Source organism: Tiliqua scincoides, chromosome 11 (assembly GCF_035046505.1).
Source record: "Tiliqua scincoides isolate rTilSci1 chromosome 11, rTilSci1.hap2, whole genome shotgun sequence".
Taxonomy (NCBI): Eukaryota; Metazoa; Chordata; class Lepidosauria; order Squamata; family Scincidae; genus Tiliqua; species Tiliqua scincoides.
Genome location: NC_089831.1, coordinates 6129328 through 6272834, shown reverse-complemented (window position 1 = coordinate 6272834; position 143507 = coordinate 6129328). Strand labels below are relative to the sequence as shown.

The 143507-nt window shown below is 48.9% G+C and overlaps 1 protein-coding gene and 2 pseudogenes across 1 annotated transcript; 2 read left to right on the top strand and 1 right to left on the bottom strand.

Annotated features, from left to right (window-relative positions):
- Positions 1 to 50206: 50206 nt before the first annotated feature.
- On the bottom strand, positions 50207 to 135772 carry LOC136662436 (trichohyalin-like). Its single transcript, XM_066639652.1, has 39 exons — positions 135635 to 135772; positions 133905 to 133982; positions 127087 to 127179; positions 125794 to 125856; positions 125499 to 125558; positions 124229 to 124339; positions 122592 to 122729; positions 120644 to 120709; positions 114344 to 114451; positions 113290 to 113442; positions 112365 to 112496; positions 111785 to 111937; positions 110073 to 110138; positions 107850 to 107927; positions 101735 to 101827; positions 100449 to 100511; positions 100154 to 100213; positions 98899 to 99009; positions 97835 to 97993; positions 97275 to 97412; positions 95327 to 95392; positions 93661 to 93792; positions 89320 to 89427; positions 87771 to 87923; positions 81111 to 81248; positions 79172 to 79237; positions 72780 to 72884; positions 70626 to 70784; positions 68897 to 68974; positions 65189 to 65251; positions 64894 to 64953; positions 63626 to 63736; positions 62562 to 62720; positions 62002 to 62139; positions 60055 to 60120; positions 54081 to 54188; positions 52545 to 52697; positions 51165 to 51219; positions 50207 to 50223 (listed from the first exon to the last, which is right to left on the bottom strand). The coding sequence occupies exons 1-39, from the start codon at positions 135770 to 135772 to the stop codon at positions 50207 to 50209; spliced, it is 3996 nt and encodes a 1331-aa protein (XP_066495749.1).
- LOC136662851 (5S ribosomal RNA) lies at positions 102229 to 102347 on the top strand (annotated as a pseudogene).
- On the top strand, positions 127582 to 127700 carry LOC136662667 (5S ribosomal RNA; annotated as a pseudogene).
- Positions 135773 to 143507: the final 7735 nt, after the last annotated feature.

Sequence of the window (143507 nt, the reverse complement as noted above, 5' to 3'; positions counted from 1 at the left end):
GGTGGAGCACTCAGTCTGACGGGTAGGCTCAGCAGGGCAGTCAAGCGGCCCTTCCCTTCGGAGCCATTCCCAGCAGGGGGAGCCTAATGGCTCCATTTTGCTCCTCCTGCCAGGAATGGCTCTGAAGGGAGAGGCCCCTTGCCTACCCTGCTGAGCCTCCCTGCCAGGCTAGCTGCTCCACCCACTCCAGCTATGCCACTGCTTGTGACCCAGCCTTCACCCGTCCTCACTACCTGTCATTGACATACTTGGGGGAAAAAACACGCCAGAAAGAAGATGCTCCAACATTGATCTCCCTATACAAACTGCAGGAGCCCAGCTGTTGGCAGGGCCATTAGCAGCTACCTTGCAAACTGCAGGAGCCCAGCTGTTGGCAGGGCCATTAGCAGCTACCTTGCAAACTGCAGGAGCTCAGCTGCTGGCAGGGCCATTAGCAGCTACCTTGCAAACTGCAGGAGCTCAGCTGCTGGCAGGGCCATTAGCAGCTACCTTGCAAACTGCAGGAGCTCAGCTGCTGGCAGGGCCATTAGCAGCTACCTTGCAAACTGCAGGAGCTCAGCTGCTGGCAGGGCCATTAGCAGCTACCTTGCAAACTGCAGGAGCTCAGCTGCTGGCAGGGCCATTAGCAGCTACCTTGCAAACTGCAGGAGCTCAGCTGCTGGCAGGGCCATTAGCAGCTACCTTGCAAACTGCAGGAGCTCAGCTGCTGGCAGGGCCATTAGCAGCTACCTTGCAAACTGCAGGAGCTCAGCTGTTGGCAGGGCCATTAGCAGCTACCTTGCAAACTGCAGGAGCTCAGCTGTTGGCAGGGCCATTAGCAGCTACCTTGCAAACTGCAGGAGCTCAGCTGTTGGCAGGGCCATTAGCAGCTACCTTGCAAACTGCAGGAGCTCAGCTCTTTGCAGAGCAGTTAGCAACCATCTGGTTTTTGAATAGCCTCAGGGCTTGAGGCAATGAATTCTCTATCTTTCCATCATCTGTGTTTTCACTGGAAGCTCTGTGGGACCCACCAGAAATTGGGTCACAACCCACCCACAGTTTGTGAAACGCTGCCACAGGGCACCATGGTTTCCTTTGGAGGAGAGAGCTCAGGGGCTTAGAGCCCAGTTCTATCCTATCCCCCACCATTGGTGGTGATGCACCAAGACAGGGAGGTACACACTGCATCCAATGGTGGGGGGCGGGGCTAAGGAGTCTTCCTGGATGACCTTTGCCCAGTCACTATCTCTCACTACCTTTGACCAGTCACAATCCTCACAGGATTGTTGTCAGCACAAAAGGAGCAACTATATACACCACCCTGGGCGGAAGGGCGGTTGCAAAAATGTGAAAAATAATAAAAATAATATAAAATGATTTTGCCAGCTATCTCCCACTTCTTTCAACTCACCTTTTTTTCCAGTGCATAAAATCCAGAGAAACATCTTTCTGAAACATAAGCAGGATTCTTTTTTTTTAATCCTTGAAGCAAACAACAATTTACAAGAGAAACAAAGCATGGATGAGACCATGTGCCCTTGAGCTCCTGAACTTCAAACAGACAAAGCAAAGGGACCTTGAAAACCATTCATGATCATTCTTCAATCCATGATTCCTCCCTTATAAATGCAAAACAAACAAACAAATAAAAACATAATTAGGAGTTTTGTGAGCTACCCCCCTACCACTTCCTTTCAATTCACTTTATTCTGTGGCATCCAGCCAAAGACAGTGCCCACCCTCATAAAATCTGAGCAGCTGTGCATTTAAAGCCCCCTGTAAAATATTAACTACTCAAAGTGCATTTTTTAAAAAAATCTTTGTTACAGTAACAATCATATGGGAATACTTTTATGCACAGGGCAACTCAAAACCTTTAAAGGACATTTCAAAAGCAAACATCTTTTCCCCCCGTCAAGATTATTTATGGTTCTTCCCACTAGCATACCTGGTGAGGAGTCAGGGGGGGCAAATTCCCTCGGTGGCACCCCATGGGGGGCGACATCACCATCCTTCCCCCACTGCCATTTTTTTTGGTTCCGTTTTTAGGCCTGTTTTTGAAGCCTTAAAAGGCCTTTTAAAAACCAGGGAGGCTGCCCGTGGCCTCCCTAACCCCCAGAAGGCCTTCTGAGGCTTTCAAAATGCCAAGAAAAGGCACTTCCAGTTTCCTGCAAAAACTGGTTTTTTGGGTGGGGGAGGCATTTTGCTATCCTGTGCCCCCGGGCGGCACTGGGGCCAGGCAGCACCAGGGCCAGGTGGCAGCAGGGCCAGGTCCGCAATTGATTCCTCCTTCCCCCAGTAAATGCAAAAACATAATACCATTTCGTTCGATAACTCTCCTTTTCCCCTGCCCTGCACTTCAGCTTGACGTTGTGACAATGTGGACTCCTCAGTGGAAAAAGGCACAAAGGGGGTTCTAACAGGTGACCTGAAAACCTAGAAGTCAGCTCTACCTCCACAACCTGCCTGCCTGTTAGTTTAGTACCTGGGGAAGTCAATGTAGCCTCTTCAGTGGGGAAAAATGACCAGATATTTTTGGAATTTCCTTCTTTACAGTACATCCCCCTCCCCTGGGAGATTTTTTTCCCTGCATATTCCAAAGTAATACATAGAAAGCATAACTTTGCAATGGTGAAAGCCCCTTTTCATACAAGTGGGAAGTATAAGCGCCATGTAAGCCTATTGTGGGGATGGGGGATAGGGGTATGCTATGGGGGGGTGTGAGTCAGGAGAGTAGACCTGCATGTTGTGCATGGAGAGAGGAGGTTTATGAAACGCCCCAAGCCATCAACCACTGAATCCATGAGCGCTCAAACAAACGTTAAGAAAAGGGGTGCTGAATAGCAAACAGCACAAGCAAATAAAAGCAAGGCTGACCCTTGTATCCCTTGTGGCCCTTCTAGCATTTGTAGTGGTGTGTCAAATGCTGTTCCCCCCCTTACTTGGTGATAAGCCAGCCTCTGCTCCTTCTTTTCAATTCCTGCCCTGAATTGAAAAGAGAAGAGGGAATAGAGCAAAAAGAAATTGTGAAGGCGAGGACTGAGATGTCCTAGCCCACCATGCTCCTCCACACTTCCTCTTTCTTTCTGTCCCTCTCTTCCTTTTCCATGGAAGGAGGGGCAAGAGGGACGGCCCACCTGCCCATAAAGGCCTTCCAGCCCGAAGAACTAGGATAGCCACTTTGCAACCTGGTTGTAAAACATGTTTTTTTTTTCACCCTAGCAGCAGCCTAGCATCTCTTATAGGACAAACAGCTCAATCCTATGCAGGATTGGGCCAGCCTGTGGAGGGGTTTAAGATAGCCGAACACAGTTGCTCTGTTGGAGAATGGCTTTCAGTGGCACGCTGTATGTGCCGCCAGATTCCTTTTAGGATCACTGCTACGCTCTGCAGTATAGGAGGACTGCCACAAGACCTAGGAAAATAAGATAGATGGTGGTGGTGGCGGGGGTGTGCGTGCAGAATGGGGAAGGGGCAGGACGGGTAGGGGGCAGATCAAGGCCAGGAAGGGGTGGTACCGGTGGCAGCAGTGCCACAGTATCCTATCCCCCCTTCCTGACTCTGATCTGCCTTCCCAGGTCCACTTGGACTTGTGCCAGCAAAGTATCTGGCGCAGACCCAAGCATTTTATTATTTATTCATTTACTCAATTTGTACCCCACTTTTCTCTTCGAAGGTCACCCAAGCTGCTTATACAACCACGTTTAAAACAGTAGTTTACAAGGGAAGCATTCAAATATCCTAAACATTATAACAACCTTTAAAATATCACTATAAAGCACGAAACCAGCAGTGGTCGCCTCATAAGAAAGGGCACAGCCTATAAGCGTCACCAACAGTCACTTCAGAACCCCTACTGCAACCGGCAACAGCACAGGAGGTTCTCCACATGAGTAGACCCATGCAAGTGGCAGAGGGGTGGCCACGACTAAGAGAACAAATGTTCCCTTTCTGGGAGGAGATCTCCTAATAATAATAATACAGGTATTTATATACCGCCTTTCTTGGTCGTCAGATTTCTCCTCAGACTTTAATTCAAGGCGGTTTACATAGGCAGGCAATACTAAATTCCAATAGGGATTTTTACAATTGAAGAAGGTTCTTTCTTTCAAGAACCACAACATTTCAGATGGATCTTTAATGATCTGGTATCACATTCTGGCCTCCATTTTCCTCCCACACAGGCTGACAGCCGCCAAAGAGCAGGTGGAATAACTCGGCATAACTCAGCTAGGCTTGTCAGCTGCTTCAAGGTCTCGCCGTTCGCGGTGCCGGTGGCCTCGAACTGGCAACCTTTGGATGTTATCTTCAGGCAAACGGAGGCTCTACCCTCTAGACCAGACCTCCTGCCCTGAAACTCCTCCTAGGCCTAAAAATCCCCCATGGAAAGTTCTGAAGATAACCCAGAGCGGATACAGAATGAATGTCTTGAAGACAGAGTGAATACTCATCTGTATTCAGATATTTCACCCTAGTATTTAAAGAGAGGTCATATAAGGACCAAGTAATTGACAAAATATTTGGTGGTAGGGGGGAAAAATGGAAGAGGGTAAAATAAGTGAAGATATGGGAGTGTTTTGCCAAATTCCCAGTCCAGGCTTCACTTAGAGAACTTATGCCCACTTTCAGCTAATTAGCTCCCCATTGTTGTCCAACAAGGGCCCTAGTTCTGCACTGCAGCACTGATGGACCCCACCACCAGGGTAGCTCACCTGTTCAACCTGCAGAGGTCCTCCTTCCTCCCCCTTCCTGCCAGCAGCTTCTCCCGCCACTACAAGCACCACCTTGGTCCTCAGCAGTTCTTGGGAGTGGCAGCCACACACCAGTCTCCAGTGTCTCCAGCAGTCTCTGTTCCAGCAATCCTCAGAAGTCCATTCATCCATCTGTCAGTTAGTCCACTGGTCAGTCCGCAGCTCCAGTAGTCCATCAGCCAGTCCATTAGTTCCTCAATCCATCACTTTAGTTCTCTCTCCTCCAAGCTCCTTCCCTCTTGTCATGGATATGTACAGTTCAGGCCTAGTAGCATTGCAAGGCCTGAACCAAGCTAAAACAGTAACACAGAAATGGCTTGCATTTCCTAGCTGCTAGGATTTACATCTCAATAGAAGGTGATTATGTAGGACCTAGGCAGCCAGAAAGATGCCCATCAAGGATGGAATGCAGCTGCAGATCTCCAGGGGGGAGGGAAGAGCTGAGAGGGGAGCTTCCAGCCCCACTTCTGGAGGACAGGGTCTTGGGTCCTTGTCTCTCGGTGAGAGAGGTGGTGGGTGCACATCCTGCCCCGCCAGGCCCATGTGGCCATAGGTAACTGGCCTGAGGATCTACAAAAGAAGCTGACCCAGGTGAGGGTTAGAGAATAAAAGAGTTAGCCAGTTAGCTTTGTTGTTTTATGCTGTTATGTTTCCTAGAAGTTTTTTTTATGCCTCTTGCATTTGCTGCCTTTTGTAACCTTTTGTAACCCTATGTATTTAATAAAGTAGAAAATCTTTTTACCATGTTGGTTCATTGTCTGTTGGGGACAAAGGTTCAGAATCCTGCCTAGCCGTTCAGCAAGCTACCAAAAATCCTCATTGTGGACTAGAAACTTGAGGACTGAGACTTTAAGTAAAGAAAGTGCTCAGTGCCTACAAGGGATATAGTTAAGCCTAGAGGGTCTCGGTTTCCCTGGGCTGAGGCACTGGCTCTTACAGGGTGGTGGCAGTACTACCGAACAGGGATCTTTGAGGGCTCTAAGGTTCAGAACCAACAACTCTGAGCACCCAAAACCCTGGGAGTGAGACCCAAGTGTACGACACCTCTACAGCCACCCAACTCTCCCTCCTCCAGGTGCTGCTTTTATCCCTTAATGACCTGGTTGCCTCTAGTGGCTGCAGCTGTTCAGCATACACACTGCAAGTTAGAGTCCTGGGGTTAACCCCATGCTTGCCTGCAGAGCAAGGGGCCACTGTTGACACCACACCCTATCTCCTCTTGCGCATTTCCATTACAAGAAGCGGGTCTTTGGAACAAGTACATTGATGGTACTGTTAAGTCCTGATGACCAGAACACACTGCAAGAGCATAACGAGCAGCAGTCGAAGTAATTTAAGAGTGCTGATGAAGTAACACCCTGGTGGCCAAACATTGAGGTTATCAGATAATTTCCCCCCCCCCCCCCAACATCAGCTTCTCTGTCTATGTTACTTCCTGTAGAGTTTGGCAGCAGACACAGAGTGATGTATTATTTAAGTCAATTTACAGTACTCTTTGCCATTACCGGCTATGGAAAGCATAAATGGGGTGGCTGTTTCCGTCCAGGCAGAGAGGCCTGTTCTGACTGCTTGGTGCAAGAAATCGAGCAAGCGCCAAGATCAGTTCTGCAAAGAGCAGAGCCAGAAGGGAACGGCACAATTTTGTATCGCGATCAGGTTCCCCAGCCACGGTTTTGCACACCAACTGGAAAGAGCTTTCTAAAAGTCTGTTTGGCACACCAGGCCTTTCCCGTCTTCTGTTGGCTCAACTTAGGCAACGCTCCCTTCCGCTGTTCTTTCTGGATTCTCGGGCAGCCCAATCCAAACTGCCACTTGAGCTGGCGCAGGTCCCCTGAGCCGGCTCTTGAGTGTTGCAAACGTGCCGTAAGACACATTTGCACCAACGCAAGAGCTGGCTGGGCCAGCACAGTTGGCCCACACTGGCTCACCTGAACCGGATTCCAGCCATGCGCTGGCCAGAGGATAAAATCAGAAGTCTCTTTTTGGGGGCCTTTTTGGCCATTCTGAGACCCACAGTCACTGCGGGAGGTCATGCACAGTCGCTTCAGGCCTCAAAACGTATCCGGGCACTTAACAATGGGGCTACGTATCCCTATTTATTACCATTTGCCATTGTTGTGTAAACAGACACTCTTAGCCAGAAACTGGCTGGCTGCACAGGCTGTTGGAGATAGCTTACCTCTTCTTGCTCTGTTGTATATGCGGTCTGCTGTTAAGTGGAAGGTTGTTAAGTGACGCACGCCTGTATATATAAAAGTTCTATAAAGTTTATATATACCTAAAGTGTTTATATAAAGTGTTATATAAAGTGTTTACATATACGTAAAGTTATATAAAGTTCAATAAATTAAAATGGTCACTGTCCGCGCTTCTTCTCTGGTCATTATTATTATTCATGTCATTTCATTTCACGTCAGGGCTATTACTGAAAATAATTTTGTCATGGGGGGGGTGCCAAAAATTTATGTGCCCCAAGTGCCAAATGACTTTGGTACTCTGCTGCATTTACACCAGTGGTTCTCACACATTTAGCACCGGGACCCACTTTTTAGAATGAGAATCTGTCAGGACCCACTAGAAGTGATGTCATGACCAGAACTGACATCATCAAGCAGGAAAATTTTTAACCATCCTAGGCTGTAATCCTACCCACACTTACCCAGGAGTAAGTTCCATTAACTATCATTGTTAAAAGCATGTACATAGTAGCCAGTTCAAAGTACAGAGCTGTCACATTTCCCCAGATGCAGTCACATATGAGGGTAGCATCAAGTCTAATATATTAAAAATATAATATTGAAATGAATGGGGACCCACCTGAAATTGGCTCACAACTCACCTAGTGGGTCCCAACCCACAGTTTGAGAAACACAGGTTTACACCATTTGATTAGCCCTTTTTTATGTTTTACATTCAATTGATATCAACGGAATAATTTGATATCCATCTTATGTTAAAAGGCAGGACAAGGGTCCCCCATCGCTTGTGTGACATCACAAGGCTTCATGAAAGGTGTCCTCTTTATCAGGAGATCGGAAAATGTGTGGCTGGATTGTGAACTGGCAAGCAGAGCATGTGTAAGGCTAACATGTTCCCTCCCTGCTGTCTGCTGTTTTCAGCCAGTTCCTCTGTGAAACATGTGGTCTGGGACTGTGCCAAGGAGGGTCTGATTAGAGTGTGAAATCTTGGGGTTTCACAGCTGACCAAATTCCTCCCATCAGCCCAGCTGTCAGTTACTTCCCACTCCAAGTGTCTCCCGGTCCCAGAGCCATGGCGAATGTGGAGCTATTCCAAGAATCCACCCGCATGCTTAGCGTGGCGCAAACGTCCAAGTGGATCTTGGCTGTGGAGAGGCTTTGGAGAGGCCTCAAAATCCCAACTTGGGGGGGGTGTGAAGATGTGAAACTGACCATTGCGCAGCCTGATGGGTGGAGATGTGGGAGAAGTATAACCACGTATGGGAGAAAGAATTCTCAGGAACTTCACCATTTTGTTTCATGATCAGATTCACCAGCCGTGGTTTTGCACACTGACTGGATTTTTGCACACGAACCAACAGTTGCACACCAGTTGGGACAACAAGAGAAGTAAGAACATAAAGATAAGTCTTGCTATATCAGATCAACGGTCAGTGTAACCCAGTATCATGTTTCCAGCTGGGGCAAACCAGATGCTTCTCAAAAGTCCTCAAGTGTGATAGGAACAGCCATGTTCCTGTCATTTGCCACCCCATCCCCCGACCCAGCAATGGATATGCAGAGATGTAATGCCCCTGAACATGGAGTGTCACATAGCCACCATGACAACAAGCCAGCAACAGACCTATCTTCCATGGGTTGGTCTGGCCTTTTTAAGCCGTCTAAGTCAGTGGACATCACTGCATCCTGTGACATGTTCCTCTTGTTTCTTCTCCAATAGGCTTCATCCTCAAGGCACACTTCAGTTCCTCTGGTCAAGGCTGGCATCACAGGTGGGAACTGGTCGAGCACATGCTGAGAGCCCACACCCCTAACAGGTCCCACCACATCTGTGCTAACCAAACCACACCTCTCTGCTGCATCCCCTTGTTCCCTCCTCATCAACTGGCCATTGCAAAGTTCCACGTTGGAGTTAGAAGGAGGAGGACAGACTACGGTCATAGCCTGCTCCCCCCATCACCTGTGAAGCCCTGGGACGCTTACCAGGTAAAGGGAGGAGCAGTGGCTACCATGGGTGGAATTCATCTTTGTGCAACACTATAAGGGAGAGCTCTCTTCTGTCTTCTGCCTAGAAATTGGGAAGGGTCACATCAAGGAGAGCATTTCTCCAGCTCCTGCCTGGCTTCAGGGCAAATAGTGAGGGGATCATGATGCCATCAGAGGGCTCAGCTCCCCCAAATGTGGCACTATCCCTACCTCTGGTCACGCACCAGTGTGCTCTAATGTGCCCTGGACCAGCTCTATAAAGAAGCTCAATGAGCTCAGGGTGCAAAGGGGGGCATTCAAGGGGGGAGTAGAACACCCTGCCGCTAACACAACCACAACTTTCACAGTAGCCACCCCAACTTTCATTTTCCCCTCAGCAGGCCAGAAGTGGGGGCTAAAGCAGCCATCACTTGACTCCCCCACTTCCTTTTGAAGGTCCACGAAGGCGTTTGGATGGAGAACGCCACCCAGTGCGGGGCTTGCAGCTCTTTGACCCGGAAGTTCAGGGGTGGTGAAATAACATCATCACATCACTTCCAACCTTCTGGGCTATCGCACTCCCGATGGCCTCCATTTGGTGACCTGTCACTGCAGGAGGTGGCTGGGCCCCAACATTTGTGAACAACGCAGACAAGCGATGCAGCCCCACAGCACCCCATTCTGGCTGATACCTGGGGCAGCCTGCACCTCCTCCTTTTCAAATCCAGAGAGCAGGGGAAGGAAGAAGAGGAGCCATGAACTCAGGTGGATGGATGGAGGTGAGCTCCCACCATCACTCTGTTGCTTGAGTTGACCACCCTAGTCAACCTCACGGACAGTAGAGGGCTCTGCTCTGTCCTGTGAACCAAGGAGTGTAGAAACACACTGGATATAATCTCCCCTGCTGGCTGTGGAAGTCAGGAGTGGCTGAGAACAGCTGGGAAGCAGACTGCTCCTGGCCACAGTTGGGGTGAGGCGGTGAAGTGGGAATATCCGCATTGCAGGCAGTTGGATCATTCCTCCAGAAGGCCATGGGGAGAGAGATAGGAACAGCAGCCTCGAAGAAAGAGATACGTGTGCAAAATGGATTGTCCCTTGCGCCAGTGTGCGTGCCGAATGGGACATGTGCAGCACATTGAGTCCACATGGATTCCTCATTTGGTTTGAGAGGAATGTCCTTCCATTGGACATCTCTCTCTCTCTCTCCCTCCCCAGTGCTGGTCGCTTGGACAGAGCCCAGGAGGACGTCCCAAGTCCCACCCCAGCTTCAGTTCAAGTCCAGCTGATTCAGGCTTCCTGTTTGTGGAGGAGTGAGTTTCTGAAAGCCCCCTTGTTCAGGAGAACAAGTTGATGGATGGAGCTCCTTCTCCACATCCGCACTGGGAGAGGAATGCGAGTCCATGCGCAGGCGCCATTCGCTGCGAGCCAGGGCGCAAGACCTGAACATGAGCCGATAGGACAAAGCTTCACAGAGCCAGCCAGTGTTACCTACCAAACCTTTCCTGGCTGTGGTCGGTTTCCATCTGCAAAAACACACTGGGGGGGGGGAGGAGAGAGGTTGGCAGCTGCCTGGCCTTGTGTATCCCCAGTGTGCTACTTACCTGACTTCAACCAGATGCTGTTTATCAGCCTGAGTCTCCACGACATGCTCAGTGTGTCAAAGACCAAAGAAAAAGACAAGAAATACTTGTTCTGCTCCAGGCTTTTCTTTTCCTTTTTTCTTTCCTTCTCTCTCTCCCCCCCCCCCCCCCCACTCCAACCTCAGACCGGATACACAAAGTTCCAGGACAGGAATATGTGTCCCCTGAGTCCAAAGTCAAATCTGGAATTCATATACTCTGTAAATGTACTTTATTAAATGCAGGAATCGAGGAACGTTTCGGAATGTTTATATCGGCGCGCTTGATGGCAGAGTCGAGGCTTTTGGAATTAAAGGATCATTTTCGACGTGTAAGGCCGACCATGAAAAATTGGAGAATTGCGTGTTTTGGCTTCAGATTTTTTTTTAAATTTTTTCCTCCTAACCACTAATGGCCCAGTCTGTACTTATGAATGGAGAAAGGTTTGACACACACGCACACACTCAAAACCCTTCCCCACCGGGATTTGTGCAAAGCTGCATCTCTTATTGGGACTCACAAGGTCCAAATTATAAGTGCATAAATATATAGACAGGAAGAAGGTCTTTTATGGGGTGTTTTTGGACTTCTTGTGAAGTTGTCCGAAGTGCTCTTCAGTGTGCTTCACGCACACACACACACACACACACACACACACACACACGCAAACCCCAGAATATAGTTGTGTGGCTACCTGCGGATGCTGTCACACAATCAGAGCAGCCTACGCTGGGGTAGTGACAAGACCATTGCATCCTGGGCAATAGTGCCCTAGTCAGAAGTGTCCCCATATTGGACATTTGCATCCATTCTTTTTGTGTCCCAGACATTTATGTCCCAATGTATGTATATTAATATTGAGAACATAAGAAGAGCCCCGCTGGATCAGGCCAAAGGCCCATCTAGTCCAGCTTCCTGTATCTCACAGTGGCCCACCAAATGCCCCAGGGAGCACACCAGATAACAAGAGACCTGCAAGGCCTCCTGGGAATTGTAGTTAAGAACATAAGAACAGCCCCACTGGATCAGGCCATAGGCCCATTTAGTCCAGCTTCCTGTATCTCACAGTGGCCCACCAGGAGCACACAAGGCAACAAGAGACCTGCCTGCTGGTGCAACTCTCTTGCACCTGGTATTCCAAGGTAGCCTATTTCTAAAACCAGGAGGTTGCGCGTACCCATCATGGCTTGTAACCTGTGATGGACTTTTTCCTCCAGAAATCTGTCCAATCCACTTTTAAAGTCATCTAGGCCAAAAGCCATTCGGTGGCAAGGCGTTCCACAGACTAATTACACGCTAGAATATTTTCTTTTGTCTGTTCTAACTCCACCCACACTCATTTTTAGTGGATGCCCCCTGGTTCTGGCGTAGTGCAAGAGGGAAAAGAACATCCCTCTATCCAAATGCCCCAGGATCCATTGGGGTTTATGTACATTTTTCAAACATGGGGCTACTGTTCATCAGACTTCAGCCTTGGGGTCTGTTCCATTTCTTTGTTTTACTAAGAGCCACATGAAAAATGAGTGGCTTGAGGGGAGGAGCCAGTAGCTTGCTGCACCCTGCATACAGTAAACCTGACTACCTCCTCCTTGCTGGTGTTCCTTTGGCTCATCTTAGCCCCCTCACCTCCATCCAACTCTCTGCTGCTAAGGTAGGGCTGGCCCTTCCATGAGGCTGACTGAGACCATCACCTCAGGCAGCAGATTAAGCGTGGGGAGGTTGTCCATTTCTGTCGTCCCACTCACTTCCACCACTGCTCCTCTCCTCATTCCCTAGACTGGAAAAAGAAGAGCAGGACAGGGTGAAAAAGGAAGTATAGAGGAGAGAAGAGAGTGGTGGGCTAGAGCATCTCTGAGAGCTCTTGGGCCAGCCCTGTGCTAAGGTAATTCATCTCACTCAGTGCACTGACACACCCCTTTTAAACCTTTTCATGGCTTCCTGTCCACTCCTGGATCCACCACAAACTCTTTATCCTATCAAGGCCCTCTATGTCCGTGGTGTCACAAGAGGCAGTGGATGCAGGGCGAAGACTTCATGATGTCACGTGCATTGTGACATTACTTCTGGTGTTTTCCAGGAGAAGGAGGAGGAGGAGTAGCTTTATGGTTGAACTGCTGCCCCTGTTGCTTTTCCTTTGAAGGCTCAACAAGAATGGCATCCTGATTGTGAAGCTGTTGAAACATGGTGGAGGACTAAGCCCTGACCTGCAAACTCCCTTCTTCTCATTGCACCACCCTTGACCCTAAAGATCTACTGTACACCAAGAGCATTTGGCGTGCCCCTGTCCCCAGGCACCAGGAGCTCTTGGAGCAGCCCTGAAGATGCCCACTACCAAAATCCACTTGCAAGTGACACCTCTGAAATGTTCACCAGAGTAGCACACACATGGGATACTGAGTCTCACAGACTCCCAAATCCCCTTGCACGGAAGTCCGTATGTAAGTAGTCAGTTTGTGAAGGCATGCTTCCATCTTGGATTGGCGCCCTCTTACAAGGCAGCCTTCCCTCCCTCCCTCTCTCCCTCCTCCCCTCTTGCTGCCAAGTTAGCAGTTGCCTTAATTAATTTTGCATAGCGGAGCTGGGAGAGAGTTGGGGAAGGGGGAAGCGGGGAGCCGAGCTTTTTGGAATGAGGCAGGAAAACCAATCTAATTAGTTCGAGAGGCAGCCAAAAGTTACTTAAGTGACTTGTAATGAGATCCAGGCTCTCCCACACCAAAGAGACTTTCAACCTCACACACACACACACACACACACACACACACACAGAGAGAGAGAGAGAGAGAGAGAGAGAGAGAGAACACCTTTCCAGTACTGAGGCCAATCAGACATCATCATCTCCCTGGAGGAAAGGGAGGTTCTGATGTAGGATGTAGAAATATCTTCGGGGTTCTGTCTTCAAGTAAGCAGTCACCTCAAGGGGTGAATTGGCGGGGAGCTGGGTGTCCTTTGGGTCAACAAGCACAGTAAAGCAAGGACTATTTAGCACGAGGGTGTCAAACACGTTTCATACAGAGGGCCGAAGTTGGCATTCATGGGGGCCAGAAGTGACATCATTAAGCATAAAGTGACATCATTAAGCTGAAGGTGACATCATTGAGCAGATGATGACCAGAAATAAACACTTTGTTCTCGCTTAGGAGCTCATTAGCTACAAATGACAGAAGAGAAAATGTGCAAACCTTGTTCCTATTTTCAAGATATGAGAGAGCCCAATTATCAAGCTGGGGGTGCCCAACTATAACAGGGGTCGGATAACTTGTTTCCGGGGCCCACATTCAACCTGCGGTCCTTATGCTTGACACCCTTGATTTAGCACATATTCTTCAAGACTCCAAGCACCGAAAGGAGCTCGGATCTGTAGTGCTGTGGCAGGATAAGGGTTAATCCATGCATAAGAGCTTGCCAAGACCAAGAAAGTTAAGTCATTGGCTTTAGGAGAATTCTAGCTCTTAGCATTACAGTCCAGCTCTCCATCTCCCTTGGTACTGAGCCTCAAATCAATGAGAGACAGCGGTTGCCTACCAAGCTCCATTGTCCCTGGAAGACAATCCTCCACTAGCTGTGCATGCCTACTCAGAACTAGATCTCATGGTGTTCAATGGGGCTTACTCTCCAGAAAACATGTATAAGATGGCAGCTTCACAGCCCATTTCTATCCCCTTTCCACCTGTAGAATGCACACTCCATCAGAGGAAGTGATGGTCCGCTGGCCAGACTAACAAGGTAGACAGCGCAGGGCTGGTGGCCGCACACTCAGGCCAGTGGATAGGCCACTGTCTTCTCCAGACCTCAGCGCAGGTGAGTTGGCAGTGGGGGTGAGTGGTGAGTGGAACAGGGTGGGGAAGAGAAGGAACGGGGTGGGGATGGGTAAGTGTTGGGGCAGAAAGGGGCAGTTAGCAGCAGCAGCTCCCTTCCTGGCATCAATCCACCTTCCCAGGTCCAGGCAGACCTGCACCAGCAAAATAGCTGGCACAGAATTGAGGAGGATCATTGAGGGCTTACCCGGGGGTAAAGGAACAAATTTTCTCTTACCCCAGGGCAAGTCTTCCTTACCTTGAGGAGGCCTCCCAGAGAGAATGCAGCTTATGCTCTATTGGTACAGCTGCATTGGGGAAGGGGGATCCGGGTTGGGCTGTCAGTGGATTTCAGCCACAGAGCCCCCTCCAGGTAGCTCCAAGCTGGAAAAAGTGAGGCTGGTGGTGTGGAGGCAGATCTGGCTTGCGAGATCCTACAGTCCAGCCCTTTGATGGCCTCATGACTTAGAATCTGACCTCAGGGTCTTCTCCTGGGTGTGCATGCACATACACTGATGCTGGCATTGCCCATCCGAACATCCAAGCTGGCTTCCAGGCACACTTGGTATGCGTGTGCACACGGAATAAGGACATGGACAGGAAGCCATGAAGACGTGGGTCGCCCACAAGACAGGAAGGGAGCAGGAAAAGAAAGTTCCTGCTTTGCATCCCCAAATCTCCTCAAATTCAGAATCAAGAGCTTAAAACAAAGACAGAGAAACCAAAAGAAAAGTGACCCGGTCTGTGTGAAGATGGATGCCAAATGTCTGCCGGAGCAGGTAAGGCAGTGCAGGGGGCGAGAGGGAGGCAGGGAAGGGGTGGAATATGGTGGGGTGGGCAGAATGGGGAGGAGATGAGCAGTGAGGAGTGCGGATGGCACCCAGGAAGGGGTTCGGTGGCAGTGGCACCCTCTCTTTGTAGGCTTGATCTACCTGCATGGGTCAACGTGGACTTGGGTTAGCTATAGAGGTCCAAGTTGATCCATGGTGGCTGCTGGGGCAAGGGGACAAATATTTCCTTATCTCAAAGAGGCTTCAAGAAGCCAAAACTCCCCTGCTTGATACAGCAGTAGTTAGGTTGGCACTGCTGCATCAGTGCTGGCATGGGGAGTTATGACTGGGCTGCCCATGTATGTTTTGTTTTTTAATTAATATTAAAGGATAATAATTGGGTTGGGTTTTTTTCTCTTTTTCTTTCAAGTAAAGCAAATAGACTGCCTGTAGCATGGAGGAGAAAAGCCTGATTGCTAAACCAGAGTTCCATGCGCTGGTATGCGCACATACGAGTTGAGTTAAGGAGCCAGAATCACATTGCGGGTGAAGAACCCACTGTGGTCACCACCTCAATGTTCTGTCTGTCTTCACCTTTGTAGATTTATGCTTGACTGAGGACCTGTTTTTCCAATGCTGCCAACCTGCTCGATCCCTGTGGGACTCTGACACTGTGAAAGGGTTTGAGATTCTCCAACACATTGTTCCAAAATAAGCCCCTATTGGCCATGCCTGACTCCTTGGTTTCTGGGTCAGCCAAAGGTGACATACTTGAGATCATATGACTTTGGCTGAGCTACAATGATGACCAGTCGCAGCTTAGAAGAGGACGTGCTGGGGGAGTGCTGTGCAACCGCGGCGCATCCCCCGTCTCCACGCGCACATTGACAGACCAGTTCCAGACTGCTTGAACTGCAGCCAAATTCATCTAGTTTACTTCTAGTCTGCTCCCATCCCTAGAGGAGGTTGCACATGAACACATATCTAAACAAACCAAGGATAAATGACACATGCACAGGAAGATAAAACTGAAAACCAGGTAAAAACGGAAACCTGACCACTGAAGCCGACCACCAAAACGCAAAGTGTTTGAAGAGCTTCTCATATTTTGGTGAATCTCTTCTGGAAAAATTGGGTTATCGCTATAACTATCCTACATTCTAATTTTACAAACATAGAATTTAAACTTTATTGTCAGCAGCCTTGACTGCATTTAGAAAAACTATGTAAACAAATATATAAACTTATAAATTTGTAAAATCAACAAATGAAATAACTGTTTGCAACGTTAGGCTGCCAGCTTAGACAGCTTCTTAGGACCAAATCATAATGCAAAAGTCCTTCTTGCCACAGCGGTTAGCTGTGACAGCAAAATGGAACCTCCATATACAGGAGCAGCCTGCTTTTTAAGGCTGGGGACAAACAACAGAGGATCTAAATCAGAGGCACTTTGTTGCTTCACAGTGTCATCAAAACACACAGGAGAGGGAAGTGAATCCATTTGCTTGGGATTCTCGGGCACCAGTAACGTCACCAGAGGTGGTGGCAACAAGGTAAGTATTGAACGTGTAGCGACACGCCGGTTAAGGGCAGTGAAGGCAGCAAAGGCAACACTATGTTTCCATGGTTTCCTCGTTGGCCTGGTCTACATTGGTTGGCTTGTTTTTGGGCGCCACCTCCAGTTTATTCAGCCCGTCACAGAGGTCATTGAGGTCTTCCAGCGCTCTCGAAGGGACGGCTCTCAGATGGACGGTTCTTTGGCGGTTTGCCGGTGGTAAGTCCTTTGGGAAAAGGGAAGCATTGACTAAGTTCTTTGTTACGCAAATCATGTGGTGATTCCTAACAGTCATGATGATGTGGTGGGTCTCCTGATCTGAACACTGACCAAAAAAGTACTGTTTACTTACCTCTGATTGGCCTCCTGGTCTCTTCCTCCACCATTGCGCACTCCGTCATCACGGCTGCATCATTAGCAATGGTGAGGGAGAGAAGAGGGCTATAAGTATCGAGCCTCCTTTGTGTAGTTCTTTGGTGAAAACAGATACACCGAGCTTGTTTGAAGCAGGCTCCTGAGAGCAAGATGCCTTTGATTTGCCTCCCGCTAAAGCAACCTTCAGGAGCCTACGGAGCACTGAGGCAAAAACTGGAATTGTTGTGGACCACAAGCAACCCCCACATCCTCCTGCACACAACAAATAAAGTTAGATATGGTAGTCCACAGGGGAGCACTTGGCAAGTCACTGGAAGTTCCAGTGGCAGCTGTGGGCAGTCCATTCGCCACCCTCTCTGGTGGTCTTTGCCCTCTCGCTGAGTGAGCGCTCCCCCAGAGACCACCAGAAAGGGCAGAGCATGGACAGTCCACAGCCGCAGCCAACACTTCAGTGGTCCTTAGGGGAGTGCTCGCTCGACAGGATGCTGGAAGCGATAAAAGTTGATGATCTTTTTTTCTAGACCTCATGGACCACTTTTCAGGGTCTCGCGGACCACCTGTGGAACCACAGCTTGGGAACCAGTGCGCTAAAGTCATGGCCTGGCCTCTCCTGTTTTGCCTTTCATCACATGCTCTATGTAGCCTCTCGCACTGCATTGATTTTGCATCTCTTGCCTATGATTCTAAACACTCCTTGATCAACCCTATATTACTAGAGGAGACCTTTAGACTTGCGCCTCCTTTCTCCCCCTGTGGATGTCCTGTCCTTCTCCATTGCTTCCCAAAGGTCACAACACACCCATTATAAAGCACCATTCCTCCAAAGGCAGGCCGTGACTCATGGACAGAGATTCTTCTTTGTAACCTGTCTTCTTGGGCTGATTCATCTGCGCTGAAGATTGAAAGGAGCTTACCTCGGCCTCATCCAGGGCTCTCTTGATGGACCTCCTCAGCCCTGGAGATGTGCTCTTCTCTGACGCCTGAATTCATGAACAGAAAGAAGGAATGAGCAGGGCTGGTTTCAGCCAATTGGACCAAATGCTCCCAGTTGGGCATCATGCCTAAGGGGGCCCCATATTAAGGTAATCCACTCTAGTCTTGTATACAATGTCATAATAAAGTGTGCTTAGATTGGTGGTTCCCAAACTGTGGGACTGGACCCACTAGTGGATCATGACCTGATTTTGGGTGGGTTGCCAAAGGGTGGTGGAAAGATCAGATCACTAATTGCTTTAAGCCCTGAGGCCACTGAAAAATCAGATGCTGTATTTGCTAATTACTGTGCAAAGAGCTCAGCTCCTGCAGTTTGCAAGGTTGCTGCTAACTGCCCTGCAAGGAGCTCAGCTCCTGCAGTTTGCAAGCATGTGTAAATACAGAGAGATAAAGGTGGAGAGTCTTTTTTGTGATTATTATTACTTAAATAAAAATATAATTTCTTTGTAGACCTTTTTAAAAAGCCTGGTAAACCTAGATGGGTCCCGATGGAGTACAGTTTTGAAAACTGGATCCTGGTGCTGAAAAGTTTGGGATCCACTGGCTTAGATGCACTGGGTCCATCAACTCACACGCACTCATATTCTATATCCCCTCCCAATTCTCCAGACCCCTCCTTCCACTTCCTGCGGACTCCCATGGCCACTAGGGTCCCATTGCCACCCCGCTAAGAGGGGAATGATGTCCTGGGGAAGACGTTTACGAAGATTGATATTTGGGGGACTGTTAGATGGGTGGATGAGAGCCCAATCCCATGCATGTCTACTCAACAGTAAGTCCCATTATAGTCAATGGGACTTACACCCAGGAAAGTGTGGATAGGATTGTCGCCTGAGTCTTGATGGCTACTGGGGGAGAAAAGAGTGGGAGAGAGAATGTTGTCCCAGCTCAGATTCAGATCTGAGTGGGGGAAGGATTTGGAGTCTCTTTCACTCTCCAAGGGGAGCCTTCTATGCGAGGGGAGCATTACGGCAGTTCCCTCCTGTAGGGTCAGACACCAGTACATGTGACACTTGTAGACACTATATCTGTATGCAAGTGGAACACTTTGCTTTTCATGGATCGATGGAAGAGTTTTGGGGGGAGCAGAAGGCCCCTCGGTAGTAGAAATGCCACTCGACCACATGGGGTGTTAGGGCCTGGATAGCTGCCTATTTTAACCAGCAGCAGCCCTGCAAGCATGAACATGCTTCTCCTTGAAGCATCAGTGGGACCCAGGCCTGTCATCGAGGGCAGAGGACTCTCAGACCCTTTAAGACTTACCCGTCCTGCATTCTGTGTGTTGCTCAAAATCTGTCCTTTCTTTGTTTGTATATTAGAATAATGTGGTATTCTGCATCTCATACCAGTGCTCTTGTATCAGGTATGTGGCACATGTGGGCTCCAAGAAACTACAGGTTGCTGTCACACCATGGCATCTCTAGGGGGGCACAGGCTGCACCAGATGGCGTGCACAGGTGACAACACTACTGGCCAAAATTTTTAAGATCTTGGTACTTTCCTGTTATATGTCATTTGACGCATTATTTCATGCAGAATGCAATGAAACCAGCAGCATTAAAATATCTCTGTTCTATCAAAAGTTATAGCGAGAAAAACCAGTGGGTGGGGCAATGGTGCATCATCATGCTACTGCCCAGGGCATTGCCCCACCCACTGCATGGGGGTGACGTGCTGGCCTCCCACACCGGGTGATGGCAACCCTAGTGACGCCACTGCTGCCACATCCCCTTCTGGCACCCTTATGAGTCACAAGACAGGGACGCAAGTGCAAGGCGAGGAGCTGAGATGCTGACCCACACTCCAGGCCATCCCAACACACACACTCTAAGGCTACTTTGAACAGCTTCTGATTTCTGAGCAAGGGAGGGCTGGCATTCCCCCACCCCCACTGTTGGACCTTCTCTCGGGGCATCCACAGCCTTACCCTTTCCTCCTTTCTCCCCCTTGCTGGAGGCTCTTCCTTCTGCTGCCCATCTCTGCGTCCAGGAGGGTGCCGCTCCACAACCACGTTTATGATGGCCTTCAGATTGTTCGGCCCATTGGGTTCTGCCTTCTGGGCAGGTGAGTCACTTGAAACCTGTGTCCAACAGAGAAAAATGGAAGATATCTGTGAGGTTATCTCACTTCAGTGTGGGACCAGTTTCACCGCCACCGCTTGGGAAGCCGTTCTGTTGGCCATCCCTGAGACCTTTTATGGCCTGTTTTCCTCACATGCATCACAAAAACCAGTGGGTGGGGCAATGGTGCATCATCATGCCACTGCCCAGGGCACCTCCCACACCAGGTGATGCCAACCCCAGTGACGCCACTGCTGCCACATCCCCTTCTGGCACCCTTATGAGTCACAAGACAGGGACACAAGTGCAAGGCGAGGAGCTGAGATGCTGACCCACACTCCAGGTCATCCTTAACAAACCCACCTTTGTGGTAGAGAGAAGCAAGTGCCCACTTACATTGCAAAGGTGGAGTCTCAGCCTCCCTGCTTTGCTGCTGAGAAGGTCATCCCGTTGGCGCCCTTGATGGTGCCGGTTTTGGGTCAGGCGCTTCTTCAGGGTGTCCTCGAGGGGCCAGGGTTCGCAGAGTTTCTCCAGCTGGGAAGGTCCAGGATTTCCCCCCAAAAAGAATAAAAACAAAAAGTGAACCTCACAGGAATTGGGACCCTGAAGCACTCCCATTTCCAATTGCTCCCTTTGAAGAATTCTGAAGGGAAGAGCTTTGGGGGCCTGAATATCTGTGGCTCTTTGGAGAAGGACTTGAGCAACCTGCCCGTTCCTTCTCTGGAGAGCTTCTTGGGTATCTCTGTGGCTGCCTCCAGTTCTCTCCCTGCTTCAGAAAAGTAAGAGTTACACTGTGTCGGGGCCCCTCCAAGATGCCCTGACCCCCGACTTACCCTGGAGCAGGCACCCCATGCCCAGGATGGGGAGGCCTCCCTGCCCTTGAACCGGGCAAAGCAGGTTAGCTCACCCCAACCAGCCAGAGGGGGCTGGCAGGGGAAACAAGGAACACTGCAGGAAACAAGCCAGGAACAGGTAAGGCCTTTTCTGCCCCACCTGGAGGAAGGGGAGGGGCCAAAGGGGGCGGGCTTGCTCCATAAAACAGGGAGGCCAGGGATGAGAGGGGGTCAGTGTGAAGCAGGGGGCTGTGAGGTGAACAGCTCCTGCTCCTAGGCCAGGTCTGGCAGCTCTGCTAGGAAGGGGAGGGGCCAAAGGGGGCGGGCCTGCTCCTTAAAACAGGGAGGCAGGGATGGGAGGGGGTCAGTGTGAGGCAGGGGGCTGTGAGGTGAACAGCTCCTGCTCCTAGGCCAGGTCTGGCAGCTCTGCTAGGAAGGGGAGGGGCCAAAGGGGGCGGGCTTGCTCCATAAAACAGGGAGGCAGGGATGGGAGGGGGTCAGTGTGAGGCAGGGGGCTGTGAGGTGAACAGCTCCTGCTCCCAGGCCAGGTCTGGCAGCTCTGCTAGGAAGGGGAGGGGCCAAAGGGGGCGGGCTTGCTCCATAAAACAGGGAGGCAGGGATGGGAGGGGGTCAGTGTGAAGCAGGGGGCTGTGAGGTGAACAGCTCCTGCTCCTAGGCCAGGTCTGGCAGCTCTGCTAGGAAGGGGAGGGGCCAAAGGGGGCGGGCTTGCTCCATAAAACAGGGAGGCAGGGATGGGAGGGGGTCAGTGTGAAGCAGGGGGCTGTGAGGTGAACAGCTCCTGCTCCTAGGCCAGGTCTGGCAGCTCTGCTAGGAAGGGGAGGGGCCAAAGGGGGCGGGCTTGCTCCATAAAACAGGGAGGCAGGGATGGGAGGGGGTCAGTGTGAAGCAGGGGGCTGTGAGGTGAACAGCTCCTGCTCCTAGGCCAGGCCTGGCAGCTCTGCTAGGAAGGGGAGGGGCCAAAGGGGGCGGGCTTGCTCCATAAAACAGGGAGGCAGGGATGGGAGGGGGTCAGTGTGAGGCAGGGGGCTGTGAGGTGAACAGCTCCTGCTCCCAGGCCAGGTCTGGCAGCTCTGCTAGGAAGGGGAGGGGCCAAAGGGGGCGGGCCTGCTCCTTAAAACAGGGAGGCCAGGGATGAGAGGGGGTCAGTGAGAAACAGGGGGCTGTGAGGTGAACAGCTCCTGCTCCTAGGCCAGGTCTGGCAGCTCTGCTAGGAAGGGGAGGGGCCAAAGGGGGCGGGCTTGCTCCATAAAACAGGGAGGCAGGGATGGGAGGGGGTCAGTGTGAGGCAGGGGGCTGTGAGGTGAACAGCTCCTGCTCCCAGGCCAGGTCTGGCAGCTCTGCTAGGAAGGGGAGGGGCCAAAGGGGGCGGGCCTGCTCCTTAAAACAGGGAGGCCAGGGATGAGAGGGGGTCAGTGAGAAACAGGGGGCTGTGAGGTGAACAGCTCCTGCTCCTAGGCCAGGTCTGGCAGCTCTGCTAGGAAGGGGAGGGGCCAAAGGGGGCGGGCTTGCTCCATAAAACAGGGAGGCAGGGATGGGAGGGGGTCAGTGTGAGGCAGGGGGCTGTGAGGTGAACAGCTCCTGCTCCCAGGCCAGGTCTGGCAGCTCTGCTAGGAAGGGGAGGGGCCAAAGGGGGCGGGCTTGCTCCATAAAACAGGGAGGCAGGGATGGGAGGGGGTCAGTGTGAAGCAGGGGGCTGTGAGGTGAACAGCTCCTGCTCCTAGGACAGGATTGGCAGCTCTGCTAGGAAGGGGAGGGGCCAAAGGGGGCGGGCCTGCTCCTTAAAACAGGGAGGCAGGGATGGGAGGGGGTCAGTGTGAAGCAGGGGGCTGTGAGGTGAACAGCTCCTGCTCCCAGGCCAGGCTTGGCAGCTCTGCTGGGAAGGGGAGGGGCCAAAGGGGGAGGGCTTGCTCCATAAAACAGGGAGGCCAGGGATGAGAGGGGTTCAGTGTGAAGCAGGGGGCTGTGAGGTGAACAACTCCTGCTCCCAGGCCAGGCTTGGCAGCTCTGCTGGGAAGGGGAGGGGCCAAAGGGGGCGGGCTTGCTCCATAAAACAGGGAGGCCAGGGATGGGAGGGGGTCAGTGTGAAGCAGGGGGCTGTGAGGTGAACAGCTCCTGCTCCCAGGCCAGGCTTGGCAGCTCTGCTGGGAAGGGGAGGGGCCAAAGGGGGAGGGCTTGCTCCATAAAACAGGGAGGCCAGGGATGAGAGGGGTTCAGTGTGAAGCAGGGGGCTGTGAGGTGAACAACTCCTGCTCCCAGGCCAGGCTTGGCAGCTCTGCTAGGAAGGAGGACAAGGGTGCTGGAACCCCCTCCCCCTCCAGCCAATCTGAGGCCTCCCAGGGGGTGGAACAAGCCTGCTCCAGGCCCCTCCAGGGGTGGGCCCCTACACAATGATCGATATTTGTGGTGCCCAACCTTTCTTGGGAACTCTCCCCCACCCCTTCCCACACACACTCTACGGCTACTTTGACTAGCTTCTGATTTCTGAGCCAGGGAGGGTTGGCCTTTCCCCACCTCCCACTGTTAGACCTTCTCTTGGGGCAGCCACAGCCTTACCCTTTCCTCCTTTCTCCCCCTTGCTGGAGGCTCTTTTTTTTGCTGCCCATCTCTGGATCCAGGAGGGTGCCGCTCCACAACCACATTTATGATGGCCTTCAGATGGTTCGGCCCATTGGGTTCTGCCTTCTGGGCAGGTGGGTCACTTGAAACCTGTGTCCAACAGAGGAAATAGAAGATATCTGTGAGGTTATCTCACTTAAGTGAGGGACCAGTTTCACCGCCACCGCTTGGGAAGCCATCCCTGGAGACCTTTCATGGCCTGTTTTCCTCACATGCATCACTCTTTTGCTTCGGACGGGAGCCTTACAGTCCCCAGTTGCACTCATATTGTTGAACTGTTGGCTTTGTGTCACCAGACAGTCAGGGCAACCACCTGGAGTATCCATGTCTTACCTTCCCTTTTTCTTGCTCCCTCCATCCCGGAAATGTAAAAAGCCTCCTCTTCTCTTTCCTTCTGAGGAGCCTCTGTTTTTGAGCCTGGGTTCAACAGAAGAAAGACACTCGTGAGGTGACCTTCCTTCATAGTGCAACCAGCTTCCTCCCAGGAATGGACTGGATGCAGGGCCTAGTAAGTGAGTAAGCCCCTCTCGATGCCAGGTCACCCTGCAGAGTTGCTCCAAGACCGGACTGCGATTGGGATTCTCCAGTGGATGTCAGAAACAAAGATGGTTTACTTCTCTGAGCCGGACCACAGAGAGGAGCTTTTGGGGCACTACAGTCTTTCTTTGGTGAAAGAGTGTGAGGAGGACTTTAGAAACCTGAACAGTTTGTCTCTGAGCCCCAGCTGGAAAAATTCCTTGGCATCTCTGTTGTAGTCCCTGCTGGTCTTCTGACTCCACTACCAGAAATGTCACTCCTTGGAATGAGTAACATGCCACAATCTTCTGGACGGTGGTCTTGGCTGGAAAATCTTCCCTATCCACCCTTTACTGGGCTAAATTAGAGGTGAGTCTGAATTCCCCCTGACAAGACTTGAACCATTGGGCCTGGAAGTGTTGGCCACATCTCACTCCCAAAGTCTCAGGTGCACCCCTTGGAGCACCCACCTTACCTCTTCCTTTTTCCAGCCCACAAAAGTCAACAGGTGTCTCCTTGGCTTTGGGGCTTTGCACGGGACCTGGTCTTCCGCACCATTTTTGGGTGGCATGTCCTTTTTAATCTAAGTGCAACAAAGGAAATAGAAGTCCTGAGAATACAATAAATGAAAGATTGAACCACCACCACCACCACCCCTCCAAAAAAACACAGCCAAACAGACTGTGAAGCAAAGAACAGGAAGGGGAGAAGATGGGAAAGCTGTTCAAAAAGATGCATAACGCTTCTGAGAAGAGCATCCAGGAGCACACAGAGCTCAGATCAATTGGAAGGGAGTTCTAGCATGTGGGTGCTGCCACAGAGAAGGCCCTTCCCTGTGTTGCTTGCATCTTAACCTTAACCATAGGTGGAAGCTAGCCAAGGCCACTGCAGATGAGCTCAGGGATGAGCCCATTCATATGGATGAAGGGGGTTCCTTGGCTACCATGAACAGCTTGTGCCCAGAACCGGATTTACAGCAGGTGCAGTCATCAGAACAGCAGTTTGACAGAATCAGATGGCCAACCTTGTGGGACCACATGGGCTGCCAAGTTCTGAACTCATTGAAGTATCTTGAGGGGCAGCCCCACGTAGAGCACAGTACAGCAGTCAAGTCTCGATGTCACCAAGGCGTGGACCACCTTGGTGAGTCTGAAACTCAAGTTTGCTCAGCTAGGCATAGGCCCCCTGCAGCCACCACCATCATCTAGCGATTCAGAGGTCGTTTGAGCCTGGTTACCCTCCTCCACACTTGTTGTGGGCCCTGCAAGGTCCCAGGCTGCGTAGAGCACTCAGGAGGGGGAGGGTGCATTGGGGCAAGTGACACCATCATGTTATGTATCATTTGATGGGTAATTTAATGCAGCATATAATGAAATAAACTATGCTGAATTATCTGTATTTTATCATATGTTACAGCCAAATAACCACAAAAGGATAACACAACAGCCTTATGTAACAAAAAGTGGATTTCTTAACTCAAAAATCAAGACCAATGAGAATGATTGTTCCAAAAGCGAATGAGGTGTTATGACACAGCGGGGAACCAATGAGGCGTTAGTATGAGTCAACTCTCATTTTCATGTATCAAAGCCAACACTAGAGCTCTTATTCAGTTGTCTGAGTGCCAGTTGTGTTGGCCACTTTTTTTGTTTGTTAGTTACTGATTTGTTGGGTGACCTGCACTGTTACAGATTAAAATAAATAAATAAAGTGAATGGGAGTGTCGCCAACCCTAGTGACGCCACCATATTTAGGCTGTGCTTATGGTATTGTAATTTAATCTTTATGGTCTGATCTGGGAGGAGGTGCTGGGGGAGAGGTAGACAGTGCTGGGGGAGAGGTAGCGGCTGTGGTGCATGTCGGCACCAACGACGTGGGCAAGTGTAGCTGGGAGGTCCTGGAGGCCAAATTTAGGGTTTTAGGCAGGAAGCTGAAAGCCAGGACCTCAAAGGTAGCGTTCTCTGAAGTGCTACCTGTTCCACGCGCGGGGCCAGATAGGCAGGCGGAGATCAGGGGTCTCAATGCGTGGATGAGACGGTGGTGTAGGGAGGAGGGGTTTAGATTCGTTAGGCACTGGGGAACTTTTTGGGACAAGCGGGGCCTGTACATGAGGGATGGGCTCCACTTGAACCAGAATGGAACCAGACTGCTGGCGCATAACATTAAAAAAGTGGCAGAGCAGCTTTTAAACTGATCCCTGGGGGAAGGCCGACAGGAGCCGAGGGGCATCCGGTTCGGGACTCCTCATCCCTATGGGATGAGGATGGGGAGGTTAGAGAACAACAAGACAAAGGCAGAGTAGGAGAAGAAATTGGGAAAGGTAGGGTGATGGGATGTGATAGACGGTTTGGCACAATGAGAGGATGCGGGGACAAAGGAGTGAATAAGCAGCGCGTCCTGGGGCATTCTGTGTACAAATGCTTTTATGCGAATGCCCAAAGTCTACGAGCAAAGGTGGGAGAACTGGAATGTCTGGTGACAAGGGAAAATATTGACATAGTGGGCATAACGGAAACCTGGTGGAATGTGAGAATCAGTGGGATACCGCAATCCCGGGCTATAAACTCTACAGGAGGGACAGGCAGGGGCGTGTTGGAGGTGGGGTGGCCCTTTATGTTAAGGAAGGGATAGAATCCAGCAAAGTAGAGATTGAAGGTGGGTCCGACTCCACAGTAGAATCTCTGTGGGTTAAATTACCAGGCTTGTGCAGCGATGTAATACTGGGGGCGTGCTATCGTCCTCCAGACCAGAAATCTGATGGGGACCTTGAAATGAGGAAACAGATCAGGGAGGTGACAAGGAAGGACAGGGTTGTAATCATGGGGGACTTCAATTATCCTCATATTGACTGGGTCAATTTGTGTTCTAGTCACGATAAGGAAACCGGATTTCTTGACGTGCTAAATGACTGTGGCTTACATCAGCTAGTCACGGAGCCCACCAGAGGACAGGTGACTCTGGATTTAATATTGTGCAGTATGCAGGACCTGGTTAGAGATGCAAACATTACTGAGCCATTGGGGAACAGTGATCATGCTGCGATCCGTTTTGACGTGCACGTTGGGGGAAGAATACCAGGCAAATCTCTCACAAAAACCCTTGACTTCCGACGGGCGGACTTCCCTCAAATGAGGAGGCTGGTTAGAAGGAGGTTGAAAGGGAGGGTAAAAAGAGTCCAATCTCTCCAGAGTGCATGGAGGCTGCTTAAAACAACAGTAATAGAGGCCCAGCAGAGATGTATACCGCAAAGAAAGAAGGGTTCCACTAAATCCAGGAGGGTGCCCGCATGGCTAACCAGCCAAGTTAGAGAGGCTGTGAAGGGCAAGGAAGCTTCCTTCCGTAAATGGAAGTCTTGCCCTAATGAGGAGAATAAAAAGGAACATAAACTGTGGCAAAAGAAATGTAAGAAGGTGATACTGGAGGCCAAGCGAGACTATGAGGAACGCATGGCCAGCAACATTAAGGGGAATAATAAAAGCTTCTTCAAATATGTTAGAAGCAGGAAACCCGCCAGAGAAGCGGTTGGCCCTCTGGATAGTGAGGGAGGGAAAGGGGAGATAAAAGGAGACTTAGAGATGGCAGAGAAATTAAATGAGTTCTTTGCATCTGTCTTCACGGCAGAAGACCTCGGGCAGATACCGCTGCCCGAACGGCCCCTCCTAACCGAGGAGTTAAGTCAGATAGAGGTTAAAAGAGAAGATGTTTCAGACCTCATTGATAAATCAAAGATCAATAAGTCACTGGGCCCTGATGGCATCCACCCAAGAGTTATTAAGGAATTGAAGAATGAAGTTGCAGATCTCTTGACTAAGGTATGCAACTTGTCCCTCAAAACGGCCATGGTGCCAGAAGATTGGAGGATAGCAAATGTCACGCCTATTTTTAAAAAGGGAAAGAGGGGGGACCCAGGAAACTATAGGCTGGTCAGCCTAACATCCATACCGGGTAAGATGGTGGAATGCCTCATCAAAGATAGGATCTCAAAACACATAGACGAACAGGCCTTGCTGAGGGAGAGTCAGCATGGCTTCTGTAAGGGTAAGTCTTGCCTCACGAACCTTATAGAATTCTTTGAAAAGGTCAACAGGTATGTGGATGTGGGAGAACCCGTGGACATTATATATCTGGACTTTCAGAAGGCGTTTGACACGGTCCCTCACCAAAGGCTACTGAAAAAACTCCACAGTCAGGGAATAAGAGGATAGGTCCTCTCGTGGATTGAGAACTGGTTGGAGGCCAGGAAGCAGAGAGTGGGTGTCAATGGGCAATTTTCACAATGGAGAGAGGTGAAAAGCGGTGTGCCCCAAGGATCTGTCCTGGGACCGGTGCTTTTCAACCTCTTCATAAATGACCTGGAGACAGGGTTGAGCAGTGAAGTGGCTAAGTTTGCAGACGACACCAAACTTTTCCAAGTGGTAAAGACCAGAAGTGATTGTGAGGAGCTCCAGAAGGATCTCTCCAGACTGGCAGAATGGGCAGCAAAATGGCAGATGCGTTTCAATGTCAATAAGTGTAAAGTCATGCACATTGGGGCAAAAAATCAAAACTTTAGATATAGGCTGATGGGTTCTGAGCTGTCTGTGACAGATCAGGAGAGAGATCTTGGGGTGGTGGTGGACAGGTCGATGAAAGTGTCGACCCAATGTGCGGCGGCAGTGAAGAAGACCAATTCTATGCTTGGGATCATTAGGAAGGAACACTCCTTTGTTTCTGGGTCAGCCACAGGTGACATACTTGAGATCATATGACTTTGGCTGAGCTACAATGATGACCAGTCGGAGCTTATAGGAGCACTTCTGGGAGAGTGCTGTGCAACTGTGGCGCAGCCCCCACTTCTCCACGCGCACATTGACAGACCAGTTCCAGACTGCTTGAACTGTAGCCAAATTCATCTAGTTCTAGTCTGCTCCCGTCCTTGAGGAGGTTGCACATGAACACATATCTAAACAAACCAAGGATAAATGACACATGCACAGGAAGATGTCTCCAGGTAAAAACGGAAACCTGGCCACTGAAGCTGGCCACCAAAACACAAAGGGTTTGAAGAGCTTCTCATATTTTGGTGAATCTCTTCTGGAAAAATTGGGTTATCGCTCCAACTATCCTACATTCTGATTTTAGAAACATAGAATTTAAACTTTATTGTCAGCAGCCTTGACTGCATTTAGAAAAACTATGTCAATAGAAACATAAACTTATAAATTTGTAAAATCAATAAATTAAATAACTGTTTGCAAGGTTAGGCTGCGAGCTTAGAGAGCTTCTTAGGACCAATTCATAATGCAAAAGTCCTTGCCACATCGGTTAGCCGTGACAGCAAAATGGAACCTCCATATACAGGAGCAGCCTGCTTTTTAAGGCTGGGGACAAACAACAGAGAATCTAAATCAGAGGCACTTTGTTGCTTCACAGTGTCATCAAAACACACAGGAGAGGGAAGTGAATCCATTTGCTTGGGATTCTCGGGCACCAGTAACGTCGCCAGAGGTGGTGGCAACAAGGTAAGTATTGAAGGTGCAGCAACACGACGTGTAAGGGCAGTGAAGTCATTCTGGGCAGCAAAGGCAACACTTTGTTTACTTGGCTTCCTCATTGGCCTGGTCTACATTGGTTGGCTCGTTTTTGGGCCCCACCTCCAGTTTATTCAGCCTGTCACAGAGGTCATTGAGGTCTTCCAGCACTCTCGGAGGGACGGCTCTCAGATGGTCGGTTTTTTGGCGGTTTGCCGGTGGTAAGTCCTTTGGGAAAAGGGAAGCATTGACTCAGTTCTTTGATACGCAAATCATGTGGTGATTCTATATTCCTAACAGTCATGATGATGTGGTGGGTCGCCTGATCTGAACACTGACCAAAAAAGTACTTTTTACTTACCTCTGATTGGCCTCCTGGTCTCTTCCTCCACCATTGCGCACTCCGTCATCACGGCTGCATCATTAGCAATGGTGAGGGAGAGAAGAGGGCTATAAGTATCGAGCCTCCTTTGTGTAGTTCTTTGGAGAAAACAGATACACGGAGCTTGTTTGAAGCAGGCTCGTGAGAACAAGATGCCTTTGATTTGCCTCCCGCTAAAGCAACCTTCAGGAGCCTACGGAGCACTGAAGCAAAAACTGGAATTGTGGACCACATGCAACCCCCACATCCTCCTGCACACAACAAATAAAGTTAGATATGGTAGTCCACAGGGGAGCACTCGGCAAGTCACTGGAAGTTCCAGTGGCAGCTGTGGGCAGTCCGTTCGCCACCCTCTCTAGTGGTCTTTGCCCTCTTGCTGAGCGAGCGCTCCCCCAGAGACCACCAGAAAGGGCAGAGCATGGACAGTTCACAGCCACTGCCAACACTTCAGTAGCTCTTAGGGGAGTGCTCGCTTGACAGGATGCTGGAAGCGATAAAAGGTGATGATCTTTTTTTTCTAGACCTCATGGACCACTTTTCAGGGACACGCGGACCACCTGTGGAACCACAGCTTGGGAACCAGTGCGCTAAAGTCAGGGCCTGGCCTCTCCTGTTTTGCCTTTCATCACATGCTCTATGTAGCCTCTCACACTGCATTTATTTTGCGTCTCTTGCCTATGATTCTAAACACTTGCGCCTCCTTTCTCCCCCTATGGATATCCTGTCCTTCTCCATTGCTTCCCATAGGTCACAACACACCCATTATAAAGCACCATTCCTCCAAAGGCAGGCCGTGACTCATGGATAGAGATTCTTCTTTGTAACCTGTCTTCTTGGGCTGATTCATCGGGCTGAAGATTGGAAGGAGCTTACCTCGGCCTCATCCAGGGGTCTCTTGACGGACCTCCTCAGCCCTGGAGATGTGCTCTTCTCTGATGCCTGAATTCATGAACAGAAAAAGAAGGAACGAGCAGGGCTGGTTTCAGCCAGCTGGACCAAATGCTCCCAGTTGGGCATCATGCCTAAGGGGGCCCCATATTATGGTAATCCACTCTAGTCTTGTATACAATGTCATAGTAAAATGTGCTTAGATTGGTGGTTCCCAAACTGTGGGACAGGACCCACTAGTGGATCATAACCTGATTTTGGGGGGGTTGCCAAAGGGTGGTGGAAAGATCAGATCACTAATTGCTTCAAGCCCTGAGGCTACTGAAAAATAAGATAATGTTGTTGCTAATTACTCTGCAAAGAGCTCAGCTCCTGCAGTTTGCAAGGTTGCTGCTAACTGCCCTGCAAGGCGCTCAGCTCCTGCAGTTTGCAAGCATGTGTAAATACAGAGAGATAAAGTTGGAGAGTCTTTTTTGTAATTATTATTACTTAAATAAAAATATTTCTTTCTAGACCTTTTTAAAAAGTCTGGTAAACCTAGATGGGTCCCAGAGGAGAACAGTTTTAAAAAGTGGATCCTGGGGCTGAAAAGTTTGGGAACCACCGGCTTAGATGCACTGGGTCCATCAACTCACATGCACTCATATTCTATATCTCTCCCCCCCACCCCAATTCTCCACACCTCTCCTTCCTCCTTCCACTCGCTGTGGGCTCCCATGGCCACTAGGGTCCCCTTGCCACCCTTTTAAGAGGGGAATGATGTCCTGGGGAAGACGTTTACGAGGATTGATATTTGGGGGATTGTTAGATGGGTGGATGAGAGCCCAATCCCATGCATGTCTGCTCAACTGTAAGTCCCATTATAGTCAATGGCACTTACACCCAGGAAAGTGTGGATAGGATTGTCGCCTGAGTGTTGATGGCTACTGGGGGAGAAAAGAGTGGGAGAGAGAATGTTGTCCCAGCTGAGATTCAGATCTGAATGGGGGAAGGATTAGGAGTCTCCTTCACTCTCCAAGGGGAGCCTTCTATTCGAGGGGAGCCTTACGGCAGTTCCCTCCTGTAGGGTCACACAAGTACATGTGACACTTGTAGACACTATACCTGTATGCAAGTGGAACACTTTGCTTTTCATGGATCGATGGAAGAGTTTTGGGGGGAGCAGAAGGCCCCTCGGTAGTAGAAATGCCACTCGACCACATGAAGTGGTAGGGTCTAGATAGCTGCCTATTTTAACCAGCAGCAGCCCTGCAAGCATGAACATGCTTCTCTTTGAAGCATCAGTGGGACCCAGGGCCTGTCATTGAGGGCCGAGGACTCTCAGACCCTTTAAGACTTACCCATCCTGCATTCCGTGTGTTGCTCAAAATCGGTCCTTTCTTTGTTTGTATATTAGAATAATGTGGTATTTTGCATCTCATGCCAGTGCTCTTGTATCAGGTATGGGGCACTTGTGGGTTCCATGAAACTATAGGTTGCTGTCACACCATGGCATCTCTAGGGGGGCACAGGCTACACCAGATGGCGTGCACAGGTGACAACACTACTGGCCAAAATTTTTAAGATCTTGTTATATGTCATTAGATGCATAATTTCATGCAGAATGCAATGAAACCAGCAGCATTAAAATATCTCTGTTCTATCAAAAGTTATAGCAAGAAAAACCATAGGGCTGGGTAATGGTGCATCATCATGAAACTGCCTAGGGCATTGCCCCACCCACTGCATGGGGGTGACGTGCTGGCCTCCCACACCGGGTGATGCCAACCCTAGTGACGTCACTGCTGCCACATCCCCTTCTGGCACCCTTATGAGTCACAAGACAGGGACACAAGTGCAAGGCAAGGAGCTAAGATGCTGACCCACACTCCAGGCCATCGCACCCAAAGCCACCTTTGTGGTGGAGAGAAGCAAGTGCCCACTTACATTCCAAAGGTGGAGTCTCAGCCTCCCTCGTTTGCTGCTGAGAAGGTCATCCCGTTGGCGCCCTTGATGTTGCCGGGTCTGGGCCAGGCGCTTTTTCAGGGTGTCCTTGAGGGGCCAGGGTTCGCAGATTTTCACCAGCTGTGAAGGTCCAGGATTTCCCCCAAAAAAGAATAAAAACAAAAAGTGAACCTCACAGGAATCGGGACCCTGAAGCGCTCCCATTTCCAGTTGCCCCCTTTGAAGAATTCTGAAGGGAAGAGCTTTGGGGGCCTGAATATCTGTGGCTCTTTGGAGAAGGACTTGAGCAACCTGCCTGTTCCTTCTCTGGGGAGCTTCTTGGGTATCTCTGTGGCTGCCTCCAGTTCTCTCCCTGCTTCAGAAATGTAAGAGTTACACAGAACGATATTTGGGGTGCCCAACGTTTCTTGGGAACTCTCCCCCACCCCTTCCCACACACTCTACGGCTACTTTGAACAGCTTCTGATTTCTGAGCAAGGGAGGGCTGGCATTCCCCCACCCCCACTGTTGGACCTTCTCTTGGGGCATCCACAGCCTTACCCTTTCCTCCTTTCTCCCCCTTGCTGGAGGCTCTTCCTTTTGCTGCCCATCTCTGGGTTCAGGAAAGTGCTGCTCCACAACCGTATTTATGGTTGGTTGGGCCTTCTGAAGGTTCGGCCCATTGGGTTCTGCCTTCTGGGCAGGTGGGTCACTTGAAACCTGTGTCCAACAGAGGAAATAGAAGATATCTGTGAGGTTATCTCACTTCAGTGTGGGACCAGTTTCACCGCCACCACTTGGGAAGCCGTTCTGTTGGCCATCCCTGGAGACCTCTCATGGCCTGTTTTCCTCACATGCATCACTCTTTCGCTTCGGATGTGACCCTGACAGTCCCCAGTTGCACTCATATTGTTGAACTGTTGGCTTTGTGTCACCAGACAGTCAGGGCAACCACCTGGAGTAACCGTGTTTTACCTTCTCTTTTTCTTGCTCTCTCCATCCTGGAAATGTGAAAAGCCTCCTCTTCACTTTCCTTCTGAGGAGTCTCTGTTTTTGAGCCTGTGTTTAACAGAATAAAGACACACATGAGGTGACCTTCCTTCAAAGTGCAACCAGATTCCTCCCAGGAATGGACTGGATGCAGGGCCTAGTAAGTGAGTAAGCCCCTCTCGATGCCAGGTCACCCTGCAGAGTTGCACCAAGACTGGACTGAGATTGGGATTCTCCAGTGGATGTCAGAAACAAAGATGGTTTACTTCTCTGAGCCTGACCACAGAGAGGAGCTTTTGGGGCACTACAGTCTTTCTTTGGTGAAAGAGTGTGAGGAGGACTTTAGAAACCTGAACAGTTTGTCTCTGAGCCCCAGCTGGAAAAATTCCTTGGCATCTCTGTTGTAGTCCCTGCTGGTCTTCTGACTCCACTACCAGAAATGTCACTCCTTGGAATGAGTAACAGGCCACAATCCTCTGGACTGGGTGGTCTTAGCTGGAAAATCTTCCCTATCCACCCTTTACTGGGCTACATTAGAGGTGAGCCTGAATTCCCCCTGACAAGACTTGAACCACTGGGCTTGGAAGTGTTGGCCACATCTCACTCCCAAAGTCTCAGGTGCACCCCTTGGAGCACCCACAACATTACCTCTTCTTCCTCTTTCCAGCCCACAAAGCTAAACAGGTGTCTCCTTGGCTTTGGGGCTTTGCACGGGACCTGGTCTTCCGCACCGTTTTTGGGTGGCATTTCCTGTTTAACCTAAGCGCAACAGAGGAAATAGAAGACGTGAGAATAAAATAAACGAAAGATTGAACCACCACCATCACCACCACCCCTCCAAAAAAACACAGCCAAACAGACTGTGAAGCAAAGAACAGGAAGGGGGGAAGATGGGAAAGCTGTTCAAAAAGATGCATAACGCTTCTGAGAAGAGCATCCAGGAGCACACAGAGCTCAGATCAATTGGAAGGGAGTTCTATCATGTGGGTGCTGCCACAGAGAAGGCCCTTCCCTGTGTTGCTTGCATCTTAACCTTACGTGGTTAACCATAGGTGGAAGCTAGCCAAGGCCACTGCAGATGAGCTCAGGGGATGAGCCCATTCATATGGATGAAGGGGGTTCCTTGGCTACCATGAACAGCTTGTGCCCAGAGCCGGATTTACAGCAGGTGCAGTCATCAGAACAGCAGTTTGACAGAATCAGATGGCCAACCTTGTGGGACCACATGGGCTGCCAAGTTCTGAACTCACTGAAGTATCTTGAGGTGCAGCCCCATGTAGAGCACAGTACAGCAGTCAAGTCTCGATGTCACCAAGGAGTGCAGCACCTTGGAGAGTCTGAAACTCCAGTTTGCTCAGCTGGGCATATGCCCCCAGCAGCCACCACCATCATCTAGCGATTCAGAGGTCGTTTCAGCCTGGTTACCCTCCTCCACACTTGTTGTGGGCCCTGCAAGGGCACAGGCTGCGTAGAGCACTCAGGAGGGGGAGTGTGCATTGGGCCAAGTGACACCATCGTGTTATGTATCATTTGATGGGTAATTTAATGCAGCATATAATGAAATAAACCATGCTGAACTGTGTGTATTTCATCATATCTTATAGCCAAATAACCACAAAAGGATAACACAACAGCCTTATGTAACAATAAGTGGATTTCTTAACTCAAAACTCAAGAACAAAGATTTTGATTGTTCCGCGAGCCAATGAGGTTTATGACACAGCAGGGAACCAATGAGACGTTATTATAAGTTTGGGCACCCCTGATCTAGCAATTCAGAGGTCGTTTCAGCCTAGTTACCCTCCTCCACACTTGTCACCAGACAGTGCTCCAGGACTGCACTTGTATGGTTGAAGTGCTGGCAGGGTCTCACCGCCACAGCCAGGCCCACCTCCTAGATGCTCCTGGATCATCCATGGTCTTACCTTTTCTTTTGTCTTCTCCCTTCTCTTCTCCTTCCTTTGGAGGAATCTTTCTTCATGAGTCTGGGTTCAAAGGAAGAAAGAAAAGGCACCTGTGAAGTGAACTTCCACCACAATCTTTTGGAGTGGACAACCTTGCCTGGGAATTCTTCGCTGCACCCCCCTCACTGTGCTACATTTGAGGCAAGCAGGAATTCTCTCTGAGGATTCAGAAATACCTGAGAATGGAAGTGTTGGCCACCACACTTAGGCTGACCTCTCGGAGTACCCACCTTAGGCCCACTTCTTGCAGCCTTACCTTTTCTGCTCTGTCCAGGAGTGGAAACAGCCATATTGTTGAGCTCTGGGGTTTCACAGGGACCTGGGAAATGGAAGACATCCATGAGAAGATCTGGCTTCAGTATCGATCGTCATTGGTTGGGATGTCACTCCATTGGCCTTCATTTTGTTTCCACAAAATCATGTTCCCTGACACTGACGATGTGAACATGACTTCCTTCAGCTCCCTCCTCACAGCATCTCTAGTCCCTACAGCCAAAGTACCTATCATGGGAATGATCATATCTGCTGCTGCCGGTGGTGGCTGAGAGGGGGGGGGGGTGTGATTGATGATTTGGTCTGCCAAATCTAAATCCTGCTATTCCCCATTCTGCTAACGTGGAAAGACAGATTTCCCCAGAGTTTCAGCCAGAGCAGAGGACACAGTATGTGTCACTGAGGTGGTGAATGAGCTTCCACAGGAAGCTTGGTCAAAATTGAACAGATGTGGAGGAAGCCTGTCTGCGGCACTTTTGCATCAGCTTTCCTGCCACAGCTTCAAAGCTCCTGCTCCAGGTTCTCCTGCCCCTTCTGAAATACGGTGGGTCAGCAAGCAGGGACTCTTCAGGGCGCCATCAAAGCGCGATGCTCTCCAAAGGGAGGCCCACCTGGCCCTTTCGGGAAGCATGGAGGACATTAGGGTTTGTGATGGATTCTGAGGCACTCTCTTCTTACGATGCTTCAAGAACTATTCTGATGTATTTTCTTGTTCCTGATGTTGCTTCTCACTTACTAGACATCTTTAGAAGCGCATCTGGATATTGGGCAACGCAATCCTCACTTGCGCTGGAACAGACCTGCCCACCGCTTGCGTTTCCCTGCCCCAAAACCCCACCTCTTCCCCACCTTCCCCATGTCCCTCCCCCAGATACCCATGCTGGCCAAGCTCGGCTAGCATGGACCTACTGTGTCCCATCGACATGGAGGCTGGATGCGGCCTCCACGGGCTGACACGCATCCCTGGGCCAGCCCAGCCAACTCGCATGGAGGTGCAAACGTGCTTTACAGTACATTTGCAACTCTCCCAGGCCAGCACAGGAGACTTGCGCAGTCCCAGGGCTCAGTTTGGATTGTGCCCTCAATGTTTTCTTTAAGACTGTGGAAGAAGCTGATTGGGGGAGGTCTCTTGAAACGTTTGTAAAAGTGTATTGCATTTGTACAGCCAGCTAAGAGGGGGAAAGACATGGTCAATTTGATTGAAAGGCAGTGTCCCTCTCCTTGGGGCTGTCTTTGGCTTCCTGCTTTGTAAGGTGTGTGACTTCCTCTTAGGCATTACCTTTAAACTCTCCTGGGTGGCCCTAAATCCTTTCTGAGGCTGGGTCCCATTTCTAGTTTTCTCATATTGCAGCCTCCTCCTTTGCAGCTCCTCCTGCGAGGAAGAAAGAAAAGGCACCTGTGAAGTGAACTTCCACCACAATCTTTTGGAATGGGCGCCCTTGCCTGGGAACTCTTCCCTGCTCCCCCCTCAAGCGGATGAAAGTCAAGAGATTGCTGTACTTGGTGGATGCTCTTTTCCGTCTCACACCAGAACTAGGGAACAGCCATTAAAATTGAGTGTTGGAGAGTTAAGACAGACCAAATAAAATATTTATTTGCCCAGTGTGTGATTGGTCCCCGGAACTCCTTGCCCCAGGATGTGGTGATGGCATCTGGCCTAGATGCCTTTAAAAGGGAATCGGACAGATTTCTGGAGGAAAACTCAATCATGTGTTACAAGCCATGATGAGTAAAGTCTGAGTAAAGTCTGAGATTAGCTGGTCGCTCAGCACGAGGGCTGGGTGGGAATTTTTATTCTGTCATCCGAACTGGTCTTGGATGGCTGTTTCTTCACCTACCCCAGAATGGCAAGGGAGGGACAGTGTGTTCAGAAGGTTTCATGCACTAAAAATTGGTCATTTGTGTTTCATGAAGTGGCCCAGGTTGGACTCAGGTGAAGTCTGATGTCTTTGTTGGGGGGGAGCAAGGGTCAATAGAGTGCTACATACAAGGGAATGGCAGCAAGATGCAAGTATCCTGTGGCCTTGTGTGCTCCCAGAGGCATCCGAGGGGCTGCTGTGAGATACAGGAAGCTGGGCGAGATAGGCCCTGGTCTGATCCCGTACTTAACCCATTGTTCCCCTACTTGCTGTTCAATCACAACAATGCTAAGATTCTGGATTTTCTCTACTGGGAGGTTGTCATCAGGGCCAGGCCCGGGCAACACAGATGTCCTCAGGAGCAAGGGACTCCTCAGGAGTAAAGGACTCCTTAGAAGTAGGGGGAAAGGATAAGTGCAGCCAGGATCCCGTCCCCAGGCAAGTGGTCACCTCATGTGTAGGGCCTGAAGGCTCTCAAGGAGGGGTAGGGCCCTTAAGGTCGGCTGCTGGATTCATAAGGAGAGGAGGCTCTGCCTGGCGCTTGGGACCCTGGAGCAGAGGCACAACTTGCCTATTGCCTCAGAGGCTGGAGGCATTGGCCAGGGAAGGGAAGGAGTCTCCAGCCAGGCCTGGGAGAGGAGTCACGGCCTTGCAGCAGGGAGGCTGGGCCCGCCTGGAGAAACCCAGGGGTTGCCTCAGAACCCAGCTGGAGAGGAAAGAACAACCGGGCACTGGTGCCTCCCGACAACCTTACGCCCGCTACCAGCACTCACTTCAGACCTGGCACTCCCACCAGCACCCTGGTTGGCAGTGCCGGGGCTCATATTGATATAGAGACTCGTGGAACTCTCGGGTGTGTGGACTTGACCTAGAGGAGCCTCATAGGAGCCAGAGCTTATGGACTCTTAGGATAAAGCATGATCTGGACTCTGGGGAGAGGGATTAACTTCCACCCATCAGGCCCCGTGGCGTAACGAGGGCCTGATGAATGTCAAGCACCTGACGAAAACAAGCCGTGTCCAGCAAAGCAGACAGCGCTCATTGTGGTCTCAACAGAAACGGGGTAATTCTACTGCTGCTCGGGCCCCGTTGAAATAACCTGTAGAGTCCCCGGGGGGAGGGCAGATCCCGCAATGGAGATACAGAGCTGCATGAGAATAAATGGATCTAAAGCAGCGGTTCCCGAACTGCTGGGTCGTGACACACCAACCTGGGAAGCACTGGCCTATGCCCCTTTAAGGGGGAAAGCAGCAACGCAATCTGGCAGGTATGGACGAGTCCAGTGCGGCTTGACTTGAGTCGAGTCACGGGTTTCTGCCCCCCATGACTCGACTTGAAAATGAGTCCTAACAGGCAGACTTTCTGAGTTGCCCGGAGTGTTTTCGCTACTCGAAAAGTCTCAAGTCGTGAGTCTTTTTGACACAATGTGATCAGGGCTCCCTTGACCGGTTCTAACCCCTTTTCTGAATTCTCACACTTTTAGCACCAGGACGCACTTTTTAGAAGCAGAATCTGTCAGGACCCACCAGAAGTGATGTCATAACTGGAAGTAACATCATCAAGCAGGACACAGTTGAACAATCCTAGGCTGCAATCACACTTACCCAGGAGTAAGTCCCATTTACTGTCATTGTTAAAAGCATATACTCAGCAGCCTGTTCAAAGTACTGGTCTGTAGCATTTCCCCAAAAGCAGTCACATACCATGGTAGCATCAAGACTAATATATTAAACACAAAATACGCATTGAAATGAATGGGGACCCTCCTGAAATTGGCATGCGACCCAGTTAGTGGGTCCTGACCCACCGTTTGAGAAACACTGCCTGGAATACAAGAGCACTGGAAGATTTACCTGCCGGATCTTCTCCATAATCTGCTTTGCTGCGTAGCTGGTGCAGCCCAGGCCCAGATTCCAGCGTCTGCTTTCTACCTGTGAACAAAAGTTTCATCAGCGGGTTAGTAACCGGCGGGTTGAACTGGCGCTTCCTCAGAAGATGTCAACATGTCAAGGAAGAAGGGGAACACTGAAGCACATATCTTCAGGATTCCTCCAAGCTCCCCAAAAGGGAATCTCCAGACACATCGGGGGATCCTCAGTGTTCCGAAAGCTTGTCACAGACAATGGCCCCTGCCTGAAACAATGGAGGGCACATCGGTCCTGGGCATGTGCCAGTGAAGCAGCTGGAGGGTTTTAAGCCAGTTGAAACAGAACTGCTGCTTCTTCCCGGGTTTCCCTGAGAAAGCTGTTTGGATGGTGGTGACGGGAACTTGTCATCAGACAACCTTTGCCAACTTCACCGGCTTGCCTGAGCCTGAGGGCACATTCCTAACTTGCACTGGCCAGCGCTAAATTTGGGGCTAACTGCAGGCCAGCCTGGGGCAAGGGCAAACACGTCCCCTTACCCCATGTCATGCTGCAGCAGCACCAATCAATCTATTCGGATCTGCGCCACACGATAAGCTGATGCAAATTCAAGTAGCCAAGGACTGCCCTGGAGCGCCTGAGAATGTGGTCAGGACTGCTGGATCCTGGCGCTGCCTCCTGCTCTCCGCCCGCCTGCCCGCCCATGGTCCCACCCACCACCTGCCCTCCCCCACCCCAAACGCCTCCCTCCCGTCTCCTCCCTGGACTCCCCACACACCCCCAGATCCCTGAGTTGGCCAAGCTCGGCCAACAGACCGTTTCCCCAATGTTTGCCTGTGATGGTGCAGGGAGGCTCGGGAAAACTTTATGGCACTTTTGCGACACTTGCTTTGGCCCAAGTGCAGGTCTAGATTGTGCCCTGAGTCTCGTAAATTGCAAGCAGCTGCCCAGTGGGGTGTGCAGATAGGTTGAATTACAGGATTTCTGTGTGCTGAAAATCACCCATAGCTGGCTTGAGCTACACTCTTCAAATAGGGCCAGTGGGAGAAGTGAGCCCCTCACTGGCAGCACGATGTGCCTTGTCAATCGTCAAAAACCTGGTGGCGTGCCTTAACTGTTTTAGTGCCTCGTCAGTGTGTCGTGAGATGAAAAAGGTTGAAAATCACTAAACTAGACTGCGCTGGAGTACGGAGGGACAGTTACTCATCCCCTGCTAAATGCCAGAGGAGCAGCACTTGAAAAGGGCCTCTTTGTCCAGGTACAAGGGCCAGGGTGTCTACATATGGGGGCAGTTCCTTGTTACAGGTTCCTGCCTCCGGGGGAGTCATCCACCCCACCTTCTCCCTCTGTTGGTGTCAACGTGGCTTGTTTCCAGGTTGCTCTTCCTCAACAGGGAAGCTCAACCTCTGACAGTCTGGGTGAGGGGATCTTGTCCCCAGACATCTCCCTGCACACGAATGCGCAGGAACAGGAAGGCACCAGGCAGTGCACGGGCTATCCTGTCACAGGCTGCTACAGTTGAGGTTGCTTTCACTGCTGAAAACAGATGGAAAGAGTGTCACTGCTCCTTCATCACTTGATCCTGTTGGAAATCCAGCTCAGTGACCTGCTTCTGCTGGGAACCGGCTCCCCTCCTCCTACTGAGGTACCAGACTCCTTCTCTCCCACCAGCCTCCTCCCTCCATCACCCGCTTCTAGAGAAGTAGCCCCTCTTACCGCCTGTGAAGGCTTTCCAGCGATGATCGGGTACTGCCACATCGTCCCCATCTCCCTCTCCCTCTCTTTGAGCAGGGCGTGGATTCCGCTCCAAAGCCAACGGTCTCCTGCAGCATCCTTTGGAATTCTGGTCGCCATGGGTGTCGGAACCCTGTGGCTCTGCAAGGGCCCAGGCTGGGTAGAGAACTCAGGGGCAGTGGCACCACTGGGGGAGGGGCATTGGGGCAAGTGACACCACTACTGGAGAACATTGTGAAAATCTGGATATTTGTGAATAACACCTTCCTGTTATGTATCATTTGATGGGTAATTTAACACAGCATATAATGAAATAAACCATGCTGAATTGTCTGTATTCTATCATATGTTAGAGCCAAATAACCACAAAAGGATAACACAACAGCCTTATGTAACAAAAAGTGGATTATTTTAACTCAAGACCAATGAGATTGATTGTTCCGAAAGCCAATAAGGTGTTATGACACAGCGGGGAACCAATGAGGCGTTAGTATGAGTCAACTCTCATTTTCATGTATCAAAGCCAACACCACAGCTCTTACTCAGTTGTCTGAGTGCCAGTTGTGTTGACCATTTTTTTTTGTTAGTTACTGATCTGTTGGGTGACCTGCACTGTTAACTATTTAAAGAAATAAATAAAGTGAATGGGAGTGTCGCCATTCTTAGTGACGCCACCACATTTAGGCTGTGCTTATGGTATTGTAATCTAATCTGTATGGTCTGATCTGGGAGGAGGTCAGCAAGTAAAGCAAACAGACTGCCTGTAGCATGGAGGAGACAAGCCTGATTGCTAAACCAGAGTTCCATGCGCTGGTATGCGCACATGCGAGTCGAGTTATGGAGCCAGAATCCCATTGCCGGTGAAGAACCCACTGTGGTCACCACCTCAATGTTCTGTCTGTCTTCACCTTTGTAGATTTATGCTTGACTGAGGACCGGCTTTTCCAGTGCTGCCAACCTAATTCGATCCCTGTGGGTCTGACGCTGTGAACGGGTTTGAGATTCTCCAACACATTGCTCCAAAATAAGCCCCTATTGGCCATGCCTGACTCCTTTGTTTCTGGGTCAGCCACAGGTGACATACTTGAGATCATATGACTTTGGCTGAGCTACAATGATAACCAGTCGGAGCTTATAGGAGGACGTGCTGTGCAACCGCGGCGCATTGCCCCCGTCTCCACGCGCACATTGACAGACCAGATCCAGACTGCTTGAACTGTAGCCAAATTTGTTGAGTTTACTTCTAGTCTGCTCCCATCCCTAGAGGAGGTTGCACATGAACACATATTTAAACAAACCCAGGATAAATGACACATGCACAGGAAGATGTCTCCAGGTAAAAACGGAAACCTGGCCACTGAAGCCGGCCACCAAAACGCAAAGGGTTTGAAGGGCTTCTCATATTTTGGTGAATCTCTTCTGGAAAAATTGGGTTATCGCTATAACTATCCTACATTCTGATTTTACAAACATAGAATTTATGATTGATTGATTGATTGATTGAGAACTTTATTCGCATAAAACAATTTCCAGGACATAGAGACAATGGACAATATAAAATACACACAGTAAAAACATGAATGTGATTAAAAAAACATCAACATTATACTACTTTACTCAGGGCACAAGATAAAGCATGTGGGGGGGGCACTATGGAAATTATGTAAACAGAAAGATAAACTTATAAATTTGTCAAATCAATAAATTAAATAACTGTTTACAAGGAAAGGCTGCCAGCTTAGATAGCTTCTTTGGATGGATTAGACCAAATCATAATGCATAGGTCCTTTTTGCCACAGCGGTTAGCCATGACAGCAAAATGGAACCTCCATACAAAGGAGCAGCCTGCTTTTTAAGTCCGGGAACAAACAACAGAGGATCTAAATCAGAGGCACTTTGTTGCTTCACAGTGTCATCAAAACACACAGGAGAGGGAAGTGAAGCCATGAAGCAGTGGGGGGAGCCCTCATTCCACAGCTCACACAAGAGGTCAAACAGTCACCCTCATGCTGAGAGCAGTTGCGCTGGGCCAGTGTGGGCTCCAACAAATCTCCGGAGGGCCAGAGGCTCATTGGAGACTGGGGGCTCCCTGAGGGTCGCATTGAGAGGCTTCGAGGGCTGCAAGTGGCCCCAGTGCCGGGGTTTGGCCACCCCTGCGCTAAAGTCAGGGCCTGGCATCTCCTGTTTTGCCTTTCATCACATGCTCTATGTAGCCTCTCACACTGCATTTATTTTGCGTCTCTTGCATATGATTCTACACACTCCACAATCAACCCTATATTACGAGAGGAGACCTTTAGACTTGCGCCTCCTTTCTCCCCCTATGGATGTCCTGTCCTTCTCCATTGCTTCCCAAAGGTCACAACACACCCATCATAAAGCACCATTCCTCCAAAGGCAGAACGTGACTCATGGACAGAGATTCTTCTTTGTAACCTGTCTTCTTGGGCTGATTCTTCGGGCTGAAGATTGAAAGGAGCTTACCTCGGCCTCATCCAGGGCTCTCTTGATGGACCTCCTCAGCCCTGGAGATGTGCTCTTCTCTGATGCCTGAATTCATGAACAGAAAGATAAGGAACGAGCAGGGCTGGTTTCAGCCAATTGGACCAAATGCTCCCAGTTGGGCATCATGCCTAAGGGGGCCCCCATATTAAGGTAATCCACTCTAGTCTTGTATACAATGTCATAATAAAGTGTGCTTAGATTGGTGGTTCCCAAACTGTGGGACTGGACCCACTAATGGATCATGACCTGATTTTGGGTGGGTTGCCAAAGGATGGTGGAAAGATCAGATCACTAATTGCTTCAAGCCCTGAGGCTAATGAAAAATCAGATGCTGTAGTTGCTAATTACTCTGCAAAGAGCTCAGCTCCTGCAGTTTTCAAGGTTGCTGCTAACTGCCCTGCAAGGAGCTGAGCTCCTGCAATTTGCAAGCATGTGTAAATACAGAGAGATAAATGTGGAGAGTCTTTTTTGTGATTATTATTACTTAAATAAAAATATTATTTCTTTCTAGACCTTTTTAAAAAGTCTGGTAAACCTAGATGGGTCCCAATGGAGTACAGTTTTAAAAAGTGGATCCAGGTGCTGAAAAGTTTGGGAACCACCGGCTTAGATGCACTGGGTCCATTAACTCAAACGCACTCATATTCTATACCCCCCCCCTCAATTCTCCAGACCCCTCCATCCTCCTTCCACTTGCTGCGGGCTCCCATGGCCACTAGGGTCCCATTGCCACCCCGCTAAGAGGGGAATGATGTCCTGGGGAAGACGTTTACGACGATTGATGTTTGGGGGACTGTTAGATGGGTGGATGTGAGCCCAATCCCATGTATGTCTACTCAACAGTAAGTCAGATTATAGTCAATGGGACTTACACCCAGGAAAGTGTGGATAGGATTGTTGCCTGAGTGTTGATGGCTACTGGGGGAGAAAAGAGTGAGAGAGAGAATGTTGTCAGATTTGAGTGGGGGAAGGATTTGGAGTCTCCTTCACTCTCCAAGGGGAGCCTTCTATGCGAGGGGAGCATTACGGCAGTTCCCTCCTGTAGGGTCACAGACCAGTACACGTGACACTTGTAGACACTACACCTGTATGCAAGTGGAACACTTTGCTTTTCATGGATCGATGGAAGAGTTTTGGGGGGAGCAGAAGGCCCCTCGGTAGTAGAAATGCCACTCGACCACATGGGGTGGTAGGGCCTGGATAGCTGCCTATTTTAACCAGCAGCAGCACTGCAAGCATGAACATGCTTCTCCTTGAAGCATCAGTGGGACCCAGGCCTGTCATCGAGGGCCCAGGACTCTCAGACCCTTTAAGACTTACCCATCCTGCATTCTGTGTGTTGCTCAAAATCGTTCCTTTCTTTGTTTGTATATTAGAATAATGTGGTATTCTGCATCTCATACCAGTGCTCTTGTATCAGGTATGTGGCACTTGTGGGCTCTGAGAAACTATAGGTTGCTGTCACACCATGGCATCTCTAGGGGGGCACAGGCTGCACCAGATGGCGTGCACAGGTGACAACACTACTGGCCAAAATTTTTAAGATTTTGGTACTTTCCTGTTGTATGTCATTTGATGCATAATTTCATGCAGAATGCAATGAAACCAGCAGCATTAAAATATCTCTGTTCTATCAAAATTTATAGCAAGAAAGACCAGAGGGTGGGGCAATGGTGCATCATCATGCCACTGCCCAGGGCATTGCATGGGAGGACGTCCGTCATGGGGCTGATGTGCTGGCCTCCCACACTGGGTGATGCCAACCCTAGTGACGCCACTGCTGCCACATCCCCTTCTGTCACCATTATGAGTCACAAGAGAGGGACGCAAGTGCAAGGCGAGGAGCTGAGATGCTGACCTACACTCCAGGCCATCCCACCAAAAGCCACCTTTGTGGTGGAGAGAAGCAAGTGCCCACTTACATGCCAAAGGTGGAGTCTCAGCCTCCCTCGTTTGCTGCTGAGAAGGTCATCCCGTTAGTGCCCTTGATGGTGCCGGTTTTGGGCCAGGTGCGTCTTCAGGATGTCTTCGAGGGGCCAGGGTTCGCAGAGTTTCGCCAGCTGGGAAGGTCCAGGATTTCCCCCAAAAAAGCATAAAAACAAAAAGTGAACCTCACAGGAATCGGGACCCTGAAGCACCCCCACTTCCAATTGCCCACTTTGAAGAATTCTGAAGGGAAGAGCTTTGGGGGCCTGAATATCTGCGGCTCTTCGGAGAAGGACTTGAGCAACCTGCCTGTTCCTTCTCTGGGGAGCTTCTTGGGTATCTCTGTGGCTGCCTCCAGTTCTCTCCCTGCTTCAGAAATGTAAGAGTTACACAGATCGATATTAGTGGTGCCCAACCTTTCTTCCCTACAAGATAGTGCCTGGTACATACAAAACACCTACAAATCAGCTGAGACAAGAACAGATAAGCAAGAAGATCTGGAAAGTATCATTAGAAGCCCTGATTAACAAAGACATTCCAGAGAAATTCTAAGTTAACAGAGAAAGCAGGATTTAACAGAGAGAAAGTCTCTTGAAAAATCCTTGTTTGTAGTAGGAATTTAGTTTGTTTTGTATTGAATTGAGTAAATATAAATACAGAGAACGATAGAAAACCAAAGGTTTAGATGATAGAGAATCTGCACTGTTTGATAAAGGGAATTCAAATTAGTCCTGTAATAATGTGTAAACAGTGCCACCTAGTGACTGTTGGATACATAAGTTTCAATGTAAACGTCTGTTTCTTCATTGGTCATTTGAACTAGCCAATCCTAAGAAAGGCTCCATTTCTGATGTCATGACCCCCTAGCCAATGACAGTGAGATTTTTCAAACAAAGGAGCCAGAATCCTATATAAACCAAGGATTCAGATTGGAATGTTGCTTTTCTCTGGAGACACTGAGAGTTCCCACCTAGCTCCCAGAGCTCTCATCACTTTGGACAGGAGTCCTTGAGAGGCCCGTTGCTGGCAAAGAAATTAAAGCTTGCAGATGTCACCATTCTTGCCCACCAAGTTTGTTTTCAACTTTAAGTTTGTTTTCAACTTTACTTTTAAAGTTTGCTTTTGAAGTTTGCTGCGGACTTTGCATTTCACCTCGCAACATTTGTGGTGCCGTAAAGGACTTCGGATCAGGACCCGTCTTCGCTTATTGCCTGTTGCCAGGCTCCCGCTCCCTACCAAAGGCGCCACAAGGAAGGTGCAGCATGGAGACCTCGTTTGCAGAGGAGATTGGTGAGGCAGAAGCCCCAACAAGCTGGTGATTGTGTTCCAAGCAGAGAAGCTGTGCACAGGAGAGGTGGAACCCGGGAAAGAAAGACATCCTTGGTAAAGTATAAATAGGAATTGTTGCCCCTCTTGTTTACGAGGGAAGGGGGGGCTCGACCAACCCCCCAGAGGAGACTAGGGGCGTTAGGCACAACGCAAAATCGTAGTCTCTCTCAAGGTAATAGGTAGTGCTGAGGAGATAGACTTGGGGGTGCAAACTGCGTACCCAGGGCGCAAAGGGCGCAAAAACTACTCCTCCAGCCAGGCAAGAGATGGCAAGCTTGGGTTTAACCAATTGGGACCCATACAATGCAGAACACATGATAGCCCTACAAAGAATGAGGGATGCAATCATGGAAGGGATAAAGAAGGCAAGTCAAAGTGCACCAATTTGGCCAAGATCCCTCAAATTCACCAGGGAGAAAATGAAAGTCCAGGACAGCTTCTGGTAAAGATCTACTCAGCCTACAGAGACCCAGAAGCCCCGGAGAATGCAAGAACAATCAACCAGACATTCATCCAGCAGTCAACAGAAGACATCAGACGCAAGTTGCAGAAGCAAGAAGAATGTCTAGCCCAAAACATTGATCTTATTGTGGAAACAGCAACCAAAGTCTATGCAAATAGACCAGAAGAAAAGAAAAAGCAAGATGAAAAGAAGGATCAAAGAAAGGCCTCATTATTGGCAGCAGCCATAACAAGAAAACCAATAGAAAACCTGAGTAGAGGCAAAGAAAGAGGAAGTGGAAGTAGTCAAGATGGCAGAGAAAGAGGAAGTGGGAGTAGGCAAGATGGCAGAGAAAGAGGAAGAAGAAGAGGAAGACTAAAAGGTTTCCTAAGAGAAAAAACCTGGAAGCTCATGGCAGTCCTTATGGACAAGGACTCACAACCACAATGTGATCTTCCAGAAGATCTGAAAGCTCCACCGGGAGTATGGGCAGAAACAAACCCCCCCAGGGCTAGCAAAGAACCGTCCACCCTTGGTAGTAGCCCTGAAGGCTCAAGCTCAACCAGTAGCCATCAAGCAATACATGTTGCCCCAAGAAGCCCAGAAGGGAATACAGAAACATGGAGCAAGGCGTTTGGAATATGGCATCTTGAGAGAATGTCACTCTCCTTGGAATACTCCATTCTTTCCAGTCCCCAAACCAGAGAAAGGAGAAGACAGGCCAGTACAGAACCTTAGGGCAATCAACAAGGCCAGAGAGACAATCCATCTAGTAGTGGCCAACCCCTATGTGATCCTGAGCCTTTCCCCAAAAGGTCAGACCTTATTTGCTTTTTCCCGGGAAGATCCTGACATGGGTGTCAAGCGTCAGTACACATGGACATGCCTAGTTCAAGGATTCAAGAACTCTCCCACACTCTTTGGAGAAGCCCTAGCCCAAGATCTCAAGGCCTTTATACCTCGGGAAGGCACTGTGGTATTGCAATATGTAGATGATATCCTCTTTGCCTCCCACACACGGGAAGAATGTCTCCAGGCAACCCAAGAGGTTCTGCAGATACTCTGGGAAGCGAGTTACAAGGTGTCCCGAAAGAAGGCCCAGATCTGCAAACAACAGGCTACCTACTTGGGCTACATCATCTCCCATGGAACAAGAAGATTGAGTCCAAAGAAAATAGAAGCAGTATGCGGGATACCCCCTCCTAAGAACAGGAAAGAACTGAGAGGTTCCTTAAGAATGGCAAGCTTTTGCAGAGTGTGGATCGCCAACTTTTCCGCTCTAGCAAAGCCTCTCTATCTTGCCACACAAGGGAAAGAAGCTGATCCCTTCCAGTGGGAAAAAGAACAGCAAGAAGCATTTAACAAGGCGAAGAAGGCCCTCATGGAATCTCCAGCCTTGGGTTTGCCAGACCTAACAAAGCCCTTTCAGTTGTATGTGGATGAGAGAGATGGAACTGCAGCTGGAGTCCTAACCCAAGAGATTGGTACATGGAAGGGGCCAGTAGCCTATCTGTCAAAGCAATTGGACAAACCATCAAGGGGATGGCCCCCGTGCTTGAGAGCAGTGGTAGCCACAGCTATGATTCTAGAAGAAGCTCAGAAATTGGCTCTTAGGCACCACATCACCATCTATGGACCCCACTGTATTGTTCCTGTCTTGAACGCTAAAGGCCATCAATGGATGAGCAATGCCAGGTCGGGAAGGTACCAAACCCTTTTGTGTGAAAACCCTGAGGTAGAAATTGGTACCACAACAACCTTGAACCCAGCCACTCTATTGCCAGCATCCACAGATCCCATCGAGCATGATTGCTGATAGGTAATGGAAGAGGTCTATGCATCCAGACCAGACCTGAAGGATGAACCCCTCCAAAATGCTGACCTCATCCTGTTCACAGATGGCAGTTCTACTGTAGAGGAAGGAGTGAGAAGAGCTGGATATGCAGTGGTGACAGAACATGAAGTTGTGGACTCAGGACCTTTGCCTGTGGGAACATCAGCCCCAAAGGCAGAACTGGTAGCTCTGATCAAAGCCTTGGAGCTCAGCAAGGATCAGTCTGTTACAATCTATACAGACTGGAAATTCGCATTCCTCACGCTACATATGCATGGAGCACTGTACAAGGAGAGAGGATTGTTGGATGCCCAAGGAAAAGAAATCAAGTCCATCCCAGAGATCATCAGGCTACTAGAAGTGGTGAACTTACCCAGAGAAGGAGCAGTTGTTCACTGCAGAGCTCACCAAAGGGGGGACCCCATGGTACACAGAGGCAACCAAAGGGCAGATCAAGAAGCCAAGAAAGCAGCCCAAACCCCTCTAATTGGACCCCTTATCCCAGCTCTGGATATAGCTAATTGGAAGCCCAGCTGTACAGTAGAAGATGAAAAATTTGCAGAAGCGATAGGAGCTAGTATACCATGCATGAGGAGAGGCTCCTGATTCCCCAACAAATGGCACCATCTCTGTTGGAGAGAATACATGAAGGAACTCACATGGGAGGAGCAGCATTGGAAACTCTAGTCAGAAGACACTTGTATCTCAAGAACTTGACTCCTCTAGCCAAAGAAATATCAGAGAAATGTATAAGCTGTGCAAAAACAAACCCCAGATGTGTAAGAACAGGAACTCCTGAGAAATTGAAAGTAGGCTTTCATCCAATGGATGTCCTGCAAGTAGACTTTACTGAACTACCCCGAGTCCAAGGTTATGAGTACATGCTTGTGTGTGTAGACACTTTAACAGGATGGCCCGAAGCCTGGCCTACTAAGACTGAAAAAGCCACAGAAGTCGTGAAGATGCTCCTGAAAGAAATCATACCACGCTGTAGCCTCCCAAGTGAAATCAACTCAGATAATGAACCTGCATTTGTGAGCAAAATAGTGGAAGCAGTGGCTAAAACACTGGGAGTGCAGTGGAAATTACATGCAGCTTCCATCCACAGAGTTCTGGAAAAAGTGAAGAAGAAATAAACACTGAAAGCCAGTCTTACTAAGACGAAGCAGGAAACCAGGTTATTCTGGAGCACTGTGTTGCCTATGCCCCTTTTCAAAGTATGTAACTCCCCCACACATGCTACTAAACTGACTCCTTTTGAAATGCTATATGGGAGACCACCTCCCATATGGAAAGGGTTGGGTAAGAACACAGTCCTTGGGAAAAGTTAAATAGAAATAGCTTAGGGAACCACAGAAGTAGGGAAACTCCTTAGTACCACCCACAGACACATAGGGAGAATAGACCCTATTCCCCTCAAAGAGCCTGTGCACAGCTTCCAGCCAGAAGATCATGTTCGAGTCTACGACTGGAGGGACAAAGCTCTGGAACCTCGATGAACTAGACTCCACACTGTCTTGTTAATTTCTCCAACTCCATTATAAAGAAATGTTCAAGTATTCGCCTCTGAGTACACCATACGCGAACAAAACCAGCTGCAGCTGTAAGTTCCTAGACTGTCAGTCGAGACAAAGACAACCCCTTCCGCCTGACGCTGAAAAGACATTAGAGAACAACAGATTCTGGCACACTTACAGCTGCTGACAAGCCCTGAACTGTCGCCCAGAAAGACAATTTGTTCCATTTGATGCTGAAAAAGAAACGCCGGAAGCAGAGATCATCAGTACCCTGCTCTGACCTCACCGGAAGCAGGTCAGTCTACGCACGGCAGAAGCTTGAGGATCATCTGGAGACAACACCCTATGCTTCAGTCACACCCGGAAGCTGACTGATCTACGCACGGGCAATATATGACATCCTTCGAGAGACTTTATCAACGACATTGGTCACCCTACCTTTGCTGTCAGAACTTTGTGATTCCTTTGCAAAAATAGAGCAGCTTCAAAAAGAAGCCAGGTTTTGTAAACACCAATAATTGTATAAAGTTTGTTTAGTATTTTATTGTATTTTTTTGTCACAAATTGATGGGATATAAAAAAGCTATAATGAATCTTGAACACCAACAATTGTATGAAAAAGTTGCAGCCCCACTATTTGATATATTAATAAGGCATTGTCCCTTTGAACTTCGTTGAAAAAAACTGCATTTGCCCTTTTACCAAAGTGTATGCAGATTTGAAAAAAAATTATTTGGTTTGTAAACAATTAGAAGGAAAAACACAGTGGGTAGAGAAAAAAAACTCATAGCTATAGAAAGTACAGGAGTCAAAGTTTACACAGTCTATCCCCCTTGTCTCAAAAAGGAAGACAAGGAGCTTTGATTCCAGCTGATATTAGTCCTCGTGTTCTAGTAAGAGAAATTCTTGAAAAGGAGGACACCCTAATACATTCCTTAGTGTGTGCAACAAGTGTGAAAATAAAGGTGATGAAGTAAATAGTGATAAAAATGAGAACAATGAAGTTTTTACCTAAAGAGTTGAACATTCTTAATTGGCTATTATACTGAACGTTGTACAACCAGGCAGAAGTAAGAGGAGCAATGACACTTAGAATTGAATAACATCATGACTCCCAAATATGAGATGGTTGAAACAAGTCTTTGTTATAACAGTTTGCTTTATAGTTATAAGTATAATATGTTGTTGTTGTATTCAATGCATGCTCAGTTGTATTCAAGTTTATGCTCAGGCTCAAACTGTAGTTTCACAGCAAATGTATGAACTGTTCAGATAAGATAGAAATGTAAGTCAGACTAGATTAGACTAACATTAGAAGCCCTGATTAACAAAGACGTTCCAGAGAAACTGTCTGAATTCTAAGTTAACAGAGAAAGCAGGATTTAACAGAGCGAAATTCTCTTGAAAAAATCTTTGTTTGCAGTAGGAATTTAGTAACCCCTTCCCACACACACACTCTACGGCTACTTTGAACAGCTTCTGATTTCTGAGCCAGGGAGGCTTGGCCTTTCCCCACCCCCCACTGTTGGACCTCCTCTTGGGGCAGCCACAGCCTTACCCTTTCCTCCTTTCTCCCCCTTGCTGGAGGCTCTTCCTTTTGCTGCCCATCTCTGCGTCCAGGAGGGTGCCGCTCCACAACCACGTTTATGACGGCCTTCAGATGGTTCGGCCCATTGGGTTCTGCCTTCTGGGCAGGTGGGTCACTTGAAACCTGTGTCCAACAGAGGAAATAGAAGAATCTGTGAGGCTATCTCACTTAAGTGAGGGACCAGTTTCACCACCACCGCTTGGGAAGCCATCCCTGGAGACCTTTCATGGCCTGTTTTCCTCACATGCATCTCTCTTTCGCTTCGGACAGGAGCCTTACAGTCCCCAGTTGCACTCATGTTGTTGAACTGTTGGCTTTGTGTCACCAGACAGTCAGGGCAACCACCTGGAGTATCCGTGTCTTACCTTCTCTTTTTCTTGCTGTCTCCATCCCGGAAATGTAAAAAGCCTCCTCTTCACTTTCCGTCTGAGGAGCCTCTGTTTTTGAGCCTGGGTTCAACAGAAGAAAGACACTCGTGAGGTGACCTTCCGTCAACGTGCAACCAGCTTCCTCCCAGGAATGGACTGGATGCAGGGCCTAGTAAGTGAGTAAGCCCCTCTCAGTGCCAGGTCACCCTGCAGAGTTGCACCAAGACCAGACTGCGATTGGGATTCTCCAGTGGATGTCAGAAACAAAGATGGTTTACTTCTCTGAACCGGACCACAGAGAGGAGCTTTTGGGGCACTACAGACTTTCTTTGGTGAAAGAGTGTGAGGAGGACTTTGGAAACCTGAACCGTTTGTCTCTGAGCCCCAGCTGGAAAAATTCCTTGGCATCTCTGTTGTAGTCACTGCTGGTCTTCTGACTCCACTACCAGAAATGTCACTCCTTGGAATGAGTAACATGAGTAACATTCTGGACTGGGTGGTCTTGGCAGGAAAATCTTCCCTATCCACCCTTTACTGGGCTACATTAGAGGTGAGCCTGAATTCCCCCTGATGATGTGGGGCCTCCCAGTCGGGGAGGGGAGGGCCCGCCCAGGCATTCCGAGGAGGATCCCCTGCTGGAGGACGCAGACTAGTTCCCCCACAAGAAGGGAGGTTGCGTCACCCAGTTCCCCCTCTTTGGGTTGGCAGCATGAGCTAGTCAGGAGCAGGGGCTGCTAGCTTCAGATCCTCCTGCCTGCTTCTCTAACTCCCAACTGCCTTGTCATCCCTGGCCTCCAGGTTTATGTAGGCAGACCCCTCCCCTTTGGCCCCTCCCCTTCCCTCACAGGGAGGGTACAAATAGGGCCTGTCTCTGGGCCTGCCCTCCCCTGGGCTTACCCCAACTCCTCCACTTCCTCTCTCTGTTTCCCTCCCACCTGGAGCTGCCAGGGTTGTTCCTGAAAGGGCTGGGAAGGGTGCTACCTCTGCTCTGGTCCAGCAGCCTTCTCTCTGGGTAAGCTCGGGACTCGCGGGAGGAGGGGAACCCCAACACAAGAGTTGAGCCACTGGGCCTGGACGTGTTGGCCACATCTCACTCCCAAAGTCTCAGGTGCACCCCTTGGAGCACACGCAGCCTTACCTCTTCCTCTTTCCAGCCCACAAAAGTAAACAGGTGTCTCCTTGGCTTTGGGGCTTTGCACGGGACCTGGTCTTCCGCACCGTTTTTGGGTGGCATCTCCTTTTTAATCTAAGTGCAACAGAGGAAATAGAAGACATGAGAATACAATAAATGAAAGATTGAACCACCACCCCTCAAAAAACACAGCCAAACAAGACTGTGAAGCAAAGAACAGGAAGGGGGGAAGATGGGAAAGCTGTTCAAAAAGATGCATAACGCTTCTGAGAAGAGTATCCAGGAGCACACAGAGCACAGATCAATTGGAAGGGAGTTCTATCATGTGGGTGCTGCCACAGAGAAGGCCCTTCCCTGTGTTGCTTGCATCTTAACCTTAACCATAGGTGGAAGCTAGCCAAGGCCACTGCAGATGAGCTCAGGGGATGAGCCAATATATATGGATGAAGGGGGTTCCTTGACTACCATGAACAGCTTGTGCCCAGAACCGGATTTACAGCAGGTGCAGTCATCAGAACAGCAGTTTGACAGAATCAGATGGCCAACCTTGTGGGACCACATGGGCTGCCACGTTCTGAACTCACTGAAGAATCTTGAGGGGCAGCCCCACGTAGAGCACAGTACAGCAGTCAAGTCTCGATGTCACCAAGGCATGGACCACCTTGGTGAGTCTGAAACTCCAGTTTGCTCAGCTAGGCATAGGCCCCCTGCAGCCACCACCATCATCTAGCGATTCAGAGTTCATTTCAGCCTGGTTACCCTCCTCCACTCTTGTTGTGGGCCCTACAAGGTCCCAGGCTGCGAGGAGCACTCAGGAAGGGGGGTGCATTGGGGCAAGTGACACCACGACTGGAGAACATTGTGAAAATCTTGATATTTGTGAATAAGACCATCGTGTTATGTATCATTTGATGGGTAATTTAACACAGCATATAATGAAATAAACCATGCTGAATTATCTGTATTTTATCTTATGTTATAGCCAAATAACCACAAAAGGATAACACAACAGCCTTATGTAACAAAAAGTGGATTTTTTTAACTCAAGACCAATGAGATTGATTGTTCCGATGAGGTGCAATGAGGTGTTATGACACAGCGGGGAACCAATGAGGCGTTAGTATGAGTCAACTCTCATTTTCATGTATCAAAGCTAACACTAGAGCTCTTATTCAGTTGTCTGAGTGCCAGTTGTGTTGGCCACTTTTTTTGTTTGTTAGTTACTGATTTGTTGGGTGACCTGCACTGTGACCTATTGAAATAAATAAATAAAGTGAATGGGAGTGTCGCCATCCTTAGTGACGCCACCACATTTAGGCTGTGCTTATGGTTTTGTAATTGAATCTGTATGGTCTGATCTGGGAGGAGGTCCATCATGGGGGTGACGCAATGGGTGACACAAGCCCTGCTGACGCCCCTGTTCAGGAGAACTCTGAGACTGACAACAAGTTTGGGCAGGAAGGTTGTTGTCCTGCTGTACAATAAATACACACGGCCTCAGTGTCCACCCAAGTCATGTCATGTGTGTTTATGGGGAAAGGGGATTCCTGGTCAATGTACTTCTTTGGCCTGAATGTCTGTTCCTGTTGATTCATTTCAGGAATCAACGCAGGGACTGGACCTCTCACAAATAGATATTGTGTGCCACTCTGCTTACGTTGGACATGAAGTGAGCATCTGTGCATACATAGCCTGTACCCCTGTGCGCAGATGGCACATCAGATGAACAAGACTTGGGCAGAGACATCTCATGGAGTGTTTCTACTCTGAGGGACGCACAGGGATAGGGGTGGGGATGGGAAAGTGTTGGGGCGGGAAGGGGCAGATAGCAGCAGCAGCTCCGCCGACATTTTATCTCCCTTCCCAGCCTCAGTCCACCCTCCGGGTCCACGCGGACTTGCACCAGCAAAATAGCTGGCACAGAATTGAGGAGGATCACTGAGGGCTTACCCAGGGGTAAAGGAACAAATGTTCTCTTACTCCAGGACAAGTCTTCCTTACCTCGAGGAGGCCTCCCAGACTGCCCCTCCCCAGGAGAATGCAGCTTATGCTCTATTGGTACAGCTGCATTGGGGAAGGGGGAACTGGGTTGGGCTGTCAGTGGGTTTCAGCCACAGAGCCCCCTTCAGGTAGCTCCAAGCTGGACATAGTGAGGCTGGTGGTGTGGAGGCAGATCTGGCTTTCGAGATCCTACAGTCCAGCCCTTTGATGGCCTCATGACTTAGAATCTGACCTCAGGGTCTTCTCCTGGGTGTGCATGCACATACACTGATGCTGGCATTGCCCATCTGCACATCCAAGCTGGCTTCCAGGCACACCTGGTATGCGTGTGCACATGGAAGAAGGACATGGACAGGAAGCCATGAAGACATGGGTCGCCCACAAGACAGAAAGAGCAGGAAAAGAAAGTTCCTGCTTTCCGTCCCCAAATCTCCTCAAATTCAAAATCAAGGTCTTAAAACAAAGACAGAGAAACCAAAAGAAAAGTGACCCGGTCTGTGTGAAGATGGATGCCAAATGTCTGCCGCAGCAGGTAAGGCAGTGCAGGGGGCGAGAGGGAGGCAGGGAAGGGGTGGAATATGGTGGGGTGGGCAGAATGGGGAGGAGATGAGCAGTGAGGAGTGCGGATGGCACCCAGGAAGGGGTTCGGTGGCAGTGGCACCCTCTCTTGGTAGGCTTGATCTACCTGCATGGGTCAACATGGACTTGGGTTAGCTATAGAGGTCCAAGTTGATCCATGGTGGCTGCTGGGGCAAGGGGACAAATATTTCCTTATCTCAAAGAGGCTTCAACAGGCCAAAACTCCCCTGCTTGATACAGCAGTAGTTAGGTTGGCACTGCTGCATCAGTGCTGGCATGGGGAGTTATGATTGGGCTGCCCATGTATGTTTTGTTTTTTATTAATATTAAAGGATAAGAATTGGGTTGGGGTTTTTTCCCCTATTTTTCTTTTTAGTAAAGCAAACGGACTACCTGTATCATGTAGGAGACAAGCCTGATTGCTAACCCAGAGTTCCATGCGCTGGTATGCGCACATGCGAGTCGAGTTATGGAGCCAGAATCCCATTGCCGGTGAAGAACCCACTGTGGTCACCACCTCAATGTTCTGTCTGTCTTCACCTTTGTAGATTTATGCTTGACTGAGGACCGGCTTTTCCAGTGCTGCCAACCTAATTCGATCCCTGTGGGTCTGACGCTGTGAACGGGTTTGAGATTCTCCAACACATTGTTCCAAAATAAGCCCCTATTGGCCATGCCTGACTCCTTTGTTTCTGGGTCAGCCACAGGTGACATACTTGAGATCATATGACTTTGGCTGAGCTACAATGATGACCAGTGGAGCTTATAAGAGCATGTGCTGGAGGAGTGCTGTGCAACCGCAGCGCATCCCCCGTCTCCACGCGCACATTGACAGACCAGTTCCAGACAGCTTGAACTGTAGCCAAATTCATCTAGTTTACTTCTAGTCTGCTCCCATCCCTAGAGGAGGTTGCACATGAACACATATCTAAACAAACCCGGGATAAATGACACATGCACAGGAAGATGTCTCCAGCTAAAAACAGAAACCTGGCCACTGAAGCCGGCCAGCAAAACGCAAAGGGTTTGAAGAGCTTCTCATATTTTGGTGAATCTCTTCTGGAAAAACTGGGCTATCGCTATGACTATCCTACGTTCTGATTTTACAAACATAGAATTTATGATTGATTCATTGATTGATTGAGAACTTTATTCGCATAAAACAATTTCCAGGACATAGAGACAATGGACAATATAAAAGACACACAGTAAAAACATGAACGTGAATTTAAAAAAATCAACATTATACTACTGTATTCAGGGCACAAGATAAAGCATGTGGGGAAGCATTATGGAAATTATGTAAAGAGAAATATAAACTTATAAATTTGTAAAATCAACACATGAAATAACTGTTTGCAACGTTAGGCTGCCAGCTTAGACAGCTTCTTAGGACCAAATCATAATGCAAAAGTCCTTCTTGCCACAGCGGTTAGCCGTGATAGCAAAATGGAACCTCCATATACAGGAGCAGCCTGCTTTTTAAGGCCGGGGACAAACAATGGAGGATCTAAATCAGAGGCACTTTGTTGCTTCACAGTGTCATCAAAACACACAGGAGAGGGAAGTGAATCCATTTGCTTGGGATTCTTGGGCACCAGTAACGTCGCCAGAGGTGGTGGCAACAAGGTAAGTATTGAAGGTGCAGCGACATGCCGTGTAAGGGCAGTGAAGTCATTCTGGGCAGCAAAGGCAACACTTTGTTTACTTGGCTTCCTCCTTGGCCTGGTCTACATTGGCTGGCTCTTTTTTGGGCCCCACCTCCAGTTTATTCAGCCTGTCACAGAGGTCATTGAGGTCTTCCAGCACTCTCGGAGGGACGGCTCTCAGATGGTCGGTTTTTTGGCGGTTTGCCGGTGGTAAGTCCTTTGGGAAAAGGGAAGCATTGACTCAGTTCTTTGTTACGCAAATCATGTGGTGATTCTATATTCCTAACAGTCATGATGATGTGGTGGGTCGCCTGATCTGAACACTGACCAAAAAAGTACTGTTTACTTACCTCTGATTGGCCTCCTGGTCTCTTCCTCCACCATTGCGCACTCCGTCATCACGGCTGCATCATTAGCAATGGTGAGGGAGAGAAGAGGGCTATAAGTATCGAGCCTCCTTTGTGCAGTTCTTTGGTGAAAACAGATACACGGAGCTTGTTTGAAGCAGGCTCCTGAGAGCAAGATGCCTTTGATTTGCCTCCCGCTAAAGCAACCTTCAGGAGCCTACAGAGCACTGAGGCAAAAACTGGAATTGTTGTGGACCAAATGCAACCCCCACATCCTGCTGCACACAACAAATAAAGTTAGATATGGAAGTCCACAGGGGAGTACTCGGCAAGTCACTGGAAGTTCCAGTGGCAGCTGTGGGCAGTCCGTTCGCCACCCTCTCTGCCCTCTCGCTGAGCGAGCACTCCCCCAGAGACCACCAGAAAGGGCAGAGCATGGACAGTCCACAGCCGCAGCCAACACTTCAGTGGTCCTTAGGGGAGTGCTCGCTCGACGGGATGCTGGAAGCGATAAAAGTTGATGAACTTTTTTTTCTAGACCTCATGGAACACTTTTCATGGTCTCGTGGACCACCTGTGGAACCACAGGTTGGGAACCAGTGCACTAAAGCAGGGGTGTCCAAAGCTTTTGTCAGGAGGGCCACATCATCTCTCTGGCACTGTGTCAGGGGCTGGGTAAAAAAAAGAATTAATTTATATTTAAAATTTGAATAAATTTACATAAGTTTAAATAAATGAATATATTAAAGATGAACTTATATGAATGAATGAAGGTCTTGCAATAGCTCAAGGCCTATAAAAGGCCTTGCAAAAAGCAAGGCTGGCCTTTCCGTTGCTGCCACTGCTGCATCACAGACTTGAAACAGCAAGCAGTGGAGGGAGCCCTCATCCCACAGCTCACGCAAGAGGTCAAACAGTCACTCTCATGCTGACAGCAGTTGCGTTGGGCCAGTGTGGGCTCCAACAAATCTCCAGAGGGCCAGAGTCTCATTGGAGACTGGGGGCTCCCTGAGGGTCGCATTGAGAGGCCTTGAGGGCTGCAAGTGGCCCCAGGGCCAGGGTTTGGGCACCCCTGCGCTAAAGTCAGGGCCTGGCCTCTCCTGTTTTGCCTTTCATCACATGCTCTATGTAGCATCTCGCACTGCATTGATTTTGCGTCTCTTGCCTATGATTCTAAACACTCCTTGATCAACCCTATATTACAAGAGGAGACCCTTAGACTTGCGCCTCCTTTCTCCCCCTATGGATGTCCTGTCCTTCTCCATTGCTTCCCAAAGGTCACAACACACCCATTATAAAGCACCATTCCTCCAAAGGCAGGCCGTGACTCATGGATAGAGATTCTTCTTTGTAACCTGTCTTCTTGGGCTGACTCATCTGGGCTGAAGATTGAAAGGAGCTTACCTCCGCCTCATCCAGGGGTCTCTTGACGGACCTCCTCAGCCCTGGAGATGTGCTCTTCTCTGATGCCTGAATTCATGAACAGAAAGAGAAGGAATGAGCAGGGCTGCTTTCAGCCAACTGGACCAAATGCTCCCAGTTGGGCATCATGCCTAAGGGGGCCCCCATATTAAGGTAATCCACTCTAGTCTTGTATACAATGTCATAATAAAATGTGCTTAGATTGGTGGTTCCCAAACTGTGGGATGAGACCCTCTAGTGGATCATGACCTGATTTTTGGTGGGTTGCCAAAGGGTGGTGGAAAGATCAGATCACTAATTGCTTCAAGCCCTGAGGCTACTGAAAAATCAGATGCTGTAGTTGCTAATTACTCTGCAAAGAGCTGAGCTCCTGCAGTTTTCAAGGTTGCTGCTAACTGCCCTGCAAGGAGCTGAGCTCCTGCAATTTGCAAGCATGTGTAAATACAGAGAGATAAAGTTGGAGGGTCTTTTTTGTGATTATTATTACTTAAATAAAAATATTATTTCTTTCTAGACCTTTTTAAAAAGTCTGGTAAACCTAGATGGGTCCCGATGGAGTTGTTTTGAAAACTGGATCCTGGTGCTGAAAAGTTTGGGAACCACTGGCTTAGATGCATTGGGTCCATCAACTCACACACACTCATAGTCTATATCCCCCCCCCAATTCTCCAGACCCCTCCTTCCTCCTTCCACTTGCTGCGGGCTCCCATGGCCACTAGGGTCCCATTGCCACCCCACTAAGAGGGCAATGATGTCCTGTGGAAGACTTTAACGAGGATTGATATTTGGGGGACTGTTAGACGGGTGGATGAGAGCCCAATCCCATGCATGTCTACTCAACAGTAAGTCAAATTATAGTCAATGGGACTTACACCCAGGAAAGTGTGGATAGGATTGTTGCCTGAGTGTTGATGGCTACTGGGGGAGAAAAGAGTGGGAGAGAGAATGTTGTCCCAGCTCAGATGCAGATCTGAGTGGGGGAAGGATTTGGAGTCTCCTTCACTCTCCAAGGGGAGCCTTCTATGCGAGGGGAGCATTACGGCAGTTCCCTCCTGGAGGGTCACACACCAGTACACGTGACACTTGTAGACACTACACCTGTATGCAAGTGGAACACTTTGCTTTTCATGGATCGATGGAAGAGTTTTGGGGGGAGCAGAAGGCCCCTCGGTAGTAGAAATGCCACTCGACCACATGGGGTGGTAGGGTCTGGATAGCTGCCTATTTTAACCAGTAGCAGCACTGCAAGCATGAACATGCTTCTCGTTGAAGCATCAGTGGGACCCAGGCCTGTCATCGAGGGCCCAGGACTCTCAGACCCTTTAAGACTTACCCGTCCTGCATTCTGTGTGTTGCTCAAATCTTTCCTTTCTTTGTTTTTATATTAGAATAATGTGGTATTTTGCATCTCATATCAGTGCTCTTGTATCAGGTATGTGGCACTTGTGGGCTCCGAGAAACTATAGGTTGCTGTCACATCATGGCATCTCTAGGGGGGCACAGGCTGCACCAGCTGGCGTGCACAGGTGACAACACTACTGGCCAAAATGTTTAAGTTCTTGGTACCTTCTTGTTATATGTCATTTGATGCATAATTTCATGCAGAATGCAATGAAACCAGCAGCATTAAAATATCTCTGTTCTATCAAAAGTTATAGCAAGAAAAACCATAGGGTTGGGCAATGGTGCATCATCATGAAACTGCCCAGGGCATTGCCCCACCCACTGCATGGGGGTGACGTGCTGGCCTCCCACACCAGGTGATGGCAACCCTAGTGACGCCACTGCTGCCACATCCCCTTCTGGCACCCTTATGAGTCACAAGACAGGGACGCAAGTGCAAGGCGAGGAGCTGAGATGTTGACCCACACTCCTGGTCTTCCCACCCAAAGCCACCTTTGTGGTGGAGAGAAGCAAGTGCCCACTTACATGCCAAAGGTGGAGTCTCAGCCTTCCTCGTTTGCTGCTGAGAAGGTCATCCCGTTGGCGCCCTTGATGTTTCCGGGTCTGGGCCAGGCGCTTCTTCAGGGTGTCCTCGAGGGGCCAGGGTTCGCACAGTTTCTCCAGCTGGGAAGGTCCAGGATTTCCCCCAAAAAAGAATAAAAACAAAAAGTGAACCTCACAGGAACTGGGACCCTGAAGCGCTCCCATTTCCAATTGCCCCCTTTGAAGAATTCTGAAGGGAAGAGCTTTGGGGGCATGAATATCTGTGGCTCTTAAGAGAAGGACTTGAGCAACCTGCCCGTTCCTTCTCTGGAGAGCTTCTTGGGTATCTCTGTGGCTGCCTCCAGTTCTCTCCCTGCTTCAGAAATGTAAGAGTTACACAGAACGATATTTGGGGTGCCCAACCTTTCTTGGGAACTCTCCGCCACCCCTTCCCACACACACTCTACGGCTACTTTGAACAGCTTCTGATTTCTGAGCAAGGGAGGGCTGGCATTCCCCCACCCCCACTGTTGGACCTTCTCTTGGGGCATCCACAGCCTTACCCTTTCCTCCTTTCTCCCCCTTGCTGGAGGCTCTTCCTTCTGCTGCCCATTTCTGGGTTCAGGAAAGTGCTGCTCCACAACCGTATTTATGGTTGGTTGGGCCTTCTGAAGGTTCGGCCCATTGGGTTCTGCCTTCTGGGCAGGTGGGTCACTTGAAACCTGTGTCCAACAGAGAAAAATGGAAGATATCTGTGAGGTTATCTCACTTCCGTGTGGGACCAGTTTCACCGCCACCGCTTGGGAAGCCATTCTGTTGGCCATCCCTGGAGACCTCTCATGGCCTGTTTTCCTCACATGCATCACTCTTTCGCTTCGGACGGGAGCCTGACAGTCCCCAGTTGCACTCATATTGTTGAACTGTTGGCTTTGTGTCACCAGACAGTCAGGGCAACCACCTGGAGTATCCGTGTCTTACCTTCTCTTTTTCTTGCTCCCTCCATCCAAGAAATGTGAAAAGCCTCCTCTTCACTTTCCTTCTGAGGAGTCTCTGTTTTTGAGCCTGTGTTTAACAGAAGAAAGACACGCATGAGGTGACCTTCCTTCAAAGTGCAACCAGATTCCTCCCAGGAATGGACTGGATGCAGGGCCTAGTAAGTGAGTAAGCTCCTCTCGATGCCAGGTCACCCTGCAGAGTTGCTCCAAGACCAGACTGAGATTGGGATTCTCCAGTGGATGTCAGAAACAAAGATGGTTTACTTCTCTGAGCCTGACCACAGAGAGGAGCTTTTGGGGCACTACAGTCTTTCTTTGGTGAAAGAGTGTGAGGAGGACTTTGGAAACCTGAACAGTTTGTCTCTGAGCCCCAGCTGGAAAAATTCCTTGGCATCTCTGTTGTAGTCCCTGCTGGTCTTCTGACTCCACTACCAGAAATGTCACTCCTTGGAATGAGTAACAGGCCACTATCCTCTGGACTGGGTGGTCTTAGCTGGAAAATCTTCCCTATCCACCCTTTACTGGGCTACATTAGAGGTGAGCCTGAATTCCCCCTGACAAGACTTGAACCACTGGGCCTGGAAGTGTTGGCCACATGTCAGGTGCACCCCTTGGAGCACCCACAACCTTACCTCTTCCTCCTCTTTCCAGCCCACAAAGCTAAACAGGTGTCTCTTTGGCTTTGGGGCTTTGCACGGGACCTGGTCTTCCGCACCGTTTCTGGGTGGCATGTCCTTTTTAACCTAAGCGCAACAGAGGAAATAGAAGACGTGAGAATAAAATAAACGAAAGATTGAACCACCACCATCACCACCACCCCTCCAAAAAAACACAGCCAAACAGACTGTGAAGCAAAGAACAGGAAGGGGAGAAGATGGGAAAGCTGTTCAAAAAGATGTATAACGCTTCTGAGAAGAGCATCCAGGAGCACACAGAGCTCAGATCAATCGGAAGGGAGTTCTAGCATGTGGGTGCTGCCACAGAGAAGGCCCTTCCCTGTGTTGCTTGCATCTTAACCTTAACCATAGGTGGAAGCTAGCCAAGGCCACTGCAGATGAGCTCAGGGGATGAGCCCATTCATATGGATGAAGCTACCATGGCTACCATGGCTACCATGAACAGCTTGTGCCCAGAGCTGGATTTAGAGCAGGTGCAGTCATCAGAACAGCAGTTTGACAGAATCAGATGGCCAACCTTGTGGGACCACATGGGCTGCCAAGTTCTGAACTCACTGAAGTATCTTGAGGGGCAGCCCCATGTAGAGCACAGTACAGCAGTCAAGTCTCGATGTCACCAAGGTGTGGACCACCTTGGAGAGTCTGAAACTCCAGTTTGCTCAGCTGGGAATAGGCCCCCCACAGCCAACACCATCATCTAGCGATTCAGAGGTTGTTTCAGCCTGGTTACCCTCCTCCACACTTGTTGTGGGCCCTGCAAGGGCCCAGGCTGTGTAGAGCACTCAGGAGGGGGAGTGTGCATTGGGGCAAGTGACACCATCGTGTTATGTATCATTTGATGGGTAATTTAATGCAGCATATAATGAAATAAACCATGCTGAATTGTCTGTATTTTATCATATGTTATAGCCAAATAACCGCAAAAGGATAACACAACAGTCTTATGTAACAATAAGTGGATTTCTTAACTCAAAACTCAAAACCAAAGATTTTGATTGTTCCGAGAGGTGTTATGACACAGCAGGGAACCAATGAGGCGTTATTATAAGTTTGGGCACCCCTGATCTAGCGATTCAGAGGTCGTTTCAGCCTGGTTACCCTCCTCCGCTCTTGTCACCAGACAGTGCTCCAGGGCTGCACTTGTATGGTTGAAGTGCTGGCAGGGTCTCACCGCCACAGCCAGGCCCACCTCCTAGATGCTCCTGGATCATCCATGGTCATACCTTTTCTTTTATCTTCTCCCTTCTCTTCTCCTTCCTTTGGAGGAATCTTTCTTCATGAGTCTGGGTTCAAGGGAAGAAAGAAAAGGCACCTGTGAAGTGAACTTCCACCACAATCTTTTGGAATGGACAACCTTGCCTGGGAATTCTTCGCTGCACCCCCCTCACTGTGCTGCATTTGAGGCAAGCAGGAATTCTCTCTGAGGATTCGCAAACCCCTGAGAATGAAAGTGTTGGCCACCACACTTAGGCTGACCTCTCGGAGTACCCACCTTAGGCCCACTTCTTGCAGCCTTACCTCTTCTGCTCTGTCCAGGAGTGGAAACAGCCATATTGTTGAGCTCTGGGGTTTCACAGGGACCTGGGAAATGGAAGACATCCATGAGAAGATCTGGCTTCAGTATCGATAGTCATTGGTTGGGATGTCACTCCATTGGCCTTCATTTTGATTCCACAAAATCATGTTTCCTGACACTGACGATGTGAACATGACTTCCTTCAGCTCCCTCCTCACAGCATCTCTAGTCCCTACAGCCAAAGTACCTATCATGGGAATGATCAGATCTGCTGCTGCCGGTGGTGGCTGGGGGTGTGTGTGTGTGATTGATGATTTGGTCTGCCAAATCTAAATGCTGCTATTCCCCATTCTGCTAACGCGGAAAGACAGATTTCCCCAGAGTTTCAGCCAGAGCAGAGGACACAGTACGTGTCACTGAGGTGGTGAATGAGCTTCCACAGGAAGCTTGGTCAAATTTAACAGATGTGGAGGAAGCCTGTCTGTGGCACTTTTGCATCAGCTTTCCTGCCACGGCTTCAAAGCTCCTGCTCCAGGTTCTCCTGCCCCTTCTGAAATACGGTGGGTCAGCAAGCAGGGACTCTTCAGGGCGCCATCAAAGCGAGATGCTCTCCAAAGGGAGGCCCACCTGGCCCTTTCGGGAAGCATGGAGGACATTAGGGTTTGTGATGGATTCTGAGGCACTCTCCTCTTACGATGCTTCAAGAACTATTCTGATGTATTTTCTTGTTCTGATGTTGCTTCTCACTTACTAGACATCTTTAGAACCGCATCTGAATATTGGGCAACGCAATCCTCACTTGCGCTGGAACAGACCTGCCCACCGCTTGCATTTCCCTGCCCCAAAACCCCACCTCTTCCCCACCTTCCCCATGTCCCTCCCCCAGATACCCATGCTGGCCAAGCTCGGCTAGCATGGACCTACTGTGTCCCATCGACATGGAGGCTGGATGCGGCCTCCACGGGCTGGCACGCATCCCTTGGCCAGCCCAGCCGACTCGCATGGAGGTGCAAACGTGCTTTACAGTACATTTGCAACTCTCCCAGGCCAGCACAGGAGACTTGCGCAGTCCCAGGGCTCAGTTTGGATTGTGCCCTCAATGTTTTCTTTAAGACTGTGGAAGAAGCTGATTGGGGGAGGTCTCTTGAAACGTTTGTAAAAGTGTATTGCATTTGCACACCCAGCTAAGAGGGGGAAAGACATGGTCAGTTTGATTGAAAGGCAGTGTCCCTCTCCTTGGGGCTGTCTTTGGCTTCCTGCTGTGTAAGGTGTGTGACTTCCTCTTAGGCATTACCTTTAAACTCTCCTGGGTGGCCCTAAATCCTTTCTGAGGCTAGGTCCCATTTCTAGTTTTCTCATATTGCAGCCTCCTCCTTTGCAGCTCCTCCTGCGAGGAAGAAAGAAAAGGCACCTGTGAAGCGAACTTCCACCACAATCTTTTGGAATGGGCGCCCTTGCCTGGGAACTCTTCCCTGCTCCCCCCTCAAGCGGATGAAAGTCAAGAGATTGCTGTACTTGGTGGATGCTCTTTTCTGTCTCACACCAGAACTAGGGAACAGCCATTAAAATTGAGTGTTGGGAGAGTTAAGACAGAAAAAAGAAAATATTTATTTGCCCAGTGTGTGATTAGTCCCCGGAACTCCTTGCCCCAGGATGTGGTGATGGCATCTGGCCTAGATGCCTTTAAAAGGGAATCGGATAGATTTCTGGAGGAAAACTCAATCACACGTTACAAGCCATGATGGGTACGCAAAGTCTGAGATTAGCTGTTCGCTCAGCACGAGGGCTGGGTGGGAATTTTTATTCTGTCATCCGAACTGGTCTTGGATGGCTGTTTCTTCACCTACCCCAGAATGGCAAGGGAGGGACAGTGTGTTCAGAAGGTTTCATGCACTAAAAATTGGTCATTTGTGTTTCATGAAGTGGCCCAGGTTGGACTCGGGTGAAGTCTGATGTCTTTGTTGGGGGGGAGCAAGGGTCAATAGAGTGCTACATGCAAGGGAATGGCAGCAAGATGCAAGTATCCTGTGGCCTTGTGTGCTCCCAGAGGCATCCGAGGGGCTGCTGTGAGATACAGGAAGCTGGGCGAGATAGGCCCTGGTCTGATCCCGTACTTAACCCATTGTTCCCCTACTTGCTGTTCAGTCACAACAATGCTATGATTCTGGACTTTCTCTACTGGGAGGTTGTCATCAGGGCAACACAGATGCCCTCAGGAGCAAGGGACTCCTCAGGAGTAAAGGACTCCTTAGAAGTAGGGGAAAAGGATAAGTGCAGCCAGGATCCTGTCCCCAGGCAAGTGGTCACCTCATGTGTAGGGCCTGAAGGCTCTCAAGGAGGGGTAGGGCCCTTAAGGTCGGCTGCTGGATTCATAAGGAGAGGAGGCTCTGCCTGGCGCTTGGGACCCTGGAGCAGAGGCACAACTTGCCTATTGCCTCAGAGGCAGGAGGCATTGGCCAGGGAAGGGCAGGAGCCTCCAGCCAGGCCTGGGAGAGGAGTCACGGCCTTGCAGCAGGGAGGCTGGGCCCGCCTGGAGAAACCCAGGGGTTGCCTCAGAACCCAGCTGGAGAGGAAAGAACAACCGGGCACTGGTGCCTCCCGACAACCTTACGCCCGCTACCAGCACTCACTTCTGACCTGGAACTCCCACCAGCACCCTGGTTGGCAGTGCCGGGGCTCGTATTGATATAGAGACTCGTGGAACTCTCGGGTGTGTGGACTTGACCTAGAGGAGCCTCATAGGAGCCAGAGCTTATGGACTCTTAGGATAAAGCATGATCTGGACTCTGGGGAGAGGGATTAACTTCCACCCATCAGGCCCCGTGGCGTAACGAGGGCCTGATGAATGTCAAGCACCTGACGAAAACAAGCCGTGTCCAGCAAAGCAGACAGCGCTCATTGTGGTCTCAACAGAAACGGGGTAATTCTACTGCTGCTCGGGCCCCGTTGAAATAACCTGTAGAGTCCCCGGGGGGAGGGCAGATCCCGCAATGGAGATACAGAGCTGCATGAGAATAAATGGATCTAAAGCAGCGGTTCCCGAACTGCTGGGTCGTGACACACCAACCTGGGAAGCACTGGCCTATGCCCCTTTAAGGGGGAAAGCAGCAACGCAATCTGGCAGGTATGGACGAGTCCAGTGCGGCTTGACTTGAGTCGAGTCACGGGTTTCTGCCCCCCATGACTCGACTTGAAAATGAGTCCTAACAGGCAGACTTTCTGAGTTGCCCGGAGTGTTTTCGCTACTCGAAAAGTCTCAAGTCGTGAGTCTTTTTGACACAATGTGATCAGGGCTCCCTTGACCGGTTCTAACCCCTTTTTTGAATTCTCACACTTTTAGCACCAGGACGCACTTTTTAGAAGCAGAATCTGTCAGGACCCACCAGAAGTGATGTCACGACTGGAAGTGACATCATCAAGCAGGACACAGTTGAACAATCCTAGGCTGCAATCACACTTACCCAGGAGTAAGTCCCATTTACTGTCATTGTTAAAAGCATATACTCAGCAGCCTGTTCAAAGTACTGATCTGTAACGTTTCCCCAAAAGCAGTCACATACCATGGTAGCATCAAGACTAATATATTAAAAACAAAATACGCATTGAAATGAATGGGGACCCTCTTGAAATTGGCATGCGACCCAATGAGTGGGTCCTGACCCACCGTTTGAGAAACACTGCCTGGAATACAAGAGCACTGGAAGCTTTACCTGCCGGATCTTCTCCATAATCTGCTTTGCTGCGTAGCTGGTGCAGCCCAGGCCCAGATTCCAGCGTCTGCTTTCTACCTGTGAACAAAAGTTTCATCAGCGGGTTAGTAACCGGCGGGTTGAACTGGCGCTTCCTCAGAAGATGTCAACACGTCAAGGAAAAAGGGGAACACTGAAGCACATATCTTCAGGATTCCTCCAAGCTCCCCAAAAGGGAGTCTCCAGACACATCGGGGGATCCTCAGTGCTCCGAAAGCTTGTCACAGACAATGGCCCCTGCCTGAAACAATGGAGGGCACATCGGTAGTGGGCATGTGCCAGTGAAGCAGCTGGAGGGTTTTAAGCCAGTTGAAACAGAACTGCTGCTTCTTCCCGGGTTTCCCTGAGAAAGCTGTTTGGATGGTGGTGACGGGAACTTGTCATCAGACAACCTTTGCCAACTTCACCGGCTTGCCTGAGCCTGAGGGCACATTCCTAACTTGCACTGGCCAGCGCTAAATTTGGGGCTAACTGCAGGCCAGCCTGGGGCAAGGGCAAACACGTCCCCTTACCCCATGTCATGCTGCAGCAGCACCAATCAATCTATTCGGATCTGCGCCACACGATAAGCTGATGCAAATTCAAGTAGCCAAGGACTGCCCTGGAGCACCTGAGAATGTGGTCAGGACTGCTGGATCCTGGCGCTGCCTCCTGCTCTCCGCCCGCCTGCCCGCCCATGGTCCCACCCACCACCTGCCCTCCCCCACCCCAAACGCCTCCCTCCCGTCTCCTCCCTGGACTCCCCACACACCCCCAGATCCCTGAGTTGGCCAAGCTCGGCCAACAGACCGTTTCCCCAATGTTTGCCTGTGATGGTGCGGGGAGGCTCGGGAAAACTTTATGGCACTTTTGCGACACTTGCTTTGGCCCAAGTGCAGGTCTAGATTGTGCCCTGAGTCTCGTAAATTGCAAGCAGCTGCCCAGTGGGGTGTGCAGATAGGTTGAATTACAGAATTTCTGTGTGCCGAAAATCACCCATAGCTGGCTTGAGCTACACTCTTCAAATAGGGCCAGTGGGAGATGTGAGCCCCTCACTGGCAGCATGATGTGCCTTGTCAATCGTCAAAAACCTGGTGGCGTGTCTTGACTGTTTTAGTGCCTCGTCAGTGTGTCGTGAGATGAAAAAGGTTGAAAATCACTAAACTAGGCTGCGCTGGAGTAAGGAGGGACAGTTACTTATCCCCTGCTAAATACCAGAGGAGCAGCACTTGAAAAGGGCCTCTTTGTCCAGTTACAAGGGCCAGGGTGTCTACATATGGGGGCAGTTCCTTGTTACAGGTTCCTGCCTCCAGGGGAGTCATCCACCCCACCTTCTCCCTCTGTTGGTGTCAACGTGGCTTGTTTCCAGGTTGCTCTTCCTCAACAGGGAAGCTCAACCTCTGACAGTCTGGGTGAGGGGATCTTGTCCCCAGACTTCTCCCTGCACACGAATGCGCAGGAACAGGAAGGCACCAGGCAGTGCACGGGCTATCCTGTCACAGGCTGCTACAGTTGAGGCTGCTTTTCACTGCTGAAAACAGATGGAAAGAGTGTCACTGCTCCTTCATCACTTGATCCTGTTGGAAATCCAGCTCAGTGACCTGCTTCTGCTGGGAACCGGCTCCCCTCCTCCTACTGAGGTACCAGACTCCTTCTCTCCCACCAGCCTCCTCCCTCCATCACCCGCTTCTAGAGAAGTAGCCCCTCTTACCGCCTGTGAAGGCTTTCCAGCGATGATCGGGTACTGCCACATCGTCCCCATCTCCCTCTCCCTCTCTTTGAGCAGGGCGTGGATTCCGCTCCAAAGCCAACGGTCTCCTGCAGCATCCTTTGGAATTCTGGTCGCCATGGGTGTCGGAACCCTGTGGCTCTGCAAGGGCCCAGGCTGGGTAGAGAACTCAGGGGCAGTGGCACCACTGGGGGAGGGTGCATTGGGGCAAGTGACACCACTACTGGAGAACATTGTGAAAATCTGGATATTTGTGAATAACACCTTCGTGTTATGTATCATTTGATGGGTAATTTAATGCAGCATATAATGAAATAAACCATGCTGAATTGTCTGTATTCTATCATATGTTAGAGCCAAATAACCACAAAAGGATAACACAACAGCCGTATGTAACAAAAAGTGGATTATTTTAACACAAGACCAATGAGATTGATTGTTCCGAGAGCCAATGAGGTGTGATGACACAGCGGGGAACCAATGAGGCGTTAGTATGAGTCAACTCTCATTTTCATGTATCAAAGCCAACACCACAGCTCTTACTCAGTTGTCTGAGTGCCAGTTGTGTTGACCATTTTGTTTGTTTGTTAGTTACTGATCTGTTGGGTGACCTGCACTGTTAACTATTTAAAGAAATAAATAAAGTGAATGGGAGTGTCGCCATTCTTAGTGACGCCACCACATTTAGGCTGTGCTTATGGTTTTGTAATTGAATCTGTATGGTCTGATCTGGGAGGAGGTCAGCAAGTAAAGCAAACAGACTGCCTGTAGCATGGAGGAGACAAGCCTGATTGCTAAACCAGAGTTCCATGCGCTGGTATGCGCACATGCGAGTCGAGTTATGGAGCCAGAATCCCATTGCCGGTGAAGAACCCACTGTGGTCACCACCTCAATGTTCTGTCTGTCTTCACCTTTGTAGATTTATGCTTGACTGAGGACCTGTTTTTCCAGTGCTGCCAACCGGTTCGATCCCTGTGGGACTCTGATGCTGTGAAAGGGTTTGAGATTCTCCAACACATTGTTCCAAAATAAGCCCCTATTGGCCATGCCTGACTCCTTTGTTTCTGGGTCAGCCACAGGTGAGATACTTGAGATCATATGACTTTGGCTGAGCTACAATGATGACCAGTCGGAGCTTATAGGAGGACGTGCTGTGCAACCGCAGCGCATTCCTCCCTTCTCCACGCACACATTGACAGACCAGATCCAGACTGCTTGAACCAAATTCTTGTACTGCTTGTAGCCAAATTCATTCAGTTTACTTCTAGTCTGCTCCCATCCCTAGAGCACATGAACACATATCTAAACAAACCAAGGATAAATGACACATGCACAGGAAAATGTCTCCAGGTAAAAACGGAAACCTGGCCACTGAAGCCGGCCACCAAAACAAAAAGGGTTTGAAGAGCTTCTCATATTTTGGTGAATCTCTTCTGGAAAAATTGGGTTATCGCTATAACTATCCTACATTCTGATTTTACAAACATAGAATTTATGATTGATTCATTGATTGATTGAGAACTTTATTCGCAAAAAACAATTTCCAGGACATAGAGAAAATGGACAATATAAAAGACACACAGTAAAAACATGAACGTGAATTAAAAAAACATCAACATTACACTACTGTACTCAGGGCACAAGATAAAGCATGTGGGGGGGCATTATGGAAATTATATAAATAGAAATATAAACTTGTAAATTGGTAAAATCAACAAATGAAATAACTGTTTGCAACGTTAAGGTGCCAGCTTAGATAGCTTCTTAGAACCAAATCATAATGCAAAAGTCCTTCTTGCCACAGTGGTTAGCCGTAATAGCAAAATGGAACCTCCATATACAGGAGCAGCCTGCTTTTTAAGGCGGGGGACAAACAACGGAGGATCTAAATCAGAGGCACTTTGTTGTTTCACAGTGTCATCAAACCATACAGGAGAGGGAAGTGAATCCATTTGCTTGGGATTCTCGGGCACCAGTAACGTCGCCAGAGGTGGTGGCAACAAGGTAAGTATTGAAGGTGCAGCGAACGACGTGTAAGGGCAGTGAAGTCATTCTGGGCAGCAAAGGCAACACTTTGTTTCCATGGTTTCCTCCTTGGCCTGGTCTACATTGGCTGGCTCTTTTTTGGGCCCCACCTCCAGTTTATTCAGCCTGTCACAGAGGTCATTGAGGTCTTCCAGCGCTCTCGAAGGGACGGCTCTCAGATGGTCGGTTTTTTGCCGGTTTGCCGGTGGTAAGTCCTTTGGGAAAAGGGAAGCATTGACTCAGTTCTTTGTTACGCAAATCATGTGGTGATTCTATATTCCTAATAGTCATGATGATGTGGTGGATCTCCTGATCTAAACACCGACCAAAAAAGTACTGTTTACTTACCTCTGATTGGCCTTCTGGTCTCTTCCTCCACCATTGCGCACTCCGTCATCACGGCTGCATCATTAGCAATGGTGAGGGAGAGAAGAGGGCTATAAGTACCGAGCCTCCTTTGTGCAGTTCTTTGGTGAAAACAGATACACGGAGCTTGTTTGAAGCAGGCTCGTGAGAGCAAGATGTCTTTGATTTGCCTCCCGCTAAAGCAACCTTCAGGAGCCTACGGAGCACTGAGGCAAAAACTGGAATTGTTGTGGACCACATGCAACCCCCACATCCTCCTGCACACAACAAATAAAGTTAGATATGGTAGTCCACAGGGGAGCACTTGGCAAGTCACTGGAAGTTCCAGTGGCAGCTGTGGGCAGTCCGTTTGCCACCCTCTCTGGTGGTCTTTGCCCTCTCGCTGAGCGAGCGCTCCCCCAGAGACCACCAGAAAGGGCAGAGCATGGACTGTCCACAGCCGCAGCCAACACTTCAGTGGTCCTTAGGGGAGTGCTCGCTCGACGGGATGCTGGAAGCGATAAAAGCTGATGATCTTTTTTTTCTAGACCTCATGGACCACTTTTCAGGAACTTGCGGACCACCTGTGGAACTACAGGTTGGGAACCAGTGCACTAAAGCAGTGGGTGTCCAAAGTTTTTGGCAGGAGGGCCACATCGTCTCTCTGACACTGTGTCGGGGGCTGGGTTAAAAAAAAGAATTAATTTACATAGGTTTTCATAAATGAATATCTTAAAGATGAAATTATATGAATGAATGAAGGTCTTTCAATAGCTCAAGGCCTATAAAAGGCCTTGCAAAAAGCAGGGCTGGCCTTTCCTTTGCTGTCTCTGCTGCCTCACAGACTTGAAACAGCAAGCAGTGGAGGGAGCCCTCATTCCACAGCTCACACAAGAGGTCAAACAGTCACCCTCATGCTGAGAGCAGTTGCGCTGGGCCAGTGTGGGCTCCAACAAATCTCCGGAGGGCCAGAGGCTCATTGGAGACTGGGGGCTCCCTGAGGGTCGCATTGAGAGGCTTCGAGGGCTGCAAGTGGCCCCAGTGCCGGGGTTTGGGCACCCCTGCGCTAAAGTCAGGGCCTGGCATCTCCTGTTTTGCCTTTCATCACATGCTCTACGTAGCCTCTCACACTGCATTTATTTTGCATCTCTTGCCTATGATTCTACACACTCCACGATCAACCCTATATTACGAGAGGAGACCTTTAGACTTGCGCCTCCTTTCTCCCCCTATGGATAAGAACATAAGAACATAAGAACAGCCCCACTGGATCAGGCCATAGGCCCATCTAGTCCAGCTTCCTGTATCTCACAGCGGCCCACCAAATGCCCCAGGGAGCACACCAGATAACAAGAGACCTCATCCTGGTGCTCTCCCCTACGTCTGGCATTCTGACTTAACCCATTCCTAAAATCAGGAGGTTGCGCATACACATCATGGCTTGTACCCCATAATGGATTTTTCCTCCAGAAACTCGTCCAATCCCCTTTTAAAGGCGTCTAGCCTAGACGCCATCACCACATCCTGTGGCAAGGAGTTCCACAGACCGACCACGCGCTGAGTAAAGAAATATTTTCTTTTGTCTGTCCTAACCCGCCCAACACTCAATTTTAGTGGATGTCCCCTGGTTCTGGTATTATGTGAGAGTGTAAAGAGCATCTCCCTATCCACTCTGTCCATCCCCTGCATAATTTTGTATGTCTCAATCATGTCCCCCCTCAAGCATCTCTTTTCTAGGCTGAAGAGGCCCAAACGCCGTAGCCTTTCCTCATAAGGAAGGTGCCCCAGCCCCATAATCATCTTAGTCGCTCTCTTTTGCACCTTTTCCATTTCCACTATGTCTTTTTTGAGATGCGGTGACCAGAACTGGACACAATACTCCAGGTGTGGCCTTACCATAGATTTGTACAACGACATTATAATATTAGCCGTTTTGTTCTCAATACCCTTCCTAATGATCCCAAGCATAGAATTGGCCTTCTTCACTGCTGTCGCACATTGGGTCGACACTTTCATCGACCTGTCCACCACCACCCCAAGATCTCTCTCCTGATCTGTCACAGACAGCTCAGAACCCATCAGCCTATATCTAAAGTTTTGATTTTTTGCCCCAATGTGCATGACTTTACACTTACTGACATTGAAGCGCATCTGCCATTTTGCTGCCCATTCTGCCAGTCTGGAGAGATCCTTCTGGAGCTCCTCACAATCACTTCTGGTCTTTACCACTCGGAAAAGTTTGGTGTCATCTGCAAACTTAGCCACTTCACTGCTCAACCCTGTCTCCAGGTCATTTATGAAGAGGTTGAAAAGCACTGGTCCCAGGACAGATCCTTGGGGCACACCGCTTTTCACCTCTCTCCATTGTGAAAATTGCCCATTGACACCCACTCTCTGCTTCCTGGCCTCCAACCAGTTCTCAATCCAGGAGAGGACCTGTCCTCTAATTCCCTGACTGTGGAGTTTTTTCAGTAGCCTTTGGTGAGGGACCGTGTCAAACGCCTTCTGAAAGTCCAGATATATAATATCCACGGGTTCTCCCGCATCCACATGCCTGTTGACCTTTTCAAAGAATTCTATAAGGTTTGTGAGGCAAGACTTACCCTTACAGAAGCCATGCTGACTCTCCCTCAGCAAGGCCTGTTCGTCTATGTGTTTTGAGATCCTATCTTTGATGAGGCATTCCACCATCTTACCCGGTATAGATGTTAGGCTGACCGGCCTATAGTTTCCCGGGTCCCCCCTCTTTCCCTTTTTAAAAATAGGCGTGACATTTGCTATCCTCCAATCTTCTGGTACCGTGGCTGTTTTGAGGGACAAGTTGCATACCTTAGTCAAGAGATCTGCAACTTCATTCTTCAATTCCTTAATAACCCTTGGGTGTATGCCATCAGGGCCCGGTGACTTATTGATCTTTAATTTATCAATGAGGTCTGAAACATCTTCTCTTTTAACCTCTATCTGACTTAACTCCTCGGTTAGGAGGGGCCGTTCGGGCAGTGGTATCTGCCCGAGGTCTTCTGCCGTGAAGACAGATGCAAAGAACTCATTTAATTTCTCTGCCATCTCTAAGTCTCCTTTTATCTCCCCTTTCCCTCCCTCACCATCCAGAGGGCCAACCGCTTCTCTGGCGGGTTTCCTGCTTCTAACATATTTGAAGAAGCTTTTATTATTCCCCTTAATGTTGCTGGCCATGCGTTCCTCATAGTCTCGGTTGGCCTCCCCTATCACCTTCTTACATTTCTTTTGCCACAGTTTATGTTCCTTTTTATTCTCTTCATTAGGGCAAGACTTCCATTTACGGAAGGAAGCTTCCTTGCCCTTCACAGCCTCTCTAACTTGGCTGGTTAGCCATGCGGGCACTCTCCTGGATTTAGTGGAACCCTTCTTTCTTTGCGGTATACACCTCTGCTGGGCCTCTATTACTGTTGTTTTAAGCAGCCTCCATGCACTCTGGAGAGACTGGACTCTTTTTACCCTCCCTTTCAACCTCCTTCTAACCAGCCTCCTCATTTGAGGGAAGTCCGCCCGTCGGAAGTCAAGGGTTTTTGTTAGAGATTTGCCTGGTATTCTTCCCCCAACGTGCACGTCAAAACGGATCGCAGCATGATCACTGTTCCCCAATGGCTCAGTAACGTTTACATCTCTAACCAGGTCCTGCGTACCGCACAAAATTAAATCCAGAGTCACCTGTCCTCTGGTGGGCTCCGTGACTAGCTGATCTAAGCCACAGTCATTTAGCACGTCAAGAAATCCGGTTTCCTTATCGTGACCAGAACACAAATTGACCCAGTCAATATGAGGATAATTGAAGTCCCCCATGATTACAACCCTGTCCTTCCTTGTCACCTCCCTGATATGTTTCCTCATTTCAAGGTCCCCATCAGATTTCTGGTCTGGAGGACGATAGCACACCCCCAGTATTACATCGCTGCTCAAGCCTGGTAATTTAACCCACAGAGATTCTACGGTGGAGTCGGACCCACCTTCAATCTCTACTTTGCTGGATTCTATCCCTTCCTTAACATAAAGGGCCACCCCACCTCCAACACGCCCCTGCCTGTCCCTCCTGTAGAGTTTATAGCCCGGGATTGCGGTATCCCACTGATTCTCCGCATTCCACCAGGTTTCCGTTATGCCCACTATGTCAATATTTTCCCTTGTCACCAGACATTCCAGTTCTCCCACCTTTGCTCGTAGACTTCGGGCATTCGCATAAAAGCATTTATACACGGAATGCCCCAGGATGGGCTGCTTATTCGCTCCTTTGTCCCCGCATCCTCTCATTGTGCCAAACCGTCTATCACATCCCATCTCCCTACCTTTCCCAATTTCTTCTCCTACCCTGCCTTTGTCTTGTTGTTCTCTAACCTCCCCATCCTCATCCCATAGGGATGAGGAGTCCCGAACCGGATGCCCCTCGGCTCCTGTCGGCCTTCCCCCAGGGATCAGTTTAAAAGCTGCTCTGCCACCTTTTTAATGTTATGCGCCAGCAGTCTGGTTCCATTCTGGTTCAAATGTAGCCCGTCCCTCTTGTACAGGCCCCGCTTGTCCCAAAACGTTCCCCAGTGCCTAACGAATCTAAACCCCTCCTCCCTACACCACCGTCTCATCCACGCATTGAGACCCCTGATCTCCGCCTGCCTAGCTGGCCCTGCGCGTGGAACAGGTAGCACTTCAGAGAACGCTACCTTTGAGGTCCTGGCTTTCAGCTTCCTGCCTAAAAGCCTAAATTTGGCCTCCAGGACCTCCCAGCTACACTTGCCCACGTCGTTGGTGCCGACATGCACCACAGCCACTACCTCTCCCCCAGCACTGTCTACTAGCCTGTCTAGACGAGAAGTGATGTCCGCAACCTTCGCACCAGGCAGGCAAGTCACCATGCGGTCCTCACATCCGTCGCAAACCCCCCTCTCTATGTTTCTAATAATCGAATCCCCCACTACAAGAAGCCCCCGACCCCCCTCCCGCCGAGGAGTATCCCGAGTGCGCTCGGATACGGGCCCATCCCCTGGAGAAGGGATCCCCCCTAGGGGATTGTTTCCCTCCTCTCCAGGATGACGTCCTCCAGTCCCGAGACTTCCCACCCGGGCAGCCGAGGAGCTGCACGCCTGAGGTTGGGACGAAGCCTGATCGTCCCCAGAAGTCTCCCCACGGTCCTCCTCTGCCTGCCTGCGCTTCTCCAGGTCGCCCACCAAGGCTTCAAGGGAGCGGACGCGTTCCCTGAGACCCTGGAGCTCCTTGCACCGAGGACACACCCATGACTTATGCCCCAGAGGCATATAATCATACATGTGGCACTCGATGCAGAACACTGGATAGCCCCCACCCTGCTGCTGGCTGTCTGACTGCATAGCTTTTTTGTTGTTGTTGTTTTATTTAGGGGTCCTTTTAAAAACCGTACACTGGATAGCAGCCCTTTTCTCTAGGGAAGAGGAAGGGCAGTGTATGGGGCCCTAGCCTCCTCGCCCTGCTGCTGAACTCGCCCAGATGCTAAACTCTTGTGCCTTACCTGGCACTTAGTTCCCAGAGGCACTGGGTTCCCAGAGGCCACACACGTCTGCAGAGAGCCTCACGCGATGGCCTGCCTAGCTTTATACTCCTGGCTGGCTCCTTCCCCCTCCTTCCTTCCTGATTGAAAGGGGGCTGGCCTTCCCAGGTGAGTTTACAAAAGCTCAGGAAGGCAAATGGCTGCTGATGGGCGTGACCTACTCTGCAGGCTCCTGAATGGACTGCTTGGATTAGCCTAATGGGGCTCTTAATGGGTTGGGAATTGGCCCTTCCTAGGTCCTTTCCCTCCTAGTTCTGTTCTCTTAGGCTGGACTGTTTTTGTAACCTCAAGCTAGTTTTTATTTGGGTTTGTTTAATTATTTATTGCTCTCTAGATCCTGTGTCCCAATTTACTGACCTGTTTAGGTTATGTTCTAACTTAGATTAGGTTTAGCCTGGGTTAAGTATAGGTTTAATTTAAACAAGTAGAAAACCTGCTTTTCACTTTTCACTTTTGCTTTTCTCCATTGCTTTCCAAAGGTCAGAACACACCCATCATAAAGCACCATTCCTCCAAAGGCAGACCGTGACTCACGGATAGAGATTCTTCTTTGTAACCTGTCTTCTTGGGCTGATTCATCTGGGCTGAAGATTGAAAGGAGCTTACCTCGGCCTCATCCAGGGGTCTCTTGATGGACCTCCTCAGCCCTGGAGATGTGCTCTTCTCTGATGCCTGAATTCATGAACAGAAAGAAGGAATGAGCAGGGCTGGTTTCAGCCAACTGGACCAAATGCTCCCAGTTGGGCATCATGCCTAAGGGGGCCCCCATATTAAGGTAATCCACTCTAGTCTTGTATACAATGTCATAATAAAGTGTGCTTAGATTGGTGGTTCCCAAACTGTGGGACTGGACCCACTAGTGGATCATGACCTGATTTTGGGTGGGTTGCCAAAGGATGGTGGAAAGATCAGATCACTAATTGCTTCAAGCCCTGAGGCTACTGAAAAATCAGATGCTGTAGTTGCTAATTACTCTGCAAAGAGCTCAGCTCCTGCAGTTTTCAAGGTTGCTGCTAACTGCCCTGCAAGGAGCTGAGCTCCTGCAATTTGCAAGCATGTGTAAATACAGAGAGATAAAGGTGGAGAGTCTTTTTTGTGATTATTATTACTTAAATAAAAATATTTTTTTCTAGACCTTTTTAAAAAGTCTGGTAAACCTAGATGGGTCCCAATGGAGTACAGTTTTAAAAAGTGGATCCTGGTGCTGAAAAGTTTGGGAACCACCGGCTTAGATGCACTGGGTCCATTAACTCAAACGCACTCATATTCTATATCCCCCCCCTCAATTCTCCAGACCCCTCCTTCCTCCTTCCACTTGCTGCGGGCTCCCATGGCCACTAGGGTCCCCTTGCCACCCCGCTAAGAGGGGAATGATGTCCTGGGGAAGACGTTTACGAGGATTGATGTTTGGGGGACTGTTAGATGGGTGGATGAGAGCCCAATCCCATGCATGTCTACTCAACAGTAAGTCAGATTATAGTCAATGGGACTTACACCCAGGAAAGTGTGGATAGGATTGTCACCTGAGTGTTGATGGCTACTGGGGGAGAAAAGAGTGAGAGAGAGAATGATGTCAGATCTGAGTGGGGGAAGGATTTGGAGTCTCCTTCACTCTCCAAGGGGAGCCTTCTATTCGAGGGGAGCATTACGGCAGTTCCCTCCTGTAGGGTCACACACCAGTACATGTGACACATGTAGACACTACATCTGTATGCAAGTGGAACACTTTGCTTTTCATGGATCGATGGAAGAGTTTTGGGGGGAGCAGAAGGCCCCTCGGTAGTAGAAATGCCACTCGACCACATGAAGTGGTAGGGTCTGGATAGCTGCCTGTTTTAACCAGCAGCAGCACTGCAAGCATGAACATGCTTCTCTTTGAAGCATCAGTGGGACCCAGGTCTGTCATCGAGGGCAGAGGACTCTCAGACCCTTTAAGACTTACCCGTCCTGCATTCTGTGTGTTGCTCAAAATCGGTCCTTTCTTTGTTTGTATATTAGAATAATGTGGTATTCTGCATCTCATGCCAGTGCTCTTGTATCAGGTATGTGGCACTTGTGGGTTCCATGAAACTACAGGTTGCTGTCACACCATGGCATCTCTAGGGGGGCACAGGCTGCACCAGATGGCGTGCACAGGTGACAACACTACTGGCCAAAATTTTTAAGATCTTGTTATATGTCATTAGATGCATAATTTCATGCAGAATGCAATGAAACCAGCAGCATTAAAATATCTCTGTTCTATCAAACGTTATAGCAAGAAAAACCATAGGGTTGGGCAATGGTGCATCATCATGAAACTGCCCAGGGCATTGCCCCACCCACTGCATGGGAGGAAGTCCGTCATGGGGCTGATGTGCTGGCCTCCCACACTGGGTGATGCCAACCCTAGTGACGCCACTGCTGCCACATCCCCTTCTGTCACCATTATGAGTCACAAGAGAGGGACGCAAGTGCAAGGCGAGGAGCTGAGATGCTGACCCACACTCCAGGCCATCCCACCCAAAGCCACCTTTGTGGTGGAGAGAAGCAAGTGCCCACTTACATTCCAAAGGTGGAGTCTCAGCCTCCCTCCTTTGCTGCTGAGAAGGTCATCCCGTTGGCGCCCTTGATGGTGCCGGTTTTGGGTCAGGCGCTTTTTCAGGGTGTCCTCGAGGGTCCAGGGTTCGCAGAGTTTCACAAGCTGGGAAGGTCCAGGATTTCCCCCCAAAAAGCAAAAAAACAAAAAGTGAACCTCACAGGAATCGGGACCCTGAAGCGCTCCCATTTCCAATTGCCCCCTTTGAAGAATTCTGAAGGGAAGAGCTTTGGTTGCCTGAATATCTGCGGCTCTTCGGAGAAGGACTTGAGCAACCTGCCCGTTCCTTCTCTGGAGAGCTTCTTGGGTATCTCTGTGCCTGCCTCCAGTTCTCTCCCTGCTTCAGAAATGTAAGAGTTACACAGATCGATATTTGTGGTGCCCAACCTTTCTTCCCTACAAGATAGTGCCTGGTACATACAAAACACCTACAAATCAGCTGAGACAAGAACAGATAAGCAAGAAGATCTGGAAAGTATCATTAGAAGCCCTGATTAACAAAGACATTCCAGAGAAATTCTAAGTCAACAGAGAAAGCAGGATTTAACAGAGAGAAAGTCTCTTGAAAAATCCTTGTTTGTAGTAGGAATTTAGTTTGTTTTGCATTGAATTGAGTAAATATACATACAGAGAATGATAGAAAACCAAAGGTTTAGATGATAGAGAATCTGCATTGTTTGATAAAGGGAGTTCAAATTAGTCCTGTAATAATGTGTAAACAGTGCCACCTAGTGACTGTTGGATACATACGTTTCAATGTAAACTTCTGTTTCTTCATTGGTCATTTGAACTAGCCAATCCTAAGAAAGGCTCCATTTCTGATGTCATGATCCCCTAGCCAATGACAGTGAGATTTTTCAAACAAAGGAGCCAGAATCCTATATAAACCAAGGATTCACACTGGAATGTTGCTTTTCTCTGGAGACACTGAGAGTTCCCACCTAGCTCCCAGAGCTCTCATCACTTTGGACAGGAGTCCTTGAGAGGCCCATTGCTGGCAAAGAAATTAAAGCTTGCAGATGATCACCATTCTTGCCCACCAAGTTTGTTTTCAACTTTAAGTTTGTTTTCAACTTTACTTTTAAAGTTTGCCTTTGAAGTTTGCTGCGTACTTTGCATTTCACCTCGCAACATTTGTGGTGCCGTAAAGGACTTCGGATCAGGACCTGTCTTCGCTGATCACCTGTTGCCAGGCTCCTGCTCCCTACCAAAGGCGCCACAAGGAAGGTGCAGCATGGAGACCTCGTTTGCAGAGGAGATTGGTGAGGCAGAAGCCCCAACAAGCTGGTGATCGTGTTCCAAGCAGAGAAGCTGTGCACAGGAGAGGTGGAACCCGGGAAAGAAAGACATCCTTGGTAAAGTATAAATAGGAATTGTTGCCCCTCTTGTTTATGAGGGAAGGGGGGGCTCGACCAACCCCCCAGAGGAGACTAGGGGTGTTAGGCACAATGCAAAATCGTAGTCTCTCTCAAGGTAATAGGTAGTGCTGAGGAGATAGACTTGGGGTTGCAAACTGCGTACCCAGGGCGCAAAGGGCGCAAAAACTACTCCTCCAGCCAGGCAAGAGATGGCAAGCTTGGGTTTAACCAATTGGGACCCATACAACGCAGAACACATGATAGCCCTACAAAGAATGAGGGATGCAATCATGGAAGGGATAAAGAAGGCAAGTCAAAGTGCACCAATTTGGCCAAGATCCCTCAAATTCACCAGGGAGAAAATGAAAGTCCAGGACAGCTTCTGGAAAAGATCTACCCAGCCTACAGAGACCCAGAAGCCCCGGAGAATGCAAGAACAATCAACCAGACATTCATCCAGCAGTCAACAGAAGACATCAGACACAAGTTGCAGAAGCAAGAAGAATATCTAGCCCAAAACATTGATCTTATTGTGGAAACAGCAACCAAAGTCTATGCAAATAGACCAGAAGAAAAGAAAAAGCAAGATGAAACGAAGGATCAAAGAAAAGCCTCATTATTGGCAGCAGCCATAACAAGAAAACCAATAGAAAACCTGAGTAGAGGCAAAGAAAGAGGAAGTGGAAGTAGTCAAGATGGCAGAGAAAGAGGAAGTGGGAGTAGACAAGATGGCAGAGAAAGAGGAAGAAGAAGAGGAAGAATAAAAGGTTTCCTAAGAGAAAAAACCTGGAAGCTCATGGCAGTCCTTATGGGCAAGAACTCATAACCACAATGTGATCTTCCAGAAGATCTGAAAGCTCCACCAGGAGTATGGGCAGAAACAAACCCCCCAGGGCTAGCAAAGAACCGTCCACCCTTGGTAGTAGCCCTGAAGGCTCAAGCTCAACCAGTAGCCATCAAGCAATACATGTTGCCCCAAGAAGCCCAGAAGGGAATATAGAAACATGGAGCAAGGCGTTTGGAATATGGCATCTTGAGAGAATGTCACTCTCCTTGGAATACTCCATTCTTTCCAGTCCCCAAACCAGAGAAAGGAGAAGACAGGCCAGTACAGAACCTTAGGGCAATCAACAAGGCCACAGAGACAATCCATCTAGTAGTGGCCAACCCCTATGTGATCCTGAGCCTTTCCCCAAAAGGTCAGCCCTTGTTTGCTTTTTCATGGGAAGATCCTGACACGGGTGTCAAGCGTCAGTACACATGGACATGCCTAGTTCAAGGATTCAAGAACTCTCCCACACTCTTTGGAGAAGCCCTAGCCCAAGATCTCAAGGCCTTTATACCTCGGGAAGGCACTGTGGTATTGCAATATGTAGATGATATCCTCATTGCCTCCCACACATGGGAAGAATGTCTCCAGGCAACCCAAGAGGTTCTGCAGATACTCTGGCAAGCTAGTTACAAGAAGGCCCAGATCTACAAACAACAGATTACCTACTTGGGCTACATCATCTCCCATGGAACAAGAAGATTGTGTCCAAAGAAAATAGAAGCAGTATGCGGGATACCTCCTCTTAAGAACAGGAAAGAACTGAGAGGTTCCTTACGAATGGCAAGCTTTTGCAGAGTGTGGATTGCCAACTTTTCCACTCTAGCAAAGCCTCTCTATTTTGCCACACAAGGGAAAGAAGCTGATCCCTTCCAGTGGGAAAAAGAACAGCAAGAAGCATTTAACAAGGTGAAGAAGGCCCTCATGGAATCTCCAGCCTTGGGTTTGCCAAACCTAACAAAACCCTTTCAGTTGTATGTGGATGAGAGAGATGGAACTGCAGCTGGAGTCCTAACCCAAGAGATTGGTACATCTATCAAAGCAATTGGACAAACCATCAAGGGGATGGCTCCCGTGCTTGAGAGCAGTGGTAGCCACAGCTATGATTCTAGAAGAAGCTCAGAAATTGGCTCTTAGCTCTTAGGCACCACATCACCATCTATGGACCCCACTGTATTGTTCCTGTCTTGAACACTAAAGGCCATCAATGGATGAGCAATGCTAGGTCGGGAAGGTACCAAACCCTTTTGTGTGAAAACCCTGAGGTAGAAATTGGTACCACAACCACCTTGAACCCAGCCACTCTATTGCCAGCATCCACAGATCCCATCGAGCATGATTGCTTACAGGTAATGGAAGAGGTCTATGCATCCAGACCAGACCTGAAGGATGAACCCCTCCGAAATGCTGACCTCATCCTGTTCACAGATGGCAGTTCTACTGTAGAGGAAGGAGTGAGAAGAGCTGGATATGCAGTGGTGACAGAACATGAAGTTGTGGACTCAGGACCTTTGCCTGTGGGAACATCAGCCCCAAAGGCAGAACTGGTAGCTCTGATCAAAGCCTTGGAGCTCAGCAAGGATCAGTCTGTTACAATCTATACAGACTGGAAATTCGCATTCCTCACATTACATATGCATGGAGCACTGTACAAGGAGAGAGGATTGTTGGATGCCCAAGGAAAAGAAATCAAGTCCATCCCAGAGATCATCAGGCTACTAGAAGTGGTGAACTTACCCAGAGAAGGAGCAGTTGTTCACTGCAGAGCTCACCAAAGGGGGGACCCCATGGTACACAGAGGCAACCGAAGGGCAGATCAAGAAGCCAAGAAAGCAGCCCAAACCCCTCTAATTGGACCCCTTATCCCAGCTCTGGATATAGCTAATTGGAAGCCCAGCTGTACAGTAGAAGATGAAAAATTTGCAGAAGCGATAGGAGCTAGTATACCATGCATGATGAGAGGCTCCTGATTCCCCAACAAATGGCACCGTCTCTATTGGAGAGAATACATGAAGGAACTCACATGGGAGAAGCAGCATTGGAAACTCTAGTCAGAAGACACTTGTTTGTCAAGAACTTGACTTCTCTAGCCAAAGAAATATCCGAGAAATGTATAAGCTGTGCAAAAACAAACCCCAGATGTGTAAGAACAGGAACTCCTGAGAAATTGAAAGTAGGCTTTCATCCAATGGATGTCCTGCAAGTAGACTTTACTGAACTACCCCAAGTCCAAGGTTACGAGTACATGCTTGTGTGTGTAGACACTTTAACAGGATGGCCCGAAGCCTGGCCTACTAAGACTGAAAAAGCCACAGAAGTCGTGAAGATACTCCTGAAAGAGAAATCATACCACGCTGTAGCCTCCCAAGTAAAATCAACTCAGATAATGAGCCTGCATTTGTGAGCAAAATAGTGGAAGCAGTGGCTAAAACACTGGGAGTGCAGTGGAAATTACATGCAGCTTCCATCCACAGAGTTCTGGAAAAAGTGAAGAAGAAATAAACACTGAAAGCCAGTCTTACTAAGACGAAGCAGGAAACCAGGTTATCCTGGAGCACTGTGTTGCCTATGCCCCTTTTCAAAGTATGTAACTCCCCCACACATAGTACTAAACTGACTCCTTTTGAAATGCTATATGGGAGACCACCTCCCATATGGAAAGGGTTGGGTAAGAACACAGTCCTTGGGAAAAGTTAAATAGAAATAGCTTAGGGAACCACAGAAGTAGGGAAACTCCTTAGTGCCACCCACAGACACATAGGGAGAATAGACCCTATTCCCCTCAAACAGCCTGTGCACAGCTTCCAGCCAGAAGATCATGTTCGAGTCAACGATTGGAGGGACAAAGCTCTGAAACCTCGATGAACTAGACTCCACACTGTCTTGTTAATTTCTCCAACTGCATTATAAAGAAATGTTCAAGTATTCGCCTCTGAGTACACCATACGCGAACAAAACCAGCTGCAGCTGTAAGTTCCTAGACTGTCAGTCGAGACAAAGACAACCCCTTCCGCCTGACGCTGAAAAGACATTAGAGAACAACAGATTCTGGCACACTTACAGCTGCTGACAAGCCCTGAACTGTCGCCCAGAAAGACAATTTGTTCCATTTGATGCTGAAAAAGAAACGCCGGAAGCAGAGATCATCAGTACCCTGCTCTGACCTCACCGGAAGCAGGTCAGTCTATGCACGGCAGAAGCTTGAGGATCATCTGGAGACAACACCCTATGCTTCAGTCACACCCGGAAGCTGACTGATCTACGCACGGGCAATATATGACATCCTTCGAGAGACTTTATCAACGACATTGGTCACCCTACCTTTGCTGTCAGAACTTTGTGATTCCTTTGCAAAAATAGAGCAGCTTCAAAAAGAAGCCAGGTTTTGTAAACACCAATAATTGTATAAAGTTTGTTTAGTATTTTATTGTATTTTTTTGTCACAAATTGATGGGATATAAAAAAGCTATAATGAATCTTGAACACCAACAATTGTATGAAAAAGTTGCAGCCCCACTATTTGATATATTAATAAGGCATTGTTCCTTTGAACTTCGTTGAAAAAAACTGCATTTGCCCTTTTACCAAAGTGTATGCAGATTTGAAAAAAAATTATTTGGTTTGTAAACAATTAGAAGGAAAAACACAGTGGGTAGAGAAAAAAAACTCATAGCTATAGAAAGTACAGGAGTCAAAGTTTACACAGTCTATCCCCCTTGTCTCAAAAAGGAAGACAAGGAGCTTTGATTCCAGCTGATATTAGTCCTCATGTTCTAGTAAGAGAAATTCTTGAAAAGGAGGACACCCTAATTTGCATCCTTAGTGTGCAACAAGTGTGAAAATGAAGGTGATGAAGTAAATAGTGATAAAAATGAGAACAATGAAGTTTTTACCTAAAGAGTTGAACATTCTTAATTGGCTATTATACTGAACATGTACAACCAGGCAGAAGTAAGAGGAGCAATGACACTTAGAATTGAATAACATCATGACTCCCAAATATGAGATGGTTGAAACAAGTCTTTGTTATAATAGTTTGCTTTGTAGTTATAAGTATAATATGTTGTTGCTGCATTCAGTGCATTCTCAATTGTATTCAAGTTTATGCTCAGGCTCAAACTGTAGTTTCACAGCAAATGTATGAACTGTTCAGATAAGCTAGAAATGTCGTAAATCAGACTAGATTAGAATCTATCATTAGAAGCCCTGATTAACAAAGACGTTCCAGAGAAACTGTCTGAATTCTAAGTTAACAGAGAAAGCAGGATTTAACAGAGAAATTCTCTTGAAAAATCTTTGTTTGCAGTAGGAATTTAGTAACCCCTTCCCACGCACACACTCTAAGTCTATTTTGAATAGCTTCTGATTTCTGAGCCAGGGAGGGTTGGCCTTTCCCCACCCCCACTGTTGGACCTTCTCTTGGGGCAGCCACAGCCTTACCCTTTCCTCCTTTCTCCCCCTTGCTGGAGGCTCTTCCTTCTGCTGCCCATCTCTGGGTCCAGGAGGGTGCCGCTCCACAACCACGTTTATGACGGCCTTCTGATGGTTCGGCCCATTGGGTTCTGCCTTCTGCGCAGGCGAGTCACTTGAAACCTGTGTCCAACAGAGGAAATAGAAGATATCTGTGAGGTTATCTCACTTCCGTGTGGGACCAGTTTCACCGCCACCGCTTGGGAAGCAAATCTGTTGGCCATCCGTGGAGACCTCTCATGGCCTGTTTTCCTCACATGCATCACTCTTTTGCTTCGGACGGGAGCCTTGCAGTCCCCAGTTGCACTCATATTGTTGAACTGTTGCCTTTGTGTCACCAGACAGTCAGGGCAACCACCTGCAGTATCCGTGTCTTACCTTCTCTTTTTCTTGCTGTCTCCATCCCGGAAATGTAAAAAGCCTCCTCTTCACTTTCCTTCTGAGGAGTCTCTGCTTTTGAGCCTGGGTTCAACAGAAGAAAGACACTCGTGAGGTGACCTTCCTGCAACGTGCAACCAGATTCCTCCCAGGAATGGATTGGATGCAGGGCCTAGTAAGTGAGTAAGCCCCTCTCGATGCCAGGTCACCCTGCAGAGTTGCGCCAAGACCGGACTGCGATTGGGATTCTCCAGTGGATGTCAGAAACAAAGATGGTTTACTTCTCTGAGCCTGACCACAGAGAGGAGCTTTTGGGGCACTACAGACTTTCTTTGGTGAAAGAGTGTGAGGAGGACTTTGGAAACCTGAACAGTTTGTCTCTGAGCCCCAGCTGGAAAAATTCCTTGGCATCTCTGTTGTAGTCCCTGCTGGTCTTCTGACTCCACTACCAGAAATGTCACTCCTTGGAATGAGTAACATGCCACAATCTTCTGGACGGTGGTCTTGGCTGGAAAATCTTCCCTATCCACCCTTTACTGGGCTACATTAGAGGTGAGCCTGAATTCCCCCTGAAGATGTGGGGCCTCCCTATCGGGGAGGGGAGGGCCTGTCCGGCCTTTCCGAGGGGGACCCCCTGGTGGAGGCCTCAGACTAGTTCCCCCACAAGAAGGGGGGTTCCGTCACCCGGTTCCCCCTCTTTGGGTTGGCAGCATTAGCCAGTCAGGAGCAGGGGCTGCTAGCTTCAGATCCTCCTGCCTGCTCCTCTAACTCCCAACTGCCTTGTCATCCCTGGCCTCCAGGTTTATGTAGGGCAGACCCCTTCCCTTTGGCCCCTCCCCTTCCCTCACAGGGAGGGTACAAATAGGGCCTGTCTCTGGGCCTGCCCTCCCCTGGGCTTACCCCAACTCCTCCCCTTCCTCTCTCTGTTTCCCTCCCACCTGGAGCTGCCAGGGTTGTTCCTGACAGGGCTGGGAAGGCTGCTACCTCTGCTCTGGTCCAGCAGCCTTCTCCCTGGGTAAGCTCGGGACTCGCGGGAGGAGGGGAACCCCGACACAAGACTTGAACCACTGGGCCTGGAAGTGTTGGCCACATCTCACTCCCAAAGTCTCAGGTGCACCCCTTGGAGCACACACAGCCTTACCTCTTCCTCTTTCCAGCCCACAAAAGTAAACAGGTGTCTCCTTGGCTTTGGGGCTTTGCATGGGACCTGGACTTCCGCACCGTTTTTGGATGGCATCTCCTTTTTAATCTAAGTGCAACAGAGGAAATAGAAGACATGAGAATACAATAAATGAAAGATTGAACCACCCCCCCCCCAAAAAAAAAAAAAAAACAAAAAACACAGCCAAACAAGACTGTGAAGCAAAGAACAGGAAGGGGGGAAGATGGGAAAGCTGTTCAAAAAGATGCATAACGCTTCTGAGAAGAGTATCCAGGAGCACACAGAGCTCAGATCAATTGGAAGGGAGTTCTAGCATGTGGCTGCTGCCACAGAGAAGGCCCTTCCCTGTGTTGCTTGCATCTTAACCTTAACCATAGGTGGAAGCTAGCCAAGGCCACTGCAGATGAGCTCAGGGGATGAGCCAATATATATGGATGAAGGGGGTTCCTTGACTACCATGAACAGCTTGTGCCCAGAACCGGATTTACAGCGGTGCAGTCATCAGAACAGCAGTTTGACAGAATCAGATGGCCAACCTTGTGGGACCACATGGGCTGCCACGTTCTGAACTCACTGAAGAATTTTGAGGGGCAGCCCCACGTAGAGCACAGTACAGCAGTCAAGTCTCGATGTCACCAAGGCATGGACCACCTTGGTGAGTCTGAAACTCCAGTTTGCTCAGCTAGGCATAGGCCCCCTGCAGCCACCACCATCATCTAGCGATTCAGAGTTCATTTCAGCCTGGTTACCCTCCTCCACTCTTGTTGTGGGCCCTACAAGGGCCCAGGCTGCGAGGAGCACTCAGGAAGGGGGGTGCATTGGGGCAAGTGACACCACTACTGGAGAACATTGTGAAAATCTTGATATTTGTGAATAAGACCATCGTGTTATGTATCATTTGATGGGTAATTTAACACAGCATATAATGAAATAAACCATGCTGAATTATCTGTATTTTATCTTATGTTATAGCCAAATAACCACAAAAGGATAACACAACAGCCTTATGTAACAAAAAGTGGATTTTTTTAACTCAAGACCAATGAGATTGATTGTTCCGATGAGGTGCAATGAGGTGTTATGACACAGCGGGGAACCAATGAGGCATTAGTATAAGTCAACTCTCATTTTCATGTATCAAAGCCAACACCAGAGCTCTTACTCAGTTGTCTGAGTGCCAGTTGTGTTGGCCACTTTTTTTGTTTGTTAGTTACTGATTTGTTGGGTGACCTGCACTGTTAACTATTGAAATAAATAAATAAAGTGAATGGGAGTGTCGCCATCCTTAGTGACGCCACCACATTTAGGCTGTGCTTATGGTTTTGTAATTGAATCTGTATGGTCTGATCTGGGAGGAGGTCCATCATGGGGGTGACACAATGAGCTCTCGCAATGGGTGACACAAGCCCTGGTGACGCCCCTGTTCAGGAGAACTCTGAGACTGACAACAAGTTTGGGCAGGAAGGTTGTTGTCCTGCTGTACAATAAATAAACACGGCCTCAGTGTCCACCCAAGTCAGTATCATGTGTGTTTATGGGGAAAGGGGATACCTGGTTAATGTACTTCTTTGGCCTGAATGTCTGTTCATGTTGATTCATTTCAGCAATCAACGCAGGGACTGGACCTCTCACAAATAGACATTGCGTGCCGCTCTGCTTACGTTGGACATGATGTGAGCATCTGTGCATACATAGCCTGTACCCCTGTGCACAGATGGCACATCAGATGAACAAGACTTGGGCAGAGACATCTCATGGAGTGTTTCTACTCTGAGGGACACACAGAGATAGGGGTGGGGATGGGAAAGTGTTGGGGCGGGAAGGGGCAGTTAGCAGCAGCAGCTCCGCCGACATTTTATCTCCCTTCCCAGCCTCAGTCCACCTTCCGGGTCCACGCGGACTTGCACCAGCAAAATAGCTGGCACAGAATTGAGGAGGATCACTGAGGGCTTACCCGGGGGTAAAGGAACAAATGTTCTCTTACTCCAGGACAAGTCTTCCTCATCTCGAGGAGGCCTCCCAGACTGCCCCTCCCCAGGAGAATGCAGCTTATGCTCTCTTGGTACAGCTGCATTGGGGAAGGGGGACCTGGGTTGGGCTGTCAGTGGGTTTCAGCCACAGAGCCCCCTTCAGGTAGCTCCAAGCTGGACAAAGTGAGGCTGGTGGTGTGGAGGCAGATCTGGCTTGCGAGATCCTACAGTCCAGCCCTTTGATGGCCTCATGACTTAGAATCAGACCTCAGGGTCTTCTCCTGGGTGTGCATGCACATACACTGATACTGGCATTGCCCATCTGCACATCCAAGCTGGCTTCCAGGCACACCTGGTATGCGTGTGCACACGGAAGAAGGACATGGACAGGAAGCCATGAAGACATGGGTCGCCCACAAGACAGAAAGAGCAGGAAAAGAAAGTTCCTGCTTTCCGTCCCCAAATCTCCTCAAATTCAAAATCAAGGGCTTAAAACAAAGACAGAGAAACCAAAAGAAAAGTGACCCGGTCTGTGTGAAGATGGATGCCACATGTCTGCCGGAGCAGGTAAGGCAGTGCAGGGGGCGAGAGGGAGGCAGGGAAGGGGTGGAATAGGGTGGGGTGGGCAGAATGGGGAGGAGATGAGCAGTGAGGAGTGCGGATGGCACCCAGGAAGGGGTTCGGTGGCAGTGGCACCCTCTCTTGGTAGGCTTGATCTACCTGCATGGGTCAACATGGACTTGGGTTAGCTATAGAGGTCCAAGTTGATCCATGGTGGCTGCTGGGACAAGGGGACAAATATTTCCTTATCTCAAAGAGGCTTCAACAGGCCAAAACTCCCCTGCTTGATACAGCAGTAGTTAGGTTGGCACTGCTGCATCAGTGCTGGCATGGGGAGTTATGATTGGGCTGCCCATGTATGTTTTGTTTTTTATTAATATTAAAGGATAATAATTGGGTTGGGGTTTTTTTTCCCTATTTTTCTTTTTAGTAAAGCAAACGGACTACCTGTATCATGTAGGAGACAAGCCTGATTGCTAACCCAGAGTTCCATGCGCTGGTATGCGCACATGCGAGTCGAGTTATGGAGCCAGAATCCCATTGCCGGTAAAGAACCCACTGTGGTCACCACCTCAATGTTCTGTCTGTCTTCACCTTTGTAGATTTATGCTTGACTGAGGACCTGTTTTGCCAGTGCTGCCAACCTGCTCGATCCATGTGGGACTCTGACACTGTGAAAGGGTTTGAGATTCTCCAACACATTGTTCCAAAATAAGCCCCTATTGGCCATGCCTGACTCCTTTGTTTCTGGGTCAGCCACAGGTGACATACTTGAGATCATATGACTTTGGCTGAGCTACAATGATGACCAGTGGAGCTTATAAGAGCATGTGCTGGAGGAGTGCTGTGCAACCGCAGCGCATCCCCCGTCTCCACGCGCACATTGACAGACCAGTTCCAGACTGCTTGAACTGCAGCCAAATTCATCTAGTTTACTTCTAGTCTGCTCCCATCCCTAGAGGAGGTTGCACATGAACACATATCTAAACAAACCCGGGATAAATGACACATGCACAGGAAGATGTCTCCAGCTAAAAACAGAAACCTGGCCACTGAAGCCGGCCAGCAAAACGCAAAGGGTTTGAAGAGCTTCTCATATTTTGGTGAATCTCTTCTGGAAAAACTGGGTTATCGCTATGACTATCCTACGTTCTGATTTTACAAACATAGAATTTATGATTGATTCATTGATTGATTGAGAACTTTATTCGCATAAAACAATTTCCAGGACATAGAGACAATGGACAATATAAAAGACACACAGTAAAAACATGAACGTGAATTAAAAAAAATCAACATTATACTACTGTATTCAGGGCACAAGATAAAGCATGTGGGGAAGCATTATGGAAATTATGTAAAGAGAAATATAAACTTATAAATTTGTAAAATCAACAAATGAAATAACTGTTTGCAACGTTAGGCTGCCAGCTTAGACAGCTTCTTAGGACCAAATCATAATGCAAAAGTCCTTCTTGCCACAGCGGTTAGCCGTGATAGCAAAATGGAACCTCCATATACAGGAGCAGCCTGCTTTTTAAGGCCGGGGACAAACAATGGAGGATCTAAATCAGAGGCACTTTGTTGCTTCACAGTGTCATCAAAACACACAGGAGAGGGAAGTGAATCCATTTGCTTGGGATTCTCAGGCACCAGTAACGTCGCCAGAGGTGGTGGCAACAAGGTAAGTATTGAAGGTGCAGCGACACACCGTGTAAGGGCAGTGAAGTCATTCTCGGCAGCAAAGGCAACACTTTGTTTCCATGGTTTCCTCGTTGGCCTGGTCTACATTGGTTGGCTCGTTTTTGGGCGCCACCTCCAGTTTATTCAGTCCGTCACAGAGGTCATTGAGGTCTTCCAGCACTCTCGGAGGGACGGCTCTCAGATGGTCGGTTTTTTGGCGGTTTGCCGGTGGTAAGTCCTTTGGGAAAAGGGAAGCATTGACTCAGTTCTTTGTTACGCAAATCATGTGGTGATTCTATATTCCTAACAGTCATGATGATGTGGTGGGTCTCCTGATCTGAACACTGACCAAAAAAGTACTGTTTACTTACCTCTGATTGGCCTTCTGGTCTCTTCCTCCACCATTGCGCACTCCGTCATCACGGCTGCATCATTAGCAATGGTGAGGGAGAGAAGAGGGCTGTAAGTATCGAGCATCCTTTGTGCAGTTCTTTGGAGAAAACAGATACACAGAGCTGGTTTGAAGCAGGCTTGTGAGAGCAAGATGCCTTTGATTTGCCTCCTGCTAAAGCAACCTTCAGGAGCCTACGGAGCACTGAGGCAAAAACTGGAATTGTTGTGAACCACATGCAACCCCCACATCCTCCTGCACACAACAAATAAAGTTAGATATGGTAGTCCACAGGGGAGCACTCGGCAAGTCACTGGAAGTTCCAATGGCTGCTATGGGCAGTCCGTTCGCCACCCTTTCTGCCCTCTCGCTGAGCGAGCGCTCCCCCAGAGACCACCAGAAAGGGTAGAGCATGGACAGTCCACAGCCGCAGCCAACAATTCAGTGGTCCTTAGGGGAGTGCTCGCTTGACGGGATGCTGGAAGCGATAAAAGGTGATGAACCTTTTTTTCTAGACCTCATGGAACACTTTTCAGGGTCTCGTGGACCACCTGTGGAACCACAGGTTGGGAACCAGTGCACTAAAGCAGGGGTGTCCAAAGCTTTTGTCAGGAGGGCCACATCATCTCTCTGGCACTGTGTCGGGGGCTGGGTAAAAAAAAGAATTAATTTATATTTAAAATTTGAATAAATTTAAATAAGTTTAAATAAATGAATATATTAAAGATGAACTTATATGAATGAATGAAGGTCTTGCAATAGCTCAAGACCTATAAAGGGCCTTGCAAAAAGTAAGGCTGGCCTTTCCGTTGCTGCCACTGCTGCATCACCGACTTGAAACAGCAAGCAGTGGAGGGAGCCCTCATCCCACAGCTCATGTGAGAGGTCAAACAGTCGCCCTCACACTGAGAGCAGTTGTGTTGGGCCAGTGTGGGCTCCAACAAATCTCCGGAGGGCCAGAGTCTCATTGGAGACTGGGGGCTCCCTGAGGGTCGCATTGAGAGGCCTTGAGTGCTGCAAGTGGCCCCAGGGCCAGGGTTTGGGCACCCCTGCGCTAAAGTCAGGGCCTGGCCTCTCCTGTTTTGCCTTTCATCACATGCTCTATGTAGCATCTCGCACTGCATTGATTTTGCGTCTCTTGCCTATGATTCTAAACACTCCTTGATCAACCCTATATTACAAGAGGAGACCTTTAGACTTGCGCCTCCTTTCTCCCCCTATGGATGTCCTGTCCTTCTCCATTGCTTCCCAAAGGTCACAACACACCCATTATAAAGCATCATTCCTCCAAAGGCAGGCCGTGACTCATGGATAGAGATTCTTCTTTGTAACCTGTCTTCTTGGGCTGACTTATCTGGGCTGAAGATTGAAAGGAGCTTACCTCGGCCTCATCCAGGGGTCTCTTGACGGACCTCCTCAGCCCTGGAGATGTGCTCTTCTCTGATGCCTGAATTCATGAACAGAAAGAGAAGGAATGAGCAGGGCTGCTTTCAGCCAACTGGACCAAATGCTCCCAGTTGGGCATCATGCCTAAGGGGGCCCCCATATTAAGGTAATCCACTCTAGTCTTGTATACAATGTCATAATACAATGTGCTTAGATTGGTGGTTCCCAAACTGTGGGATGAGACCCTCTAGTGGATCATGACCTGATTTTGGGTGGGTTGCCAAAGGGTGGTGGAAAGATCAGATCACTAATTGCTTCAAGCCCTGAGGCTACTGAAAAATCAGATGCTGTAGTTGCTAATTACTGTGCAAAGAGCTCAGCTCCTGCAGTTTTCAAGGTTGCTGCTAACTGCCCTGCAAGGAGCTGAGCTCCTGCAATTTGCAAGCATGTGTAAATACAGAGAGATAAAGTTGGAGGGTCTTTTTTGTGATTATTATTACTTAAATAAAAATATTATTTCTTTCTAGACCTTTTTAAAAAGTCTGGTAAACCTAGATGGGTCCCGATGGAGTTGTTTTGAAAACTGGATCCTGGTGCTGAAAAGTTTGGGAACCACTGGCTTAGATGCATTGGGTCCATCAACTCACACACACTCATAGTCTATATCCCCCCCCCAATTCTCCAGACCCCTCCTTCCTCCTTCCACTTGCTGCGGGCTCCCATGGCCACTAGGTTCCCATTGCCACCCCACTAAGACGGCAATGATGTCCTGGGGAAGACTTTAACGAGGATTGATATTTGGGGGACTGTTAGACGGGTGGATGAGAGCCCAATCCCATGCATGTCTACTCAACAGTAAGTCAAATTATAGTCAATGGGACTTACACCCAGGAAAGTGTGGATAGGATTGTTGCCTGAGTGTTGATGGCTACTGGGGGAGAAAAGAGTGGGAGAGAGAATGTTGTCCCAGCTCAGATGCAGATCTGAGTGGGGGAAGGATTTGGAGTCTCCTTCACTCTCCAAGGGGAGCCTTCTATGCGAGGGGAGCCTTACAGCAGTTCCCTCCTGGAGGGTCACACACCAGTACACGTGACACTTGTAGACACTACACCTGTATGCAAGTGGAACACTTTGCTTTTCATGGATCGATGGAAGAGTTTTGGGGGGAGCAGAAGGCCCCTCGGTAGTAGAAATGCCACTCGACCACATGGAGTGGTAGGGTCTGGATAGCTGCCTATTTTAACCAGCAGCAGCCCTGCAAGCATGAACATGCTTCTCCTTGAAGCATCAGTGGGACCCAGGCCTGTCATCGAGGGCCGAGGACTCTCAGACCCTTTAAGACTTACCCGTCCTGCATTCCGTGTGTTGCTCAAAATCGGTCCTTTCTTTGTTTGTATATTAGAATAATGTGGTATTTTGCATCTCATGCCAGTGCTCTTGTATCAGGTATGTGGCACTTGTGGGTTCCATGAAACTATAGGTTGCTGTCACACCATGGCATCTGTAGGGGGGCACAGGCTGCACCAGCTGGCGTGCACAGGTGACAACACTACTGGCCAAAATGTTTAAGTTCTTGGTACCTTCTTGTTATATGTCATTTGATGCATAATTTCATGCAGAATGCAATGAAACCAGCAGCATTAAAATATCTCTGTTCTATCAAAAGTTATAGCAAGAAAAACCATAGGGTTGGGCAATGGTGCATCATCATGAAACTGCCCAGGGCATTGCCCCACCCACTGCATGGGGGTGATGTGCTGGCCTCCCACACCGGGTGATGGCAACCCTAGTGACGCCACTGCTGCCACATCCCCTTCTGGCACCCTTATGAGTCACAAGACAGGGACGCAAGTGCAAGGCGAGGAGCTGAGATGTTGACCCACACTCCTGGTCATCCCACCCAAAGCCACCTTTGTGGTGGAGAGAAGCAAGTGCCCACTTACATGCCAAAGGTGGAGTCTCAGCCTTCCTCGTTTGCTGCTGAGAAGGTCATCCCGTTGGCGCCCTTGATGTTTCCGGGTCTGGGCCAGGCGCTTCTTCAGGGTGTCCTCGAGGGGCCAGGGTTCGCAGAGTTTCTCCAGCTGGGAAGGTCCAGGATTTCCCCCAAAAAAGAATAAAAACAAAAAGTGAACCTCACAGGAACTGGGACCCTGAAGCGCTCCCATTTCCAATTGCCCCCTTTGAAGAATTCTGAAGGGAAGAGCTTTGGGGGCATGAATATCTGTGGCTCTTCAGAGAAGGACTTGAGCAACCTGCCCATTCCTTCTCTGGGGAGCTTCTTGGGTATCTCTGTGGCTGCCTCCAGTTCTCTCCCTGCTTCAGAAATGTAAGAGTTACACAGAACGATATTTGGGGTGCCCAACCTTTCTTGGGAACTCTTCCCCACCCCTTCCCACACACACTCTACGGCTACTTTGAACAGCTTCTGATTTCTGAGCAAGGGAGGGCTGGCATTCCCCCACCCCCACTGTTGGACCTTCTCTTGGGGCATCCACAGCCTTACCCTTTCCTCCTTTCTCCCCCTTGCTGGAGGCTCTTCCTTCTGCTGCCCATTTCTGGGTTCAGGAAAGTGCTGCTCCACAACCGTATTTATGGTTGGTTGGGCCTTCTGAAGGTTCGGCCCATTGGGTTCTGCCTTCTGGGCAGGTGGGTCACTTGAAACCTGTGTCCAACAGAGAAAAATGGAAGATATCTGTGAGGTTATCTCACTTCAGTGTGGGACCAGTTTCACCGCCACCGCTTGGGAAGCCATCCCTGGAGACCTTTCATGGCCTGTTTTCCTCACATGCATCACTCTTTCGCTTCGGATGTGAGCCTGACAGTCCCCAGTTGCACTCATATTGTTGAACTGTTGGCTTTGTGTCACCAGACAGTCAGGGCAACCACCTGGAGTATCCGTGTCTTACCTTCTCTTTTTCTTGCTCCCTCCATCCAAGAAATGTGAAAAGCCTCCTCTTCACTTTCCTTCTGAGGAGTCTCTGTTTTTGAGCCTGGTTTCAACAGAAGAAAGACACTCGTGAGGTGACCTTCCTTCATAGTGCAACCAGCTTCCTCCCAGGAATGGACTGGATGCAGGGCCTAGTAAGTGAGTAAGCTCCTCTCGATGCCAGGTCACCCTGCAGAGTTGCACCAAGACCAGACTGAGATTGGGATTCTCCAGTGGATGTCAGAAACAAAGATGGTTTACTTCTCTGAGCCGGACCACGGAGAGGAGCTTTTGGGGCACTACAGTCTTTCTTTGGTGAAAGAGTGTGAGGAGGACTTTGGAAACCTGAACAGTTTGTCTCTGAGCCCCAGCTGGAAAAATTCCTTGGCATCTCTGTTGTACTCCCTGCTGGTCTTCTGACTCCACTACCAGAAATGTCACTCCTTGGAATGAGTAACATGACTAACATTCTGGACTGGGTGGTCTTGGCTGGAAAATCTTCCCTATCCACCCTTTACTGGGCTACATTAGAGGTGAGCCTGAATTCCCCCTGACAAGACTTCAACCACTGGGCCTGGAAGTGTTGGCCACATCTCACTCCCAAAGTCTCAGGTGCACCCCTTGGAGCACCCCAACCTTACCTCTTCCTCCTCTTTCCAGCCCACAAAGCTAAACAGGTGTCTCCTTGGCTTTGGGGCTTTGCACGGGACCTGGTCTTCCGCACCGTTTTTGGGTGGCATTTCCTGTTTAACCTAAGCGCAACAGAGGAAAAAGAAGACGTGAGAATAAAATAAATGAAAGACTGAACCACCACCCCTCCAAAAAAACACAGCCAAACAGACTGTGAAGCAAAGAACAGGAAGGGGGGAAGATGGGAAAGCTGTTCAAAAAGATGCATAACGCTTCTGAGAAGAGCATCCAGGAGCACACAGAGCTCAGATCAATTGGAAGGGAGTTCTATCATGTGGGTGCTGCCACAGAGAAGGCCCTTCCCTGTGTTGCTTGCATCTTAACCTTAACCATAGGTGGAAGCTAGCCAAGGCCACTGCAGATGAGCTCAGGGGATGAGCCCATTCATATGGATGAAGCTACCATGGCTACCATGAACAGCTTGTGCCCAGAACCGGATTTACAGCAGGTGCAGTCATCAGAACAGCAGTTTGACAGAATCAGATGGCCAACCTTGTGGGACCACATGGGCTGCCACGTTCTGAACTCACTGAAGTATCTTGAGGGGCAGCCCCATGTAGAGCACAGTACAGCAGTCAAGTCTCGATGTCACCAAGGCATGGACCACCTTGGTGAGTCTGAAACTCAAGTTTGCTCAGCTGGGCATATGCCCCCTGCAGCCACCACCATCATCTAGCGATTCAGAGGTTGTTTCAGCTTGGTTACCCGCCTCCACACTTGTTGTGGGCCCTGCAACGTCCCAGGCTGCGTAGAGCACTCAGGAGGGGGAGGGTGCATTGGGGCAAGTGACACCATCATGTTATGTATCATTTGATGGGTAATTTAATGCAGCATATAATGAAATAAACCATGCTGAACTGTGTGTATTTCATCATATCTTATAGCCAAATAACCACAAAAGGATAACACAACAGCCTTATGTAACAATAAGTGGATTTCTTAACTCAAAACTCAAAACCAAAGATTTTGATTGTTACGAGAGCCAATGAGGTGTTATGACACAGCAGGGAACCAATGAGGCGTTATTATAAGTTTGGGCACCCCTGATCTAGCGATTCAGAGGTCGGTTCAGGCTGGTTACCCTCCTCCACACTTGTCACCAGACAGTGCTCCAGGGCTGCACTTGTATGGTTGAAGTGCTGGCAGGGTCTCACCGCCACAGCCAGGCCCACCTCCTAGATGCTCCTGGATCATCCATGGTCATACCTTTTCTTTTGTCTTCTCCCTTCTCTTCTCCTTCCTTTGGAGGAATCTTTCTTCATGAGTCTGGGTTCAAGGGAAGAAAGAAAAGGCACCTGTGAAGTGAACTTCCACCACAATCTTTTGGAATGGACAACCTTGCCTGGGAATTCTTCGCTGCACCCCCCTCACTGTGCTGCATTTGAGGCAAGCAGGAATTCTCTCTGAGGATTCAGAAATACCTGAGAATGGAAGTGTTGGCCACCACACTTAGGCTGACCTCTCGGAGTACCCACCTTAGGCCCACTTCTTGCAGCCTTACCTCTTCTGCTCTGTCCAGGAGTGGAAACAGCCATATTGTTGAGCTCTGGGGTTTCACATGGACCTGGGAAATGGAAGACATCCATGAGAAGATCTGGCTTCAGTATCGATCGTCATTGGTTGGGATGTCACTCCATTGGCCTTCATTTTGTTTCCACAGAATCATGTTCCCTGACACTGACGATGTGAACATGACTTCCTTCAGCTCCCTCCTCACAGCATCTCTAGTCCCTACAGCCAAAGTACGTAACATGGGAATGATCATATCTGCTGCTGCCGGTGGTGGCTGGGGGGGGGTGTGACTGATGATTTGGTCTGCCAAATCTAAATGCTGCTATTCCCCATTCTGCTAACGCGGAAAGACAGATTTCCCCAGAGTTTCAGCCAGAGCAGAGGACACAGTACGTGTCACTGAGGTGGTGAATGAGCTTCCACAGGAAGCTTGGTCAAAATTGAACAGATGTGGAGGAAGCCTGTCTGTGGCACTTTTGCATCAGCTTTCCTGCCACGGCTTCAAAGCTCCTGCTCCAGGTTCTCCTGCCCCTTCTGAAATACGGTGGGTCAGCAAGCAGGGACTCTTCAGGGCGCCATCAAAGCGAGATGCTCTCAAAGGGAGGCCCACCTGGCCCTTTCGGGAAGCATGGAGGACATTAGGGTTTGTGATGGATTCTGAGGCACTCTCCTCTTACGATGCTTCAAGAACTATTCTGATGTATTTTCTTGTTCTGATGTTGCTTCTCACTTACTAGACATCTTTAGAAGCGCATCTGAATATTGGGCAACGCAATCCTCACTTGCGCTGGAACAGACCTGCCCACCGCTTGCGTTTCCCTGCCCCAAAACCCCACCTCTTCCCCACCTTCCCCATGCACCCCCCCAGATACCCATGCTGGCCAAGCTCGGCTAGCATGGACTACTGTGTCCCATCGACATGGAGGCTGGATGCGGCCTCCACGGGCTGGCACGCATCCCTGGGCCAGCCCAGCCGACTCGCTTGGAGGTGCAAACGTGCTTTACAGTACATTTGCAACTCTCCCAGGCCAGCACAGGAGACTTGCGCAGTCCCAGGGCTCAGTTTGGATCGTGCCCTCAATGTTTTCTTTAAGACTGTGGAAGAAGCTGCTTGGGGGAGGTCTCTTGAAACGTTTGTAAAAGTGTATTGCATTTGTACAGCCAGCTAAGAGGGGGAAAGACATGGTCAGTTTGATTGAAAGGCAGTGTCCCTCTCCTTGGGGCTGTCTTTGGCTTCCTGCTTTGTAAGGTGTGTGACTTCCTCTTAGGCATTACCTTTAAACTCTCCTGGGTGGCCCTAAATCCTTTCTGAGGCTGGGTCCCATTTCTAGTTTTCTCATATTGCAGCCTCCTCCTTCGCAACTCCTCCTGCGAGGAAGAAAGAAAAGGCACCTGTGAAGCGAACTTCCACCACAATCTTTTGGAATGGGCGCCCTTGCCTGGGAACTCTTCCCTGCTCCCCCCTCAAGCGGATTGTAGTAATTTGAATACCAGTCAGATGCTGTGTCCCCATTTTTAAAAGCAGTTATAGTTTTTATTGATAAATGTTTATGGAAAAAGTAGTTATATATCAAAAGGAAAGTTAATGAAAACCCCACTTTATAAGTTTACAGATGTTTGCCCAAAGAGCTGAATTGGCAGCAGCACTGGCCTTTTAGTTTTGTTTTAAAGCTAAACTAAAGTTGTTTATAGTTACAGTCAGACTTTTTTTAAAAGTAGTAACAAAGCTACTCAGGCCTCCATGTTTCATCAGAAAATATTTTCTGCTCCTGACAGCAACTGTTACCCTGCACATGCCTGATCTTGTCTGATCTTGGAAGCTAAGCAGGGTCAGGCCTGGTTAGTACTTGGATGGGAGACCGCCTGGGAATACCGGGGTGCTGTAGGCTTGTACCATAGTCTTTTGAGACTGAAGGTTGCCAACCATTTTCTGGTCCCATAGCTTTTGTTTCATCAGTAAAATGATTTTCTGATCCCATTTTGTCTCATCAGAACATTTTCCTGATCCCATAGCTTTCTATTTCATCAGAAAGTTTTTCTGATCCCATAGCTATCATGTTTTTTTTTAATTAGTCTGCAAAATGTTAAATCATTTTCCATCTCTTTTTTTCACAAGCACAAACACTTGTCCATGCTTATCCTCATTGCTCTCCAGCTCCCTCTTTGTTTCCACGTGGAATAAACCCTTGTGACACTCAAGCAAACCAGTTGTAGTAAATAAATGTCATTCATGTTTTTAAGTTTAAGCCATATTCATATCTATATGTATGTTATTTCTTTTAGTTATGTAAACTTCAGCCTTTAAAAAGGAAACTCCCACCTTTTGCATACAATTGCATTGATAAAAAACCACTTGCATTAAAAACAGACAATGCCCGTTTATATTTTAAAAAAACTTTTTTGTACCACCTGAAACATTGCTTTAAAACATAGCATACTCTATAATTCCCTTTTATTTAAATAATTAAAAATGGGGGGATATGAGATATTGTTTGTTTAGACCACTATATATTTAAAAGATATTTTATTAGGCTCTTAAAAGCCTCGTTTTATTAGTGAAACACTCAATGTAGAAGGATTCACTCCCCATGAAAGGCACGTAAAAGTTACAAAACCATTGCCTTTTAGCCCAAATTAGGCAAGCTTTTAAAATAACCACACCTTTAAGGTTTTTAAATAATTCATAGTTTCTTATTGATAATTGTTGGACCCAAAATAGAAAGGCCCAACCCCATTAATAACCTAGGAGCAGGGCTATGCTGTTGTGTTTATTCCCACAGGAACATTTTAAATGCCAGCTTGGTGTGTAAAATCAGTCAAAGACCAAAGCCTAAAGAATCCAATTTCCAAACTTCCAGATGCAAGAAACAACCCAAGAGCAAACAGCCAGCAAATAAACCCAGGCAAAAGGCCCATCCCACTTTTGACACCACAGGAAGATTTAAAAACACTGACATCAAAAGCCCAGAGGCAATTGTTTACCATGATGGCAAAGAGGAACCAAAAACTTTTTCAGACTCACAGCCCTTGTGCCTTTTGCAAAAGCATCTTCCCTGCATGGCAGGATGAACAATAACATTTGGGAACAGTTTGGCACAGACCATAAACACGTCTCATTTTGTCCATAGCAGCAACAGTCAGCAAGCTGCAAGAAATTTGTTTGATTCCAAAGTGTAAACGACAAAAAAACTGTATTTAAAGACATAACAAGCCTTGTGTGCCCGTGAAAACAAGCTCAATGAATTGTTTTGAATACAAAAATGTTTCTTTTAATTATGTAAATATGTTATTACCCCTGAGTAGTTTTTTATATGTAAAAGCAGAACCTTAAATTTTATTCTAGCCAATCTAGTCAATAGAGCAAAATGTGGTTTTAGTTAAGTATAATAATGTTCCTTTTAAAGCCAACTGATTGAGCCAAGTGTGCTCTAACACTTGATGCCACTTATGATTTTAATGTAAAATTGTGTTAGAATATGTTTTATCCAATGTTTCCCCTTGTTGTGTCAAATCATGCATATTATAACCCCATAGTGCAATCTGGCAGATGCGCTTCAATGTCAGTAAGTGTAAAGTCATGCACATTGGGGCAAAAAAATCAAAACTTTAGATATAGGCTGATGGGTTCTGAGCTGTCTGTGACAGATCAGGAGAGAGATTTTGGGGTGGTGGTGGACAGGTCGATGAAAGTGTCGACCCAATGTGTGGCGGCGGTGAAGAAGGCCAATTCTATGCTTGGGATCATTAGGAAGGGTATTGAGAACAAAACGGCTAGTATTATAATGCCGTTGTACAAATCTATGGTAAGGCCACACCTGGAGTATTGTGTCCAGTTCTGGTCGCCTGGACCAGGGCTAAAAGGCAATGGTTTTGTAACTTTTACTTGCCTTTCATGTGGTTTTTATATAGCATTTTGGCTTCTTTCTTTGAAAATCTCACACTGTCATTGGCTGGGGTTATGACATCAGAGATAGATCACTTTACAAACATTTGATTGGCTAGTTTCAAATCACAAACTAAAACATATATTTCAACAACCACTAGGTGGCACTCCTTACTCATTTATTACTGGCCTTTGGTATGTCTGTTTATTTTTGCTAACCTCTGTTTAAACTAAGCCCTTTTGGTCTTTCCCTCTATCCCATGTGCAATTCTTCATATGTGATCTGTTATAGTGGTGTAATTTCATTTATTTAATTCAGGACAAACTAAACTCTTATTGTTACAGAAGGATTCTTTTTTAGAACTCTTTTCTTATTCATTTTAACTAAATCCAGCCCTTTCTGTTAACTTAGAGGCTCTGACAGATATTCTCAGGAATGTTTGCCAATTAGGGCTTTCTCATAGACCACTTCATTATCTTGTTCCTGTCCAGCTGCCTCCATTTGTCAAACAAGATAAGAAGTTTCATTACTAAGACTTTCTCATTCAAATGTTTTGACCTGTGTATTAACTCTTAGTTATCTGCTATAACTCTTCCTAATTAACGGTGCAGGTGTCCTGCTTCCTGCCTCCTCCTAGTTCTCTGTATCTGTCTCTGAGTTGTAAATCTGTCACTTTGAGTCTACAGAGTTGGAATGTTTTTGCTTGAGATAAGAGTACTAGTGTCTCCTTGTGAATTAACTTCTGCCAAGGTTGCATCTTGAATTACAACTCTCAGACTTGGGACTTCAAGCCCCCCTCAATAGTTTTCCTCTTTCTGTGCATTTTGATCCAACTATTCTGACAGCCAAAATTCTCTTTAAAGTACCATACAGAGCGCTACTGATATGGTTACACTTCTAAGCAATAACTTCAAGTAAACAAGTATTGCGAACCCTTTAACATGAACCTCTGGTCTCAACAGCCCTTCCCAGTCTTTAATATATGCATTTAAGACTGTATTTTGGTTAAAAAAAAAGGAACTAATTGAATAACAGGAAAGTCTGTTTGACATATGTCTCAGAACCTAAAATGTTCTTTTTCTTCTCTGGTTTAATGAAGCCTGAATGCAAAATCCCCTTTTGATTCTCTGTTCAGTTCTTCTAACATTAAGGCTTGTGTTTCTAAATGAAACTTCATTTGTTCAGCCTAGCTTCATTTATCATTTTGCCACTTAAATTTTACAGCTAGAAATTCCAGCCTCTTAATGCTTTGAAGCTTGTACCTTATCTAATTTTTGACATTTGGTTCATTAACATAAGCAAACAATTGAACATTTGCCCACCAAACTGCTAAGCTTTTGCTCTGCCCAAATGATCTGGTTTAACATAATTGGCTGGCTTTCATTAGCCTGTATCAAGGACAGACCAAATAAAATATTTATTTACCCAGTGTGTGATTAGTCCCCGGAACTCCTTGCCCCAGGATGTGGTGATGGCATCTGGCCTAGATGCCTTTAAAAGGGAATCGGACAGATTTCTGGAGGAAAACTCAATCACACGTTACAAGCCATGATGGGTACGCAGAGTCTGAGATTAGCTGGTCGCTCAGCACGAGGGCTGGGTGGGAATTTTTATTCTGTCATCCGAACTGGTCTTGGATGGCTGTTTCTTCACCTACCCCAGAATGGCAAGGGAGGGACAGTGTGTTCAGAAGGTTTCATGCACTAAAAATTGGTCATTTGTGTTTCATGAAGTGGCCCAGGTTGGACTCAGGTGAAGTCTGATGTCTTTGTTGGGGGGGAGCAAGGGTCAACAGAGTGCTACATACAAGGGAATGGCAGCAAGATGCAAGTATCCTGTGGCCTTGTGTGCTCCCAGAGGCATCCGAGGGGCTGCTGTGAGCTGGGCGAGATAGGCCCTGGTCTGATCCCGTACTTAACCCATTGTTCCCGCTACTTGCTGTTCAGTCACAACAATGCTAAGATTCTGGATTTTCTCTACTGGGAGGTTGTCACCAGGGCCAGGCAACACAGATGCCCTCAGGAGCAAGGGACTCCTCAGGAGTAAAGGACTCCTTAGAAGTAGGGGAAAAGGATAAGTGCAGCCAGGATCCTGTCCCCAGGCAAGTGGTCACCTCATGTGTAGGGCCTGAAGGCTCTCAAGGAGGGGTAGGGCCCTTAAGGTCGGCTGCTGGATTCATAAGGAGAGGAGGCTCTGCCTGGAGCTTGGGACCCTGGAGCAGAGGCACAACTTGCCTAGTGCCTCAGAGGCTGGAGGCATTGGCCAGGGAAGGGCAGGAGTCTCCATCCAGGCCTGGAAGAGGAGTCACGGCCTTGCAGCAGGGAGGCTGGGCCCGCCTGGAGAAACCCAGGGGTTGCCTCAGAACCCAGCTGGAGAGGAAAGAACAACCGGGCACTGGTGCCTCCCGACAACCTCACGCCCGCTACCAGCACTCACTTCAGACCTGGAACTCCCACCAGCACCCTGGTTGGCAGCGCCGGGGCTCGTATTGATATAGAGACTCGTGGAACTCTCGGGTGTGTGGACTTGACCTAGAGGAGCCTCATAGGAACCAGAGCTTATGGACTCTTAGGATAAAGCGTGATCTGGACTCTGGGGACAGGGATTAACTTCCACCCATCAGGCCCCATGGCGTCGAGGGCCTGATGAATGTCAAGCACCTGACGAAAACAAGCCGTGTTCAGCAAAGCAGACAGCGCTCATTGTGGCCTCAACAGAAACGGGGTAATTCTACTGCTGCTCGGGCCCCGTTGAAATAACCTGTAGACCCCCCAGGGGGAGGGCGGACCCCGCAATGGAGCTGCATGAGAATAAATGGATCTAACGCAGCAGTTCCCGAACTGCTGGGTCGTGACCCACCAACCTGGGAAGCACTGGCCTATGCCCCTTTAAGGAGGAAAGCAGCAACGCAATCTGGCAGGTATGGACGAGTCCAGTGCGGCTTGACTTGAGTCGAGTCACGGGTTTCTGCCCCCCATGACTCGACTTGAAAATGAGTCCTAACAGGCAGACTTTCTGAGTTGCCCGGAGTGTTTTCGCTACTCGAAAAGTCTCAAGTCGTGAGTCTTTTTGACACAATGTGATCAAGACTACCTTGACCGGTTGTAACCCCTTTTCTTTATTCTCACACTTTTAGCACCAGGACGCACTTTTTAGAAGCAGAATCTGTCAGGACCCACCAGAAGTGATGTCACGACTGGAAGTGACATCATCAAGCAGCACAAAGTTGAACAATCCTAGGCTGCAATCACACTTACCCAGGAGTAAGTCCCATTTACTGTCATTGTTAAAAGCATATACTTAGCAGCCTGTTCAAAGTACTGATCTGTAACATTTCCCCAAAAGCAGTCACATACCATGATAGCATCAAGACTAATATATTAAAAACAAAATATGCATTGAAATGAATGGGGACCCTCCTGAAATTGGCATGCGACCCAGTTAGTGGGTCCTGACCCACCGTTTGAGAAACACTGCCTGGAATACAAGAGCACTGGAAGCTTTACCTGCCGGATCTTCTCCATAATCTGCTTTGCTGCGTAGCTGGTGCAGCCCAGGCCCAGATTCCAGCGTCTGCTTTCTACCTGTGAACAAAAGTTTCATCAGCGGGTTAGTAACCGGCGGGTTGAACTGGCGCTTCCTCAGAAGATGTCAACATGTCAAGGAAGAAGGGGAACACTGAAGCACATATCTTCAGGATTCCTCCAAGCTCCCCAAAAGGGAGTCTCCAGACACATCGGGGGATCCTCAGTGTTCCGAAAGCTTGTCACAGACAATGGCCCCTGCCTGAAACAATGGAGGGCACATCGGTAGTGGGCATGTGCCAGTGAAGCAGCTGGAGGGTTTTAAGCCAGTTGAAACAGAACTGCTGCTTCTTCCCGGGTTTCCCTGAGAAAGCTGTTTGGATGGTGGTGACGGGAACTTGTCATCAGACAACCTTTGCCAACTTCACCGGCTTGCCTGAGCCTGAGGGCACATTCCTAACTTGCACTGGCCAGCGCTAAATTTGGGGCTAACTGCAGGCCAGCCTGGGGCAAGGGCAAACACGTCCCCTTACCCCATGTCATGCTGCAGCAGCACCAATCAATCTACTCGGATCTGCGCCGCACGATAAGCTGATGCAAATTCAAGTAGCCAAGGACTGCCCTGGAGCGCCTGAGAATGTGGTCAGGACTGCTGGATCCTGGCGCTGCCTCCTGCTCTCCGCCCGCCTGCCCGCCCATGGTCCCACCCACCACCTGCCCTCCCCCACCCCAAACGCCTCCCTCCCGTCTCCTCCCTGGACTCCCCACACACCCCCAGATCCCTGAGTTGGCCAAGCTCGGCCAACAGACCGTTTCCCCAATGTTTGCCTGTGATGGTGCAGGGAGGCTCGGGAAAACTTTATGGCACTTTTGCGACACTTGCTTTGGCCCAAGTGCAGGTCTAGATTGTGCCCTGAGTCTCGTAAATTGCAAGCAGCTGCCCAGTGGGGTGTGCAGATAGGTTGAATTACAGAATTTCTGTGTGCTGAAAATCACCCATAGCTGGCTTGAGCTACACTCTTTTTTGGGCGCCACCTCCAGTTTATTCAGCCTGTCACAGAGGTCATTGAGGTCTTCCAGTGCTCTCGGAGGGACGGCTATCAGATGGTTTTTTGGTGGTTGATGGTAAGTCCTTTGGGAAAAGGGAAGCATTGACTAAGTTCTTTGTTACGCAAATCATGTTGTGATTCTATATTCCTAACAGTCATGATGATGTGGTGGGTCTCCTGATCTGAACACTGACCAAAAAAGTACTGTTTACTTACCTCTGATTGGCCTCCTGGTCTCTTCCTCCACCATTGCGCACTCCTTCATCACGGCTGCATCATTAGCAATGGTGAGGGAGAGAAGAGGGTTATAAGTATCGAGCCTCCTTTGTGTGGTTCTTTGGTGACAACAGATACACGGAGCTTGTTTGAAGCAGGCTCGTGAGAGCAAGATGCCTTTGATTTGCCTCCCGCTAAAGCAACCTTCAGGAGCCTACGGAGCACTGAGCACTGAGGCAAAAACTGGAATTGTTGTGGACCACATGCAACCCCCACATCCTCCTGCACACAACAAATAAAATTAGATATGGTAGTCCACAGGGGAGCACTCTGCAAGTCACTGGAAGTTCCAGTGGCAGCTGTGGGCAGTCCGTTCGCCACCCCCTCTGGTGGTCTTTGCCCTCTCGCTGAGCGAGCGCTCCCCCAGAGACCACCAGAAAGGGCAGAGCATGGGCAGTCCACATCCGCAGCCAACACTTCAGTAGTCTTAGGGGAGAGCTCGCTCTACGGGATGCTGGAAAGCGATAAAAGGTGATAATGTTTTTTTTCTAGACCTCATGGACCACTTTTCAGGGTCTCGCGGACCACCTGTGGAACCACAAGTGGGGAACCAGTGCGCTAAAGTCATGGCCTGGCCTCTCCTGTTTTGCCTTTCATCACATGCTCTATGTAGCCTCTCGCACTGCACTGATTTTGCATCTCTTGCCTATGATTCTAAACACTCCTTGATCAACCCTATATTACTAGAGGAGACCTTTAGACTTGCGCCTCCTTTCTCCCCCTGTAGATGTCCTGTCCTTCTCCATTGCTTCCCAAAGGTCACAACACACCCATTATAAAGCATCATTCCTCCGAAGGCAGGCCATGACTCATGGATAGAGATTTTGTAACCTGTATTCTTGGGCTGATTCGTCTGCGCTGAAGATTGAAAGGATCTTACCTCGGCCTCATCCAGGGGTCTCTTGACGGACCTCCTCAGCCCTGGAGATGTGCTCTTCTCTGATGCCTGAATTCATGAACAGAAAGAAGGAATGAGCAGGGCTGGTTTCAGCCAGCTGGACCAAATGCTCCCAGTTGGGCATCATGCCTAAGGGGGCCCCATATTATGGTAATCCACTCTAGTCTTGTATACAATGTCATAGTAAAATGTGCTTAGATTGGTGGTTCCCAAACTGTGGGATGAGACCCACTAGTGGATCATGACCTGATTTTTGGTGGGTTGCCAAAGGGTTGTGGAAAGATCAGATCACTAATTGCTTCAAGCCCTGAGGCTACTGAAAAATCAGATGCTGTAGTTGCTAATTACTCTGCAAAGAGCTCAGCTCCTGCAGTTTGCAAGGTTGCTGCTAACTGCCCTGCAAGGCGCTCAGCTCCTGCAGTTTGCAAGCATGTGTAAATACAGAGAGATAAAGTTGGAGGGTCTTTTTTGTGATTATTATTACTTAAATAAAAATATTATTTCTTTCTAGACCTTTTTAAAAAGTCTGGTAAACCTAGATGGGTCCCGATGGAGTACAGTTTTGAAAACTGGATCCTGGTGCTGAAAAGTTTGGGATCCACTGGCTTAGATGCATTGGATCCATCAACTCACACGCACTCATATTCTATATATCGCCCCCCCCCCCAAATCTCCAAACCCCTCCTTCCACTTGCTGCGGGCTCCCATGGCCACCCCGCTAAGAGGGGAATGCTGTCCTGGGGAAGATGTTTATGAGGATTGATATTTGGGGGACTGTTAGATGGGTGGATGAGAGCCCAATCCTACGCATGTCTACTCAACAGTAAGTCCTATTACAGTCAATGGGATTTACACCCAGGAAAGTGTGGATAGGATTGTCGCCTGAGTGTTGATGGCTACTGGGGGAGAAAAGAGTGGGAGAGAGAATGTTGTCCCAGCTCAGATTCAGATCTGAGTGGGGGAAGGATTTGGAGTCTCCTTCACTCTCCAAGGGGAGCCTTCTATGCGAGGGGAGCCTTACGGCAGTTCCCTCCTGGAGGGTCAGACACCAGTACATGTGACACTTGTAGACACTACACCTGTATGCAAGTGGAACACTTTGCTTTTCATGGATCGATGGAAGAGTTTTGGGGGGAGCAGAAGGCCCCTCGGTAGTAGAAATGCCACTCGACCACATGAAGTGGTAGGGCCTGGATAGCTGCCTATTTTAACCAGCAGCAGCACTGCAAGCATGAACATGCTTCTCCTTGAAGCATCAGTGGGACCCAGGCCTGTCATTGAGGGCCGAGGACTCTCAGACCCTTTAAGACTTACCCATCCTGCATTCCATGTGTTGCTCAAAATCGGTCCTTTCTTTGTTTGTATATTAGAATAATGTGGTATTTTGCATCTCATACCAGTGCTCCTGTATCAGGTATGTGGCACTTGTGGGCTCCGAGAAACTACAGGTTGCTGTCACCCCATGGCATCTCTAGGGGGGCACAGGCTGCACCAGATGGCGTGCACAGGTGACAACTCTACTGGCCAAAATTTTTAAGATCTTGGTACTTTCCTGTTATATGTCATTTGACGCATTATTTCATGCAGAATGCAATGAAACCAGCAGCATTAAGATATCTCTGTTCTATCAAAAGTTATAGCTAGAAAAACCAGTGGGTGCATTTGTTCTTCTCTCGGGGCATCCACAGCCTTACCCTTTCCTCCTTTCCCCCCTTTGCTGGAGGCTCTTCCTTCTGCTGCCCATCTTTGGGTCCAGGAGGGTGCCGCTCCACAACCACGTTTATGACGGCCTTCTCATGGTTCGGCCCATTGGGTTCTGCCTTCTGGGCAGGCGGGTCACTTGAAACCTGTGTCCAACAGAGGAAATAGAAGATATCTGTGAGGTTATCTCACTTCAGTGTGGGACCAGTTTCACTGCCACCACTTGGGAAGCCATTCTGTTGGCCATCCCTGGAGACCTTTCATGGCCTGTTTTCCTCACATGCATCACAAAAACCAGTGGGTGGGGCAATGGTGCATCATCATGCCACTGCCCAGGGCATTGCCCCACCCACTGCATGGGAGGACGTCCCTCATGGGGCTGATGTGCTGGCCTCACACACCGGGTGATGCCAACCCTAGTGACGTCACTGCTGCCACATCCCCTTCTGGCACCCTTATGAGTCACAAGACAGGGACGCAAGTGCAAGGCGAGGAGCTGAGATGCTGACTCACACTTCAGGCCATCCCACCCAAAGCCACCTTTGTGGTGGAGGGAAGCAAGTGCCCACTTACATTGCAAAGGTGGAGTCTCAGCCTCCCTCCTTTGCTGCTGAGAAGGTCATCCTGTTGGCGCCCTTGATGGTTTTGGGTCAGGCGCTTTTTCAGGGTGTCCTCGAGGGACCAGGGTTCGCAGAGTTTCGCCAGCTGGGAAGGTCCAGGATTTCCCCCCAAAAAGAATAAAAACAAAAAGTGAACCTCACAGGAATCGGGACCCTGAAGCGCTCCCATTTCCAAGTGCCCCCTTTGAAGAATTCTGAAGGGAAGAGCTTTGGGGGCCTGAATATCTGTGGCTCTTCGGAGAAGGACTTGAGCAACCTGCCCATTCCTTCTCTGGAGAGCTTCTTGGGTATCTCTGTGGCTGCCTCCAGTTCTCTCCCTGCTTCAGAAATGTAAGAGTTACACTGTGTCGGGGCCCCTCCGAGATGCCCTAACCCCCCGACTTACACTGGAGCAGGCACCCCATGTCCACGATGGGGAGGCCTCCCTGCCCTTGAAGGGGGCTGGCAGGGGAAACAAGGAACACTGCAGGAAACAAGCCAGGAACAGGTAAGACCTTTTCTGCCCCACCTGGAGAAAGGGGAGGGGCCAAAGGGGGCAGGCCTGCTCCATAAAACAGGGAGGCCAGGGTTGAGAGGGGGTCAGTGTGAAGCAGGGGGCTGTGAGGTGAACAGCTCCTGCTCCCAGGCCAGGTTTGGCAGCTCTGCTAGGAAGGAGGACAAGGGTGCTGGAACCCCCTCCCCCTCCAGCCAATCTGAGGCCTCCCAGGGGGTGGAACAAGCCTGCTCCAGGCCCCTCCAGGGGTGGGCAACTCTCCCCCACCCCTTCCCACACACACTCTACGGCTACTTTGAACAGCTTCTGATTTCTGAGCCAGGGAGGTTTGGCATTTTCCCACCCCCCACTGTTGGACCTTCTCTTGGGGCAGCCACAGCCTTACCCTTTCCTCCTGTCTCCCCCTTGCTGGAGGCTCTTCCTTTTGCTGCCCATCTCTGGATCCAGGAGGGTGCCGCTCCACAACCACATTTATGATGGCCTTCAGATGGTTCGGCCCTTTGGGTTCTGCCTTCTGGGCAGGTGGGTCACTTGAAACCTGTGTCCAACAGAGGAAATAGAAGATATCTGTGAGGTTATCTCACTTAAGCGAGGGACCAGTTTCACCGCCACCGCTTGGGAAGCCATCCCTGGAGACCTTTCATGGCCTGTTTTCCTCACATGCATCACTCTTTCGCTTCGGATGTGAGCCTTACAGTCCCCAGTTGCACTCATATTGTTGAACTGTTGGCTTTGTGTCACCAGACAGTCAGGGCAACCACCTGGAGTATCCATGTCTTACCTTCCCTTTTTCATGCTCCCTCCATCCCGGAAATGTAAAAAGCGTCCTCTTCTCTTTTCTTCTGAGGAGCCTCTGTTTTTGAGCCTGGGTTCAACAGAAGAAAGACACTCGTGAGGTGACCTTCCTTCATAGTGTAACCAGCTTCCTCCCAGGAATGGACTGGATGCAGGGCCTAGTAAGTGAGTAAGCCCCTCTCAGTGCCAGGTCACCCTGCAGAGTTGCTCCAAGACCGGACTGCAATTGGGATTCTCCAGTGGATGTCAGAAACAAAGATGGTTTACTTCTCTGAGCCTGACCACAGAGAGGAGCTTTTGGGGCACTACAGACTTTCTTTGGTGAAAGAGTGTGAGGAGGACTTTAGAAACCTGAACAGTTTGTCTCTGAGCCCTAGCTGGAAAAATTCCTTGGCATCTCTGTTGTAGTCCCTGCTGGTCTTCTGACTCCACTACCAGAAATGTCACTCCTTGGAATGAGTAACATGCCACAATCTTCTGGACGGTGGTCTTGGCTGGAAAATCTTCCCTATCCACCCTTTACTGGGCTAAATTAGAGGTGAGTCTGAATTCCCCCTGACAAGACTTGAACCACTGGGCCTGGAAGTGTTGGCCACATCTCACTCCCAAAGTCTCAGGTGCACCCCTTGGAGCACCCACCTTACCTCTTCCTTTTTCCAGCCCACAAAAGTCAACAGGTGTCTCCTTGGCTTTGGGGCTTTGCACGGGACCTGGTCTTCCGCACCGTTTTTGGGTGGCATGTCCTTTTTAATCTAAGTGCAACAGAGAAAATAGAAGACCTGAGAATACAATAAATGAAAGATTGAACCACCACCACCACCACCACCCCTCCAAAAAAACACAGCCAAACAGACTGTGAAGCAAAGAACAGGAAGGGGAGAAGATGGGAAAGCTGTTCAAAAAGATGCATAACGCTTTTGAGAAGAGCATCCAGGAGCACACAGAGCCCAGATCAATTGGAAGGGAGTTCTAGCATGTGGCTGCTGCCACAGAGAAGGCCCTTCCCTGTGTTGATTGCATCTTAACCTTAACCATAGGTGGAAGCTAGCCAAGGCCACTGCAGATGAGCTCAGGGGATGAGCCGATTCATATGGATGAAGGGGGTTCCTTGGCTACCATGAACAGCTTGTGCCCAGAACTGGATTTACAGCAGGTGCAGTCATCAGAACAGCAGTTTGACAGAATCAGATGGCCAACCTTGTGGGACCACATGGGCTGCCAAGTTCTGAACTCATTGAAGTATCTTGAGGGGCAGCCCCACGTAGAGCACAGTACAGCAGTCAAGTCTCGATGTCACCAAGGCGTGGACCACCTTGGTGAGTCTGAAACTCAAGTTTGCTCAGCTAGGCATAGGCCCCCAGCAGCCACCACCATCATCTAGCGATTCAGAGGTCGTTTCAGCCTGGTTACCCTCCTCTACACTTGTGGGCCCTGCAAGGTCCCAGGCTGCGTAGAGCACTCAGGAGGGGGAGGGTGCATTGGGGCAAGTGACACCATCATGTTATGTATCATTTGATGGGTAATTTAATGCATCATATAATGAAATAAACTATGCTGAATTATCTGTATTTTATCATATGTTACAGCCAAATAACCACAAAAGGATAACACAACAGCCTTATGTAACAAAAAGTGGATTTCTGAACTCAAAAATCAAGACCAATGAGAATGATTGTTCCAAAAGCGAATGAGGTGTTATGACACAGCGGGGAACCAATGAGGCGTTAGTATGAGTCAACTCTCATTTTCATGTATCAAAGCCAACACTAGAGCTCTTATTCAGTTGTCTGAGTGCCAGTTGTGTTGGCCACTTGTTTTGTTTGTTAGTTACTGATTTGTTGGGTGACCTGCACTGTTACAGATTAAAATAAATAAATAAAGTGAATGGGAGTGTCGCCAACCCTAGTGACCATATTTAGGCTGTGCTTATGGTATTGTAATTTAATCTTTATGGTCTGATCTGGGAGGAGGTGCTGGGAGAGAGGTAGACAGTGCTGGGGGAGAGGTAGCGGCTGTGGTGCATGTCGGCACCAACGACGTGGGCAAGTGTAGCTGGGAGGTCCTGGAGGCCAAATTTAGGCTTTTAGGCAGGAAGCTGAAAGCCAGGACCTCAAAGGTAGCGTTCTCTGAAGTGCTACCTGTTCCACGCGCAGGGCCAGCTAGGCAGGCGGAGATCAGGGGTCTCAATGCGTGGATGAGACGGTGGTGTAGGGAGGAGGGGTTTAGATTCGTTAGGCACTGGGGAACTTTTTGGGACAAGCGGGGCCTGTACAAGAGGGATGGGCTCCACTTGAACCAGAATGGAACCAGACTGCTGGCGCATAACATTAAAAAAGTGGCAGAGCAGCTTTTAAACTGATCCCTGGGGGAAGGCCGACAGGAGCCGAGGGGCATCCGGTTCGGGACTCCTCATCCCTATGGGATGAGGATGGGGAGGTTAGAGAACAACAAGACAAAGGCAGAGTAGGAGAAGAAATTGGGAAAGGTAGGGTGATGGGATGTGATAGACGGTTTGGCACAATGAGAGGATGCGGGGACAAAGGAGTGAATAAGCAGCGCATCCTGGGGCATTCTGTGTACAAATGCTTTTATGCGAATGCCCGAAGTCTACGAGCAAAGGTGGGAGAACTGGAATGTCTGGTGACAAGGGAAAATATTGACATAGTGGGCATAACGGAAACCTGGTGGAATGCGGAGAATCAGTGGGATACCGCAATCCCGGGCTATAAACTCTACAGGAGGGACAGGCAGGGGCGTGTTGGAGGTGGGGTGGCCGTTTATGTTAAGGAAGGGATAGAATCCAGCAAAGTAGAGATTGAAGGTGGGTCCGACTCCACAGTAGAATCTCTGTGGGTTAAATTACCAGGCTTGTGCAGCGATGTAATACTGGGGGCGTGCTATCGTCCTCCAGACCAGAAATCTGATGGGGACCTTGAAATGAGGAAACAGATCAGGGAGGTGACAAGGAAGGACAGGGTTGTAATCATGGGGGACTTCAATTATCCTCATATTGACTGGGTCAATTTGTGTTCTAGTCACGATAAGGAAACCGGATTTCTTGACGTGCTAAATGACTGTGGCTTACATCAGCTAGTCACGGAGCCCACCAGAGGACAGGTGACTCTGGATTTAATATTGTGCAGTATGCAGGACCTGGTTAGAGATGTAAACATTACTGAGCCATTGGGGAACAGTGATCATGCTGCGATCCGTTTTGACGTGCACGTTGGGGGAAGAATACCAGGCAAATCTCTCACAAAAACCCTTGACTTCCGACGGGCGGACTTCCCTCAAATGAGGAGGCTGGTTAGAAGGAGGTTGAAAGGGAGGGTAAAAAGAGTCCAATCTCTCCAGAGTGCATGGAGGCTGCTTAAAACAACAGTAATAGAGGCCCAGCAGAGATGTATACCGCAAAGAAAGAAGGGTTCCACTAAATCCAGGAGGGTGCCCGCATGGCTAACCAGCCAAGTTAGAGAGGCTGTGAAGGGCAAGGAAGCTTCCTTCCGTAAATGGAAGTCTTGCCCTAATGAGGAGAATAAAAAGGAACATAAACTGTGGCAAAAGAAATGTAAGAAGGTGATACTGGAGGCCAAGCGAGACTATGAGGAACACATGGCCAGCAACATTCAGGGGAATAATAAAAGCTTCTTCAAATATGTTAGAAGCAGGAAACCCGCCAGAGAAGCGGTTGGCCCTCTGGATGGTGAGGGAGGGAAAGGGGAGATAAAAGGAGACTTAGAGATGGCAGAGAAATTAAATGAGTTCTTTGCATCTGTCTTCACGGCAGAAGACCTCGGGCAGATACCGCTGCCCGAACGGCCCCGCCTAACCGAGGAGTTAAGTCAGATAGAGGTTAAAAGAGAAGATGTTTCAGACCTCATTGATAAATCAAAGATCAATAAGTCACTGGGCCCTGATGGCATCCACCCAGGAGTTATTAAGGAATTGAAGAATGAAGTTGCAGATCTCTTGAATAAGGTATGCAACTTGTCCCTCAAAACGGCCATGGTGCCAGAAGATTGGAGGATAGCAAATGTCACGCCTATTTTTAAAAAGGGAAAGAGGGGGGACCCGGGAAACTATAGGCTGGTCGGCCTAACATCCATACCGGGTAAGATGGTGGAATGCCTCATCAAAGATAGGATCTCAAAACACATAGACGAACAGGCCTTGCTGAGGGAGAGTCAGCATGGCTTCTGTAAGGGTAAGTCTTGCCTCACGAACCTTATAGAATTCTTTGAAAAGGTCAACAGGCATGTGGATGCGGGAGAACCCGTGGACATTATATATCTGGACTTTCAGAAGGCGTTTGACACGGTCCCTCACCAAAGGCTACTGAAAAAACTCCACAGTCAGGGAATAAGAGGACAGGTCCTCTCCTGGATTGAGAACTGGTTGGAGGCCAGGAAGCAGAGAGTGGGTGTCAATGGGCAATTTTCACAATGGAGAGAGGTGAAAAGCGGTGTGCCCCAAGGATCTGTCCTGGGACCGGTGCTTTTCAACTTCTTCATAAATGACCTGGAGACAGGGTTGAGCAGTGAAGTGGCTAAGTTTGCAGACGACACCAAACTTTTCCAAGTGGTAAAGACCAGAAGTGATTGTGAGGAGCTCCAGAAGGATCTCTCCAGACTGGCAAATGGGCAGCAAAATGGCAGATGCGCTTCAATGTCAGTAAGTGTAAAGTCATGCACATTGGGGCCAAAAATCAAAACTTTAGATATAGGCTGATGGGTTCTGAGCTGTCTGTGACAGATCAGGAGAGAGATCTTGGGGTGGTGGTGGACAGGTCGATGAAAGTGTCGACCCAATGTGCGGCGGCAGTGAAGAAGGCCAATTCTATGCTTGGGATCATTAGGAAGGAACACTCCTTTGTTTCTGGGTCGGCCACAGGTGAGATACTTGAGATCATATGACTTTGGCTGAGCTACAATGATGACCAGTCGGAGCTTATAGGAGCACGTGCTGGGAGAGTGCTGTGCAACCGCGGCGCAGCCCCCACTTCTCCACACGCACATTGACAGACCAGTTCCAGACTGCTTGAACTGTAGCCAAATTCATCTAGTTTACTTCTAGTCTGCTCCCATCCTTGAGGAGGTTGCACATGAACACATATCTAAACAAACCAAGGATAAATGACACATGCACAGGAAGACGTCTCCAGGTAAAAACGGAAACCTGGCCACTGAAGCTGGCCACCAAAACACAAAGGGTTTGAAGAGCTTCTCATATTTTGGTGAATCTCTTCTGGAAAAATTGGGTTATCGCTCCAACTATCCTACATTCTGATTTTACAAACATAGAATTTAAACTTTATTGTCAGCAGCCTTCACTGCATTTAGAAAAACTATGTCAATAGAAACAAAATTTATAAATTTGTAAAATCAATAAATTAAATAACTGTTTGCAAGGTTAGGCTGCGAGCTTAGAGAGCTTCTTCGGACCAATTCATAATGCAAAAGTCCTTGCCACACCGGTTAGCCGTGACAGCAAAATGGAACCTCCATATACAGGAGCAGCCTGCTTTTTAAGGCTGGGGACAAACAACAGAGGATCTAAATCAGAGGCACTTTGTTGCTTCACAGTGTCATCAAAACACACAGGAGAGGGAAGTGAATCCATTTGCTTGGGATTCTCGGGCACCAGTAACGTCGCCAGAGGTGGTGGCAACAAGGTAAGTATTGAAGGTGCAGCGACAAGCGGTGTAAGGGCAGTGAAGTCATTCAGGGCAGCAAAGGCAACACTTTGTTTACTTGGCTTCCTCACTGGCCTGGTCTACATTGGCTGGCTCTTTTTTGGGCCCCACCTCCAGTTTATTCAGTCTGTCACAGAGGTCATTGAGGTCTTCCAGCGCTCTCGAAGGGACGGCTCTCAGATGGTCGGTTTTTTGCCGGTTTGCTGGTGGTAAGTCCTTTGGGAAAAGGGAAGCATTGACTCAGTTCTTTGTTACGCAAATCATGTTGTGATTCTATATTCCTAACAGTCATGATGATGTGGTGGGTCTCCTGATCTGAACACTGACCAAAAAAATACTCTTCCTCCACCATTGCGCACTCCGTCATCACGGCTGCATCATTAGCAATGGTGAGGGAGAGAAGAGGGCTATAAGTATCGAGCCTCCTTTGTGTAGTTCTTTGGAGAAAACAGATACACGGAGCTTGTTTGAAGCAGGCTCCTGAGAGCAAGATGCCTTTGATTTGCCTCCCGCTAAAGCAACCTTCAGGAGCCTACGGAGCACTGAAGCAAAAACTGGAATTGTGGACCACATGCAACCCCCACATCCTCCTGCACACAACAAATAAAGTTAGATATGGTAGTCCACAGGGGAGCACTCGGCAAGTCACTGGAAGTTCCAGTGGCAGCTGTGGGCAGTCCGTTCGCCACCCTCTCTGTTGGTCTTTGCCCTCTCGCTGAGTGAGTGCTCCCCCAGAGACCACCAGAAAGGGCAGAGCATGGACAGTCCACAGCCGCAGCCAACACATCAGTGGTCCTTAGGGGAGTGCTCGCTCGATGGGATGCTGGAAGCGATAAAAGGTGACGATCTTTTTTTTCTAGACCTCATGGACCACTTTTCAGGGTCTTGCGGACCACCTGTGGAACCACAGCTTGGGAACCAGTGCGCTAAAGTCAGGGCCTGGCCTCTCCTGTTTTGCCTTTCATCACATGCTGTATGTAGCATCTCGCACTGCATTGATTTTGCATCTCTTGCCTATGATTCTAAACACTCCTTGATCAACCCTATATTACGAGAGGAGACCTTTAGACTTGCGCCTCCTTTCTCCCCCATGGATGTCCTGTCCTTCTCCATTGCTTCCCATAGGTCACAACACACCCATTATAAAGCACCATTCCTCCAAAGGCAGGCCGTGACTCATGGATAGAGATTCTTCTTTGTAACCTGTCTTCTTGGGCTGATTCATCTGGGCTGAAGATTGAAAGGAGCTTACCTCGGCCTCATCCAGGGGTCTCTTGACGGACCTCCTCAGCCCTGGAGATGTGCTCTTCTCTGATGCCTGAATTCATGAACAGAAAAGGAAGGAACGAGCAGGGCTGGTTTCAGCCAGCTGGACCAAATGCTCCCAGTTGGGCATCATGCCTAAGGGGGCCCCCATATTAAGGTAATCCACTCTAGTCTTGTATACAATGTCATAATAAAATGTGCTTAGATTGGTGGTTCCCAAACTGTGGGACTGGACCCACTAGTGGATCATGACCTGATTTTGGGTGGGTTGCCAAAGGGTGGTGGAAAGATCAGATCACTAATTGCTTCAAGCCCTGAGGCCAATGAAAAATAAGATAATGTTGTTGCTAATTACTCTGCAAAGAGCTGAGCTCCTGCAGTTTTCAAGGTTGCTGCTAACTGCCCTGCAAGGAGCTGAGCTCCTGCAATTTGCAAGCATGTGTAAATACAGAGAGATAAAGGTGGAGAGTCTTTTTTGTGATTATTATTACTTAAATAAAAATATTATTTCTTTCTAGACCTTTTTAAAAAGTCTGGTAAACCTAGATGGGTCCCAATGGAGTACAGTTTTAAAAAGTGTTTCCTGGTGCTGAAAAGTTTGGAAACCACTGGCTTAGATGCACTGGGTCCATCAACTCACATGCACTCATATTCTATATCTCTCCCCCCCCAATTCTCCAAACCCCTCCTTCCTCCTTCCACTTGCTGCGGGCTCCCATGGCCACTAGGGTCCCCTTGCCACCCCGCTAAGAGGGGAATGATGTCCTGGGGAAGACGTTTACGAGGATTGATATTTGGGGGATTGTTAGATGGGTGGATGAGAGCCCAATCCCATGCATGTCTACTCAACTGTAAGTCACATTATAGTCAATAGGACTTACACCCAGGAAAGTGTGGATAGGATTGTCGCCTGAGTGTTGATGGCTACTGGGGGAGAAAAGAGTGGGAGAGAGAATGTTGTCCCAGCTCAGATTCAGATCTGAGTGGGGGAAGGATTAGGAGTCTCCTTCACTCTCCAAGGGGAGCCTTCTATTCGAGGGGAGCATTACGGCAGTTCCCTCCTGTAGGGTCACACAAGTACATGTGACACTTGAAAACACTACACCTGTATGCAAGTGGAACACTTTGCTTTTCATGGATCGATGGAAGAGTTTTGGGGGGAGCAGAAGGCCCCTCGGTAGTAGAAATGCCACTCGACCACATGGGGTGGTAGGGCCTGGATAGCTGCCTATTTTAACCAGCAGCAGCCCTGCAAGCATGAACATGCTTCTCCTTGAAGCATCAGTGGGACCCAGGCCTGTCATCGAGGGCCCAGGACTCTCAGAACCTTTAAGACTTACAAGTCCTGCATTCTGTGTGTTGCGCAAAATCGGTCCTTTCTTTGTTTGTATATTAGAATAATGTGGTATTTTGCATCTCATGCCAGTGCTCTTGTATCAGGTATGTGGCACTTGTGGGTTCCATGAAACTATAGGTTGCTGTCACACCATGGCATCTCTAGGGGGGCACAGGCTGCACCAGCTGGCGTGCACAGGTGACAACACTACTGGCCAAAAATTTTAAGATCTTGGTACTTTCCTGTTGTATGTAATTAGATGCGTAATTTCATGCAGAATGCAATGAAGCCAGCAGCATTAAAATATCTCTGTTCTATCAAAAGTTATAGCAAGAAAAACCAGTGGGTGGGGCAATGGTGCATCATCATGAAACTGCCCGGGGCATTGCCCCACCCACTGCATGGTGACGTGCTGGCCTCCCACACTGGGTGATGCCAACCCTAGTGACGCCACTGCTGCCACATCCCCTTCTGGCACCCTTATGAGTCACAAGACAGGGACGCAAGTGCAAGGCAAGGAGCTGAGATGCTGACCCACACTCCAGGCCATCCCACCCAAAGCCACCTTTGGGGTGGAGAGATGCAAGTGCCCACTTACATGCCAAAGGTGGAGTCTCAGCCTCCCTCGTTTGCTGCTGAGAAGGTCATCCCGTTGGCGCCCTTGATGTTGCCGGTTTTGGGCCAGGCGCTTTTTCAGGGTGTCCTCGAGGGGCCAGGGTTCGCAGAGTTTCGCCAGCTGGGAAGGTCCAGGATTTCCCCCCAAAAAGAATAAAAACAAAAAGTGAACCTCACAGGAATCAGGACCCTGAAGCGCACCCATTTCCAGTTGCCCCCTTTGAAGAATTCTGAAGGGAAGAGCTTTGGGGGCAGGAATATCTGTGGCTCTTCGGAGAAGGACTTGAGCAACCTGCCCGTTCCTTCTCTGGAGAGCTTCTTGGGTATCTCTGTGGCTGCCTCCAGTTCTCTCCCTGCTTCAGAAATGTAAGAGTTACACAGAACGATATTTGGGGTGCCCAACCTTTCGTGGGAACTCTCCCCCACCCCTTCCCACACACACTCTACGGCTACTTTGAACAGCTTCTGATTTCTGAGCAAGGGAGGGCTGGCATTACCCCACCCCCACTGTTGGACCTTCTCTTGGGGCATCCACAGCCTTACCCTTTCCTCCTTTCTCCCCCTTGCTGGAGGCTCTTCCTTTTGCTGCCCATCTCTAGGTTCAGGAAAGTGCTGCTCCACAACCGTATTTATGGTTGGTTGGGCCTTCTGAAGGTTCGGCCCATTGGGTTCTGCCTTCTGGGCAGGTGGGTCACTTGAAACCTGTGTCCAACAGAGGAAATAGAAGATATCTGTGAGGTTATCTCACTTCAGTGTGGGACCAGTTTCACCGCCACCGCTTGGGAAGCCGTTCTGTTGGCCATCCCTGGAGACCTCTCATGGCCTGTTTTCCTCACATGCATCACTCTTTCGCTTCGGATGTGACCCTGACAGTCCCCAGTTGCACTCATATTGTTGAACTGTTGGCTTTGTGTCACCAGACAGTCAGGGCAACCACCTGGAGTAACCGTGTTTTACCTTCTCTTTTTCTTGCTCTCTCCATCCTGGAAATGTGAAAAGCCTCCTCTTCACTTTCCTTCTGAGGAGTCTCTGTTTTTGAGCCTGTGTTTAACAGAATAAAGACACGCATGAGGCGACCTTCCTTCAAAGTGCAACCAGATTCCTCCCAGGAATGGACTGGATGCAGGGCCTAGTAAGTGAGTAAGCTCCTCTCGATGCCAGGTCACCCTGCAGAGTTGCTCCAAGACCGGACTGCGATTGGGATTCTCCAGTGGATGTCAGAAACAAAGATGGTTTACTTCTCTGAGCCGGACCACAGAGAGGAGCTTTTGGGGCACTACAGACTTTCTTTGGTGAAAGAGTGTGAGGAGGACTTTAGAAACCTGAACAGTTTGTCTCTGAGCCCCAGCTGGAAAAATTCCTTGGCATCTCTGTTGTACTCCCTGCTGGTCTTCTGACTCCACTACCATAAATGTCACTCCTTAGAATGAGTAACAGGCCACAATCCTCTGGACTGGGTGGTCTTAGCTGGAAAATCTTCCCTATCCACCCTTTACTGGGCTACATTAGAGGTGAGCCTGAATTCCCCCTGACAAGACTTCAACCACTGGGCCTGGAAGTGTTGGCCACATCTCACTCCCAAAGTCTCAGGTGCACCCCTTGGAGCACCCACAACCTTACCTCTTCCTCCTCTTTCCAGCCCACAAAGCTAAACAGGTGTCTCCTTGGCTTTGGGGCTTTGCACGGGACCTGGTCTTCCGCACCGTTTTTGGGTGGCTTTTCCTGTTTAACCTAAGCGCAACAGAGGAAATAGAAGACGTGAGAATAAAATAATTGAAAGATTGAACCACCACCACCACCACCACCCCTCCAAAAAAACACAGCCAAACAGACTGTGAAGCAAAGAACAGGAAGGGGGGAAGATGGGAAAGCTGTTCAAAAAGATGCATAACGCTTCTGAGAAGAGCATCCAGGAGCACACAGAGCTCAGATCAATTGGAAGGGAGTTCTAGCATGTGGGTGCTGCCACAGAGAAGGCCCTTCCCTGTGTTGCTTGCATCTTAACCTTAACCATAGGTGGGAGCTAGCCAAGGCCACTGCAGATGAGCTCAGTGGATGAGCCCATTCATATCGATGAAGGGGGTTCCTTGACTACCATGAACAGCTTGTGCCCAGAGCCGGATTTACAGCAGGTGCAGTCATCAGAACAGCAGTTTGACATAATCAGATGGCCAACCTTGTGGGACCACATGGGCTGCCACGTTCTGAACTCACTGAAGTATCTTGAGGGGCAGCCCCTCGTAGAGCACAGTACAGCAGTCAAGTCTCGATGTCACCAAGGTGTGGACCACCTTGGTGAGTCTGAAACTCAAGTTTGCTCAGCTGGGCATAGGCCCCCCAAAGCCAACACCATCATCTAGTGATTCAGAGGTTGTTTCAGCTTGGTTACCCTCCTCCACACTTGTTGTGGGCCCTGCAAGGGCCCAGGCTGTGTAGAGCACTCAGGAGGGGGAGGGTGCATGGGGGCAAGTGACACCATCGTGTTATGTATCATTTGATGGGTAATTTAATGCAGCATATAATGAAATAAACCATGCTGAACTGTGTGTATTTCATCATATCTTATAGCCAAATAACCACAAAAGGATAACACAACAGCCTTATGTAACAATAAGTGGATTTCTTAACTCAAAACTCAAGACCAAAGATTTTGATTGTTCCGAGAGCCAATGAGGTGTTATGACACAGCAGGGAACCAATGAGGCGTTATTATAAGTTTGGGCACCCCTGATCTAGCGATTCAGAGGTCGTTTCAGCCTGGTTACCCTCCTCCGCACTTGTCACCAGACAGTGCTCCAGGGCTGCACTTGTATGGTTGAAGTGCTGGCAGGGTCTCACCGCCACAGCCAGGCCCACCTCCTAGATGCTCCTGGATCATCCATGGTCATACCTTTTCTTTTGTCTTCTCCCTTCTCTTCTCCTTCCTTTGGAGGAATCCTTCTTCATGAGTCTGGGTTCAAAGGAAGAAAGAAAAGGCACCTGTGAAGTGAACTTCCACCACAAACTTTTGGAATGGACAACCTTGCCTGGGAATTCTTTGCTGCACCCCCCTCACTGTGCTGCATTTGAGGCCAGCAGGAATTCTCTCTGATGATTCAGAAATACCTGAGAATGGAAGTGTTGGCCACCACACTTAGGCTGACCTCTCGGAGTACCCACCTTAGGCCCACTTCTTGCAGCCTTACCTCTTCTGCTCTGTCCAGGAGTGGAAACAGCCATATTGTTGAGCTCTGGGGTTTCACAGGGACCTGGGAAATGGAAGACATCCATGAGAAGATCTGGCTTCAGTATCTATCGTCATTGGTTGGGATGTCACTCCATTGGCCTTCATTTTGTTTCCACAAAATCATGTTCCCTGACACTGACGATGTGAACATGACTTCCTTCAGCTCCCTCCTCACAGCATCTCTAGTCCCTACAGCCAAAGTACCTATCATGGGAATGATCATATCTGCTGCTGCCGGTGGTGGCTGGGGGGTGTGTGTGTGTGATTGATGATTTGGTCTGCCAAATCTAAATTCTGGTATTCCCCATTCTGCTAACGCGGGAAGACAGATTTCCCCAGAGTTTCAGCCAGAGCAGAGGACACAGTACGTGTCACTGAGGTGGTGAATGAGCTTCCACAGGAAGCTTGGTCAAAATTTAACAGATGTGGAGGAAGCCTGTCTGTGGCACTTTTGCATCAGCTTTCCTGCCACGGCTTCAAAGCTCCTGCTCCAGGTTCTCCTGCCCCTTCTGAAATATGGTGGGTCAGCAGGCAGGGACTCTTCAGGGCGCCATCAAAGCGAGATGCTCTCAAAGGGAGGCCCACCTGGCCCTTTCGGGAAGCATGGAGGACATTAGGGTTTGTGATGGATTCTGAGGCACTCTCTTCTTACGATGCTTCAAGAACTATTCTGATGTATTTTCTTGTTCTGATGTTGCTTCTCACTCACTAGACATCTTTAGAACCGCATCTGAATATTGGGCAACGCAATCCTCACTTGCGCTGGAACAGACCTGCCCACCGCTTGCATTTCCCTGCCCCCAAACCCCACCTCTTCCCCACCTTCCCCATGTCCCTCCCCCAGATACCCATGCTGGCCAAGCTCGGCTAGCATGGACCTACTGTGTCCCATCGACATGGAGGCTGGATGCGGCCTCCACGGGCTGGCACGCATCCCTGGGCCAGCCCAGCCGACTCGCATGGAGGTGCAAACGTGCTTCACAGTACATTTGCAACTCTCCCAGGCCAGCACAGGAGACTTGCGCAGTCCCAGGGCTCAGTTTGGATTGTGCCCTCAATGTTTTCTTTAAGACTGTGGAAGAAGCTGATTGGGGGTGGTCTCTTGAAACGTTTGTAAAAGTGTACTGCATTTGTACAGCCAGCTAAGAGGGGGAAAGACATGGTCAATTTGATTGAAAGGCAGTGTCCCTCTCCTTGGGGCTGTCTTTGGCTTCCTGCTTTGTAAGGTGTGTGACTTCCTCTTAGGCATTACCTTGAAACTCTCCTGGGTGGCCCTAAATCCTTTCTGAGGCTGGGTCCCATTTCTAGTTTTCTCATATTGCAGCCTCCTCCTTTGCAGCTCCTCCTGCGAGGAAGAAAGAAAAGGCACCTGTGAAGCGAACTTCCACCACAATCTTTTGGAATGGGCGCCCTTGCCTGGGAACTCTTCCCTGCTCCCCCCTCAAGCGGATTGTAGTAATTTGAATACCAGTCAGATGCTGTGTCCCCATTTTTAAAAGCAGTTATAGTTTTTATTGATAAATTTTTATGGAAAAAGTAGTTATATATCAAAAGGAAAGTTAATGAAAGACCCACTTTATAAGTTTACAGACGTTTGCCCAAAGAGCTGAATTGGCAGCAGCACTGGCCTTTTAGTTTTGTTTTAAAGCTAAACTAAAGTTGTTTTTAGTTACAGTCAGACTCTTTTTTAAAAGTAGTAACAAAGCTACTCAGGCCTCCATGTTTCATCAGAAAATATTTTCTGCTCCTGACAGCAACTGTTACCCTGCACATGCCTGATCTTGTCTGATCTCGGAAGCTAAGCAGGGTCAGGCCTGGTTAGTACTTGGATGGGAGACCGCCTGGGAATACCGGGGTGCTGTAGGCTTGTACCATAGTCTTTTGAGACTGAAGGTTGCCAACCATTTTCTGGTCCCATAGCTTTTGTTTCATCAGTAAAATGATTTTCTGATCCCATTTTGTCTCATCAGAACATTTTCCTGATCCCATAGCTTTCTATTTCATCAGAAAGTTTTTCTGATCCCATAGCTATCATGTTTTTTTAATTAGTCTGCAAAATGTTAAATCATTTTCCATCTCTTTTTTTCACAAGCACAAACACTTGTCCATGCTTATCCTCATTGCTCTCCAGCTCCCTCTTTGTTTCCACGTGGAATAAACCCTTGTGACACTCAAGCAAACCAGTTGCAGTAAATAAATGTCATTCATGTTTTTAAGTTTAAGCCATATTCATATCTATATGTATGTTATTTATTTTAGTTATGTAAACTTCAGCCTTTAAAAAGGAAACTCCCACCTTTTGCATACAATTGCAGTGATAAAAAACCACTTGCATTAAAAACAGACAATGCCCCTGTTTATATTTAAAAAAAACATTTTTGTACCACCTGAAACATTGCTTTAAAACATAGCATACCCTATAATTCCCTTTTATTTAAATAATTAAAAACAGGGGATATGAGATATTGTTTGTTTAGACCACTATATATTTAAAAGATATTTTATTAGGCTCTTAAAAGCCTTGTTTTATTAGTGAAACACTCAATGTAGAAGGATTCACTCCCCATGAAAGGCACCTAAAAGTTACAAAACCATTGCCTTTTAGCCCAAATTAGGCAAGCTTTTAAAATAACCACACTTTAAGGTTTTTAAATAATTCATAGTTTCTTATTGATAATTGTTGGACCCAAAATAGAAAGGCCCAACCCCATTAATAACCTAGGAGCAAGGCTATGCTGTTGTGTTTATTCCCACAGGAACATTTTAAATGCCAGCTTGGTGTGTAAAATCAACCAAAGACCAAAGCCTAAAGAATCCAATTTCCAAACTTCCAGATGCAAGAAACAACCCAAGAGCAAACAGCCAGCAAATAAACCCAGGCAAAAGGCCCATCCCACTTTTGACACCACAGGAAGATTTAAAAACACTGACATCAAAAGCCCAGAGGCAATTGTTTACCATGATGGCAAAGAGGAACCAAAAACTTTTTCAGACTCACAGCCCTTGTGCCTTTTGCAAAAGCATCTTCCCTGCATGGCAGGATGAACAATAACATTTGGGAACAGTTTGGCACAGACCATAAACACGTCTCATTTTGTCCATAGCAGCAACAGTCAGCAAGCTGCAAGAAATTTGTTTGATTCCAAAGTGTAAACGACAAAAAAAACTGTATTTAAAGACATAACAAGCCTTGTGTGCCTGTGAAAACAAGCTCAATGAATTGTTTTGAATACAAAAATGTTTCTTTTAATTATGTAAATGTGTTATTACCCCTGAGTAGTTTTTTATATGTAAAAGCAGAACCTTAAATTTTATTCTAGCCAATCTAGTCAATAGAGCAAAATGTGGTTTTAGTTAAGTATAATAATGTTCCTTTTAAAGCCAACTGATTGAGCCAAGTGTGCTCTAACACTTGATGCCACTTATGATTTTAATGTAAAATTGTGTTAGAATATGTTTTATCCAATGTTTCCCCTTGTTGTGTCAAATTATGCATATTATAACCCCATAGTGCAATCTAAGGTTTTTTTGTTTAGTTAGCAAGGCTTAAACTTGTTTATATTGAATAAATTAAAAAATGAGGAGATGTAGTCATTAGTGCGGAAGCACATTCTGGTTTTAGTGAACTTGGCAACCGCAGGCACACCTGCTTTGGCAAGAGCACACTCTGGGCTGACCTTGTTCACTGCCTTTTATCTAGTAAACAGGATGAATAGTGTTTTAGAGATGCGCTTCTTATCTCAGTCTATGGAATGTGTTGTGGTCAGCTAGAGCCAGCTAGTTGCAGCTGGTGTTATCTCTGACCGACAGTAAACTCAGTTTGTTCTGTATTGCTTGAGAGTGAATAAAAGGCTTGGTGGAGGCTGGGCAAGCATCTATTCCAGCTTCCGGCTTTCCCCCTGCATCCACCTTTGAAACTTTGTCTGCTGTCTCTTCTTTTCTGCCTCTCTGACTCCTTGCTGCTCCAGTTCCTTCTCTCAACCCTCAGAGTGCCTCTGCTCTTTGCACTCCATCAAGCAACAAGGCTCTAAGCCTTGTGTGCTTCCCAAAGCAAAGTAGCGTTGCTACACGGATGAAAGTCAAGAGATTGTGCTGGATGCTCTTTTCCATCTCACACCACACCAGAACTAGGGAACATCCATTAAAATTGGGTGTTGGGAGAGTTAGAATGTTGCAAGGTCAAGAGCAAAGTTCAAAAGCAAACTCAGTAGGCAAGAGTGGTGATCGTCTGCAAGCTTTAATTCATTGCCAGCAACAGGCTTCTCAGGGACTCTTTTCCAAATGAGGAGAGCAATGAGAGCCATGAGGGAACTCCCAGTGTCTCCAGAGAAAAGCAATGTTTCAGTGTGAACCCTTTGCTTATATAGCATTTTGGCTTCTTTCTTTGAAAATCTCACACTGTCATTGGCTGGGGTTATGACATCAGAGATAGATCACTTTACAAACATCTGATTGGCTAGTTTCAAATCACAAACTAAAACATATATTTCAACAACCACTAGGTGGCACTCCTTACTCATTTATTACTGGCCTTTGGTATGTCTTTGTTTATTTTTGCTAACCTCTGTTTAAACTAAGCCCTTTTGGTCTTTCCCTCTATCCCATGTGCAATTCTTCATATGTGATCTGTTATAGTGGTGTAATTTCATTTATTTAATTCAGGACAAACTAAACTCTTATTGTTACAGAAGGATTCTCTTTTAGAACTCTTTTCTTATTCATTTTAACTAAATCCAGCCCTTTCTGTTAACTTAGAGGCTCTGACAGATTTTCTCAGGAATGTTTGCCAATTAGGGCTTTCTCATAGACAACTTCATTATCTTGTTCCTGTCCAGCTGCCTCCCTTTGTCAAACAAGATAAGAAGTTTCATTACTAAGACTTTCTCATTCAAATGTTTTGACCTGTGTATTAACTCTTAGTTATCTGCTATAACTCTTCCTAATTAACGGTGCAGGTGTCCTGCTTCCTGCCTCCTCCTAGTTCTCTGTATCTGTTTCTGAGTTGTAAATCTGTCACTTTGAGTCTACAGAGTTGGAATGTTTTTGCTTGAGATAAGAGTAGTAGTGTCTCCTTGTGAATTAACTTCTGCCACGGTTGCATCTTGAATTACAACTCTCAAACTTGGGACTTCAAGCCCCCCTCAATAGTTTTCCTCTTTCTGTGCATTTTGATCCAACTATTCTGACAGCCAAAATTCTCTTTAAAGTACCATACAGAGTGCTACTGATATGGTTTACACTTCTAAGCAATAACTTCAAGTAAACAAGTATTGCGAACCCTTTAACATGAACCTCTGGTCTCAACAGCCCTTCCCAGTCTTTAATATATGCATTTAAGACTGTATTTTTGTTTTAAAAAAAAGGAACTAATTGAATAACAGGAAAGTCTGTTTGACTTATGTCTCAGAACCTAAAATGTTCTTTTTCTTCTCTGGTTTAATGAAGCCTGAATGCAAAATCCCCTTTTGATTCTCTGTTCAGTTGTTCTAACATTAAGGCTTGTATTTCTAAATGAAACTTAATTTGTTCAGCCTAGCTTCATTAATCATTTTGCCACTTAAATTTTACAGCTAGAAATTCCAGCCTCTTAATGCTTTGAAGCTTGTACTTTATCTAATTTTTGACAGCTCGCTAAGAAACATTCTTTTACTAACTTATTGCCTGCACTTCCTACATCAGACTTCTTCAGACTGAGAGAGGGCAGAAATGGATCTAAGCTGGTCTGTGGGCATGCTAAACATAACATTTGATTTGTTCTAATCATACACTTTCAAACATATAAACTAATAATTTGTTTTAAACTAATTCACTCATAACATAGCATAACATTTGGTTCATTAACATAAGCAAACATTTGAACATTTCCCCACCAAACTGCTAAGCTTTTGCTCTGCCCAAATGATCTGTTTTAACATAATTGGCTGGCTTTCATTAGCCTGTATCAAGGGCAGACCAAATAAAATATTTATTTGCCCAGTGTGTGATTAGTCCCCAGAACGCCTTGCCCCAGGATGTGGTGATGGCATCTGGCCTAGATGCCTTTAAAAGGGAATCGGACAGATTTCTGGAGGAAAACTCAATCACACGTTACAAGCCATGATGGGTACGCAGAGTCTGAGATTAGCTGGTCGCTCAGCACGAGGGCTGGGTGGGAATTTTTATTCTGTCATCTGAACTGGTCTTGGATGGCTGTTTCTTCACCTACCCCAGAATGGCAAGGGAGGGACAGTGTGTTCAGAAGGTTTCATGCACTAAAAATTGGTCATTTGTGTTTCATGAAGTGGCCCAGGTTGGACTCGGGTGAAGTCTGATGTCTTTGTTGGGGGGGAGCAAGGGTCAATAGAGTGCTACATACAAGGGAATGGCAGCAAGATGCAAGTATCCTGTGGCCTTGTGTGCTCCCAGAGGCATCCGAGGGGCTGCTGTGAGATACAGGAAGCTGGGCGAGATAGGCCCTGGTCTGATCCCGTACTTAACCCATTGTTCCCTCTACTTGCTGTTCAGTCACAACAATGCTAAGATTCTGGATTTTCTCTACTGAGAGGTTGTCACCAGGGCAACACAGATGCCCTCAGGAGCAAGGGACTCCTCAGGAGTAAAGGACTCCTTAGAAGTAGGGGAAAAGGATAAGTGCAGCCAGGATCCCGTCCCCAGGCAAGTGGTCACCTCATGTGTAGGGCCTGAAGGCTCTCAAGGAGGGGTAGGGCCCTTAAGGTCAGCTGCTGGATTCATAAGGAGAGGAGGCTCTGCCTGGCGCTTGGGACCCTGGAGCAGAGGCACAACTTGCCTATTGCCTCAGAGGCTGGAGGCATTGGCCAGGGAAGGGCAGGAGTCTCCAGCCAGGCCTGGGAGAGGAGTCACGGCCTTGCAGCAGGGAGGCTGGGCCCGCCTGGAGAAACCCAGGGGTTGCCTCAGAACCCAGCTGGAGAGGAAAGAACAACCGGGCACTGGTGCCTCCCGACAACCTTACGCCCGCTACCAGCACTCACTGCAGACCTGGCACTCCCACCAGCACCCTGGTTGGCAGCGCCGGGGCTCATATTGATATAGAGACTCGTGGAACTCTCGGGAGTGTGGACTTGACCTAGAGGAGCCTCATAGGAACCAGAGCTTATGGACTCCTAGGATAAAGCGTGATCTGGACTCTGGGGAGAGGGATTAACTTCCACCCATCAGGCCCTGTGGCGTAACGAGGGCCTGATGAATGTCAAGCACCTGAAGAAAACAAGCCGTGTCCAGCAAAGCAGACAGCGCTCATTGTGGTCTCAACAGAAACGGCGTAATTCTACTGCTGCTCGGGCCCCATTGAAATAACCTGTAGAGCCCCCGGGGGGGAGGGCGGACCCCGCAATGGAGATACAGAGCTGCATGAGAATAAATGGATCTAAAGCAGCAGTTCCCAAACTGCTGGGTCATGACCCACCAACCTGGGAAGCACTGGCCTATGCCCCTTTAAGGGGGAAAGCAGCAACGCAATCTGGCAGGTATGGACGAGTCCAGTGCGGCTTGACTTGAGTCGAGTCACAGGTTTCTGCCCCCCCTGACTCGACTTGAAAATGAGTCCTAACAGGCAGACTTTCTGAGTTGCCCGGAGTGTTTTCGCTACTCGAAAAGTCTCAAGTCGTGAGTCTTTTTGACACAATGTGATCAGGGCTCCCTTGATCGGTTGTAACCCCTTTTCTGAATTCTCACACTTTTAGCACCAGGACGCACTTTTTAGAAGCAGAATCTGTCAGGACCCACCGGAAGTGATGTCATGACTGGAAGTGACATCATCAAGCAGGACACATTTGAACAATCCTAGGCTGCAATCACACGTACCCAGGAGAAAGTCCCATTTACTGTCATTCTTAAAAGCATATACTTAGCAGCCTGTTCAAAGTACTGATCTGTAACGTTTCCCCAAAAGCAGTCACATACCATGGTAGCATCAAGACTAATATATTAAACACAAAATACGCATTGAAATGAATGGGGACCCTCCTGAAATTGGCATGCGACCCAGTTAGTGGGTCCTGACCCACCGTTTGAGAAACACTGCCTGGAATACAAGAGCACTGGAAGCTTTACCTGCCGGATCTTCTCCATAACCTGCTTTGCTGCATAGCTGGTGCAGCCCAGGCCCAGATTCCAGCGTCTGCTTTCTACCTGTGAACAAAAGTTTCATCAGCGGGTTAGTAACCGGCGGGTTGAACTGGCGCTTCCTCAGAAGATGTCAACATGTCAAGGAAGAAGGGGAACACTGAAGCACATATCTTCAGGATTCCTCCAAGCTCCCCAAAAGGGAGTCTCCAGACACATCAGGGGGATCCTCAGTGCTCCGAAAGCTTGTCACAGACAATGGCCCCTGCCTGAAACAATGGAGGGCACATCGGTCCTGGGCATGTGCCAGTGAAGCAGCTGGAGGGTTTTAAGCCAGTTGAAACAGAACTGCTGCTTCTTCCCGGGTTTCCCTGAGAAAGCTGTTTGGATGGTGGTGACGGGAATTTGTCATCAGACAACCTTTGCCAACTTCACCGGCTTGCCTGAGCCTGAGGGCACATTCCTAACTTGCACTGGCCAGCGCTAAATTTGGGGCTAACTGCAGGCCAGCCTGGGGCAAGGGCAAACACGTCCCCTTACCCCATGTCATGCTGCAGCAGCACCAATCAATCTACTCGGATCTGCGCCACACGATAAGCTGATGCAAATTCAAGTAGCCAAGGACTGCCCTGGAGCGCCTGAGAATGTGGTCAGGACTGCTGGATCCTGGCGCTGCCTCCTGCTCTCCGCCCGCCTGCCCGCCCATGGTCCCACCCACCACCTGCCCTCCCCCACCCCAAACGCCTCCCTCCCGTCTCCTCCCTGGACTCCCCACACACCCCCAGATCCCTGAGTTGGCCAAGCTCGGCCAACAGACCGTTTCCCCAATGTTTGCCTGTGATGGTGCAGGGAGGCTCGGGAAAACTTTATGGCACTTTTGCGACACTTGCTTTGGCCCAAGTGCAGGTCTAGATTGTGCCCTGAGTCTCGTAAATTGCAAGCAGCTGCCCAGTGGGGTGTGCAGATAGGTTGAATTACAGGATTTCTGTGTGCTGAAAATCACCCATAGCTGGCTTGAGCTACACTCTTCAAATAGGGCCAGTGGGAGATGTGAGCCCCTCACTGGCAGCACGATGTGCCTTGTCAATCGTCAATAACCTGGTGGCGTGCCCTGACTGTTTTAGTGCCTCGTCAGTGTGTCCTGAGATGAAAAAGGTTGAAAATCACTAAACTAGACTGCGCTGGAGTAAGGAGGGACAGTTACTCATCCCCTGCTAAATACCAGAGGAGCAGCACTTGAAAAGGCCCTCTTTGTCCAGTTACAAGGGCCAGGGTGCCTACATATGGGGGCAGTTCCTTGTTACAGGTTCCTGCCTCCGGGGGAGTCATCCACCCCACCTTCTCCCTCTGTCGGTGTCAACGTGGCTTGTTTCCAGGTTGCTCTTCCTCAATAGGGAAGCTCAACCTCTGACAGTCTGGGTGAGGGGATCTTGTCCCCAGACATCTCCCTGCACACGAATGCGCAGGAACAGGAAGGCACCAGGCAGTGCACGGGCTAGCCTGTCACAGGCTGCTACAGTTGAGGCTGCTTTTCACTGCTGAAAACAGATGGAAAGAGTGTCACTGCTCCTTCATCACTTGATCCTGTTGGAAATCCAGCTCAGTGACCTGCTTCTGCTGGGAACCGGCTCCCCGCCTCCTACTGAGGTACCAGACTCCTTCTCTCCCACCAGCCTCCTCCCTCCATCACCCGCTTCTAGAGAAGTAGCCCCTCTTACCGCCTGTGAAGGCTTTCCAGCGATGATCGGGTACTGCCACATCGTCCCCATCTCCCTCTCCCTCTCTTTGAGCAGGGCGTGGATTCCGCTCCAAAGCCAACGGTCTCCTGCAGCATCCTTTGGAATTCTGGTCGCCATGGGTGTCGGAACCCTGTGGCTCTGCAAGGGCCCAGGCTGGGTAGAGCACTCAGGGGCAGTGGCACCACTGGGGGAGGGGCATTGGGGCAAGTGACACCACTACTGGAGAACACTGTGAAAATCTGGATATTTGTGAATAACACCTTCGTGTTATTCACACGGGTAATTTAATGCAGCATATAATGAAATAAACCATGCTGAATTGTCTGTATTCTATCATATGTGATAGCCAAATAACCACAAAAGGATAACTCAACAGCCTTATGTAACAAAAAGTGGATTATTTTAACGCAAGACCAATGAGATTGATTGTTCCGAAAGCCAATGAGGTGTTATGACACAGCGGGGAACCAATGAGGCGTTAGTATGAGTCAACTCTCATTTTCATGTATCAAAGCCAACACCACAGCTCTTACTCAGTTGTCTGAGTGCCAGTTGTGTTGGCCATTTTGTTTGTTTGTTAGTTACTGATCTGTTGGGTGACCTGCACTGTTAACTATTTAAAGAAATAAATAAAGTGAATGGGAGTGTCGCCATTCTTAGTGACGCCACCACATTTAGGCTGTGCTTATGGTTTTGTAATTTAATCTGTATGGTCTGATCTGGGAGGAGGTCAGCAAGTAAAGCAAACAGACTGCCTGTAGCATGGAGGAGACAAGGCTGATTGCTAACCCAGAGTTCCATGTGCTAGTATGCGCACATGCGAGTCGAGTTATGGAGCCAGAATGCCATTGCCGGTGAAGAACCCACTGTGGTCACCACCTCAATGTTCTGTCTGTCTTCACCTTTGTAGATTTATGCTTGACTGAGGACCGGCTTTTCCAGTGCTGCCAACCTAATTCGATCCCTGTGGGTCTGACGCTGTGAACGGGTTTGAGATTCTCCAACACATTGCTCCAAAATAAGCCCCTATTGGCCATGCCTGACTCCTTTGTTTCTGGGTCAGCCACAGGTGACATACTTGAGATCATATGACTTTGGCTGAGCTACAATGATGACCAGTCGGAGCTTATAGGAGGACGTGCTGTGCAACCGGGGCGCATTCCCCCCGTGTCCACGCGCACATTGACAGACCAGATCCAGACTGCTTGAACTGTAGTCAAATTCATTTAGTTTACTTCTGGTCTGCTCCCATCCCTAGAGGAGGTTGCACATGAACACATATCTAAACAAACCCAGGATAAATGACACATGCGCAGGAAGATGTCTCCAGGTAAAAACGGAAACCTGGCCACTGAAGCCGGCCAGCAAAACGCAAAAGGTTTGAAGAGCTTCTCATATTTTGGTGAATCTCTTCTGTAAAATTGGGTTATCGCTATAACTATCCTACATTCTGATTTTACAAACATAGAATTTATGATTGATTCATTGATTGATTGAGAACTTTATTCGCATAAAACAATTTCCAGGACATAGAGACAATGGACAATATAAAATGCACACAGTAAAAACATAAATGTGATTAAAAAAACATCAACATTATACTACTTTACTCAGGGCACAAGATAAAGCATGTGGGGGGGCATTATGGAAATTATGTAAACAGAAAGATAAACTTATAAATTTGTCAAATCAATAAATTAAATAACTGTTTACAAGGATAGGCTGCCAGCTTAGATAGCTTCTTTGGATGGATTAGACCAAATCATAATGCATAGTTCCTTTTTGCCACAGCGGTTAGCCATGACAGCAAAATGGAACCTCCATATACAGGAGCAGCCTGCTTTTTAAGGCTGGGGACAAACAACAGAGGATCTAAATCAGAGGCACTTTGTTGCTTCACAGTGTCATCAAAACACACAGGAGAGGGAAGTGAATCCATTTGCTTGGGATTCTCGGGCACCAGTAACGTCGCCAGAGGTGGTGGCAACAAGGTAAGTATTGAAGGTGCAGCGAACGCCGTGTAAGGGCAGTGAAGTCATTCAGGGCAGCGAAGGCAACACTATGTTTCCATGGTTTCCTCTTTGGCCTGGTCTACATTGGTTGGCTTGTTTTTGGGCGCCACCTCCAGTTTATTCAGCCCGTCACAGAGGTCATTGAGGTCTTCCAGCGCTCTCGGAGGGACGGCTCTCAGATGGACGGTTCTTTGGCGGTTTGCCGGTGGTAAGTCCTTTGGGAAAAGGGAAGCATTGACTAAGTTCTTTGTTACGCAAATCATGTGGTGATTCTATATTCCTAACAGTCATGATGATGTGGTGGGTCTCCTGATCTGAACACTGACCAAAAAAGTACTGTTTACTTACCTCTGATTGGCCTTCTGGTCTCTTCCTCCACCATTGCGCACTCCATCATCACGGCTGCATCATTAGCAATGGTGAGGGAGAGAAGAGGGCTATAAGTATCGAGCCTCCTTTGTGCAGTTCTTTGGTGACAACAGATACACGGAGCTTGTTTGAAGCAGGCTCGTGAGAGCAAGATGCCTTTGATTTGCCTCCCGCTAAAGCAACCTTCAGGAGCCTACGGAGCACTGAGGCAAAAACTGGAATTGTGGACCACATGCAACCCCCACATCCTCCTGCACACAACAAATAAAGTTAGATATGGTAGTCCACAGGGGAGCACTCGGCAAGTCACTGGAAGTTCCAGTGGCAGCTGTGGGCAGTCCGTTTGCCACCCTCTCTGGTGGTCTTTGCCCTCTCGCTGAGCGAGCGCTCCCCCAGAGACCACCAGAAGGGGCAGAGCATGGACTGTTCAAAGCTGCAGCCAACGCTTCAGTGGTCTTTAGGGGAGTGCTCGCTCGACGGGATGCTAGAAGCAATAAAAGCTGATGATCTTTTTTTTCTAGACCTCATGGACCACTTTTCAGGGTCTTGCGGACCACCTGTGGAACCACAGGTTGGGAACCAGTGCACTAAAGCAGTGGGTGTCCAAAGTTTTTGGCAGGAGGGCCACATCGTCTCTCTGACAGTGTGTCGGGGGCTGGGTTAAAAAAAAGAATTAATTTACATAAGTTTTCATAAATGAATATCTTAACGATGAAATTATATGAATGAATGAAGGTCTTTCAATAGCTCAAGGCCTATAAAAGGCCTTGCAAAAAGCAAGGCTGGCCTTTCCTTTGCTGTCTCTGCTGCCTCACAGACTTGAAACAGCAAGCAGTGGAGGGAGCCCTCATTCCACAGCTCACACAAGAGGTCAAACAGTCACCCTCATGCTGACAGCAGTTGCGCTGGGCCAGTGTGGGCTTCAACAAATCTCCGGAGGGCCAGAGGCTCATTGGAGACTGGGGGCTCCCTTGGGTCGCATTGAAAGGCTTCGAGGGCTGCAAGTGGCCCCAGTGCTGGGGTTTGGCCACCCCTGCGCTAAAGTCAGGGCCTGGCATCTCCTGTTTTGCCTTTCATCACATGCTCTATGTAGCCTCTCACACTGCATTTATTTTGCGTCTCTTGCCTATGATTCTACACACTCCACAATCAACCCTATATTACGAGAGGAGACCTTTAGACTTGCGCCTCCTTTCTCCCCCTATGGATGTCCTGTCCTTCTCCATTGCTTCCCAAAGGTCACAACACACCCATTATAAAGCACCATTCCTCCAAAGGCAGGCCGTGACTCATAGATAGAGATTCTTCTTTGTAACCTGTCTTCTTGGGCTGATTCATCGGGCTGAAGATTGGAAGGAGCTTACCTCGGCCTCATCCAAGGGTCTCTTGATGGACCTCCTCAGACCTGGAGATGTGGTGCTCTTCTCTGATGCCTGAATTCATGAACAGAAAGAGAAGGAATGAGCAGGGCTGGTTTCAGCCAGCTGGACCAAATGCTCCCAGTTGGGCATCATGCCTAAGGGGGCCCCATATTATGGTAATCCACTCTAGTCTTGTATACAATGTCATAATAAAATGTGCTTAGATTGGTGGTTCCCAAACTGTGTGACGGGACCCACTAGTGGATCATAACCTGATTTTGGGTGCGTTGCCAAAGAGTGGTGGAAAGATCAGATCACTAATTGCTTCAAGCCCTGAGGCTACTGAAAAATCAGATAATGTTGTTGCTAATTACTGTGCAAAGAGCTCAGCTCCTGCAGTTTTCAAGGTTGCTGCTAACTGCCCTGCAAGGAGCTGAGCTCCTGCAATTTGCAAGCATGTGTAAATACAGAGAGATAAAGGTGGAGAGTCTTTTTTGTGATTATTATTACTTAAATAAAAATATTATTTCTTTCTAGACCTTTTTAAAGAGTCTGGTAAACCTAGATGGGTCCCAATGGAGTACAGTTTTAAAAAGTGGATCCTGGTGCTGAAATGTTTGGGAACCACCGGCTTAGATGCACTGGGTCCATTAACTCAAACGCACTCATATTCTATATCCCCCCCCTCAATTCTCCAGACCCCTCCTTCCTCCTTCCACTTGCTGCGGGCTCCCATGGCCACTAGGGTCCCCTTGCCACCCCGCTAAGAGGAGAATGATGTCCTGGGGAAGACGTTTACGACGATTGCTGTTTGGGGAACTGTTAGATGGGTGGATGTGAGCCCAATCCCATGCATGTCTACTCAACAGTAAGTCAGATTATAGTCAATGGGACTTACACCCAGGAAAGTGTGGATAGGATTGTTGCCTGAGTGTTGATGGCTACTGGGGGAGAAAAGAGTGAGAGAGAGAATGTTGTCAGATCTGAGTGGGGGAAGGATTTGGAGTCTCCTTCACTCTCCAAGGGGAGCCTTCTATGCGAGGGGAGCATTACGGCAGTTCCCTCCTGTAGGGTCACACACCAGTACACGTGACACTTGTAGACACTACACCTGTATGCAAGTGGAACAATTTGCTTTTCATGGATCGATGGAAGAGTTTTGGGGGGAGCAGAAGGCCCCTCGGTAGTAGAAATGCCACTCGACCACATGGGGTGGTAGGGCCTGGATAGCTGCCTATTTTAACCAGCAGCAGCACTGCAAGCATGAACATGCTTCTCCTTGAAGCATCAGTGGGACCCAGGCCTGTCATCGAGGGACCAGGAATCTCAGACCTTTTAAGACTTACCCGTCCTGCATTCTGTATGTTGCTCAAAATCGGTCCTTTGTTTGTTTGTATATTAGGATAATGTGGTATTTTGCATCTCATACCAGTGCTCTTGTATCAGGTATGTGGCACTTGTGGGTTCCATGAAACTATAGGTTGCTGTCACACCATGGCATCTCTAGGGGGGCACAGGCTGCACCAGATGGCGTGCACAGGTGACAACACTACTGGCCAAAATTTTTAAGATTTTGGTACTTTCCTGTTGTATGTCATTTGATGCATAATTTCATGCAGAATGCAATGAAACCAGCAGCATTAAAATATCTCTGTTCTATCAAAATTTATAGCAAGAAAGATCAGAGGGTGGGGCAATGGTGCATCATCATGCCACTGCCCAGGGCATTGCATGGGCGGACGTCCGTCATGGGGCTGATGTGCTGGCCTCCCACACTGGGTGATGCCAACCCTAGTGACGCCACTGCTGCCACATCCCCTTCTGGCACCATTATGAGTCACAAGAGAGGGACGCAAGTGCAAGGCGAGGAGCTGAGATGCTGACCTACACTCCAGGCCATCCCACCCAAAGCCACCTTTGTGGTGGAGAGAAGCAAGTGCCCACTTACATGCCAAAGGTGGAGTCTCAGCCTCCCTCGTTTGCTGCTGAGAAGGTCATCCCGTTGGCGCCCTTGATGGTGCCGGTTTTGGGCCAGGCGCGTCTTCAGGATGTCCTTGAGGGGCCAGGGTTCGCAGAGTTTCGCCAGCTGGGAAGGTCCAGGATTTCCCCCCAAAAAGCATAAAAACAAAAAGTGAACCTCACAGGAATCGGGACCCTGAAGCGCTCCCATTTCCAGTTGCCCCCTTTGAAGAATTCAGGCTTTGGGGGCCTGAATATCTGTGGCTCTTCGGAGAAGGACTTGAGCAACCTGCCCGTTCCTTCTCTGGAGAGCATCTTGGGTATCTCTGTGGCTGCCTCCAGTTCTCTCCCTGCTTCAGAAAAGTAAGAGTTACACTGTGTCGGGGCCCCTCCCAGATGCCCTGACCCCCGACTTACCCTGGAGCAGGCACCCCATGCCCAGGATGGGGAGGCCTCCCTGCCCTTGAACCGGGCAAAGCAGGTTGGCTCACCCCAACCAGCCAGAGGGGGCTGGCAGGGCAAACAAGGAGCACTGCAGGAAACAAGCCAGGAACAGGTAAGGCCTTTTCTGCCCCACCTGGAGGAAGGGGAGGGGCCAAAGAGGGCGGGCTTGCTCCATAAAACAGGGAGGCAGGGATGGGAGGGGGTCAGTGTGAAGCAGGGGGCTGTGAGGTGAACAGCTCCTGCTCCTAGGACAGGATTGGCAGCTCTGCTAGGAAGGGGAGGGGCCAAAGGGGGCAGGCTTCCCCATAAAACAGGGAGGCCAGGGATGGGAGGGGGTCAGTGTGAAGCAGGGGGCTGTGAGGTGAACAACTCCTGCTCCCAGGCCAGGTTTGGCAGCTCTGCTAGGAAGGGGAGGGGCCAAAGGGGGCGGGCTTCCCCATAAAACAGGGAGGCCAGGGATGAGAGGGGGTCAGTGTGAAGCAGGGGGCTGTGAGGTGAACAACTCCTGCTCCTAGGACAGGATTGGCAGCTCTGCTAGGAAGGGGAGGGGCCAAAGGGGGTGGGCTTCCCCATAAAACAGGGAGGCAGGGATGGGAGGGGGTCAGTGTGAAGCAGGGGGCTGTGAGGTGAACAACTCCTGCTCCTAGGACAGGATTGGCAGCTCTGCTAGGAAGGGGAGGGGCCAAAGGGGGCGGGCTTCCCCATAAAACAGGGAGGCAGGGATGGGAGGGGGTCAGTGTGAAGCAGGGGGCTGTGAGGTGAACAACTCCTGCTCCTAGGACAGGATTGGCAGCTCTGCTAGGAAGGGGAGGGGCCAAAGGGGGCAGGCTTTCCCATAAAACAGGGAGGCAGGGATGGGAGGGGGTCAGTGTGAAGCAGGGGGCTGTGAGGTGAACAACTCCTGCTCCTAGGACAGGATTGGCAGCTCTGCTAGGAAGGGGAGGGGCCAAAGGGGGTGGGCTTCCCCATAAAACAGGGAGGCAGGGATGGGAGGGGGTCAGTGTGAAGCAGGGGGCTGTGAGGTGAACAACTCCTGCTCCTAGGACAGGATTGGCAGCTCTGCTAGGAAGGGGAGGGGCCAAAGGGGGCGGGCTTCCCCATAAAACAGGGAGGCAGGGATGGGAGGGGGTCAGTGTGAAGCAGGGGGCTGTGAGGTGAACAACTCCTGCTCCTAGGACAGGATTGGCAGCTCTGCTAGGAAGGGGAGGGGCCAAAGGGGGCGGGCTTCCCCATAAAACAGGGAGGCAGGGATGGGAGGGGGTCAGTGTGAAGCAGGGGGCTGTGAGGTGAACAACTCCTGCTCCTAGGACAGGATTGGCAGCTCTGCTAGGAAGGGGAGGGGCCAAAGGGGGCGGGCTTCCCCATAAAACAGGGAGGCAGGGATGGGAGGGGGTCAGTGTGAAGCAGGGGGCTGTGAGGTGAACAACTCCTGCTCCTAGGACAGGATTGGCAGCTCTGCTAGGAAGGGGAGGGGCCAAAGGGGGCGGGCTTCCCCATAAAACAGGGAGGCCAGGGATGAGAGGGGGTCAGTGTGAAGCAGGGGGCTGTGAGGTGAACAACTCCTGCTCCTAGGACAGGATTGGCTGCTCTGCTAGGAAGGGGAGGGGCCAAAGGGGGTGGGCCTGCTCCTTAAAACAGGGAGGCAGGGATGAGAGGGGGTCAGTGTGAAGCAGGGGGCTGTGAGGTGAACAGCTCCTGCTCCCAGGC

Excerpts from the sequence above, each read along its gene's own strand:
- LOC136662436 (XM_066639652.1), bottom strand. The coding sequence starts at position 135,772 with ATGGCGACCAGAATTCCAAAGGATGCTGCAGGAGACCGTTGGCTTTGG. Across the intron at positions 114,452-120,643 it reads GACCCCTGGATGAGGCCGAG|ATTAAAAAGGACATGCCACC; the intron begins GTAAGCTCCTTT and ends TGTTGCACTTAG. Across the intron at positions 64,954-65,188 it reads TCCTGGACAGAGCAGAAGAG|ACTCATGAAGAAAGATTCCT; the intron begins GTAAGGCTGCAA and ends CCTTGAACCCAG.